We start from the raw sequence: 106,547 nt of genomic DNA on the forward strand, positions 1-106,547 counted from the left end.
GGAATTTGACCCTGAGCCAACAGCAGGGGGAAGTCCTTGTCTTGCTCAGACTTCCCTCTTAGAAAGAGCTGCCCCAGTCTGTTTTCAGGGCCTAGACTGAAGGGGCTGAGACCTCCAGGAAATGGGGCCCCAGGCCCCTGCGGCACCCCTCACGAGAGTCTTCAGCAGACAGTCGGAGTGAGCACAGCTCTTTTGTGTGCTGACACTTGCACGCACAATCCCCTAACCCTCATCACCGCCGTGTGCGGATAAACCTGTCACTGCCCTGGTTACTGTCACTGCCCTGGTTACGTCCAAGGACACGACCTTGAAGAGCCATAAGTGGCAGGACTAGGATCTGAACTCAGCTCTGGGGTTTAAACCATCCCTGGGGTAGATGAAATTATTTGGGACAAGGGTAGAGGAAGAGGACGTGGAGGGGGGAGACCTGGGGACACTGAGGTTTAAGGCCGAGGAAGCAAAGGACACTGCAGAAGACAGGGGTGTCCTGGAGGCTTGGGGAGAGGAGGGTGTGACCACAGAGGCCAGTGCCTTAGCCAGTCAGACCAGGCTTGGCCAGTTAGGGGCTGGTCCCAGACTATCTGGTTCAGTGAGAGCCCAGGGGCTAAAGAGTCAATGGGATGGGGGAAGGGAGACAGTAACTGCCTGGAGGGAAAGGGTGAGAGGGGAGGAAAAGTGGGTGGCTTGACTTGGGGCTGGGCTGGTACCTGTTTGAGCCTGAGGAGGGGAGGGGAGGAGCCACTGGAGGCCCAGGAGTGGAAACAAAATTGTCAGAGAGAGTGAACCCTCACTGGAGCGAAGTCACAGATGCTGCTCACCCAGGGGAGCGGGGGAGGGAAGGGGGGGCCATGCAGGACAGCCCCGGGCTTCCCTACAGAAGGCAGAGAGGGTGAGTCCCCACGGCCAACTGGGGTCTTCCCCATCCTGTGCCCTTTACTCTGCCCAGCAGGATCCCCTATAAAATTGAGACCCTGGGGCAGCCTGGGTGGCTCAGCGGTTTAGCGCAGCCTTCAGCCCAGCGCGGGATCCTGGAGACCTGGGATCAAGTCCCATGTCGAGCTCCTTGCATGGAGCCTGCTTCTCCCTCTGCCTGTGTCTCTGCCTCTCTCTCTCTCTGTGTTTCATGAATAAATAAATAAAATCTTTAAAAAAATAAATAAAATTGAGATACTTTTACCTGGGCTGATGGAGTCATGGAGGCGTCGTAACCCAATCAGCCGGCGAAGCCCCGGGGGTGTGGGCTGGCCAGGGACCTGGAAATGACCCTCAGAGAGAGCTGTGCCCCTCCTAATGGAGCTGGCTGTCATCAGATGTCATCGATCCTGTATCCAGCAGACTAAAACCTGATATCTCTGCACAGGAGCGAGGTTCCCCCATTAGCCTGTGAACTCTTTGCTGCCCATGTGGTGCCACGTGGTGCTGTAAGTAAGGGGCACAGGGGACGTAAGCTCATTCAGCGAAAATCCTCCCTGGAACAGGCCACAGGAGCAGCGGGAGGGGGGTGTCTGGCAGGTGTGCCAGCCTAGAGCCCAGACCCTAGCTTCTCTTCTCCCACGTGAGCCACCTCTGTGAGTTCCAGAACATAGAAGAAGGGTGGCGAGGCTGAGGACAGTGCCCAGCCCAGAGCAGTCACTCGGTTGACTGGTGAATGCCAGTCAATGTCCCTTTACATCCTTTATTTATTCCCGCTGATCCCGACTACAGTCCTGTGCGGCCTCCACCTCCTCCAGGGGCAAACTGGAGCCCTGCGTGCTGGACGGGACCAAGAATGGTTCTCCTCACTCCACAAAGAGCTTTGTAAGACCCAAAAACCAACAAAGACGGCTTTCCGGGTTGGCTCAAATGCCAGATGATCTGGGGGCACTGGGTTCCCCACGGGTGCTAGGGAGCAGCCCCCACCTTAGGACAGAGTTCGAGCTCCCCAGTTCACCCCAGTCCCCACCACCCCCTATTGTCTCATCCACAGGTGCCCCCTCGTTTGTTACATTACCCATTGGGCTCCTGTGGTCTGCTGAGTCTGACCAGACCTGAGGCCTCGTGAGGGTCGCAGATGTTAGTCACCTGAGAGCTTATCCAATTCAGCCCCTCCCTGCTGGCCCCAGCATGTGCACATGCATGGCAGGCATGGGTGTGCACATGCACACACACACACACACACACACACACTCCTGTACAGACAGAGAAGAGACTGGCCAAATCTACTTTGAAAAGATTTATATCTTTGGTGTATTCATCTGGAATTCACTGGGGTATAAGGAGTGAGGTAGGGATTGTAATCTTTCTTCTAAATGGCTGGCAGATATTTCTGAAATAATATTTCTTTCCCCCAGTGTCATCTTTTTTTTTTTTTAAGATTTTATTTATTTATGAGAGACATATGAGAGACACATGCAGAGGCAGAGAAGTAGAGGGAGAAGTAGGCTTCCTGTGGGGACTCGATCCCAGGTCTCTGGGATCACAACCTGGGCCAAAGGCAGATGCTCAACCACTAAGCTACCCAAATGCCTCTCCCTCAGTGTCATCTTTATCATATAAAGAGGACCCCATGTTCAGGCTATCAGAACATTATGACTACTTCAAATTTGCTGGCCCCTGGGTCAATGTGACCTCCTCTGAGGCATAGCCCTGACAGGGCGTCTTTGAGTTCATGGGTCAGAGCTCCACTGAGACCCGCTCAGGTTGAGTTTGTCGTATGGATGACCAGAGCCAGTTACTGGAGGCTGGTCTCATGGCTGCATCTTCCTGTACCTGTGCCATTTGACCCCTTCCCAAACTGCTTCATCTGATTGGCCCGACTCACCTTTCCAAATGAAGCCATGCCATGTCGTGAATAGTGCTGCTGAGTGTGCAGGTGGTTTGGGCTAGGCCTTTGAGTAAGGTTTCTGGCCCAGTCCAAGGAGGCCAGATAAGCATAAGTCCAAGGAGGCCAAGGAAGCATGATAAGACAGCAAGACTCCCTGGGACCACATCAAGAACTTTGACCCGGTACTGTAGGTGATGGGGAGCCATAGACTATTTTAAAGTTGGGAGCAGGTGGTGCTGGTGTATAAGATCGGATCTATAAGGTAGAGGCAGGGGTGCTGCTGGGTGTGGTTGTTCATGTTACACACTGCACAAGGGCACCACATACAAGGGACACCTTTTACATCATAGACCTTGTGGAGTTGTATGTTTCCTATGACATTTCTTTGGCAGAAGGCAGTGAATTGTCTTGTTCTAATGAAATCAATATCTTATGGCAATTTTCCAATAGGTGGAAATAAGATGTCTTGAGGAAGGGATGCCTTTCCCAATTTGCACAAAAGTCTTTATGGGCAGGCAGTGGCCATGCGTGGAGGATCCATTGGTCAGGGGAGACTGGGAAAGGGTGAAGGAAGAGCAAGGCATGATTTCTGCATTTCCAGGTCAGAGCCTGGGGCATATGGCAGCACAGTAATTAAAATATATTCCAGAGGATGCACAGAGCTTAGGATGACCCCGAGTGCGGTTTAGAGGATGCATTGTAATGTTCGTACATGCTCCTGGTTCTTTGAATCTTCGAACTTGACTCCCCAAAGTCCTTGAGTGTTCTGCTGATGGGCAGCAGCGCCTTTCCTCCCGCAGGCATCTCTGCCATCCCACAGCCCAGCACAGGCTGGACAATGGGAGGAACCCTCTCTAAAACGGGCTCCCTAATTGGAAAGCCTTCTCACAACCTTCTTACATCAGATGGGCAGAGGAAGAAATGTTTCCCTCGCCGGAAGAGCCAGCAGCAACAAGAGGCCTGAAGCCAAACCTGGAACCATCCTGGTCTGTGCTCAGTAACTTCTAAGGGTGTTGGTGACACCAGCTGGCAAAGCCTCCCGTTGATGCAGAGCGGTGGGCCTCCGTGCCCGGTGACTCAGAGGGGAACAGATGAACCCTGACTAAGGAAGGTGGTGGCCCTGGGTCTGCCAGAGAGCAGGGGTCCTTGGGCCCCGGCTAGGGACGTGCCGGGGAGCCGATCTCAACATCTACTACTAACACAAGCGGGGCCTGGGAGACAGCTGCCCAAGGAAGGGTGAGTTGTTACACACACACCGTGTCAGGACAATTCAGCAGCACTTGGTGAGCGCTGCCGGGCCTGGGCAAGAGTGCTGGGGACACAGAGGTGAGGAGGACACGCCCAGCCCCGCTGTGTAGGCAGCAGATGCTCCAGGGTGTTCGTCCTCCAAGCTCCACCACCCCTGTGCAAGCTCTGGAACCTTCATCTCCTCGGCTGCACAGGGGGAGAAGAACATGTACCCCTTTGCTCTGCACACCTTCAACTTGCTCATTCCTCTAGCATTGCCTTCATCATTGTGTGTTACCTAGTCTTGGTTTTCTTCTTCTTTTTAAAACTTTCTGTGATTCCAATTAGATCTATGCATCCTTCTGTTTTGTGACATGTATATACACTGCCTCAAATCCCACCTGGTGTCCAGTTGGAAGAAAGAAAGGAGAGAAGGCAGGCGGGTGGTGCTGGTTGTGGATGTTCCCGGCTCTCCCACTAGGAGGCAGCACAGCACCGTGAGAAGGGTGGCAGATGACCTGGTCCTAATTCCCCCTGGGAGCTGTATGCCTTTGAGAAATTTATTTATATCCTTAATCTCCCCAAATCCTAGCCTCCCCACCCCCACAGTCTTGCAGGCTGGTAAGGGGAAAGAAATACTCCCACAAAATACCATTTAGAATACATGAAGTGATGTATGCAAAGTGCCTGGAGTGTACACAGTAGACGCTCCATGGTTGTATACTCCTACTGTAGCGGACCTTAACCACAAGAATGACTTTCGACCCCAGTGGACATTTAACAGTGTCTGGGGACATGTTTGGTTGTCACACTTGGGCGAGTGGGGTCATCTAGTGAGTAGGGGTCAGGAATGCTACTAGCACCCTGCAATGCACAGGACAGCACCCCTACACAGAATTATCTGGCCATATGGTCACTAGTGCCGAGGTCGAGAAACCTTGGCTTACTTGCAATCGATTCTGACCTCCTAGAGGGCAGAAAATGTGTCTTGTCCATTTCTGTATCTCCCTGGGGCCTGTCACACGGTGCCCAGTGAGTGAGTGCAGGGTTGAGGTGAAAGGTAAGATGCAGAGCGGTAGGCCTCCGTACCCGGTGGCAACAGAGTGGCACAGATATGGTGGTTGGGACTGGGGGTGTCAGACCCAAAAAGCTAATTGTCATGGAGTGGGGTCATGCGCCTAACTGCATTAGTGTGGGGGCTTCCTGAGAGATGAGTTTAATTTGCAAAAAAAATTGATTCTAAGAATCTTAGCCAGATTGCTTTAAATGCTTGTGATCAAAGGGACCCTTCAAGAGTTTTATAGAATTGAGTGTCCCCCTTTGGGACCTCTGCCCCAGGACCTTGTCACAATGGGCTAGAACGACTGAGTCAGGAAGTTCTCTGCCTCCTAAAAATCTCAAAACTGTTATGTGTCCTTCCCACCTCCAATCTGCACCCCAGACCCTGGCCAATATTTGTAGAACCAAATGATGAAGAGTCTAGAAGTCCTATTACTGGACAGCAGTGCACTGATTGGCAGAGCAGATCAGGGAAAGGAGACAGTTGTTTTTGACTATATGGTGGATAGTCAAGTGGACCAGGGCCTAGCCTTGGCCCATGTGAACCTCTAGAAGGCAGAGCATCCAGACTGGGGCCTGGTGTGAGGCATGCTGGGCCTTTAGAAAGGCTGCCTGGCAGGACATGCCAAAGGCTCTCATTATGCCATGGACACTGATCCAGTGTGATACTCAACAGAAGTGACAAGTCTTGAGGGCACCTGGGTGGCCCAGTCGGTTGAGGATCTGTCTTCTGCTCAGGTCAGGATCCCGGGGTCCTGGGATAGAGCCCTGCCTCAGGCTCTCTTCTCAGTAGGGGTCTGCTACTCCCTCTCCTTCTGTGCTCTCTCTCTCTCTCAAGTAAACAAATAAAATCTTTTTTTTTTAATTAAAAAAAAAAAAAAAGGTGGCAAGTCTTGGCCAGGCTGGGCCAGTAACTGAGGTGGGGCCGGCAGCAAATCCTGTGGGCAGGGATCTACAGAGGAGGATGCTTGGGTCATAGAATACCCTATGGGCAGGTAAGGTGTATGAGACAGAAGCCCAGCACTTGGCCAGGCAGAGCAGGGCATTCAGGGAGCAGGGTATTAGAACAACCTGCGAAGTGGCGGGTATTAGACAGCACAGGAGATAGTCCTGGGTTCAAATCCCAGTGCCTTCCCTTATTAGCAGCATTCACTTGTTAGTCATTCATTTCATAAAAAGCTGTTGAGTTGTGCCAGGAACTGTTTGCTCCCAAGTGTGGGAAACAAACACAAAAGCAGATAATCCTAAAACCATGTGGAAAGAACAGTGCTGGAGACGTTCAAGGCATAACAGGAGCCCAGAGGATCAGCACCTAACCTGGGTGTGGGGAGGCAGAAATGGGGGCCTTCCCAGCACAACCTCCCGGAAAACCTGACATGTCAATGGAACCTGAAGAGTGAGCAGGAGTTAGGTACAAAATGGCGGCAGAAGGTTCTGGACCAAGAGAATAGTGTGCATGAGCTCAGAGAGGAAGGCTTTCTTTAGAGGAGTTAGAAGGCTTTTGGTTGTAAGTAGCAGAAAAGCCAGCTCATAGTGTCTTTCACAAAGGGAATTTATGAGCTCACATAACTGAGAAATCCTAACCGTGGGTTTTGTGCAGCTCCACACAGCAGCCAATGCTACAGGCTATACGCTCCTCCTTCTCATTTCTAGTGGTGGGGGCTCTTTTCCCATCATTCTTTTTTTTTTTTAAAGATTTTATTTATTTATTCATGAGATACACACACACACACAGAGAAACAGAGACACAGGCAGAGGGAGAAGCAGGCTCCATGCAGGCAGTCCAACGTAGGACTCAAACCCTGGTCTCCAGGATCGTGCCCTGGGCCAAAGGCAGGTGCTAAACCACTGAGCCACCCAGGGATCCCCTTTTCCCATCATTCTTGAAGAAAACAACTTTTCCAGGAGCTTTCAACAATTTTTCTTCTGTATCACTAGCCCATATTGGACCTCTTACCCATCCCTAAAGTAATCGTCCTCACCCGGCAGTGGGCATGTCAACTAGCAAAGCCATGCAGGGCCACCTCAGGAGCTGGGTGTGTATGTGTGAGAGTCACATTTGTGCGTGTGTGTCCATCCCACCAAAATGAACCATTAAGAAATTCTGGTAGAGGGGGTCCCTGGGTGGCTCAGTGGTTTGGCGCTTGCCTTTGGCCCAAGGCGCAATCCTGGAGTCCCGGGATCGAGTCCCGCATCGGGCTCCCTGCATGGAACCTGCTTCTCCCTCTGCCTGTGTCTCTGCCTCTCTCTCTCTCTCTCTCTCTCTATCATAAATAAATAAATAAATCTTAAAAAAAAAGAAAGAAATTCTGGTAGAAAGAGATCCTGAGAAGAGGAACTGCTAGTGTCCACTACAGCCAGCATTTACTGAGTGCCTGCTGTGTGCCTTGCTCTGTTCATGCACCATTTGGGCCCCATGGCAACCAATGCTTTGAGATAGGAGTCATCATCCTCACTTTACAAATGCTGAAATGAGGGCTTAAGTCTAAGGAACACATCCAGGGTCAGGTGATTAGCAAGTGGGAGTCTGGGATTTGGACCCTGGGTGGTCATATAACAGTCTCCAGCACACAGTAGGCATTAAATAAATGGTTGCTCATATTAGGGAGAATTCAAGAATGACTCCCAGGTTTCCAGCTATTGCATAGGTAGATGAGGTGTCAGCAATGGGATGGAGAATATAGAACAGGGAGGAGGGCAGGGCTGAATTCATTTGGTCACACAGTGTTTGAGATAACTGACACCTTGAGGACTAATCAACAAGCTGTTGGATCCACAGGCTGGATCCCCAGGAGGGAGGACTCTCTGGAGAGACTGAGCCAATGGCACTTCGGTGAGAGTCAAGTAGGCAGAGCAGTGGGCCCAGGAGTAAGCCCCGGGGAGCCCCTTTATTGAAGGGGTTCATGGGGTAAAAAGGATCCTAGGAAGGCACATCAGGAAGGAGAAAGAGGAAGTCACAGAGGCTGAGGGACGGAGTGTGGGGAAGGGATGCATGACCCCTCCATCAGACGTACGTGAGGGAAGGGAGGGTGAGGCCGTAGTCATGATGATGATGGCTCACACTTTCAAGGCTCTCCCGACACTCCGGGCTCTGGTCCAAGCTCTGGGCGCACTCACAGCCACTTGGGAGGCCTGTCCCATGAAGATCTTCATTTCATAGGTGAGCATGCAGAAGATGGACTTGGCCAACGGCTGGTGAAAGACCTGATGGAGGTGGCTGAGGTTGTGCTGGTGCTGACCACTGCATCCCACTCTCTTTGGGGGCACCCTCCTTCCTCTGGAAGATCTAAGCCAATCAGCATATTCCATCCATCCCCCCTCTGGTCTCACCAGTTGGCCCAGGGATGATCATGTAATTTTATCTAAGTCACTGAGATGCAGGCCCAGGACTTTTAGGGAGAGGAGCTCTGTTGCTTCTGTGCTGAGTACACAAAACGAGATGTGAGGCCTGGAGCTGCTGCAGCCATCTTGCAGGCATGAGGGTGAAGGCCGTCTGGGAACAGGGACAACATGAGATAGGAAGTGGAGTTGAGTGGAGCCAGAGAGAGAGAGCATGATGACAATGTGACAGTGAGCTCTCCCTCAAGCTGTACCTGTGGCCTTTACTGTTACTAAATTAATCTCTTAGCAAGCCGATAAATTTCTTCTCTGCTTTACTCCTTTGGGGTGGCTTTTCTGTCACTAACCGAAAACAAACTGTGTCCGTTGTCTTACAGCCACAATTAGGTTGTGTAACAAACCACCCCAGTGGCCAAAGCAGTTGAGCTCACGAAACTGGATTAGTGTTGAGGCTGAACCTCTTCCGGTCTTGGCTGGGCTCACACCACATGGTGGTTGGCTGGGAGGATGGGAACAGTCAGGCCACACGGACTCGTGCCACTGCTGATGGTTTGTCCCTAGAAACTCTCTGCAGTCTAGGAGGAGGTGTTTGGAAGGTGGTCTGTGGTATTGATGTGGGGTTGGGCTTTTTTCTGCAGAAGGACAAGGTCACAGGAAATCAGGAGCACGGAAGAGGTCAGGGGCAGACAGTCCTTCAGTTTGTGTGATGCTCCCTTGAGATGAGATTCAAGCAATGGTTTTGTGTGTGTGTTTAAGATGTTATTTATTTGAGAGAGACAGAGATAGTGAGAGAGAGCACAGCGGGGAGGAGAGGGAGAAGCAGGCTCCCCGCTGAGCAGGGAGCCTGATGTGGGGCTTGATCCCAGGGACCCGGGATCATGACCTGAGCCAAAGGCAGATGCCTCACTGACTGAGCCACCCAGGTGCCCAGGCACTTTTTTTTTTGGCAGGAGACCTCAGAGGTGACGTGAGATCCTTCTCAGCATCTCCCCTCAGTAGGTCTGTAAGGTCAGGGGCCTGTTTGTGTTAACGTCCCTCTCGTCTGATGCGCTGCCACTGACTGGCTGACAGGCTCACTCTTTCGTGCCTTATCCCTTCCTTTGTCACCAGCAACCCAGGTGAGGCCTGAGCAAGTGGACACACTCTTCAGTGGCTGCCCACGTGCTGCTGGCAGAACCACCGTTCAGTTGATCCCAGATCAGATTGTGGAACTGCTGACAAATGGTGGTTGTTTTATCTATTAAATTTCAGGGTGGTTTGTGTTGAAGCAATACATAGTTGATAGAGGAAACTATAACATAAAACTTAAAAATTATTTTAATTGAAAGCTTAGTGTCCTGGGACGCCTGGGTGGCTCAGGGGTTGAGCATCTGCCTTCGGCTCAGGACATGATCCCGGAGTTCCTGGATCGAGTCCCCCACCAGGGTCCCTGCAGGGAGCCTTCTTCTCCTTCTGCCTGTGTCTCTGATTCTCTCTGTGTCTCCCACGAATAAATAAATAAAATCTTAAAAAAAAAAAAAAGTTAGCGTCCTGCTGTGAGTGTCTGGGAATTCACATGAGGGGTCAAGGATGTGCCCAGAGGCCTGGCCCAGGACAAGGCTTTTTACTGCTTTGAACTATAATCAGAGATTTGTGGATGTTCCATGATTTGGGGTGCCTGGATGGGGACTTCCGGTGGGCTCTGGGACGACGGGCCTTCAGGAGTTGGGGGTTTTAACTGCCCACAGTTCAAGCCTCAACCTGGAAAGCATCCACGGGAGTGCTTCAGTGTTGCTCTTGATCACGGCCCCCACTACTGCTCTCGTCTCCCCCATCCTGATGGAGCTTTACAGGCTGCAAAGCATTTCCCTGTATTTTATGTTATCCTCCGGATGCACTAAAGGTTTCTATGGACCAATTTTATGGACAGGAGATTGAATCTGGGGAAAATATGCCTCACCTCCGAGGCCACGGGGCCTGTGAGTACTCCCCGCCTTTCTGGATAGCGAGGTGAGGAAGTTGGTTGTGCCCGACGCTCCCAGACAGCACAAGGCCAACTTTCTAAGCTCTGATGACTTCACACGTCAGCCCTCACCTGACCCTGCTGAGGTGGTGCTGACTGCAGCTGCTCCCCACTGCGATCCTCCTGAGAGCAGGGACTGTCCTCCCTCCGTGTCCCCCAGGCTGGCACCATGCCTGCCTTGGTTAGGAGCTTGGCTGGTGTTAGAACATTAGCACAGGCATCCTCTCCGCCTTCCCCACGTCCACACCTCTTCCCCCCTCCCCTTCTCCCTCCCCTGTGGATGCTGAGGCTGGGAGGGCAGCTTAGCACTTTGTGTCCCAGCCTCCCTCCCCACAGCTATAAAACGGGAATGACAGGGAGGGAAATCTTTCAGCCCAGAGTCTGGCACGGAATAGGCACTTAATAAATACTGTCCATGTCTATGATGATGATTCACTCTGGGACATGATCTAAGGCTTGTAAACTTGATCTTAAATGGCGAGGGGTCACCATCACCCTGTTTTGGCTCAGTGGGATGTCTGCATCTCCTCCACTGTCCCACAATCCTGTGGAATTCCACTCCCCACCCCATCTACTCCAAGCACCTGCAGCAGGTGCCTTCCTGAGCTTTGGGCATGTGGCTGGAGTCTAGGTGTCTGAGTTACGCATGTGGGTGCTCAGGGGGACATTAGCCCCTACTCCGGCCACCAATACTTCTATCTCTCCTGTCTCCAGCCCGGATCTCCCCACCTAACACAGTGGCTGCCCAGCCACCCCACAGGGGACTGAGGCAGAGTTCAAAGTGCGCCTGCTTCCACCAGCCCTGAGACCTGCCTTAGAAAATCCCCAGGGGGTTCCTTCCCCAGGACAATACCATTATCCTTGGGCCTAGAGGGAGCCTCGAGAAAGCCCCTCACCTTCCACAGCCCCAGGCACCATCAGAGCACAAGTCCACAGGAGAGACACTGCCATCCTCACCTGCCCCAAAGGGCTGGTGACAGAACCAGTGCTAGAGTTCCAGGTGTGGTCCCTCTTCTGCCAGCAAGTGGCTGTGTGACCTTAGGACCTGAATTGGGGGAACCTGGCTGGCTCAGGAGCGAGAGTGTGTGACTCCTGATCTTGGAGTTGTGTAAGTTCAAGCCCTGTGTTGGGTGTAGGGATTAATTAAAAAAATAAAATCTTAAAAAAAAAAAAAAAAAGGAACCTGTGACAGGCATAGAGGGGAAGAGCACTGGGGCAGGAATGTTTGTCTGCTTGCCCCAAGAGCAGGACAGGGAGTACAGGGTGTCCCTGCTCTGGGCAGACACCAGGGCCTTCACCTGCGGCTCCAAAGGGACACCAGCTGCCTGGGAGGGTGGGTGTCGCCAGTCCCAGGCCACTTCTTCTTTCTGCAGCCCTCCTTCCAGCACTTTCCGTTGTCTGGCATTTCTAGGTGTGGGTGGCGTGAGGGAGGATGCTCCCCTGGCCGTGTGTGTGAGAGACTGCACCCCTCAGTGAAGGGGCTCCGCATGTGTCCCCCCTTCCCCCAAGCAGCCATCCTGTCCAGGGGGAGGAGGTCTTTAGGAAGACCAGAGCCACCCCCTGGCACCCCACCCCGACCCAGAGCAACCCCAAACTGGCCCCACACATGCACCTTTCAGACTTTGTAGCTGTTTTTATTATTAATATTATCTTTTCCTTTAAGCATCCCTTTAAGGGTGAAATGAAATCCAACCATTTACAGAGAAAATGATTTCAGAATGTACATATTGATTTTCCCTTACAAAAAAAATAATACTATTATCATTGGCGTCCTTAAATTATACATTTCCCGGGGCCCTGCCTTCTGCTTGGGGAAGTCCCGTCTCCCCTCCCCGACTGTCACCTATGCCCTCAAAGCTCCCCCATGCCTGCTCCTGCGAACCAACACGACCCGTGGGTGGGCTGAGCCTCCTGAGTCTAGAGGTCATAGGGCCAGTGGTTCCCAGGGAAAGACACCTGGTGATGGTGACAGGGCCGGCAGTGTGCCGACACTCCCATTCACAGTTTGATTTCTTTTCATACTGGGGGAGTGGCTCCGGGCTCCCCTGCCCCCCCAAATTCCCAGTGTATGATGTAAGTATAAGTGAAACTCATCAACCCCACGCCGTGGCCCGCCACCCCTCTGATGACCGCCCTCTGCACCCAATGGCGCGGTCTCCCCTTGGCAGTGACCGTGAACAGTGTTCTGAGTCTGAGAGGGAAGGTGGGGCCTGGCAGGTCTGAGCTCCCCGCTTTTCCTTCCCCTGCCCTGGAGCTGGTAAACTGGAGGCCAGCCTGGGGAGGGGGCATCCCCACAGCAGCTGAGGGTGCCAGGGGCATGGGATGAGGAAGCCTGCCAGGAGGGAGGCCCTGGGCTGGGGCTCAGGTATGATTCAGGAGCCCCCAGAGATTGCCTGTCCAGGAGATGAGTGGAGATGGCTGGGAAGGCAGGCCCTGGCCTGGGTTGGGCTAGAGCCCCAGGGACATTCTGACCTCTTTTGCCAATTCTCAGCTTCAAGGCGGACTAGGAAGGGGGGTTGCTATAACTCCAAGGGAGGGGTTCCCTGGGGGCACGTCACAGACTCCCTTGGGGAGGGCGAGTGGAGGCCAGAGAGCCTCCTCCGCCTGCTTCATGCCTGCCCATGAGAGGCTGCTCTGCGGCCAGCTCCCCAGACCACGCCCACACCAGACATCTCCCTGGACAGAGGTGTGGCAAAGGAGATGCCCTTCTCTCCCCGCTCATCAGAAACCCCAATAAGACACCCAGAGAAAGTCCTGGCTGGAGGCTGGGTGGGACGGGGTGGAAGGATATGGTTGGGACCAAGACGGGCTGGGGAGGTAGTGAGCTCTCAGCTGTTCAGCCCTCAGGTCAGGAGGATTCTCATTCCTTGGACTGAAAGACAGACAGACAGACAGACCCCGCACTCCCTTTAGCCTTGCTTCCTAGGCTCCCCAAGGGCTTTCTGCCTCAGTCACGTTAGGGGAGCCGCAAGGAGGTGTGGCCACAGGCTCCAGGTCCTGGGGAAGGGGAGGCCTGGGCCCTGCCCCCGCATCCATACAGAAGCATATATTTACAGGGACACCCCAATACAGACACGTACAAGTACACACCAAGCATGCACACATGCCCATAAATACACACACACACGCACAAACATGTACCGTTCCACAGGCAGGCTCTGCATCCTGGCATCACTGGGTGAACATCTACGGGGGCCTCGGTTGGGGTGTCTCACCCCTCCTACAACTACAGGCTCTCACTGCCCCCCAGCCCTGGGCTGGCGGTGAGTGGGGGCAGGAGCAGGTGCTTCTAGGAACTCTGAACGGAAGAGCAGGATCCTAGGACTGCCTTAGCCACTCCTATGCCCTCTCCCCATCCCCCTCCCTCTGTGCCAAAGACGTTCCTTGTCTCCTGTCTCCCCTCTCTCCTCCTTCCTTTACTAACAGGACTCTCGGGCTGAGGCTGGGCATGTGGCCGAAGACTACCTGTCTCAGCTTCCCTTGCAGCTACCTGTGGCCATATGACTAAGGCTCGGCCAGTAAGATGGAATCAGAAGTGACCATGCCATTTCCAGCTCATGCCCTTGACAGGAAAGGGCATGTGCTTCTCCTGCCATTCTCTGCTCTTCCCGGGCTGGGATGCACATGTGATGGTGGGAGCTAAAGCAACCACTCTATCCAGAATTGGAAGGTGCACATGAAGGAGAGCACAGCTGCCTGACTGTATCTGGACCATCTCCCTCTAGACGGTTAAGCTAGAAACAAGCTTGTCTTGCTTAAAACCACTATATTTCAGGGTGTCTTAATTAGAGCAGCTGAGAATCTAACCAATACATCCCCTGCCCTCATGAGGCGAATAGGAATGAGATGACACACGGCTGGCCTTAAAGTCCCTCCTGGGCCCAGGGCAGCCCCATGGGCCGTTCCTGGTTCTAGCCAGACCCAAGGAGGGGTGCAAGGGTGACTCTAGCAGAGACGGTGCGGAGCTGGGGCTGTGGGTTCCAGTAGGAAGGGGTGATGGGGAACCTCCTCCCCCCCACGCCCCCTCCCAGGCCCCACCTACTAGGCTGCCTGATGGTCCGGTCTCTGGCTCCCATCCCACCCTGAGAACTAGACTCTTGGCCTTGCAGGGACTGACTGGGTAGCCCGTAAGACAGAAATATAAAAAGAAAGAAGGAATGTCGAGGCCAGGTTTGGAACCAAAAGGAAGACTCCGCAGGCTTCCGCAGACCCCCTGCCTACCCCCCAGGTGCTATCCGGCGGCGCAGGGGTGGCCCATGGGGCAGAGTTCTCAGCTCCCTGCAGGCTCAGCTCTTGAGGACATTGGGCGTCCTCCCAGCCTGCCGCTGTTTCTCATCCCCTCCCACCTCGGTGTCCCCTCTCCCTCCTGGACCCAAATGTGTCTATTTACAGAGCCTCAGGACCTCCTGGCACGCCCACTTTTCCGCTGCAGGTCCAAAGCCCCAGGAGGTCACATGGTAGGTTTCTCCCTGGCAGGGGCTGCAGCTCGGGCTTGGCTGCCCTGGGGAGTTCCTGCAGGTTCCCTTCCCCACCCTGCCCGCCCTCCCTTGCCACCGGGTAGGTAACCATCATGCACTCTCCGCTGGCGCCTCCCAGCCACAGCACTCCTGGTGGACGGAGGGGCCCGACTCCCCTCTCCCGATGAGGAAGGAAGGATGTTTTGTGAGCTCACAGGCCTGACCCTTGCTTGATTCCCAAGGGCCTGAGCAGGGAAGACTCCTCCGCCCATCCACTCCCGGTCCTCTGAAGAACCAGCCAGACAGCAGAGGGAGGCAGGGAAGCATCAGGGGGGGCCGCCGCCACTCCCCCCACCTGCCACCGGCCCTCTAAGATCATGCAGCCTTAGCCTTCGACCACATCCAATTTGCCCCTGGCGGGTGGCCTTCCCTCGGGACCCCTGTTCCGCCGCCCACCTTCCGCGGTGCTCTTGGGCTCCTGGTAGGGGTTGTCCAGCAGGTAGCGGAACTGGGCGTAGTTGTTGAGCAGGTACTTCGGGGCGTACATGTGTTCGCTGGGGTCGGCCGGCGGGTACTCCTGCTGCGTGCCGTCGAACCAGCCCCCGGTGCGGATCAGGCTGCGGATGTAGTTGAGGTCCCGCTTGTCCTCGTAGTCGCCCCAGCGGGGGAAGTCGCCGTTCTGGGCGGACACGAGCTTGAAGTAGATGCCCTCGGGCGTGAAGCACCAGGAGCAGTGCCAGCCGGCGAAGTGCAGGGGGCTGCCGAGCGACCACTGCACCAGGATGTGGCCCGTGCGGTTCTCGTACTGCCGGAAGTTGGGCATGGTGTAGTACTGGCGGCGGCGCAGGCGGATGCCGTCCAGCCCGTACACCGTCTGCAGCATGTCCACCGTGCAGCCCGACACCACCTCCAGGGTGCCCGGCTGCTTCCAGAAGAAGCCGTACAGCGACTTGCGCATGTGGAAGGCGAAGGGCTCGGTCCAGCCGTCGTACAGCTTGAGGAAGAGCACGCCGTCGCGGGCCGGGATCTCGTCGGCGTCGTCGATGATGAAGACGTCGTCGGGCCGCAGGTTGCGCAGCCGCGACACGCCGTCCTGGGTCAGGAAGGTGCGCAGGTAGTCGTCGGCGATCCAGCCGTCCTGCCGCCCGCCCAGCGGGAAGTGGTCCAGGAAGACGTAGAGCACCTTGTGCCGGATGTACTCGAAGGTGCCGTTGGTCAGCATCTCGCGGAACTTGAGCGGCCGCGGCTCCCCGTAGGCCGTGAAGTTGGACTCGCACACCACGAAGGCGTCCACCACGTCGCCCAGCTCGTGGAAGCGCACGTCCAGCAGGTCGAACTCGTGGTTGATGTTGATGGCGTTGATGACGCGCCGCGGCACCTCGCGGGGCACCAGGCGCTCCTTGGTGGGCAGGTTGGAGTACTGCACCACGGTGGGCACGCCGCAGCTCGGCCCGTGCCAGCCCGGCAGGCACACGCACTCCACCCACTTGCGCCGCGCGCCTCGGGCCCCCGGGCGCTCGCGGGTGCTCAGCAGGTGCCGGGCCGGGCCGCGGGCCGGGGAGCCGTCGGCGCCCTCGGCCTTCTCCTCGGGCCGCCCCGAGAGGGGCCTCTCCAGCATCTTGGTGCCCGGTTTGAAGCAGACGCCCCCCGCCTTGGTGCGCACGAAGTACTCGGTGGTGTCCTCGGGCAGCACGAAGTCCACCCGGTGGAGCTCCTCGGTGGCCTTGCTCGGAGACAGCGGCTGCAGCAGGGGCGAGTGCGAATAGAGCGGCGTTCGCAGCAGGTCAGGGCTGCCCGGCTCCGGGCTGGCCTGGGGCGTGACGGGGGCATTGTTCCAGAAGAAGCTGGACACGAGGTTCGGGCTCAGGGAGGCCAGTTCCCGGGGGAAAGTGACATAGGACAGGGTCTTAAAGAAGTGCAGGAAGGAGATGAGGCACAGGCCGGCCATACAGAACATGAGAAAGAGCTTGTAGCGTCTCATCTTCATCCTGCAGTAAGGGGGGAGAGAGCAGACGGGTCAGGGGGCTGCAGACCTGGGTGAGGAGAGCCTGAGGCCTCTCTCCTAAGGAAGGGAACCCGAGGAGGCCTTTGCTGCCACCCAGTCTGTGCACCTCCCGGCCGGTGCCTGGCGCCCCTGCAGGAGGTCACCTCCTGTCTCCACCCCGTCCCCCCAGAGTTCAGCCTGAGAGTCCAACTCACTGTACCAAGTACCCCGGGAAGGCAAGGCATCGACAAAATTGCCTTCCTGGTCAGGACCTCCTCCCCGTTGCCACAGCCCTCCTTCCCCAGAGACTACCAGGTCATCACACTCACCCCCTCTGCAGCCTGATCCTCCACCTGGCCTGCCCACTCTGACCAGACCAGCTGCATCGCTAGACTTTGCTCCAGGAACAGTGCAGCCTGGGAAAAGCTCAGCTCTGCAGTGCAGAACCTGCCCCAAGGGAGGGGGAGAGTGGGCTGCAGGCTGCCAACATGGGTCCCCTCCCTGACCTGCCCACGGAGCTTTTCTTTTTTTTCTTCTTCTTCTTTTTTTTTTTTTTTTTTTTGTGTGTGTGTGTGTGTCAGTATGTTGACAAATCTTTCTAATTCCTTTTCACTGAAAGAATTCACAGGTTTCAAGGAAACACATCTAATTCTAACACTTAAAAGAATAAGTAAAAGTTCCCCTCCGTTACCGATCTCCAGGCACAAGGTGTGTTGCTGGTTTGATATGCGAGATTTCTGTCCTCGATTTCCTATTTTTCATAAATATTACCTAATGGACACAAACTACAATCAAGTTGTTTTCCACAATCAATGATGAGAGATTTTCGTATCAGTAGTAATAGATCTACCATTTCGTTTTAAATCCCACACAATATTCCATGGTTGTTTTGAATGAATCACTCTCTATTCATGAGTGACTCATGAGTATAACCATTCTCTCTATTCACTTAAGCAGTTCGATTTATCAATTAGTTTGTGGCTGTGGAATGGAGAGCCTTGTATATTGCTTTTTACAATTGAAGTGAACTTTCTATTATAGAATATTCGTAGCATATCAGAAAAGTTGCAAAGAGAGTACAGAGGGTTCCTTACACTCCTCGCTCGGTCTCCCCCCAGAGCTAGTGTCTTACATCACCATGGTACGCTTGTCATACCTTGAAAATTGAAATGGCCACATTATGATTAACTAAAGTCTATACTTTATTCAGGTGTGCTACTTATTTCACAAATGAACCTGTGGAGCAAGAGAGAACTTCTGACTATAATCCTCCAGCTTGTTTTGTCTTAGAGCCCAGTGAGGTGGGCATGCAGGCTGGGAGGCTACCCCCATTGGGCCAAGTAGGACCTGGATGACCTACTGAGTTTCGGGAAGGGCTAGGATAGAAACTGGCCTTTGGCCGCTGGTGTATAATCATTTCCCCTTCCGTGGATCCCCCATGAGTAAGCACTGTCCTTCCATGTAGAACATTCTTTCCTTTCAGATGTTCCTTTCTTTGGCTTCTCCTTACTTCTCTGGGTCATTTGGGCGCCTTGCTGCCATACCCTCCCCTCCACTTCCTAACTCTGCATACAGCAGGGGAGAGTGGAAGGATGCACACCTGGCCTCAAACTTCTGTGACCTTAAAGAACAAAACAAAACAAAACAAAAAACTTCTGTGACCTTAAGCAAGGCTCCTTGCCATTCTAGACCTCAGTTTCTACACCTGTGAAATGGGTACAGCATTCCTGATGGGCAGCAGGTGCTTAATAAACTTCGGTCATTTCAAGGCTGGAAGATTCCAATGTAATTTTCTCTAAGCTATGTGGTTACAAGGCACAGATTCATGAAATGTTTGATCGAGAACAAATTTTAAGAGCCACCTCCTCTAATCTTTTAATTTTATAGAGGAGGAAACCAGGACCTAGAGGACTTCAGGGACCTGCTTGATGTTACAAAGCTGGGGCAGGAACCTGGGTGGCTTGACTCCTGGGCTACACCCTGTTCCCAGCCTCACCTTGGTGGGGAGTCCTGAGCCATGGAGTCGCCACCAATGGCGACTGGCCAGGGTACTTGGTGCTGTCATGTCCATCCAGTTTGAATACCTGGCTCTCCTGGAGTCTGCCCCAGGGCTGGCACAGCTGACTGGAGGCAGTCTGGCAGGACAATCGGGGGTGGGGACCTCTGCTAAATGTCAGCTGTCCCAGGGCAGGGGGTGGGGGACTGGTCTCCACTGGCTTTTGAGAAGGCGGGAGGGAGGGGCTACTCCTTGGCAACATTTTAAAGTAGGTCTTCTGGGCTCCTCTCTCTGTAATGGATTCCAGCCCTACCCTGGCCAAGTGAGACCAGGTAGAGGCCAGCAGGGTGAGTGGAGGGGCCAAGGGGTGAGGCCCGATAAAGGAGGGTCGAGGCATTCTTGCTGTGGCCGAGACCAGGCATAAGGCAAACCTGCAGACTGAGCTGGGCACAGCAGAAGCGTCCAGCATGACCCACCAGGGGCTCTGAGGACCCGGTAAGGCAGTCCTGATCCTTCTGGTTATTTTTTCCCACTTGGAACCTACCTCTGTGGAACACACACCGACCCTGGCCCTTGTCAGACTGGCCCATGAGCTGTGGAGGGCAGGGCCAGGCTGCCACTCAGATGAACTCCCCTGGCAGCAGTGGCCCTGCAGAGTGCCAAGGGCCGCCATGGCCCCACCTAGGTCACACTGACCCAGCTGCTCCTTGGCTCCCTGGGCAGGCTGGCTTTCAGGATCTGGTTACACCTGGCCAGATGTGCCCTTCGGAGGACAGACCCACCGGTACCTGGGATCTCCCTTTCACTGGAGCTTTCGGACTGAGGCCATGTAATAAGGCCCCAGCCTGGCCTGCTGCTGAGAATCAAGGAACTGTGTGTGGCTCCCTCATTGCTCGGGCTGCTTAGGAGACAGAAGCACCTGGTAGTCGGCCTGGAGCAAGCTAGGGCCTCACAGACCATATTTTCTGGGACACTTTCACTTTCAGCTTCACTCTTACTTTTCTGGGCCTGACCCTTTTTTAATCTTATCTTCATGTATTTTGATAAGTACTTGAAATACTCTTTTTTTTTTTTTTTTTTTACACTGTGTGGCATATAAATAGGAAACGGAATAAATAAAGCATTGACTCCTGAGGTCTCATGCAAGTCTCATCCACTTTGGAAGATTACTGTAACCACCCATTTTACAGATAGGGAAACTTTTCCCAAAGGCCATTAGGAAGGTGGCTGAGTCAGGACCTGGCACCCCTCCCTCCCTCCCTTCCTCCTTACAGCTGAGATGGATCCCTCCAGGCAGCCCAGCTGTGGGCTAAATCCACAGAACCTAATTAGGCCCCAGCTGGCAGCCTTTCTCCCTCCACTATAAAGCTTTGTTGAGGGCAGCCCGGGTGGCTCAGCGGTTTAGCACTGCCTTCAGCTTAGGGTGCAATCCTGGAGACTGGGGATCAAGTCCCATGTCAGGCTCCCTGCATGGAGCTTGCTTCTCCCTCTGCCCCTCTCTGTCTCTCATGAATAAATAAGTTAAATCTTAAAAAAAAAAAAAGCTTTGTTGAGAATCCATCAGGTGCAACAACAAAGCTGATGGTCACTGATGCTTATAAGCCAGTGAATGGCCCGAGCACATTCTACGCTAGACATCATTGGATCCTCTCAGTGTGAAGCAGGTACCTTTATCATTCCCATTTTACAGGTGAGAACACTGGGGCCAGAAAGATGATATAACTTGCCCAGTGTCATACAATTAGTAAGGGGTAGACAGTGGGCTTTCACCCACTGGTAAACCTGTCCTGAGCCCCTTCCATCTGCCATGTGCAACCCAAGTAGAGTGACACCAAGAATCTACTGGTGACCAGTGAAAACAACCCAGTAGATGGAACAGCCACTACTACCTTTGACCCACACAACACCCCCACAGGGTGCTCACCTGATCCATATCATCCACTCACACACTAACTACTTATCAAGAGCCCACTGTGTGCCAGGCACTGTACTAAGCCCTGGGAGCCTGGGAGACGAGGCAGACGAGGACCCCCACCTCCGTGCAGTGTACACAGGGGTAAGCAGGGCAAGGAAATGCAATAAACTAGAAATAAATGAGTCAGGTAATACTGCACATTAGAAAGAGTTGTGCTGGGCAGCCCAGGTGGCTCAGTGGTTTAGCGCCTGGCTTTGGCCCAGGGGTGATCCTAGAGACCCAGGATTGAGTCCCACATCAGGCTCCCTGCATGGAGCCTGCTTCTCCCTCTGCCTGTGTCTCTGCCTTGCTCTCTCTCTGTCTCTCAGGAATAAATAAAATCTAAAAAAAAAAAAAAAAAAAAGAATTGTGCTCCAGAGAAAAATCTGGGTAAAGGATAGGAGGTGGAGTGGGTTCAGTGACAAGCAGGTGCTCAGTGCAAACCTCTCTGAGAAGAGGGAGACTTGAAGACGACAAGGGGGCAGGAGAAGAAGATTCTGGACAGAAGGAACAGCCAGTGCTCAGAAGGGAGATGCATGGGATGGGTCCAGATCACGCAGAGCCTGAAGCCTCAGCAGGAAATGTGGCTTTCACGGGAGGATTCTAGGCAGAGGAGGAACATGACCCGACCCTGGTCTGAACAGACTCACTCGAGCTGCTCTGTTGAGAGTACACTGTTGCTGCAGCGAGCGCGGCAAGGACACCCCGGCATAGTCCAGGTGTGACAGGGGGCGGCTTGAACCACAGTTGGGGGTGGGGTGCAGAAAGCGCTCAGATTCCGCTGGATTTGCTGAAGACTTGGATGTGAACTGTGAGCAAGGAGTCAGGACCTAGAAGGATGGAGTCTTTGACTGGGGTGGGGGATGCCCCTCAGCTGCAGAGCTGGCTTTGAGTCAGGCTGTCTCTGCAGGTCCTCACCCTCACCTGGCCTCCCCCCTAGCAGATGCCAACACAGAAGCTGATAAGGGGCGGGGCCAGCCACCTTGAGGGCTAATGGCAGAGCCTAGCTGTTGACCTTGGTCTCTGGATCCAAATCTCACATCCTTCCAGAAGTATGCTTGGTCTAGAAACCTCACAGGATGGAGGGGTGTGGTGAACAATGCTTTGGATCTGAGGACCCCTTGTGGGCTCTGGGAGGAGGAATTGGTTTGGGGGACATTGTTCAGTTCACCATTCTCCACCCCCTCCTCCTGCTTCCTGACATGCATTAGCTTGAGCCCCTCCAGGAACTCAGGACCCCAGGAGGGGTGAGGTGGTCAGGACCTGCCTGGAGAAGCAATTTTAGCTGAGGGGGGACTTGGGTCTCTAATGGGCTGGCCCATTGCCCTCCAAGGCCGACACAGGCAGCTTCCTGAGGGCAAAATCCCTGTCCAGTCATTCCTATTGCTGAGGATGATCTTAGGCTGCTCAGAGGCCATACCTATGCCCTTACTCATTTCAGTAAAATTCACCAAATATTTCTTCGGTGTTTGCTTTGTGTCAGGGCCAGCATCTCCTGAAACCAAGTGTCTTCTGCCCAGGTTAGAACTTGGAAGAACCATACTGAGCTCTCCCAACCCTCTTCCTGACAACCTGCATCAGTCTCTGGATTTATGTAGCCACTGTGAATCTGAGTCTCAAGATTGCTTGGCCTCTCTGAGCTTCAACTCCCCCATCTATAAAACGGATATAATCATTCCTGTCCTGCCCACTTCAAATGAGACACCAAATCAGGGAGATCAATCCACAGTCCTCTCCTGTTCCCAACACTCACCATGCTGAGCTCACCTTCCCTGACATCTGTCTCCTCAGCTGGACTACCAGCTCCCTGGGGCAGGGAGCTGTACACAGCAGGTGCTCAACAAAAGCACCCTGCATTGTCCTGGGCCTCCTCAATGTGCTCACCATCACTTCCATGCACACAGACTCTGGAACAAGACTCCAAATTCTGGCTCTGCCATCTTCTATCTGTGTAGGCTTGGGCAACTTCACAACTTTCATTTTTTTTCCATCTATGAAATGAGAGTTCAATAATCCATGCAAAGTGCCTGGCGCATAATGAGTATGAAATAAACCTTAAGTCTTCTTACTCCTATTGCTATATCCCAGCCTGGCAGAGAGAACTTTTGGGTGGGGATGTGGCACGAGCTCAAAGGCTTGGAGGTGAGCCCCTGGCAAAGCCTGGGCCCTGGTGGGCACTGTCCTATCTCAGAGGAGCAAGAGGCAGGGCAGGGGCTCAGCAACTGAAGCCTAGGAAGAACCTGGGCCTGATGGTGGAGGGGCTGAGAAACAGCACCCTGCTTCCTGGGGCACCGGGGAAATGAGGGAAGAAATTTCAGGCCCTCTAGGAGCCTCCCCGAGTTCCCCCCAACCCTCAACACACATATCACTCTGTGAGTGGTACCCAGCCCCAGGGGCCTATGTTTCCTGCATGAAAGTGGTGGGGTGGGCTGGGTGCTTCCTGGTAGCCAGATAATCAGGGACGGGGGAGACTAAGGCTGATCCTGACCCAGGATAGTGGCAGGATCAGCCCACTCCGGGCCTCCTCTTCTTGTGCTGACTTAGGTCTGTGGCCATGCCCCAGAAGGTGCCCCTGGGCAAGTTTTCTTCCTTCTCTCCCTGCTCCTACCTCTTCCTTCTCCTCCTTGTGCCTTTTCTTTGGGCTCTGCTTGGAAGGTTGATTGGGTAAGGCAGGGAAGCAGATGAGCCCAAACCCCACAATCCAGTCATGATCTCGGGGTCAGGGCTCAGGCTCAGTCCAGGGGGGCTCCTGGTCAGAGAGGACAGGTGTTCCCTGGAGACCACAGGCTAGGAGTGTGGGCCTGGCTGGGCTGGCAGTAGATGCAGACACACCCTGACAGCTGTCATCAGAGTGACGGGAAGCTCCCGTGGCGCTCTCCATGGTCCTGAGCTCGCCTGCGCTGACCAGGGTCCTAGCTCAGCCCTGGGAATGCCCTCCACCAGCCTCTCACCGGCCCCTGCCAACCTCCTCTGTGGTTCAGTGGCTCATGTCCTAATGGCCACTCCCCCTGCCCACCATCCTCTGGCCCCCTTCCCTGCCTGCCTCATGACACCTGATCCCTGGTGTCCTCAGTTCTGGAACAGCCACAGGGCCCTCAACTCCTACAACTGGGAAAAGGGACCAGTTGTGGTCTGCATCCAGCAGCAAAAGGGTCCGACACCTACTAGGTGCTCAGGACGCCCTGGAAATGTCTATGGGGGAATTCCTGGAGGTCGCACAGTCCACCTCGTCTCCACTCTTGGGCAGGAAATGGCCCCTCTACAACCCCAGCCTGGGAGCACCTTTGAATGCACCCTCACTTCTCCATCAATTAGTTCATCTGCTTGAAAGGACATCTTGATTTTGAGCTGAAGTGCCTGCCTCCATCCCATATGACCCCAAGGCTCTGCCCATCTCCATGAGGAAGCAGGAGATGTATCTTTGCAGCAAACTCTGCCTAAGACACAAGGTGGGCACAGTGGTTGCAATGTCAGATCTGAACATTGCCTCTGACCTACCTCTCATTATCCTACCTCTGCTGGCCTCAGTTTCCCTTCTCTATAAAATAGACATATAACAAATGAGTCAATCCATGCAAAAGAAGAGCAACTGTGCCTAAGCATACGGTGGGTGCTCAGTGAGCATCGGCTTTCATTGTTACTGGAAATCAGGAAGATCTGGTTTAAGCCCCCAGCGCTGTAATTTTACTGTGTGCCCTCGGGCAAGTTACTTAGCTTCTCTGGACCTCAGTCTCAGATAGAGAAGGAAGATATCCCCTCCCTTGCAGTCCTGTGGGAGATCTGGATGAGCCGTGGTGTCAAAACATCCTGCATGGAGCCCAGCACTTAGCAGATGCTCTAAAAATACCTGCTTCTTTCCTTCCATTTGGCTTTCCTGCCAGACAACCAAATGCAGATGACATGACTGAACATGCCAGGCCTTGCTCCTAGCCAACTTTGTTAAAGGACTGAGCCAATTGGAAGGCTGCTTACTACTGACTGGCACCCATCATCCTCCTGGGCATTCTCAGTGACTCATCTGGCTTTCAGAGCCCAGGGAATCTGGAGCCCCACAGAGGGTCCAGACTCCTCTCCCAGGGTCTCAAGGGCCCTGGAGTAAGAATATTGTCCAAACTCTCACCCCAGGCCAGCGCCCCCGCCAAGTAACCATCTGGTCTCTGCTGGTCCAATTCTTAGCACCACCCATTCCAAGCACGTCAGACTGGTAGAAATGCTTTCTGTTGACCTAAATCAGCCTCCTTGGAGCTTCCGCTACTGCTTCCGGGTCCTCCCTTGGGGGTTAAGCAGAGCAAGTCAGCACCTCAGGAATCAGAAGACTCTGTGGCCAAATAAAGGTCCTTCCAATGTGAGGTTCCACGATCCCCCATGGAGAGACAGGCAGAGGAGGTAGCTACAGAGTCTGACAAATTCCAGAGCTCTGGCAAGATGCAAGAAACAACTGACGCTGTGTTTATTTCTTCATCTCTCATCATTTTATTCATCCCTTTAGCTCCTGTCTATCAGACAGCGCTCCATGAGGGTCAAGCCTATACACAGGGATGTCACCCCACAGCCGACGCATCATCCAGGCTACTGGTGGACATTTACCAAGAACCTGCAGTGTGCCAGGTACTGCCCCTGCAACGGCTGGAGAAATTAGGGGCTCATTCCTGGGCCCCCCCTGGAGGAAGGTATGTTGAGTCTCCATTTTGTAAATGAGGAGATAGATTCCTCATAGCTTTGAGGTTAAGCTACTCGCTCAGCCACACAGTGCTTGTGGGAATGAAACAGATGAGATTCCCCAAGCATCCTGCACCTGCCAACAGGTGGGCCTGGGACCCAGTGGGGCTGCAGATTTGGGGGTTCTACCCCAGGCGAAGCATGAGTGGCCTGGGTGAGGGAGGGTCTGGTGTACCCTAACCCCCCAGTCCCCAGGACTTCTACTCCCCAGCACTCCTCAGAGAGAAGTCGGCTTAAAGGGCCAGCCCTGGTCAAGGGCCCCAGCGGCCCAGTCACTGAAAAGTCCTGGCGGACTCTGTTCACCATGGTGCAGGTGGGGGAGCTGCTGCTGCTCCCATCCACAGATCAGGAAACCAAGGCACAAAGTGAGGCACAGCTACACTGGGAGCCAGTTCTTGGACCAGCCAGATGGGGCACCCCAGCCACCCCCTGGGCACAGGGATCTGGGGCCTCTACTCTTTCTGCTGGCTTAGCTCCGAAGCAGGAGCCTGGCTGAAGCCTCAGCCCAATGCCCATGCCTGGGAGCCCTTTCTGTGGTGAACCCTACCACTACCCCTGCTCCACAATCAGCCTATGTGCCCTGGCCCTCTCGCCTTCCTCCAAAGCCCTCCCCACTCAGCCTGCTCCCAGTCCCCTGCCAGCTGCCTAAGAACTTTCCCACAGAGTGGTAGCAGGTGCCTGAGAAAGTTGGTTCCCAAGGCTAGGACCTGCCCTCATCTCCTTGGAGCCTCCTTCTCTTTCCCCACTGGTCACTGGGCCACCGAGGACATCAGCGTTTGGTCCCCAGAGGCCCATGGGTAGTGAAGATATAGAGCACTTCCACCTGCCCAGAATGTTCTACTGGACAGCGCTGGAGGCTAAAGAGATTAGTCATCCTTAGACATCAGCCAATGGGGTGGCTGTGCTCAGAAGCCTGCTGTGGCTCCCACTGTCCAGCACTGAGGCTCATGGCTGCTGTGACTCCTGACCTTTTTTTTTTTTTTAAGATTTTATTTATTTATTCATGAGAGACACAGGGAGAGAGAGAGACAGAGACACAGGCAGAGGGAGAAGCAGGCTCCCAGCAGGGAGCCCAATGTGGGACTCTATCCCAGGTCTCCAGGATCACACCCTGGGCTGCAGGCGGCGCTAAACTGCTGAGCCACCCCCACCCGGGCTGCCCTGACTCCTGCCTCTTAAGATCCGCCCCTACCTTGCCTTATTCACGTTAACATGATGGTCACCACTTATCACACGCTGAGGTATCACCAGCTGTCGGCATAGGTTTTACATACACTGGCCCCTCCCGGCCGTCCTTAGAGGTAGGACTTATCATCCCCACTTTACAGGAGGAAATTGAGGAAATTGAAGCTCAGAGGGCAAAGCAACTTGCAGAGCATTCCTCTGCTCACCTGTGCACACCCACTGCTCTGCAGGGCCTGAGACCCACACGGCTGGCGGGGAGGGGAACGTGCCATTGGCCTGAGCCCCAGACACTGAAGGCTCTGAGTGATGGCCAGTATCAGCTTCCAGAGCTATCCAACAGCACGCTCTGTGATGGTGCAAACAGCTAGGCTGCGCTATCCTACACACCAGCCGCTAGCCCCGCATGGCTACTGAGCACTTGAAATTGACTGGGAGACTGAGGAACTAATTTATAATTTCACTTAATTTGAATTTTAGTTTAATAGCCACATGTGCTAGCAGCTACTGAATTGGAGCAGGCAGGTTCAGACAGGACTGGGGAGAATGGGGCAGGGGAAGGGGCAGGGGCAGGGAGCAGGGCTGATTGCACCAGCTCTGCAGGGATGGTGGGGCTGGAGGGGAGGATGCACATGGGAAGATGCTGTGTGGAGGTGAGGTGAGGCAGCCTGAGGTATCCAGCCTGGGACCCAGGGTAAGGGCGGGGAGTGGTGGTGAGCTGCTGTGGGGACACTCCTTAAACACTGGGTGACAGAGGGAGGGAGTGGGTCACAGCGTCAGGGGCAAGAGGTGGGCTGGGGGTGGGACCTGGGGAAAGTCTGTGGAGGACGGAGGAGGACGAAGGCAAGGAGCTGAGCCCAAGCCCTGGGGAGGGCACCTCTGGGTGGAGGATTGGGCCTCATTGTGCAGAGGCAGCTGGAGGCAGTAAGGTGGAGCTATGGTGTACAAGTCACAGGGCTGCCCTGAGGATTTCGTGTATGTAAAGTGTCTGGAACACTGCCTGGCTGAGCGACCACCAGGTGGGTAAGAAACAGCATCTGGTGAGGGGCAGGTGATGAGTGTTTGTCACAGGAGAGACTGAGGCATCTGAGGATGAAGCAAGGACTCCTGGTGGGTGGCTTTGGGGAGGGGAAGAGGGGGCTAGATGCAGACACAGACATCCCACGGAAAGGGTTCTGTGGGCACTGAGAACATGTGTCCCCAAACCAGGTTCTATGGAACCCCCAGGGCACTCCCGGGACCAGATGACAGAGAGAGATGGGGAGAGACAACAAAGCCTGGGACAACCCCTCCGCCCCCCTAAACACACACACATAATCAAAAAGATGCTCACTCAGCTTTTCAATTTCATACATTGTAGTTTCTCCTAGGATTTTGTTTGCAGAAAGTCTTCTACACTAAAAAGAGGTCTAAAAACCCCAGTGGGGCAGAGGCAGATGCGCATTTCAGAAGGGCCCCAGGAGCTCTGCTGGTCTCACACACACAGCTTGGAAAGCAGAGGCATAGACTGGGCCTGGGGGGCGGGGGGGTAACAGCCCTGCAGGGGGGCAGGGGGGCTCTTGCCTGAGTCCCCTTAGTGAGCAGGGAGGGAGTGTGGATGCATCCCAGCAGGGGTGCAGGGGCTGCTGGGGCAGAGGTGGGAGGAGCAGGGTGATGGCGTGACCGGCACAGCCACAGAGCTGGAGATCATGTCTCCTCCGGCCCGTTTCTGCCCGGTCACAGTAAACTCAGCAGTGATTGGCCTTGTCCCCTGCCCTGTTCATTCCATTCCCACACTGTGACTTCTCCAAGTCAGGCTGACCCTGTGTTCCCGGCGCCCAGCATGGGGCCCCGCCCAGACATTCAGCGAGTGTCTGGGGCAAGCCAAAGGGATGAGCACAAAGGTGGAACTGCAGGCACAGGGATCTGGCTGTGTCCCTGTCAACAGGGCCACATAGTCATGGACTTGCTGGGATGAAGAATCAAGAGGCTCAGCTGCCCCGCTGGGGGCTGGGGCCGGGCCCGGGTGGAGGGACGGCGCCCAGGGGTGGGGGTGGGATGTGAGGATGGCAGGTCTCTGGTGCTTCTGCCCTGCCTGAGGTGGGTCGAGAGAGCAGAGCAGTCCTGGTTTGGAGCTGGGGGTGCAGCCAGGAACAAGATGCACAGATGAGGTTCTCCCGGGTGGAGGGAAAGAGGACAGATGAGAAAACCAACAGAGGATGCCAGGTGTCAGCACAGGCCTCCCGGAGAGAGGACGTTTCAGCTGCGACCCGAGAAGGAGTCACCCCACAGAGTAGGAAACCCCCAGTGCGGTGACAGCAAAGTGGGAGGGTGTCAGGGGGGTGTCTGAGTCTGTGGTGGGCACATGGGGCCTAGTGGGGCTGGCGAGGACACCCCACACTCTGGGGGCTGTGTGGACAGAAGCCTAGGCAGCCCGTCTCAGTTGCTGCCTCTTGAGTCAATAATCCAGATGCAGCTAAACCCTCTACCTGGGCAGGGCTGGGCCAGTCTGCAGAGCAGCGGATCTGGAATATTCCTCCCAGAAGATGCCTCCTCCATCGTCGCCACCTTTGTGGTGGCTGGCACTTACTGAACGGCCCAGCTGCCAGACGCCGTGTGCTTTACTCCATTTATCCTCACAGCCACTGCATGGGGAGGACATGGGGGCCGGGGACTGAGGGACCTGCCTGAGACTCAGCAGGCGGTGGCAGGACACACCCACGCTCACCACCTCTAGGGGCCCTCATTCAGGCGGCAGGGCCTAGGCTGCCGCCTTCAGCCTCGTCCAGGGCAAGGGCCCTCCCACCTCCACCCTGGCCCCCAGCAGGAGCCCAAGGGCTTGCCACTTGTGGGTCACATGCACCTGCCTTGTTCCAGCAGGTGACTGGACCAGTCACGATAGCCCTGTGTCCACCTGCACAGCCCAAACCCCCTCTCGGAGGCTCCCTTCCACCTGTGATGGGGTGAGCCCCCTAGGGCAGCGCTCTGTGAGGCCAGCCTACAGCGAGGTAATACCACGTTTCACAAAGCCCAGAGTTTCCGGACAGGCCGCAGGAGCCCCAGAGTCCCTTCCCACCTGATGCCAGCAGGGACAGATCGCCCTGGACGGGGTCTGGTGTTGGGATCTCTGGTCCCCCGAAGAGGGCCTGGGGCTCTAAGAAGTCAGGGAACCTCCCTGGTGAGGCCCAGACTTCAGGAGGCTCCAGAGGGCCTGTAGTCTGTGGGGGGGCCTGGCTCAAGCCTGTACTGCACACCCCCGCCCTCCGCCGGCCCGATCTCTTCCCCAGCCCCGCGGGCCCAGAACTCCGAGATGGGCAAGGCAGGGTCCCACACCAACCGCGCTCACCGCCCTGAGGGGTTCTGTTTACTTGCTGTTACCCTGACCTGGCCTCCGGCCAGGGCCAGTCGGGCCCAGCTGTGTGGCCTGGGGACGCCCAATGCCCCCGCCTACTGCTGCCCTTCCTTGGCTTGTCACCAAATGGGGGAAAGAGGAGGGCGTGCCTGAGGCCTATCCCCCAGCTGCCCTCTGGCAGGGTGTGAACTGCCTCAGGTTCCTTCTACCTCCATCCCTTACAGATAAGGGAAGAGGTTCAAGGGGTCCAAGGGACCAGCCTGGCTCACCCTGAAAGTGACCCAGCCCTAGGGCCTCCTGCTCCCTACCAGTCCACTCTGCCTCAGTCTCCCCTTGACTCTCCATGCCTGGATCCCCGCAGGCCCACCTTCCCCTCACCTGACACAGTACCTGCCTCGGGTCCCTACGGTGGCACACCACAGGTGATGCAATATCCCGTCCCAGGTGCTGCAACCCTGTGTCCGGCCTTTATGGCTTGATGGCAATGGCTTCCTCCCCAGAGGCGGTCTCCTACCCCCCACTCCTGGGGCCAAGCACAGGTGGCAGTTAGGTGGCTACATGGACAGCCACCCTCAGCCTGGCGCCATCTCTGGCCTTTACCTTGGCACGTTTCCTGGCCCCACCTCTTCCTAGCCGGGTCACCTCACTTCCTGGGACTGCAACCTCCTCGTCTGCCCCAGGTAGAGACAGGTAGCCTAGTGGCAGTGAGGGCAGGTGCTGGGGACGCGGGCACAAGCGCACTTTCCAGGTGAGGGGCCTGTCAGTGCCTGGCACTTTGTAAACCACGTGCCCATCTCCTCTTGGAACCTCGCCTCCCCCCACCTCACTGGGTGGAAGGTCACCCTGAGCTGCTCCCAGACTCCCAAGGGACCGTGGGGCATTGTCAGAGGGTCACAGACGAGAAATGGAGAAGCGTGGTACGGGGGGGAAAAGCTCGGAAGTAGTCTCTCCTGGTGGGACCCTGGGTCTCCAAGAAAGCGGGGTGTTGGGGGGCTCCGCAAGAACAGCCTGAATCCTGACGGTCCCTCAGAGACCCCGCACTGTTCACCTGCAAGTGGGCTCAGTACTCAACAGCCCTGGTCCGCGGTGGGGACAGCTGGGGGCGCAGGGTTCTCTGGGAGTGGGAGCAGAGGCTGGACTCTGTGTGGCTGGCCACGGATGAGAAACTGGGGGCCCAGAGGAGACCCCCCAAACAGCTATTGTACTGCCTGGCTGCATGCCCAAGTCCACCATGAGCAAGCCATTCATCCCTTGTGGTGGGAATGACCCTCTCGGGCTCCTTCCTAAGAGGGTGAAGACATAAATCAGCCCCGGGCAGAGAAGAGCCGAGGGCAGACGGCAGAGCTTCCAGTGGGGGGGGTGCGTGTGGGGTCTCTGGGAGGCTCCTCCTCCCTCACACCCAGCTTAGCCCGTGCCTCCCCTGGGGCACTGCCCTCGACCCCTATCAGCCTGCAGAGAAAGCCCGTGGGCTGTGAGCGCCGAAGCCCTGCTCCTGGGGCTGCACAGGGACCATCAGTGCGGTGGCGGGGCAAACGGGGTGTCCTCTGTGCCCCCGTGCTGCACCTGTTGTCGGGGACACCCCACCCAGGAGGGTCGCTGAGGGCCTGGGTGAGCAGAGCTGAGGGGACTTCCCCGGGACACGGGGGCCCTGCCATTTCCGCAGAAGGAAGGAGGAGGAGGAGGGCAGGGTGCAGCCGGGGTGGCCCAAGGAAGCAGGCGGAGAGCGAGACGTGGGTGCCCACGAGCCGGGGCAGGATGCGGCTCTGCCTCAGGGGTCACATCCGTGGACTGGAGATCACCTTGAGACAAGAGAGGCCGGTGAGGCTGGGCTGAGCGCTCTCTGCCTGCTCTGGAGTTGGAGAAAGCCAACTCCCTTGTGAGCCAGGGAGGAGGGTGCTGTGCAATCAGCCCCCCCGGCCCCCCGCATGGGACACGGCGAGACGGCCAGGGGGCCGTGACAGGGGCAACTCCCTGGAATCTGGACTCAAAGAAAGCCAGATTCGAAGCCTGCCCCTGCCCTCTCCGCCCCCCGTGTGACCCTGGGCAGGCCTCTGAATACCCCTGGGCTGCAGAGTCATCGCACTGTGGGATCACTCCAGCCCTCAGCCCATGACGACTGAACACGGTCACATCCAAAAAGTCCCAACATAGACCAGTCCCTCTGAGCTCCTGACCAAGTCCAGCCCCTGGTGCTCCCCCAGGGCCTCACGGGTGTGCCCGGCGGCGGCACTGCAGGACCTGTGGGCACCTCCTTCCGAGATGCTCCCAGGCCCCAGCCCCACTCCTCCTCCTCCTCCACCTTCTCCTCACTGGCCTCTCTCCTTTTTTTTTTCTCCTTCCTGTCTTGAAACTCTTAATTTTTTGAACAAGAGGCGCTACATTCTCATCTGGCACCAGGCCCCGCAAATTCCGTCACTGCAAAGTCCCCATCAGGCCATGTGCGCCCCCCCCCAGCTCAACCCCCTCCCAAGACCCCACGCCACCCAGTTGCCCCCCACAGTCTGGCTCAGAATGAAACCCAAACTCCTCTGGGCCCACAGGCCCTGCCAGTCTGGTCCCTGATACTCTGCTGTCCCCGCCTCCACGGGGCTCCTCTGGGCTGCAGTCCCCACCTTTCATCCTCAGGGTCCTCCCCCCGCTGTTCCTCCGTCTGGAATGTGGCTGCTGCTCAGAGGGGCCCTCCTACCCGGCCAGCTCCAGTCTGTCCGCTCCCCAGGTCATCGGCTCCCCCACAACCGCTGCGGAAGCTAGCTGTCTCCTTGTTTACGAGTTAGTGGTCTGTCTCCCCCACCCACACCCTGGGGCTCAGAATGTCAACAGCAGGAGAGCAGGGTCATCCTGAGTCTCGGTCACTGGTCACCGCTGCTCCCCACCCCCAGGACAAAGCCTGGCCCAGAGCAGGCACTCCAGAAACAGCTGTTGCGTGACCACCCAACTCTCAAGAGAAGTGATAGCAGAGTCTGAGTGACAAGTATCAGCTAGTTTGGTGGGCCTGGGGCGGCAGGCCTGGCCCGTGCAATCCATGCCTATCCGTGCCCTGCTCCCAGACCCAGAGAAAACACACCGCCCCCCGGCCCCACCTCGCTCCTCAGCCCTGCTGACATCAGCCCAGGGTGTCCAGCGGTGCCAGCCCCTCCCACCAGGCTCCCCCATCCTCCAGGGGGACAATGTACAAAGGGCCACTTCAGTGCAGAGCTTCAGCTCCATCTCCAGCCCGGAGGCCTGAGGGTGGGGGAAGGGAAGGGAGGAGACGGCCTACCTCTCATCCATCTTCATGGGGCATTCATGAACCTTCCCTAGCACAGGGCCAGGAGGACCATAGATTCAAGCCATGGCCTGGGGAGGCTTTGAGCTGCACTCTGGGAGGTGGGGGGGCAGGGGAATGCCCTTGCTGGGGAGGGGGGATATCTGTGCAGAGGTCAGTCCTGTGTACCTAGGCAGGAGGGCAGGAGTGGGGGGGGTGCTCCCATGGGCACCTCCCCGAGTGTACAGGGCCCAGGTGCGGGGTGCAACTAACCACTCAAGAGTGCTCCCTTATAAGGGAGAGAGAAGAGCACACAAGGGGCAGGGGATATGGATTTGGGCCCAGCAGAGGGGTTAGAGTCAGCTCCCATCCTGCCTGAGACTCCGCTGCAAAACCAGGCACAAAGAGCTCACACAGCTGTCCCAACAACCTGATAACCTGTGACCTGAGCCTGGCACCCAGGGATGCTCTGATGTCGGGCTTTCCCCATGTTCCTCCTCCTGGGCCTTGATGTCATGTGACCATCCCCCCCCCAGCTGCCCAGGCCAGGAGCCCAGGAGGCATCCTAAATCCTCCCTCCTGCTGACCTCACATGTCTATCACCAACCGCGTCCATTCCATACCCCGGTACTTATCCCGCTGGTACCTCTGCGCCACTGTCCCATGCCAGCTGCACCACCAACGCTCACCTGGACAAGAGCAGCGGCCTTGCCAGGGGGCTCCCACCCTGGTCACGATGAGCCAAGCCAAAGCCAGCCACATCCACAGCCTCCCAGCTTGGAACTCCTGTCCTCAGGATAAAGTCCAGATCCTGTAGAAGGCCCCAAGTTCCTGTATAATCTTTCACTCGGTGTCCCCAGGTAGGCTCAGCTGAACTGTCCTTCCCCCAGGGCTCCTCACTCCACACTGGGCTGGTGCTGCCCGACTGCCCTGGGACCCCAGCACCCCATCTGATACAAAGGAGGGGTTGACCTTGGCTTGTTTAATGAATAAATGACCCTCCCCCCCCCCCAAATCCATACCACCTGCACCTGCAATCAGTGCTGCTGGGCTCTGAGGCCTGAGCTGGAGCTTGGAAAAGTCTAGATCTGCCTGGGCAGAGCATACTTCAATGAAGTGGCTTATCTACACGAACTCTATCATAATGGGAGGGCAGTGGGGGTGAGGGGAGACAGGGGAAGGACTCTGGGCTTTAGAGCACCCTGAGCAACATAATGGCTGATGGTAGGGAGGAAGTGTAGAAAGGAAGGTAAAGAACCCCGGGGTGCTCGGTGCCCGGCCCCATGCCCGGCATGCAGGAGGTGCTCGGCGAGCTGCTGCTGAGTCAAAGAATGGGCTGGAACCCTGGCTGTGCCACCCACAGCTCTAGGCCCCTACTTTCTCAGAGGCATAAAAAAAGGGGAGGCTGGTAACACCCACCTGAAGGGGCCTCACAGGGATCTGGGGAGCTGCTGAGGCTGCTCCTGGCCCAGCGCCTGCAGCTCCAGAGCTCTGGGAACCTGAGCCAGCACAAGGTACCTCCTGCAGGAGTGGTCGGGAGTGGTGGTGCCCCAGCAGGTGCACAGCTGGTTGGCCCTGCCGCTCTGGGCACCTGGTGAGCCTCTGTGAAGCTGGAACAATGAGCCTTTTCTCTTTTTCCTCCCCAATTAATCTTGGCCCACCCCTGCCTGCGAGCAGCGACAGCCCCCGTGGGTCAGGCCCTGACCATCTCCACTGGGGACACTCAAGAAGCCCCCGTCAAATGGCAGGGGACACCACACAGGACTGCAGGCACTGGGCCCCTGCTCCTTAATACAGAGCCACCCATCTGTTCTTGCTCCTTTAATTACTCAGTCCTTCCCACTCGCTAGATCCAGAGAGCGTTCCAGAAAAGGCCCGCAAGTGCCCAGACGTCCCACTGAGTGTGGGGAAGAAGAGACAGCAGTGAGCAGACCGCCACCATAGGGTGACAGGGTCATTCCAGGAGTCAGGTAGCCGGGGTCCAGGCCTCAGCAATGCCACGAACCGCCCACCAAGGGCAGCGCCCCTTCCCGAGTGAAGCGCTGCATCTCATCTCACCACCACACAGCCATCTCACGAAACTGAGCTTTGGGGGGCCAGTCCTGTCTGAGGTCAGGCAGCAGCAAGCTGTGGGGAGGGCCCGGCTCAGCACAGACCACAAGCACGCCTACCAAGGCTCACCAATGCTCAAGACCTCCCCCACCCCGAAGCACCTCAGTTTCCCCACTGACCACGGGAGACCTGATTCTCCTGCTTCCTGCTCCATCTTCCTCCCATAAGTCCCGTGACTCGGCTTCTCTGGTCTGAATCGATGCTGTGTTCTGGTGTCTGGGTCCCCAGGTTCCCTTTCAGAAAGTTCTGCGGCCCAGGTCCTCCTGCCTGCCAGGGGGCTTCATATTGTGAGCTCCAGCCAACCCGCTTCCTTTTCAGCACCCTGTATTCCCTTCCAGCCCCCTAGCAGTAGGGCCCACAGCCCAAGAGCCCGTTCCAGCTCCATCGGCATCTGCTTGAGAGCCGCAGAACCAGCAAGGAGGGCCAGCACGAGGTTCCCAGGGCCGCAGGGGATGGGCGAGCACACCCACAGCTGGGCAGGAACGCCCTGGCCCAGGGCCCCCCCGACTCTCCAGGGCGATGCTTCTGACCGCCGTGGCCCTGCTGGCCTCTGCCCTCACCAGTCTGCACTGCGACAGCCCCCAGGACGGCACTTCCCGCGGTCAGAGACCTTGTATCATGTCTCTTTGGGGTCAGGGCCTGGTACCTCCTCGGTGGGTGTTTGCTGAATGAATTAGCCGGTGTGCTGGAGGTATGGGCAAGATTACATGCTGGCGCAGCGTGAAGGAAGGACAAGAGTCCACTTACGATGGAGCTGCTCATGCTGTGTGCAGGGGGAGGGGATGTGCACAACGACGCAGACATGAGCACACCCTGGAGTCGGCAGATCTGTGGCCCTGGCACCTGAGCTAGGATCAGGGCTCAGCTGGATTACAAATACCGTTTCCCTGACCGCATGGCAGGAGGACGCAGGAAAGGCGCTCCGGGCAGGAGTCAGTAAGGCAAGGAGCCAACAGTGATGCGTACCCACCGGGCACGGGGATGGAGGTGAAGCCCGCAGCTAACGGGGGTGGGAGGGGGCTTTCCAGGCGGAGGTGGAATGGCAAGGGTCCTGAGGCCTAACGGTGCCACAGGAAGGCGGGCAGAGGTTCGAATGGAATTCTCGGGGTGCCACATCCCCCAGCAGCCGCATGCTGGGACGCTCACTGACCCACTTTGCCAGGATGAGAGAAACACAAGCTGTCTGCCACCGGCGCACCTGTCCTGGCAGATGTGCCTGGGGCCAGGCAGCTCCCCTGGTCCCTCTGGAAGCCACCCGCAAGTGGTGACCCCAGAACCAAGCAAATGGGGGCGCCGCCTGTTCCCAGTGCGCCTTTTCTTAGACCTCTCTCCTTCCGATTACGAACTGCATTTTTCTGATCACAAAGGTTTCACATACATCCCAGAAAACTGGAAAATCACAGCAAAAGAAACAGGACAGCATCACCCACCATCCCCTGAGCTAACCTTTTAGTCAAAGTTCTTAGACTTCTTCCCCCCCGTGTACCTTTTTGCTGGAATAAACTCTCCACATGGATTTCCTGCCAGCTTTTGGACAGCAAGCGTTTTCTCTAAGGAGCTTGGTCTTCCACGCGCATGAGGACAAAGTGCTGACCTGAGCCCTGGGGACTTTGCTCCTGGGCTTCTTCCCATCCCCCACCCCTGGATCCTATGGAGACGCTCCAGCTTGGGGGACGGGTCAGCCCCAGAGGGCCTATCAGCCGCTCTCTGTCTAGGTCAACCCCAAGCACCTGGGGCCTCCAGCGTTCCCTCTGTGAAATGGGTGTGTGTGGCCGGCTACAAGGTCCCCTGTGTGAGCTGAGGTGACAGTCACCTGCCCCTTACAGTTGCTTCCCCTGTCCCCTCCACTGGCATCTCGAGGCCCCTCGGCAGACCTGCCCTGCCCTCAAGGTTCTCAGCATCCTGTAGAGCAGACAAATGGAAATTCTGGCAGAGAGGATCAGCCCAGCCGTTGGGGTGGGGATCAGGGCTTCCCGGGACAGGGAGGGGGTCTTAAAGGATGAGCAAGCACCTGCCAGGAGACAAGGGGAAGGCCATTCCAGACAGGGGGACAGCATCTGCAAAGGCCAGGAAAGCTGGCACCTGGGCTTCCAGTCTAGGTGGGGGTACCGGGCCTGGAGGCAGGGACCACGGAGCCCGTTACATCCCCCCACTGCCTGTACCCAGATGAGGCCTCAAACATCTCTGACAGCAGTGACATGCCAAGCCCCAGTGGCAGCCCTGGACACCCGAGAGGGGGTCTGCCTGGGGGCCCCACTCCCCAGACCTCCTCCCAGCCATGGTGGAACCTCAACATCCTTTGCTCTTTACCTTGGGGATGGCAGGGGTGACCTGGAACCAGTCACTCATCCTCTGTGGGCCTCGACCCAGAGCCTGTCCCAGAAGCCTGTCCTGGGTTGTTCCAAGGACCAGATGGGACCAAAGGCCTGGCTCTGCCTCCACTGACCAAAGGGGCTCCCAAACACCTACTGTGTGCCGGAGCCCCCAACACACGCCTCTTTGTTTCTCTCTCCCGCCAGCCTGGAGAGAGGCCTCTCTCCCCACCACTACCCTGGACAGATGCAGAAGACCCCTTGGGGGCAGGCTTTCTGACTCCAGGATATGGGCATCGCTGCAAACGTAGAGTCAATCCTCCCAGCCACTGCTAGAACCAAGTGAGATGATGAGATAATCAGTGCTTTGCACACTATGCAGGGCTGCACAGAATCCTTGGTTCTCTGGCCCAACGGGCAGGACTCTGGCCCGGAAATTGCACTCCTGGCTGTGGGCCTAGCAAGTCGTCTGCCGTCTAGGACTCAGTTTCCATAGATTGCATGAGGATTACTTAAGCACACTGCTCAGGGCTCCCGTGATACTGAAATGAAGTCATGCAAGAAAGCACCAGCATCTCAGGACACCTGCGTGGCTCAGCGGTTGAGCATCTGCCTTTGGCTCAGATCGTGATCCCGGGATCCTGGGATCGAGTCCCACGTCAGGCTCCCAGCACGGAGCCAGCTTCTCCCTCTGCCTGTGTCTCTGCCTTTCTCTGTGTCTCTCATGAATGAATAAAATCTTTAAAAAAGAAAGAACCAGCATCTCGCTCTCATTCGAGCCATCAACGAGTTCCAAGCATTAATCATCACAGTCCTAGGAGATGGTGAAGAAGGCGCCCCTTCAATCCTTCTCCTAAACCCGCCACTCTGCTCAGCTTCCAGAAGCGGCCTGCCACGCTCACGACCATTCAACAAATATTTAAGAAATATTTACCAAATGCCTTTTCCATGTCAGGCAAGGTGCCAGCCCCCAGAGAGTGCCTGTGTGCCCAGCCTGGAAGGCCAGCTCCTCCCCTGCCGTCACCAGGCCTCCCTGCTCCCCCTTCCTGGCCACCATCACTCATATGGGGTCCATGGCCAACTGGGACCTGTTTCCAGAAGGAAAGGGCAGAGCAGGTGTCTGGATAAAAGGGTGTGGGTGTCACTATGGTGTGTGCAGAGCTAGGTTAGGGTAGTAGGGAGCAGAGGCTGGGAACACAGGTGGGGATCTGGGTTGAGGGCAGGGCGTCTCTCATGGCAGCTTGGACTCCACGGGGCTGGGCAGTGCTTCTCGGAGTCCAAAGGCCTCTGTAGCTCCAGGTCAGCATTTTAAAAACTGGGTTTCCAACCCTCAGAATCCCATGGTGGGATTCTGACTCAGCAGGGTGGGGTGGGGCCTGGGAAATATGTATTTTTCCCAAGTGGCCCAGGTGAGGCTGATCAGGGCTTCCAGATAAAGAGCCCCGGGTCTCTGGGAAAGAAGGGAGTGGCTCCAGGGCTACAAGGAGGGTTTGGAGGCCAGGACACCAGTGAAGTGGCCATCTTGGGTGTCCAAGCTTCAGGGACCATTGTCCTCTGAGTGACAGAGGGGCCCAGACTAGGAGCTTCATCAGACTCTGGGGTCTCCAGGCTGGATGCCATCCCTGCCCCTTTCTGGCCCTGAGCCCCGGGCCCCAGGCACCCTCAAACTGCCAAATAGGAATAATAATAGCACCTACTTCGAGGGAAGTTAGGAGGCATCGCTGGGATAATGCAGACAAAGTGCTTGGCCCAGCGCCCAGCACATAGTAAGTGCTCGATAAATAGCAGCAAATGATTATGACTCAGAGGTCAAGGTGGGGTAGAAGAGTCTGGGAAGTCATCCATCACGGGCCTCTGTCAACCAGAATCCCGGAGACTGCCTCTGGCCGCCCTCCCCTGCTCAGACCCCCATGTGGGCTGCTCCTTCTGGGAAGTTCCCAGCCTGCCTGGAGAGGGCAGCTGGAGGCCAGAGCCGGGAGGAGGCCCCAGTGTGTCAGCAGGGCTCCGGCCTCCTATTCTGGCTCTCACCCTGCCCCTCCCAGGGGATTCCTACTTCAGTGGGAACCAAAGTCTTGAGCCAAATAGGCTCTAAATTCAGAAAACAACGGAGTAATTAGGTATGTGAATGTTTCCTATTGTTCCAATTTTATTCACATAGAAAAGATGAAACTAAGTGAACCCACAGGGGACTTTCTACTTGAGGCTGGTGCAAGAAAAAGTATTCTGGGACCCTCTTCACTTCCTGGATTCCCCACAGGAGCCTGGGCCCATGTGGCCTCATATTAGACCACAGGAGGGTGGTCCATCCCTTCCACTGTGCCTGGTTCCGCCTCACCCGAAGCCTCACTTCCCCTTCCAGGGGGTGAGGAGAAGCAGGGTCTCAGTGACCATCCCTCTGTGGTCCAGGGCCACCCTCCCGAGGGTTAGCCTCCGCCCATAGGGATAAAGAAGGGAGAAGAATGGGGAGAAGGACAGGGCCACTCCCTGGGGCTGATAATCACTCATTTATTCTTCCATTCATTCATTTGAGCTCCTATGGGACGGGGAACTCGCAGCCAAGCAGAACACGCGACAGCAAACATGTTCCAGAAACCCGTGTGGTCCTCCGCCGGCCCACAGCAAGGAGCTTCCCTGCACAACTGCTGCTCAGCCCAGATGGAAAGGATGGGTCACCAGTAACAAGACACTGTGCCTCAATTTCCCCATCTGCAAAGGGGATATCATGGTACCTCCGTTGTGGGTAGCTGTAGGGATACAATAAATGTTGGCTATTCATATTCTAATGGGCGGGCAGTGTGCAAGGGGGGTGGGGGGGCTGAAAGGCTAGGGGTGACAGAAGGGGAGATTTGGGGTGGAGGGCTGGCACCATGGAGGAGGCTTTGGGAAGGTGACAGGGTTTTAGGGACACAGGAAGAGGTGGGTGGAACATTTGGGGAGGGAACAGCATAAGCAAGGGAACAGAATTTGATGTCTGAGGCTGATCAGGACCCGATCTCAGAGCTCTGTGAGCCAGAAGCTTGGGCTCCAGCTGGGTCATTCTGTGTAGGCAGCCCAAACCAGGCCAAGGTCAAGGGGAGCTAGAGCAGGAGTGAGGCAGGGTCAGGGGTGTGGAGGTTCCCAGGAAGGCAGGACACCGCCCTCCTTCCCCCCTGCCCTGCATCTCACTGTGTGTACGTATTTGGAGTGATCGCTGGCCCTGCCCTCAACCTGTCCAACGCCCCCCCCCCCGCCCCCCGCCACTCGGCTACAGTATGGCCCCACAGCTCCCCAGGTCTACCCAACCAACAGTCTCTGGAGCCTTCTCTCCTTTTTCAACTGCCATTTATGATGCACCTACTGAATGCCTGGGGGCTGAAGTTGGCATGCGCCAGCTCCCGCTGTGAGATGGATAAGCTGTTGGTAGCGTGAAAGGGGCCTTGCTGGGAGGTTTACACCATAGAAGCCTTCTGACTGTTCATCAGGGACCTTTTTGCTCCCAGAGAGCCTACTGCCAGCATGCCCTTGCCCCATGCCCAAGCAATGGACACAGAAGTCAGGCCCCTGCCTACAGAGGCTCACAGAGAAGATGACGGCAGCAATGTAGACACCTCATGTGCTGGAGCAGGCTGTCTTCAGGGAGGCAGGGGTGAACCGGGAGACTCATCTGAAATGCCCACCAGAAACCACACCAAGCTGCCCCAATAGCCATAGTGCGCATCATTCCCACTTCAGAGGCAAGAAAACTGAGGCAGAGAGAGGAGAGTCAGTTGTCCACAGTCGCACAGCAAAAATGGACAGTCAAGATTCAAACCCGGGCCACTGGATCCGGAATCCTTGCTTTTAACTTCTGCACGTGACTGCCCCAATGTGCAATTATTGTCACTCCCCCCCTGCCCCTAAGCAGCCAGCACAGGGCTAGGCCAGACCATGGATGCCCAGTGGTATTTGCTGCCCAACTAGATTCTAGATTCCGTTCTCCTGGGGGTAAGGTCTGTGTCCTCTCCACCTGGCTGCTCACGACAGTGCCCCTCACAGGAGGATGTTGTGTTTGTTGGTCTCAATGTCTGAAGAACCTTCTGGAAGGGAGCCCTGGTCCCCATGATCAGGGCTAGAGCTAGCTAGCAGGAGGGGGTGCAGCGTGGAGAATAAAGGGGCTTCAGGGAACACAGCAGGGTCACTGATTGGTGTAGCTAAGGTGCCCGTGGGGGCAAGAATGCGCTGTGTGCAGACCACCCCCACCTCAGCCACTGGCCACTGCTTCTCTCTTCTCCCAGAATAACGTGAGGATGTGCACGCGCAATTCCCCCAACCCTTGGCTTCCCCCAGTTGGGTCCAGCCCTCACGTGATCCTCATCACCCCCCGGAGGGTGAGCCTGGCCCACCAGCTGAAATCAATGTCCTCATTTTCCAGGTCATCATACTGACGCAGCAGACAGGGATTTCCCGAGTCCTTCTCAGGTGCTGGGTGGGTACCCTAAACTCATCATCTCCCTCAGACCTCTCTACAACCCTGTGGGGGAGTCTCCCCATTAGACAGGCGTGGAAACTGAGCCTTCAGGAAGCTGACTTGCCTGCGGCGGTCCAGCCACCACAGGAAGAGGGATCCCAGATGTGGGTCAAGCAGCCCTGACCACAACAGGGGCACTGGGCAGACAAGGAGGGGGTGCCGAGCCAGATGGCAGCACTCCCAGCCCCATCAGCACCTCACTGTCCTCAGGAGCTGCTAGTGCCAGCTCCCTGGTAGGGCCTGTCACCTCACCTCCACCTGCCCGTCCTTCCTCAGCTCTGGCACTCGTGTCTTCCCCTCACTGTGCTTGACCAGCACCCCCTCCAGCTCTCCGCACACACCAGGCACCCCACACCCCCTGGGCCGGGAGCCTCTGGGCGTGCCATTCCCTCCACCTAGAGTGCCCTTCCTTCCTCTCCCCAGCGAGCCAACTCTTCCAGCAAGTTCTCTCTCCTCCTTGGGCTAGCAGCACCTCTTTCAAACTTTCAGAGGACCCTGGGCCCATCTCCTCAGCCCTTGGAGGCCCCCTGCCTGGATCTTTAGTAACTGCCCCAGGAGGTGACGCCCCAGTGCCCACAACTCCCCGTCGGCCAGATCTGGACTGCTGTCCCAGGAGCGGAAAGGGGAAAGGAGCGCCGTCGGGATGGGGGCAGTGCCGGTTCCGGGGGGCCACGGAGGGGTGTCTCTGGGGTAGGATTCCTGCGCGCAGCCCTTCTAGGGGGTCTTCCAGAGCTGGGAGAGTCACCTGACCTCAGGCCGCCAGGGCTGGCTGAGACCCCTCCTGCTGCTCGCGGCACCCCAGCTCAGGCACCACCGTTCCCACTTACACCCCAGCGCGCTCCCCTCCCCACCCCCGGTTCCAGAACTCACTATTTGCGGATATTTATAGCGCCCTCCCCCAGCCAGGTTCCCTCCCCCGCCCTGGGCAGTGCAGTGAAAAGAGCGGGAGCCCCCCCCCCAAGAACTGGGGGTGCTCTCCCCACTTCCCTCTGCCTGGTCGCCGCGAGCAGCCACGGTCCCAGCCCCCGCACCCGCCCTGCTCCGGGACCGCGCCTGGGCCTCCGCCGCCGCAGCCCGGGGTCGGGGGGTGGGGAAGGCGGGCGCCGAGGCCTCCCGCCCCCAGCCCCGCGCCGCGCCGGAGGTTGGGGGGGTGGGGGGGGGGCGGCCCAGCGCACAAAGCGCCGCTCGAGCCCCGCGCTTCGGGGACGCCCCCCGCCCAGGCCGGGGGAGGGGAGCGGAGGGATGAGGCTTTGCCCTCCGGGGCCGGGAAAGCTCCGCGGAGCAGCCGGGTTGGGGGAGGGGGCGCCGGAGCCGAGGAGCCTCCCCGGCATCCCGCCCCCCCGCCGCGGCCCCGGCCCTCGGCCCTCGGCCCCGCGCGGCCGCCCCCGCCCCCGCCCCCGCCCCAGGGTCACGTTCGGGAGGGGGCCGTGGGAGCCGTGACGGGGGCGCCGCGAGCGCGGAGGCGGCGGCGCGGAGATGGAGGCGGCGGGCCGGGGTGCGGGGACGGCGGGGCTGCGGCGCGGGCCCCCGGGACGCCGGGGTCAACTCACCCATCGCCCGCTGGGTCTCAGCGGCGGCGGCAGCAGCGGCGGCGGCGGCTCCGCGGCCCCCGGGGCCCCCGGCGGGGAGATGCTGGCGTCCGCCGCAGCCTCTCGCCCCATCCCGGGCTCCGGCGGCGGCTGCGGCGGGCGCCCGGCATCGCGGGCGGCGCGGCCCCGGCCCGGCCCCGCTCCCCGCCCCCCGCCCCCACCTCCACCCCGTCCCGCGGGCCCGGCGCGGCCGCCTGGCTGCACCCCGGGGCCGCGGCTGGGGGCCGGCGAGCGGACGGGCGCGGGGGAGGGCCCCCTGGAGGCGCGCGGCGGCGGGGGGTGCGGAGGCGAGGCCCGGGCGCGGCGCGCAGAGGTGCCGGCTCCCGCCCGACTCGCCGCTCCGGCCCCCGCCCCGCCCCCACCCCCGCCCCCGCCCCCACCGGAGCCCCCTCCCCTCCGCCGCCCGCCGCCCGCCGCCCGCCGCGCTCCGCTCGCCGCGCGGGGCCGGGGGCGCCTCGGGCCGCAGTCTCGGGCCGCCGCCGCTCCGCGCCTCCCGCGTGTGCGATCAAATGTGTGTGTGTGCGCGCCCCTGCCTGTGACCGTGCGTGCGCCGGCCCACGGCCCGGTGCGTCCTGGGCGGTTGTGTGTGCGAGGGGAGGCGGGGCGGGTCAGAGAGTGTGTGTCTGTCTGGCGTGTGCACGGTCTGCGCGTCCGCTTCTGTACGTGCGTGGATGTGTGCGTCTGGGTTGTGCAGTGTGCACGGGACTGTGTGACCTCCAGTCCCGGGGAGTGCATGGGCGTGCACAGCTGCGCTATGGTGTGTGCGTGGAGCCGGCGGCTGTGCCTGCGTGTGCCTGGACCGTGCCAGTGTGCACAAATCTGTGACCGTGTGGAGGGACCTCTAGGGCTCGTGTGCGTGCGTGGCTCGCGCGGCTGTGCTTCTGTGTACACCCATCCAGGAGCGCGTGCAGAGGCCTGGTCTTCTATTGTGGCGCGTGCGGAGCGCTAGGCCTGGACGGAGTCTACGCAGCTGTGCGCGTGTGTGTGGGTGGCCAGTGTAGCCAGTGTATACCGGCCGGGGTCCACGGGCCTCCGCCTGCCTGCACCCTCCGGCGCCCTCCTGCCTGCGTCCGCATAGGCACGTGCCCGAGCCGCTGCGCCCCTCTTCCCAGCCGGGCCCAGTGACTCCTGGCTCCGCGTACACCTCCCCTCCTCGCGCCCGCAGCGGGCACCCAAGGCCCCGGGTCCGCGCCCCGCCTACCTCTTGAGCCTCCTCTCCTGCCATCCGGCCACGGGTGGTTCTCCAGGCACCCACCACTTCAGACCACGGCTCTTCATGACGTCGCTCGGGGCTTCGAGGCGGCCTCCGCGCTTCTGGCACCTTCTTCCGCTCAGGGATTCCCTGGAGAAGCGGCCACTTCTGCCCCGTGTGCCGGGCACCCTGGGTGTACAGGGAGCACGTCTCTGAGCGGAGGCCGGGGTGTGTGCGGGGGCAGGGAGACGCCCCCGGGCGCGCGAGGTGCCCCTGCCCTTGCTAGGCCCTTGCAGCAGCCTCTGCCTGGGCTTCCCGGTCCACGTGCCCCTGCCCACCCTCATCTACTTTTGCCAAGCAGTCGTGACCCTTCAACGTTCGTCTGAGCCGGTCGCTCTCCCCTGTGACTCCTCAGTGGCTCCCACTTGCCCTCAGCTTGAGCTGAGCGCCTGGGCAGGGCAGGAGGCCCTGATGACCTGGCTCCATCTCTTCTCTGGCCACACCCCCACCCCTCCTCTCCCTGGAGACTCCCTCTAAGCCAAGAGTAGGCAAACTATTTTGCGTAAGGGCCAGCTAGGCGATATTTTAGGCTTTGCTGCCCGTAGAGTTTCTGTCTCAACTACTCAGCTCCGCCACCGTAGTATAAAATCAACCTTAGACAATATGGGAAGGAATGAGCATGGCTGTGTTCCAATAAAACTTTATTTATGGACACTAAAGTGTGAATTTCATGTAATTTTCCTGTGTGTGAAACCTTATTCTTCTTTCTTTTTTTTTTTCCCTAATCATTTGAAAATGTAAAAGTCATTCCCAGTTCACACCACTCTGAGCACATCCCTGCACCTTCGTGTCATCCTTATGACTCACTTGCTTCAGGTATTCTGTTCCGTCACTCCCTGCAAATCCCATCTATTCTAACCCCAACATCCTCTTGCCCCCCCTGCTCCTCCAGCCGACTGTCTGCCCTTCTCTTTCCATCCCCAATGGAAGCCTCACTGCTGCTCACTCAGGCGTGCCTCTCCCTGTGCCTCTGCCTGGGGACTCTCAGAAACAGAGACTCTTTGCTTGCCCCTGACTTCCCCAGGAGAATCTGCTCTTCCTCCCCTGGTCTCCCACAGCCACTTGGGAGACCCATGAGAGAAGTACGGTTTCAGGTCTGGCTTGCTCTGGGCATCCAGGAAAGCTCACAGCTGGCCCATTAGCACCAGGCTGGGAACAAAATAGCGTATCCTTCACTTTTCACAGCTCCCATCGAGGGGTGCCTAAGGTAACAAGACCGGGAGGCCCTGGAGCCTGGACTCAAAACCAGATTTGTGGGACTCTCATTCATTCTCCCTGCCGTGGGCGGAGTGCTCGTAGTGAGCAACCAGTAGCATTCATCTCTCCTCTAGTGTGTACTCTTTCTCCCTGGGACAAGCTCTGGCTCCCAAGGCTATGAGCCAAGAAGGTCCGGATCAAGGCCTGAGCCACAAATATGTCTTCTTGTCCCTTGAAATTTTTTAATTGATTTGGGTGAGCAGATAATAGCTACACACAGCACAAATTTGAAAATTATTGAAAGATGTCCAGTGGAAAGTAAGCTTCCAGCCCCAGCCCCGGCCACCCGTTTTCCCTCATGATTTTTTTTTTTTTTTTTTTTGGATGTGGTTCATTTGATGTGAAGCCATTTTGTTGTGACCTAAAAACCAATCCATTACATTTATAGCTTGTCTCCCTTTTGGTTTTTTAATATGAGGTGTGAAACAGATGTTTTCTCCTGTTCCTTGAGCCTCCAGGCTGAGCGGTAAGGATCTGCGGGGAGGGTCCCACTGTTCGGGGGTAACTGGATTCAGAAACCAGAGAGATCTGGCTTGGGTCTAGGTACTTGGGTCTTCATGTACGTGGCTTACCTCTGTTTCCTCATCTGTGAAATGGGGATAAGGAAGCCTCCCTCCTCAAGCTCCTCAGAGAGGGAAATGGGGCCCTGTGCATTAGGTAACCCCCTTAGGGCCTGCCAGCCAGGCTGTCTTAGCTGGTGCGGTGACTGCAGGGCCACTGTTTCCACAGCACCCTTAGCTGGGTCCATGGGAGACACTCAACAAATATTTGCCAGGAAAAGAAAATGATTAATACCACTGTGTACATACTACCCGTCATTTAAAAAAAACAAAAAACAAAAAAAAGTGGTTGCTCATTTTGACCTGTCTGAAAATGGCCACTTGAGGAAAGCCGTGCTCCCAAGGCCCTGCTTCAGTGGGCTATACCCTGAACCCCTCATGAGAGCACCCCCACCCCCACATGGGTGCTCTTAAGTCCGTGCAGGGGTAAGGCACCCCGCCAGGGCAGCTGTGTAGAGGAACAAGTGTGGGATTGCCCTGCCCGGAGCCGGCTTGGGTCAGGCTATGGGGTCTGCTCGCTGTGCTCCATCCTCCCCCCAACACTCGGGTCTTCGTTCTCCTGACCTTTCTAGATTCCAAGCTTCTCGTGAGGCCACAGGGAGTCAGCCTTGGTGGGGCCAGACTGAAGCCAGCCTCCGTCTGCCCGGTGCGCTCTGGCAGTCTCGGCGAGCGTTGGGGGCTGTGCATGGCCAACCTGCCCTCCCAGCCCGACAGACATGACTAGTGACCTGCTTGGTCACATACCACTGGCCGCAGGCAGAGCCAGCACCCCAGGCCCCACCTCCCTACCCTCCGAACACTGGGAGCCCACTTCTGAGACAGCTGGCCGGGAGGGGAGACAACCCTGTTTCTTTTCCAGCATTGAGAGAGGTCTGGCACACAGCAGGTGCTCAGCAGGCGGAGGGGCTGAGCACTGGCGGGATTAATCCAGCCCCGCTTTGTGTCCCAGTCATTTCAAGGTCCAAAGCCTCAGTTTCCTCTTCTGTAAAATGGGACTAATCACAGCCCAACATCACACTGATGTCACTGGAACCTGGATCTCTCCAACCTCTCCATCCTCACTCACTTCTTGTCCTATCTCTAAGCCACTATAGGGGATGTGCGGGAGGCGGGAGGGGCTGGGGAGGCTTGGTAGGTGGCCCTGCTTCACCACCCCCTCCTCCAGGGCCTGACAAGGAAGCTGTGGGAGCCTGGAGCTGAAAGAAGCCCAGATACAAGATTAGCCAGCCCAGGGGGTGTCACCTTACAGCTCTGCAGCCCTCTTTCACCTGGGGCTGATTTGGCTCTGTGAACAATCGCAGGGTCTGTTAGCCCTTCCTGCAGCTGCTGCCTGGCCCATGGGAGCCACATTCCTCCCTCCCCGGGGTCATCTCACTCTTGGCCCCGGTCCCCGAGGTGAGGAGTCCCTGACCCCTGCTGAGGGCCAAGCACCGGCCTTGCCAAGGCTCCTGGCACGCAGGGAGCGTGAGCTGGCTCCAAGCCTTTGGCGTCTTCATCTGCAGAATGGGCTCGAGCAGGGCTGCTTGACCCCTCACAGGCGCCAGCAGGGCTGTTCAATAATCGCTCGGTTCCCCTCCTTCTCTGTCACCTGCCGGCTGAAGTCGCTGGACCCCGCAGCCTGTCCTGCCCTCCCTCTGCTCATTGATAAATGAGCCCTTCCCAGAAGCACACCGCAGGCAGCCCTCTGAAATGCTTGCCGCTTCTCCAAACTTTCTCAGCCCTGCATTCGGCCCATCTCAGTCTTTCTGCCCAGAAAGCCTTTCTGGCAAATCTTCTACTCACCCTTCAAGACCCAACCCAGGTGTGCTCTCCCCCCAGAGCCGCACACCCTGTTTGGAGAGTTCTCACATCACCTCTGCTGCTCCTGGACTCTGCCTGCAGTGCCCTCCCCAGCCCATCAGCCCATCTCTAAGTACTCATTGCACCCATCCCAGCCTCTATGGCAAACCTCATCTCATCCGGTGCCAAAATGTTTCCAGAAAGGCCCTGCAGGGAGGCCAGGATACCAGACAGGAAGCGCTCGGGATCCCAGCCTCCAGCCCGGCCTCTCTGGCACAAGGATGAGATGGGGTTTGCCCTGGCGCCTGGCTCAGTGTGGAAGACGGAGGGCTTGGAGACTGGGGTCCCTGATGCTCCCGGTCCATGTGGGCCAGGTCCTGCAGGTCATCCTGCCTGGGTGACCTTGGACAAGGCTTCTCTTGTTCAAGCCTCAGTTTCCACACGTGTTAAGCAGAGGGGATGGACTCAATGGGAGGCCAGGACTCTCCTAAAATTCTCTGCAGCGTGGCATGTATGTGTGTGTGTGTGTGTGTGTGTGTGAGCATGTGGAATGTGCATGCGCATGCATAAACATGGGTGTTCATGTATGTTTGCGAGGATGCAATCATGTACTTGCTTGTGTGAACCTGTGTGTGCACATCACGCACATGCATGTTTTTCTGGGAGAAGGTCTATGGTTGTTACTGGATTCCCAAAGGGTTCAGGACCCAGGTGAGGAACTGCCGGGCTCTCCCCCACCATTCCTTGGGGTCCCTCCCACTGTGGGGACTCCTGTCACTCTTCCAAGGCTCCCACCTGTGTCCTTGCTGTACCTTCCCCACGCCTGTTCCTGCTTCTGCTCCCTTCCCACGGAGCAGTCAGTGTGGCTCTGGATGGCACAGGTCAGATCACCTCCCTCCTCTGCTCAAATCGTGCTGTGGCTCCCATCTCACCCAAAGTGAAGTCAGAGTGTGGGTGGGGGGGTTCACAAGTCCCTGCCTGGTCAAGACTGGTGCCTCCCTGGCCCCTCCCTCCAGTCTGTCCCCGTGCCCATCAACCTACTGTGTGCTGGCTGTTTCCTCCATCCAGACCTCTCTTCCCCCTCCAACCCAGGTACCCATGGGGTGCCCTCTTTTCTCCGGTCTCAGTGCAATGTGGGGCTACCTCAAATGGCCCTTAGGGTGCAGCTCCCTGACCCCTTTGTCTGCTCTCCTTTCTCCACAGCACTTTTGGCCATCTAACATACAAGGCAACTTCCTACGCCTCTTGTTCTTTTGCTTGTCTCACCTCCCAGAACATAATCCCTACTAGGGCTGCTGTCACCCCAGCACCGGGCACAGCCCAGCACATAGTAGGTGCTCAACAAATCCTGTCACATAAGCCTCAGACCACCTCCTTCCCTGGCCCTCATATGTAGTGTCCATTGTTGGGGGGGGGTGCGTGAGGGATGGTGGGAACCCAGACAGAGAAGCATCCACCTTCCAGGGGCTTCCAGTCCCCCTGTTAGGGCCAGGGCTGCTGCGTGATTGCACATGGACATAACCGAGGATTCCAGTGGCCGCTGGTACGAGGAGCTGCACACTTAGCTGAGTCCTGGCGACCACTCCTAGAAACGCCAAGCCCTCCTCCCTCCCCGGGAAGCCCCCTTAAGCCTCATGCTGCTGGATCTGCACGTGAGGAAACGGACAGAGCCTATTCGATGGCTGAGAGGCAGAGCCAGGACCTGGACCCCAGAGCCAGTGCTCCGGCCATCAGGCGCCAGATCCCCTCCTGGGCTTCTCCCTCGTGACAGCCAACCCCACAGAGAGAGAGGAAGATGAGCACATGGTGGGGCGGGGTTCTAGCCACTCATTGATTGAGAGCCTACGGTGTGCTAGGCTCTGGGTGCCAGGCTCTAGGCTCCAGGCTGCAGTGGAGGCAGAGAGAAACCAGACTCTCCTCTGTCCCAGGAGAACCCAGGCCAGCAGATGAGACAGAAAGACAGCAGGGAGGTGGCCAGACGGTCCACCTGGGTTGGGAGGGTGGAGGCGATGTCGGCTGGGCCTCAAAGGTTGGGGCAGATTTAGAAACACAGCAAAAAAGGGGAAAGGGTGTCCAGGCTGAGGATGGATGGGGAAGGGCCTAGTCATAGCTAAGAAGTGAGGGTGTGTGTGTGTGTGTGTGTGTGTGTGTAGGGAGCCTAACGACCCCCCACAAGCTCCAAGGACAGTGCAGGTGCTGAGGGAGGGATGGGGTCAGCAGGTGTCCCCCACTGCAGCCCCTGGCCAGCGCAGGAGGGTGGCCTGCTGGAGTGAGGCCTGGGGGCTGGATCTCCAAGGTGAACGGGCTGAGTCGCACCAGTGGTCACACCAGGGCAGAGATGCAGACACACCCACACCCAAATGTGTGTGCGCACACCCAGCACATGCACAGAGCAGGCCCCCATCTGCTGGCGGGAGCACTCCCTGGGAGACTCCCTGCCCTAGTGTCACACTCATACACATGCACACGGAGCCTTGTGTGCACAGACCCACAGACACACTCCAGGTGCATACACACAGAGAACACCCCCCTACGCCCACAAGCCCTGTCGGGCATTCCCCACAAACCCACAGGAAAGTCCCACAGGGCCACCGCGGGAGGGCAGGGCAGCGCACAGCCCACCCAGAGCCACCCTCCCGCCTCCCGGGCCCCCGCTTCACACAATCAGCACCTGCTTTGGCAAAGGGGCCTTGAAACGCCATAAGCAGACGTGAGACACGAGCGTGGCAGTGCTGAGTCACGGCCTGTCCGTCGCACGGCTCCTGGGCTCTGGGGCCCTCCAGTGAGGTGCCCTCCACACAGATGCCGAGCCAGCCCTTGGCCGCACCCGGGGTCTTGGAGGCGCCTTGGGTCGGCAGGTTCTCTTGTCCTTCTGGCCGCCAGAAATCTGAAGAACAGGGTGCTGCTGGAGTCCTGGCGGGGTCCGGGCTGCGCAGCTGGAGCCGAGGGGACCCGTGGAGCTGGAAGGACAGTGAAGCTCCCCGCCGGGGACACGGAGGTACTGTCGAGCCCGAGGCCGTCGCAACTGCCCAGATGTGGCCACTGAGCCTCACGCCCGACACCTGGCCAGGGTCTCCTCCGGCGCCCTCACGCCTCCTGCTGAGCGGGACTCACTCGACTCTGGCCCCAGGGCAGCTTTGGCTGGGGGAGATCCGGGGTCCCACCGCCCGGAACTGCTCAGCACCCGCCAGGTTCTTCATGGGCGTCGTGGGCCTTCAGAAATTTGGCAAGAGTTGCTCCACCACTTCTCCTCTCAGGTTCTTTAGAGACTCCTCCTGTGACAGATTCCAGATCCTTCTATGCCAGCTGCGCTCCCTTTGCCCCCACCGTCTGCCTCCAGACATGGCCTGAGTAGCACCGACACACAGAGGGCCTCTTGCGTCCCCTAACAGCCCGTCCCCCAGTTTACCCAACCGGCTCTTGTGGCGGGGTTTCTGGTCACTGTTGCATGCTTCCTGCGAGCTGCTACACTTGGTGCTTGGAAAGGCTCCAGCGCTCAAAAAACTCTGGTTTAAAGAAAGCTCAGCCACATTATGGTATAAGACTGTGGATTAGAACATGGGTGGAGAAGGCAGGGCTTGAGTTCCACTATCGTTGCAGCCATTTCAATCTCTCCATGCCTCAGTTTCTCCTTTTGTACCCTGGCAATGAGAACTGTATCTACTGCTTAGGATCATTGTCAGGAATGAGTAAGTTTAGACTGTTCAGCGCTTAGGACATAGTGAGTGCCATGACGACTCATGTGTGGTCAGTGCTCAGGAAATGACTGCTCAGAGTCCCCCCTCAGTGACTTCCTTCTGGAATCTTCCAGTTGGAAGGGGTCTTTGAAGGCCATGTAGTTCCAGTCCTAGGCCAAATGCACCAGTGAGAAAACAGGGATTAGAAAGAGGCTGGATCCTGCCCAGGGCCATAAGAATCTAGCTGCTAGCACCGCATCCCATGACCATGGCCTTCAACCCATGGCAGTGCACATGGCCCAAGACCCTGGGCCCAGACCATGTGCCTAGGCTCACACTGCCACTCTTCAGGATGTTTGATCCCTGCCTCCAGCCAGGACCAGGGCTGCAGAGGTTGGGGCCCTATGACCTGAAGAGGCCCTGCCTGGGCCAGGGCTTATGCAGAAGAGATACCCTGCTTCTGGTACCTTCTTGGGAGGCCAGAGCACCCACCCTCAGCTTAGGACCAGGATCTTCAACAAGTCCAGACCTTCTGAGGGGATGTCAGTGGCATGGGCAGGCTGTAGAGAAAGCTGGGGTGGGAGTCAGCAGCCAGGGTTCTAGAACAGTCCACACCCCTTGACTCACTAAGAGTCACTTGTACAATGAGGGGCTTGGCCTTGGGAATTCCTCAAAGGAGATTAGTACCTCTCCCAGGTCACAAAGCCAATTCTCAGGACTTGTCCCCACAAGGCATGCCACTCCTGGCAGGGGAGGAGGTAACCCAGGCCAGGGAAGAGGGATACTCAGGTGGAAGATGGATGTCAGGGTGGGGCCCAGCTGAGCAGGGAGCCTCCAGCCCAAGGGTCTGACTGTCCTGTGGCCTTAAGCCTGCTAGTGTAGACATGTGCCCCACACTGGCCCCTTTCAACCCTCCTGCCCCAGGATGGCCTGTCCCGGCAGAGTGGGGGTGGGGAAGGCCAGAGCCCGGGGCTCAGTGTCCATGGGAGGGGATGCCTTGGACCAGGCTGCCTCCCTCGGTGCCCACCAGGATTCCCAGCACCCCTGTCCCGCCTGCACGCCCCTAGGGAGCTGCTGGACCACCTCCACCAGCTCTTTACTGGGCCCTGCCTGGCACCCACCAGGGCTGCCAGCGTTTCCTGGGGCTTGGAGTTACACTGCAGTACAAGACGGAATCAGGATCCCCGTGCAGCAGAGGACGGTGAGACGGGACAGCTGCTGTGCAAAACAGCGTGGCAGGTCCTCAAACAATAAGATACAGAGTTATCGTGTGACTCAGCAATTCCACTTCTGGGTACATACACCCCAAAATTGAAAGCAGCGTCTTGAACAAATATCTATGCGCCCCTGTTCATAGCATCTTTATTCACAACAGCCAGATGGTGGAAGCGACCCAGGGTCCGCGGATGGACGAGTGGTCTGTACGTGCATCGGGATATTATTCAGCCTTCACGAGAAAGGAAATGCTGACGCGTGCTCTACCATTCGGGCAAACGTCGAAGACATCATACAAAGTGAAATAAGCCCGTCACAGAAGAACACAGGGGACAAGTTCTGACTCCACTCACACGAGGCACCTGGAGAAGTCAAGTTCATAGAGACGGGAAGAGCGGTGATCGCTGGGAAATGAGGAATTATTGTTTAAAGGGTATGGTTTCAGGGGCACCTGGGTGGCTCAGTCAGTTGAGTGTCTGACTCTTGATCTTGGCTCAGGCCAAGATCTTGGGGTCATGGGATGGAGCCCTTCGGGGAGTCGGCTTGTCTCTCCTTCTCCCTCTGCCCTCCCCCCTCGTGCTCCTCTCTCTTCTTTTCTCTCTCTCTAAAATGCATAAATAAAATCTTAAATAAAATAAAGGGTATAATTGCAGTTGGGGAAGAATTGCTTTGGAGAGGGGTGGTGGCAAAGGCCCAGAATGCCACAGCCCTGCACACGGTCAAGTTTATGTGATGTGGATTTTGCCATAGTGATTGACAAAAGGAATTAGGAGGTGGGGAGCCCACTGGGGATGGGTAGAGCATGGGCTCCGGACTGGTGACTAACTCTGCGACCCCAGGCAAGTCCCTGGGCCTCTCTATGTGCATTCATCTCCTTTGCTATAAAATGAAATAGGAGAAGCGTGCTCACCCTGGCCCCCGGGGTTGTCAGGAGGGTCGTAGGAGCTGCTGGACTTCAAGTGTGCAGAGCAGGGCCCAAGCAGAGTGGTCAGGCCTGCCTTTCTCTTTTCCCATTTCTTCTTTTTTTCTTTTTTTAAAGATTTTATTTTATTTATTCATGAGAGACACAGAGTGAAAGAGAGGCAGAGACACAGGCAGAGGGAGAATCAGGCTCCATGCAGGGAGCCCGACGTGGGACTCGATTCCGGGTCTCCAGGATCACACCCTGGGCTGAAGGCGGCACCAAACCAGTGGGCCACCCGGGCTGCCCTCTTTTCCCATTTCTCAGATGAGCAAACCGAGGTCCAGAGAGGTAAGAAGCTTTCCCAAGATCACACAGCCAATGACTGGCCAGGCAAGACTGGACCCCAGAGCCTGGGGCGGCCACTCTGCCGTTCCTGAGGACTTTAGGGGGTGGAGGTGTCAGGAGGATTTGCATGGCCTCCTCCCCACCAACCGATGAACATCTCTATCTGGAGCCAACATATTTTCAGAATGTGGGACATGGGGGGTGGGGCTAGGGTGGAGCTGCTGGGAGGAAGTTTCTTGCCATCAGGGAGGTCCCGGGGCAGGGCAGGGCAGGTGGAGGGCCCGGGCATCGCTCCCTGCCAGCGCGGCTCCTCAGCAAAGCCCAGGCAGGGCCTGTAGAGTGTTGTCACCAACAGGATGAGCAGGCCCGGCCTCATTCCCCGCTGGAGCTCAGCCATCTTACCCTCGGGGCTGGGGAGCAGGGCAGCTGGGGCCAGGGAGGGAAAGACCCAGAGGCCTGAAGAGAGAGGGCTCTGAGGCCTGTGGACCCCTGGGCCTGGCCAGGGCCAGCCTAGTCTTCTCGTCCCCCTGCAGCCAGGCCCTGGAGCTCCCTGGGCCCTCCCTCCCCTGCCCCGCCATGGGTCATCATCAGCTCTCCCACGCCTGCCGCACAGGAGTCTGACAGGAGGCAAGAACCCACTAAGGGCAGGATCCTTGCTGGAAGAACAGCTGCCAAAGTGGTTGCCGACAGTCGCTCCCGTCCCTGTAACTCTGCCACGCGGTCACGGTCTGCCTCCCCTGGGGTCTGGGCAGCCTGGGTGTGTGATGTGCTTTGACCAAAAGGATGACTTGGAAGCAACTGAGAGATTTCAGGCCTAGGCCTTAAAAGACTTTACAGCATCTGTTTCTTCCAGCTTCGAAGCCAGAGCCACATAAGGAAATAGGATGACCCCACTAGAGAGACGCCACATGGAAGGGCCCCTAGAAAGCAGGAAGACAGGAGAAAGGCCCAGCCTGCCCCTGGCTGCTGGGCCACTCCTGCTGCAGCCCCAGGCATGTGAGGGAGGCTGGTCAGGTGCCCCATAAGACAATGCACGCAGCAGAGAAGAGGGGGCCCTGCCCAGCTCTGCCCAAACTGCAGAATCGGGAGCAAATCCAGGCTGGTGGTTGCTGTGAGGCACTATGGTTGGGGGTTGTTTGTTACCCAGCAATAGTTAACTGATACACTTCACGTCAGGAGACCTTGCTTCCGAAATCTTTGAATCACGCAACATGAGCGTCATCATCTCATGGCAGACCAGGGTCAAGTCTGGCTTCCACTGGTGGTCTGGGCAAGTAACATCACCTCTCTGGGACTTGGTCTACCCCCACAGACAGGATACCGTTGTGCATGGAATGGGGTGAGGATGCAGAGGGCGTGAGTATGGCAAGCGGATCCTGGGCTGGTCCAGAGGTCATGCCTGAGGAACGTGAGCAAGGAATGGAGGCCAGGCCTCTCCGGCTCCTCGGAGGGCCCCTGGGCCAGCAGCCCTGTCCCGCAGAATGATGGCCTCTTCCTGACTGTACTATGGCCGGTCCTACTGCTTTCCAACCCCCTGCGGAGGTGGAGGGAGTGCAGCAGGCAAAGAGAGTCATTCTTCTCCCTCAGCTCAGGAAAGTCATCAGGCTCCTGGAGTTTGAGTCCGTTGAGTTGAAGAGTGCGGCTCCAGGGCTGAGTCAAGCTGACCCCTCCCCAGCTGGCCCAAAGTCTCCAGGGACTTGGAGACACCAGCGCGCTATCGGGGGCTATTGCTGCACCACGTCTACACATGACCGATATCATTTCTGAACCTCCAGCCATCCAGTGAGGCAGATGATGTAGCCACAAGTGACAGAAGAAAAGGTCAGGGCCAAGGGACAAAGCGACTTACCCCACAATCAGAGTTTGTGACTCATCTTGGACCTGGTGGCTTCATACCTGTCCTCCTTCCACCCCACTTTGGTCCCTTCCTGCTCTGGGACAGATGCAGACGAGTTGGTGGTGGCCACCAGCCAAGGCTAAGAGGCTCATTGGAGGGTAGCAGAAGCTCACCGGCTACCATACCTCTGCCAGTGCCACCAGACCCCTGCTGCCACCTGTCCCCCACTGGGGTCACCTTTGTGGGGCAAGGTGTGGACGGGCTCAGCAAGTCTGCAGAACCGAGGGTAGTGGGAGCCTACCAGCCCAGAGCAGAGTGCCACCCAACCCACAGCTCTCCGCCTCTCACTGGGATCCTCCTCCTCCTCCTCCCACCTTCTCCCACCAGCCTATTTCTAGATCTCCTGTTGGAGAAATTGCCAGAAAGTGGGGAATGCAGTCCACACCCAAGGGACTATGGGACTTACACAGGAATGGCTTGTGCAGGGTGGGGTATCTTAAGGATGGGATATGCACATATCGTTTAGTAAGATCTGTGCGCAACTCAGGACCCTGAGATCAAGAGTCCCATGCTCTACTGACCAAGCCGGCCAGGCGCCGCCAGGAAGGGATGTATCTTAAACGGCCCTCGATAGTGAGCAGGCCCACTTGGGGCTGAGGAGCCGGGGGGGTTGCCAAGTCTCCCCGAAGGCCACCCTGGAGCCGCCATGACCTGCCGTCACAGATGGTCTGTCCCCAGGGGGGGATCCTTATCAACATGCGTGCCCAGCTTTGCCCTCCCCTCCTCCCCCTCCTTCCTGTTGGCCTGGACACATGCACTGCTCGCTGCCTGCCTCTCCTGGGAGCCTCCTCCCTGCATAATGGCCCCAGTTTATCTCGTTGGTCATCTCTGCACAGGAAGGAGCCTGGACGGGTGCCAGGGCTGCCTGAGCAGATTATATCATTCACCCCAGGGTGGGTGGGTGGTTCAAAGCAACTGGGTCCTGGGGCTAGCCCCTAGAGGGCCCAGTTCCTGAGCTATCTTCGCAGCCAGACCCCAAAGAGGAAGCAGAGGCCCAGAGATGGGGAGTGACCTGCCCACGCCACACAGCAGGGAAGACATGGAGCGGAGCCTAGAATCCCATCCAGCTACTCCCCGCCCCAGAGCTGCTTCCTGATTGCATCTCAGCAGCTCACAGGAAACGGCTTCTCTGGAGCTTGAGGAGGACGTGACACGGCCCTGACTACCCACACCCATCCCCGGTGGCCCCTGCTCCTCTGCCACCAACATTATCACCAACTTAAAGAACACTCACGCCCAGTAGAGGACAGATTCCCCGCCACGATCTGCTCCTCCTGCCACCTTGGGAGGGACCATCTCTCCTCTTCCAGGGGTGTGGAAACTGAGGCATGGAGAGGTTTGGAAGACCTGGCACGTGGAGCCAGCCCTGACCTTCAGATCTCCTGCTTCCCTGCCCCATTTCCTGCAGCGTCCAGCTCTGAGCAGGGAGTTTCTGGGAGCCATGAAGCCAGGTTTGTCTGTCCCCTCCATCCCCTGTCCTACAGGCTCTCAGCCTCCAGGGCAGGAGGAGGCACAGATGGGCTCGTGGCAGATGCTGAGGCCGCGCAGGGGCACATGTTACCTGGACTCCTGGCCCACAGTGGGGTGCTCTGGGAGGTGCTCTGGGAGGCGGGCGCAGGCCAGGCCTCCTACCTTTTGTTTGCCAGCACCTGTGAGGTTTGGGTCTCCAGCCCTGGAGCTGGGATAAGAGCTGTTTCTTTCTTTCTTTTTTTTTTTTTTTTTAAAGATTTTATTTATTTATTCATGAGAGACAGAGAGAGAAGAGAGAGAGAGAGAGAGAGGCAGAGACACAGGCAGAGGGAGAAGCAGGCTCCATGCAGGGAGCCCGACGGGAGACTCAATCCCGTGTCTCCAGGATCACACCCTGGGCCGACGGCAGACGCTGAACCGCTGAGCCACCCAGGGATCCCCATAAGAGCTGCTTCTATACTGGGCCAGGGCACCTGGGTGGCTCCGCGGTTGAATGTCTGCCTTTGGTTCAGGTTGTGATCCCAGGGTCCTGGGATCAAGTTCCACATTGGGCTCCCCGAAGGGAGCCTGCTTCTCACCCGGCTTGTGTCTCTGCCTCTCTCTGTGTCTCTCCTGAATAAATAAATAAAATCTTTTTTTAAAATTAAAAAAAAATAATAAACTGGGCTAGGGTGACAGTCACTCCTTCCTCCCCCCGTGGCCTGTTCCAGCCTCCCCAGGGGTGAATCTGGCCCCCCCGCTGATCCTTGCAGCATTCTCACCCACAACTTTGAGCCCATCCTGCAGGGGGAGAAGCCAAGGCTCAGAAGCCAGGCCACATGGGGACAGGGACCTGGAGCGCACCTCCAAGCCCGCAGCCTTGGGCCTGTTGCCTTCTCCGAGGCTCCTTCTCCCTCTGGTCTCTCGGAGCACAGCTTTCTTCTCACTGGAGCCTCCAGGTTGGGGGGCGAGGTGCGCAGCTCACAGCAGGCCTGACCAGGTCCCATGAAGCCGGGCCCCCAGGCCGCCAGCCCAGGGGTGGGGGGGCCTGGATCGTGGATTTATCCCAGAGAAGGTCGCATGAGGACCCTAGGTTTCTTTTTCATTCCTCCCTGCACTTGCTGCTGCTTGCTGTCATCCGATACCCTCACTATTTCCTTGTTGGCGCTCTGTCTCCCTGGGCAGGGCCATAGCTGTCCCTCACCTGTGCAGTCCTAATCAGGCCCCTGGTGCCTATTTTCTGAGTGAATGAGCAGTCGTGGCCCTGGGCCGCCGGAGGCCAGTCAGAGAGGTGCTGGTGGTAGCTGGGTCAGGTGTGGTGGGGCTGAAGGAGGAAGGGATCCCGTCCAGGTGGGGTGTTGGATGGGGAAGACAGGCCCCAGGCCCACCGCCCCTGACTGTTGGGCTCCGGCTGGGTCCTTGGTGGACACTGCTGCTGGGCGGGGCCGGGACCATGTCTCATCGCCCTCCACATCCGCTGGGCGAGGGCTGGAGCTTAGCCCTAGGGTCCGCTGCCCACCGCATCTTCCACTCCTCAAACTCTACCCCCCCGGCCAAGCCTCCCTTCATCATCCTGCTCCCCGCATCCTCCCTGCCCGCAGGTTCCTCCTTCCCCTATGCTTGCACACACTCATGGCTCCCTCACTCAGGAAACCCTTCTGAGACTGGCCCTGGTGCTGGCCCCATGGGGATGCAGAGATGACTGTGCCTCAGGGGACACAGAAGCCAGATCACAGCATTGCGTAAGACAGGGCAACGCATGACTGCTCTTTTAAAGAAAGTATTTCTCGTGGATCCTGGGGTTGTCTTCAATCACTTTTATTATAGTGTTTCTTCATTATGCACAGACACAGAGCCAGGTGTAAACCTCTCATGCTCATGTTTGCCTCCGACAATAAAACCAAAGGGAAGTTACAGAAACAAATATAAAGAACACAGTGGCAGAGGCAATACAAATTCAAATTGACAACAGGAAAGGGCCCTGCTGGCTCTGAGCACCAGTGGGGCTGGTTCCCAAGGCGGTGGGGGCCCTCACTCCTCCCCCAGCCTCCTGTGGTCACCTCCTGTCCACAACCCTACAGGGCCCTGGCTGGGGGCTGGGTCAGTGCCTGCGCAGCTCCTGCCCTGTCCCCTCCGTCCCCTCCGTCCCCTCCGCCGGGCATCGTCTCCCCCCTGCTCTCCCCCAGTGACTATAGTCTCAACCACCCTGGTCAACATGAACCCAAATACATCGGGCGCGTGGCAGGATGTATTTGTCTTGATTGTGGTAAAGTGGGCCTCCTGGGTGGCTCAATCGGTTAAGGATTTGCCTCTGACTCAGGTCATGACCCCGGGATCCTGGGTTCAAGGCCCACGTTGGCCTCCCTGCTCAACGGGGAGCCTGCTTCTCCCTCTCCCTCTACCTCCCTCTGGCTCGTGCCTTATCTCTCTTTCCTTCAATAGATAAATAAGATCTTTAAAAAAAAATAATTGTGGTGAAGTATACACAAGATAAAATTTGCCATTTAAAAAAAATTTTTACCATTTTAACCATTTCTGGAGCTAAATGTATACAGTCCAGTGGCATCAAGTACATTCACGTTGCTGTGCGCCCGGCACCACCACCACCGTCCCCAGGGGCCACTCCCACGCTCCTCCCCCATCCCGGGCAACCACCCTTCTACTTTCTGACTCTGTGAACTTGCCTCCTCCGGGTTCTACATATGAGTCAACCAGACAGCATTTATCCTTCCGTGGCAGGCTTATTTCGCTTACTGTAATATTCTCAAGCTTCACATGTTGTAGCAAGTGTCAGAGTTTCCTGGGTTTTGTTTTGTTTTGTTCTTAAGTAAACTCTACCCCTAATGTGGGGTTCCAATCCACACCTCCGAGAGCAAGACTTGCACGCTCCACCAACTGAACCAGCCAGGTGCCCCTGAATTTCCTTCTTTTTTAATGCTGAATAATATCTTAGGGGAGGAATACGCCACACTCTGCTTTTCCATTCATTCATTCCTCCATGGGCGTCAGCGAGTGGTTGCTTCCACTTTTTCTCAATTGTGAATACGGCTGCTGTGAACTTCAGCGTATGATTATCTGTTTCACTTCCTGTTCCCATTTCTTTTGGGTGGACACCCAGATAGGCAATCGCTGGGTCACACTATAATTGCATGTTTGATTTAGAGCTTCTTTCTTTTATTTTTTTAAAGACTTTATTTATGTATTTGACAGAAAGGGAGAGCGAGTGCAAGCAGGGGGAACAGTAGAAAGAGAGGGAGAAGTAGGCTAGCGGCTGAGCAGGGAGCCCAGGACCCCGGGATCATGACCTGAGCCAAAGGCCACCCAGGTGCCCCAATTTAGGACTAATTTCTAATGTGATGTTCAGATGACCCTATAGAAGATTGTAGCCAATTTATTTTTAATTCACAGTTCAACACCCACGAAATCTTAAACCCTCAACTCTGCAGCTTCTGTCCCAAGACTCCAGTGTGAGCCACCAGAACGGCACCAGGCAGTGGGTGCCTTGAACCTTGAGCGGCTATGGGGCTCCGGCCCCGGGCTGTCTGCATTCCCACGTCCTGGGGTGGGAATACACCTGTATTCTGAAGACCTAATACAAAAGAAACATCTAGTTAGCAGTATTTATGATGATTACATGTTGAAAGGATAACGTTTGGGCTACACCAGGCTCAAGACGCTATAGCATTAACATTAATTTCACCTGTTCCTTTTTCCTTTTTAAAATGTGACTGCAGGAGCATCTAACCTGGCATTCCTCGCTCCATCGTCCTTGCGCTGGATGCTTGACCCAGCATGTTAGTCCAGGTGCTTTCCAGCCTCAGGGAGCTGCCTAGAGCTCAGAAGACGGTTCTGGTTCTCTTATTTATTTATTTATTTATTTATTTATTTATTTATTTATTTATTTATCTATCTATCTATTTATTTATTTATTTAAAAGATTTTACTTATTTATTCATAAGAGATACAGAGAGAGAGAGAAAAGCACAGACACAGGCAGAGGGAGAAGCAGGCTCCATGCAGGGAGCCCCACCTGGGAGTCCATCCCGGGTCTCCAGGATCATGGCCTGGGCTGCAGGCAGCCCTAAACCGCTGAGCCACCCAGGCTGCCCATCTTATTTATTTATTTATTTATTTTAATTTTTATTTTATTTTATTTTTTTCATCTTATTTATTTTTAATTCAGGTGAAGTTCACATAACATACAATCAACCATTTCCAAGGGTGCAGGCCCACCGTGAGCGCCCTCACGGGGCTGTGCGACCACCACCTCCGTCTAGATTCAGAGCCTCTCATCCCAGAGAAAATGCACCCATTAAGGAATCACTCCTCACCCCCGTCCCCGCCCCTGGCAACCACTAATCTGCTTCCCGTCTCTATGGATTTGCCTATTCCAGACGTTTCATTTAAAAGGAATAATACAATATGTGACTGTGACCTTTATGCCTGCCTTCTCTCACTGAGCACAACGTCCTCGAGGCTCATAGTGTAGCAGGTGCCAGCGCCTCCTCCTCTGTATGGCTGGAGACACCCGCCCTGGCTGACCCCCTCACCCACTGGTGGACGGCTGGGCTGTCCCCACCTTGGCTACCTGAGTGAGGTCACCACCATTTGTGTGTACTTTCTGTGTGGTTGCGTGTTTTCATTGAAATTGCTGAGTCACATGGCAATGGCTGGGTCTTTTTGTCTTTTTGATACTCTCCTTACTTATGTCTCTGAGTTCTGGACGCACCTTGTTAACTGAGTCACCTGCTTCCTCAGGGTGTGTTAGGGTAGACACCTGAGGGCCACTGAAGGTTGCTCGGGGGTGGGGGGCACTGTTGGGGAACTCTCCCGTGCCAGTACTTTTTAAAAGATGTTATTCATTTATTTATTTGGGGGGGACCAGGAGGAGCAGAGGGAGAGGCACAAGCAGGCTCCCCGCTGAGCGCAGAACCTGACGTGGGGCTTGATCCCAGGACTCTGAGCCGAAATCAAGAGCCTGATGCTCAATCCACTGAGCCACCTAGGTGCCCCAGCGCATGAGTATTTTTAGGACTTGATTCTGTTTTCTTTTTTAAAAAAGATTTTATTTATTAGAGAGAGAGAGATGGTGAACGAGTGAGAGAGAGAGAGAACACAAGCAGTGGGGAGGAGCAAAGGGAGAGGGGCAGGAAGCCAGATGCGGGGCTTGATCCCAGGACCCTGGGATCAGGACCTGAGCCGAAGGCAGCCTCTTAACCGAGTGAGCCCCCCAGGTGCCCCTTAGGATTTCATTCTCAAGAGGATCTAACTTTCCAGGGAGCATTCTCAGTTTCTGCCTGGATGGTCAAGGCTTGGCTGCTGCTGGGTGTAGGGCAGGGGACGAGGGACAGGGACCTCAGCACCCAGAAGTCCCTGGCATTTGGCTCCCTGTTTCCAGAACGATGCCCCATCCCCAGGCCAGGGACACCTGGTTTCCCATCGCCAGACATAAGTCCAGTTTTCTGCTGGGGTTGGGGGTAGGTGACCACCTGGCTGTCACCTTCTGGCAGGGGACCTGGGAGTCTAACTGCTCCTTATTTTGCCCCCACCCAGTATCCCCACCAGGGGCTGCCAGCTGGGGCTGAGCCCTTACTGACTGTGTGGGGTTCCTGGCGCTGTAGAGCTCCTGCCCCAGCTCTCTTGGGACATGACTCCTCTGGGCCCTAACTTGGCCACCTCTTCCCTAGATTTCCCAGCCTTAGCGCTGCATGGATGTGATCTCTGTCCTGCTTAGAACAGGAGAAGAACTCCTTAGAACAGGAGAAGAATACCCTCTCTGTAGTCTTCCCCGGGGTTTTAGGAAGGGGAGTATTTGGTGCATGTATGTAATTTGTCATATGAGCCAAGCTGTCAGGACAAGACTAGCCTGGCGTCCCCTGAAGCCTGTGTCCTTTAGAAATATGCCAGCACCCCACATCGGGGAAATTCCCTGGAACCCAGCTGCCAGGAGGGTGCCCCCTGCAGCCCGGGTCACAGGATTCCCTCTGGCCGAAGCTCAGGCCTGGTGGGTCTTCCCGGGAGCCTGGGAGCCCCTCCAGGGCAGGAGTGTCGCTGTGTCACCTCTGATGGCCTTCTCTCTCTCCCGCCTCCCCGCACCCAGCCGCTGCCCAGCACACCTCGGTGCCCTTCCTTCTCCGACCTCCTCCCGGGCCTGAGCCCTCGGGGTGCTCGAAAGCCCAGCAAGCCAGGAACTGGGACTCGGTGGCAGGCCACCCTTGCCACTGGGGGCACGTGGCTGAGCCCTGCCGGCCCCACGCGGCTGTACCGATTTCATCTCACGACACACAGCGCCCCGGGCCTATCACACTTTTAGGAGTTCGCGGAAATAGTTTGTGTCATTTCCAATCGGCAGAGAAAGATGAACTTTTGGTTCAAAGAAAATGTTTTACTTGATAATAATCCATGTGTCTGTATACCGATGCAGTCGTTGAGGTGCAACTTCTAGTACTTTTTTTTGTAGGAGAAGAGACTTCCACAAGTCGCAGCGCGTCTCTGCCGCTGCCCGGGGTCGCCCGCCGCCTGAGCTCGGGGCCCTCTCAGGGGGGTGCTGCTCCCTCCCGCAGGACAGCGGGGGCCCAGCTCCTTCGGCGCCACGTCAGCCCTGCGCAGGGCACTGGGGCCCCGAGACCAGGGCCCGCGGTCCCTCGGGACGGTGGCCGCAGGGCAGGGATGCCCGGGGAGGGTGGGCAGGACAGGCGGGTCTGGAGAGAGAGCTGGAGCCGGCCAGGTCCTGAAGAATGAACCGTCCTGGTCCTGTGAGAAGGAGACGCACGACGGGGCCTGGCCTGCTCGCGAGGGTGCGGAGGCCTGACCCGGCTCCAGGAGGGGGCAGGTCGGGGGCAGACGGGCCAGAGGGACCTGGTGGTGGGACCTGGTGGGGACCGCCGCACAGTCTGCAAACGCTTCTTTCTGACCCTGGAAATCCTGTCATCTTCATACACCTTCCCCAAAGTCATAGAAGCTTCTGGCATGCGCATCACTTCCCAGGTCCTGCTAGGGCTCAGCCCCAAGGGTAGGTCCTCTTGGGAATGACAGGCCACCAGCCTCCACCATCTCCCCTCCTCAGTCCCCTCCCCGGCCCCTCCCACCTGCCCCTGCAGCCCAGGCCGACACTCCCCGCTGAAGTCTGCACCCTCTCCACCCCCCACCCCCACCCTGGCTGCCTCTGCAGAAAGCACGCCTGAACCCCACGCCTGCCGGCCACCCACAGGCGCTCCGTACCAGCAGGCTGCGCTCCGCCTCTGGTGGTCGCGGGCTGCTTCTCCTCCGTCCTCACCCAGCCTGCTCCCCCAGGGTGCAGCCCACTTCCTCCAGGCAACCTTGCAGGAGCTCCGGTGGTCAGGGGTACCCCCAGGCTGCGAGCTCCTCAGGACCGGCCTGCGGAGGATTCTGTTCGGGTCTACAGTTCTTGGGACAGGCTTGGTACCTCCCCCGTCCCCAGTCCCAAGGGACGAGCCAGGCCAAGAACACTCCAGCACGATCTCAGCTCTCAGAGGGCCCGTGGTGTGAAAGCTTCCCTCCCACACTGGGAAGCATCGGGATGTTTCATCAGGTTAAAATGTCACGGAGACACCCCCGTCAAGTCCCTGGAAGGGCCTCTGAAAATCACGAGGAAGCATCGTGGTGCATAGAGAAGAGTCCTGAGTTCAAATCCCTGCTCCTGTGTGATCTCGGGCAGCCTGCTTGTCCCAAGACGGGGTTTCCTTCTTTTCCTGATGGGGCCTCTGGGGTCTACTCTTTGCTGAGTCCTTCCTTTTTTTTTTTTTTTTTTTAAGATTTTATTTATTTATCCATGAGAGACACAGAGAGAAAGAGGCAGGGACACAGGCAGAGGGAGAAGCAGGCTCCCTGCAGGGACCCTGATGTGAGACTCGATCCCAGGACCCCGGGATCACGCCCTGAGCCAAAGGCAGCCGCTTAACTGCCAAGCCACCCAGATGTCCCATCCTTGCTGAGTCCTTAACGTGACACGAGACACGGCACGTCAGGCGCATGCCTGGCACGTAGTGAGAGCTCATTAAATGGTAGTTGTCGTGTTTTTGTTTTTACAAAAAGCTGAGCTGTAAGCCTCCGTTTGGAGAAGAGACGGGGATCAGGGAATTTATGGTCCTTAACCAAGGTCACCCAGGGGCACACAGAAGCACCAAATCATGGAGGGCCACATGGAGGAGGCAGGAAGGCAGAAGCCGCCCAGCCCGGCCTCCGGTCAGGAACCTCCTGTCTTGTCAGATCCCCAGCTCTCGGGCCTCCCTCGGAGGCTCTGATTCGGGAGGCGAGGGGGGCCAGGGAATCTGCTTGTAATTAGCTCAAGTACTTCGTTGCCCCGCAGCGCTGACCTGCAGCCAGGCTGGGGCCTGCGGCTCAATCCTCCCAGCCCCTCGGGCGCCCTTGGGGGCAGCCTCTGTCGCACACCTGTGATGACGGAGGCGCCTCACCTCCCACAGCGACCAATGACACAACCTCCAACTCAGTCGCTGTTGGGAAGTTTTGGATTTTTTTTTTTTAAGATTTTATTTATTTATTAGAGAGAGAGAGAGAGAGAGAGAACAGCAGGAGGAGGGGCAGAAAGAGAAGCAGATTCCTGATAGAGCAGGGAGCCTGACTGATGGGGGCTCGATCCCAGGACCCAGGGATCAAGAGCTGAGCCGAAGGCAGATGCTTCACCCACTGAGCCACGCAGGCGCCCGGAAAGTTCTTTCTGAGCCTGAGGAGACATCCATCTCCCGAAGATGGGATGCCCCTGGGGCGCCCGGGTGGCTCAGTGGCTGAGCATCTGCCTTTGGCTCAGCCCATGATCCTAGGGTCTGAGATCGAGTCCCACATCGGGGTCCCCGCAGGGAGCCTGCTTCTCCTTCTGCATGTGTCTCTGCCTCTCTGTGTGTGTCTCTCATGAATAAATAAATAAATAAATAAAATCTTTTTAAAAAAATTAAAAATCAAAGATTTTTCCCAAACCCCCTAACCTGCCTGCATTTTATCTCCACATCTGTACAGTGGGGGCTAATGACAGGACCCAGGAAGCCTTCGGACACAAATCCTGCCTGGTGGCTCTGGGTGTGGGGGTGACAGCCCACGAGGGCCCCCTGGGGAATGAAGGCCTTGCAAGTTCCCACCTGGCACCTGGCAATCGGTGAGTCTTGGGGGGCCATGTGAGCCCCTCAGCCGGGCTGCCGATGGGTTCCCTGGGGTGTGCCAAGCTCAACAAATCCGTCCGACTGACGACGTGGTGCACTTCCTAAAGCATCAATTGACTTGATAAGTAACTTTAAGTGCTATATCTTGGGGGTAAAAACGTTGCTTTTGTACTAAAAAAACCCCATTTGATATTATGAACTTGACTGCAGAATTTGCCTTGATATTCAAAATGCATTGAGACATCTAATTTCTTAGAAACCCCAGAACTCTAGGAGTGCCTAGGTAGGAGTAGTTTTCGAGAAGGTAAGATTTCCGGTTTCATCTATCCATCCTGTTCACCAGACACTTCTTAGACACAGCCCAGGGGCTAGCCAGGGGGCTACTGAGATGCCTGGAGCAGTCTAAGGTGGAGGAAGTTTGGGGGGCATATCTCGGGGCTGAGGGAGAGGAAGGAGCAAGCACACGAGTGACTCCAACATAGCAGGTGCTGGGAAGCAGGACTGGAGCTGTGGAAGGTTCTTGAGCTCAGCCGTCTGGACCACAGGATGGCTTTGCTGAGGTAACAACCATAGGAGCTTGATCATGGAAGGTGTGGAGACAGTCTGGGGCTCTGAGGCCCACCCTGTCTCTGCCCTGGCCCATTGGGTGACCTGAGAGGACAAAGGCAAGAAGTCACTGGACTAGACAATGACCCACGTAGCCTGGGGTCCTCTGACCTCTCTGGGGGTCTCGAAGGCAGGAGCGGAGCCTGTGAACTGGTGTCCAGATTCCTCAACACCGGCTGCCAGACGCTGCGTCTGTCCTGGAGGAGGCCGCCCAGGCTCATGGAAATGTCAAGTGGCCGTCTTTGCTCTGGGCTGACATCACCTCTGCGTGGGAACAAAGCGTGTGCTCATGCCGAGCCTGTCTGGATTGGCAGCGATCTGTGTCCTTGTTTGGTTTCAAAATAGGGGGCCCAGAAGGAAAAATCATGAAAGATGCCCTTGTTGGAGGAAATGGTTAGGAGCCCAGCAGATAGCCTCCCTCTGGGCTTTGGGTGGGAGGAGGCGAGAGGCACACACCCACTCCCCTGGGTTCCTAGGGGACGCTGCCAGTACACCTGCTCCACGGGGGGCCCCGGGTGGAGCCTTCACTATACAGGACTTTATAGTGTGTGGGGGGTGGGGACCACAGAAGGAGGAGGAAAATCTGAGCTCATGCTCTTGTTCCTTTCCACGTCTGCAGGGCAGCCGGGTCTTACTCTGATAGCCATGGCGACTGTTGGGCAATCTTACTGAGAAGTTGGTTGTTTCCTCGTTTTATAGATGAAGAAATAAAGGCTCAGTGTGGTCAAGTAACTTGACCAAGGTCACGCAGCTCATCACTCATTCATTTTACCTGTACTGACCTTGGGGCCAGTACCCAGTGGAATAAGCAAAGTCCCCCTTCTTACCGAGGGGACATCTTAGCAGGTGAGAGGGACAACACAGATAGTTTTTGTGAAGCAGATTCAACAGGCAGATGCGGTGGATGTGGCTGGGACGGACCAGGGCAGGCCTTGCTCAGGAGCCAGCCGTGGAAAGAGCCCAATCAGGTGCCTTTCCCTGGGACGTTCTGGTGGCCTAAGTGGCCCCTGACAGGTCTCACTGTCAATGCCACCAGTGGTGGGGAGTGGGGACACCTCGCCAACAGGCGCATCATGCAGCTCAGCTGCAGAGCCAGTGTGTGAGAACTGGAGGACCCGACGAGCGCTGGGGACACAAGAGAACAAATCCTCGCGAAGGCGGCCCAAGAGCGTCCCTGGAGCTCCCCGCGTGGCCCGCCCCGCTGCCTTGGGCCCGGGGCTACCAGCAGCTCACGAAGGCCTGCCTATCCAGTTTGATCCAGGCCAGGTCCTCAATCGCGCATGTGACTGAATCCCATCCTGTGAGGGGACAGGAGATCTTCAAGGGACAAGAGATCCCAGGTGGCGGGGGGTGGGGGGACCTTCTCTGGTTCCACCGAATCCAGCCCCAGGGAAGCTGAGCACTCTCCCCAGTGAGGCGGTGGGGAGGTGGTCAAGGCCAGGGGGGCTCCTGCTGGCCTGGCCCAGTCCGTGCGGAAGGGCGGGCTTGCGGCTCCGCAGTCTTGCCCGGCCACCCGCTCTCCTCTTGTCCTGACTCTTGCCATTTCTGAGATCCTAAGACAGACTTGTCACCTAGTCCACCTGCTTCATAGCTGAATCCAGCAAAGGGAACCAGGAAGCTAACCCGGTGACCCTCTCAGCCCCAGGAGGCAGGCCCCCAAGCGGATTGAGAGACACTGAGGACAGAACGCAGGGAACACACAGCCCGCTGGCCAAGGCCCTGCGCACCCCCGAACCTGGGGCAGAGCAGGTGCTGGGGGAGGCCTGGAGGAGCTAGGGGTTGGCCGGGGCTGTCTGTGACGGGGAGCATGCCCACTTGTCTGCGCCTGTCACCCACCTGACAAACGGCGCTCCCACCACCTCCCTCTCTGTGTACTGGGCTGACACTGGGACTCCAGAAGCTCTAGAGCCAACAGTGCTCCTCAGGGCTCCCGGGGGACAGTGGGGAAGTCGAGGAGGGGGGATGGATCCTGAAAGGCCGCTCTGCAGGCAGAGCCCTCGGCCTAGAGCCTCCTCCCAGCAGAGGGGCAGGGGTATCTGGGAGCCCCAGACGCCATCACCCAAACATCGAGCTTTGCTTTTGCTCCTAAGCCCATGCCCTTGTTAGAGGGGTTGTTAAGTTCTATGAGGCAGGAAGAGGCTAGTATTTGTGGACTGGTATTTATAGAAAGTCCTCCACCCAAACAAAACCAAAATAAAGCAAAGGAAGTTCCTGAACATCCACTAACTGGTGACAGGGGGAGGGCGCCGTCCTGGGGACCTGAAGCTCTGTCGGCCACACCACTCCTCACACACCAAGAACCGGGCTCCTTCCCTGTCAGGGAAACGGAGTGCTACACACAGCCCGCCACTGCCCTCAGGGCCTGGAGGGCCCGCCCTGCGGCAGGAGGGGACGGTCACCCCCTCTAGACGTGCAGGGACGGGGAGGGACGCCGGACGACCCAGCATCTTGGGGCTGGGGCCGCCCGCTGCTGAGAAGGAGGACAGGAGGAGGCAGCCGCCGCCCAGGCCGCTGCGAGGGACACGAGACCGGAGTAACAGCACCCTTAACACACGATGTGTAAGACCACCTATTATGCTTTCTTTATTGTGGTAGAAAAGTGATTCTATTTCTAGAGACCAAACAGCATCACAGAGACATTCTTGGAAGAGAATTCTCTTTGTTCGCAAGTCCTTGTGACGGACTTGAAATCTGCTCACCTGCGGAACAGAGACGGCTTCGAGGTGGAGGGAGTCAGAGCCTCCCGCCCCCAAATGCACCACAGGGGCCCTGCTGGGCCGCGGTACTGGCTTCTCACCGTCCAGAGTTCAGGCTCCCTGGGGGCCGCATGTGCCTCCTGCTTGGCAGCTGTGTCTGGGGTGTCACCAGGCAGGAGCCTGCAGCTGGGGAGGGCAGGGAGCTCCAGGGCGGCCTCAGAGACTGACAGCAAGGCCTGACTTCTGCTCCCCCACACCCTGGGAGCCCCGCGAGCTGGGAGTCTCCTGGGCCTGCCTGCCTCCTGCCAGCAGGACCGGCACTCCCTGCCAGCAGCCCTGGTCACAGCCTCTGCTCACCAAAGGCAGAGAACGTGTGAAGTGGTCGCACAGCCTGGGCTGGTCTGATCCCGTCCCTAAGTGTCTGTGGAAGTGGGGTGGGTCTCTGAAGTCCTCGGTCGCCACCCAGTATCCAAGAACCTCTTTCCCACCGTTCTTTCAAATGAGCCCCCAGGCCCGACTATGACCGGTTTGTTCCTTAAAGCCGGTGGACTCCTTGGCGGTGGGTAAGGCGGCTCCCCAGCCTGTGGCCTTCCTCAGTGGCGGTTAAGGGAAAAGCAAAGCAGGACTGGCTCACCCTGACTCAGGGCCTCCTTGTTCCTGGAGGGGCCTGACAACAGCGGCCACTATCCCTGCTCTGTCTGGGCACATCCTCGCCTCTCCTGCACCCCCGTGTCTGGGGGAAGCTCAGCCACGCCCAGCCTATCCCCACCGCCACTCTGGTGGACTCCAAGATCAGTGCTCCTCTTGGACCAATCTCCTTTCGTTCCTTTTCACTTGACCTGTCCCTGTGTAGCCATCCCAGGCTCCCGACGCTTCTCTTGGTCTTCCTGAGCATTTAACACTGGAAATGAGCTGGGCAGGCCCAGGGATGGGATGCAGGCTGCAAACGTGCAAATGCCAAGCGGGGCTGCTAAAAAAAGAAGGGGGGACCCACTGCTCACGGGTGCAGGGGTATAAGCAGTGGCCACAGACTGTTCCGGGGGAGGTGGTGGCCTTGAGGAAGCAGCAGCCCCTGGACCCCTGGCATGCAGAGCACGTAACTCCTGACACTCCGCCCCACTCGGCAGGCTTGCAGGCCAGCACAGCTTCTGCCCTATGCTGTTTGTTGAGAAACACCAACGATCCTGGCGGAGTCTGCCTGAGGGAGTGGCCTCTAGCTCCTGGGCAGGGACAAGGTCCAGTCTGCACTGGTGCTCTCTGACAGAATGTTCTCTGCAGCACTGAGTCTGGTGGGGCGAGTGTGTGGTGCAGGCTGAGGGCTGGGCCTCCCTGGTCCCTGCGGCACAGGCAAATGGCAGGAAAGGCCCACCGGGCCCCAGAGCCAGGCCCCCTTGTCCTCGGGCCACATCCCCCAGCCGGGGCTACGGGGCTGTCATCACACTCTGCTCGCCATGGTCCACACTCCAGAGGCGGTAAAATTCAGCAAAGTCCACGTAAGGCTCGACACGGCCATCCTCACCAGGCGGGAGCGAGTGCACAGGCCGGGAACGGAAGAGGCCCCCGTCCGAGCTGGAGCTGCTGCTCTGGGTGTGCGTGTTGGTGGACTGCAGGGTCAGGGTCGGGCTCTGGCTGTGGGGATGACAGAGGAGTCAGTCAGGCACCATGGCTTCTACCCTTGGGATAGAGAGCTTACCCCCTGCCTCAGCTGGCCCCTCAGGCCACGAGAGCCAGGTCAGATGTTCTTTTTTAATTTTAGGATTTTGTATATATATATTTGAGAGAGAGAAAAAAAGCACAAGCAGGGGGAGGGGCAGGGAGAGAAGCAGACTCCCTGCTGAGCAGGGAGACCGGCTCAATCCCAGGACCCAGGACCCAGGACCCGGGGTCATGAGCTGAAGGCAGACGCTTAACCAACTGAGCCCCCCAGGCGCCCCTGGGTCAGATGGTCTTAAGGGCAGATGAAAAATCAAATGTATTTTCCAACTCTAGCTGTATGTGGCTCTTTAAGTTAACTAGAATTTAATGAAATGGATCACTCGGTTCAAGCGCTGGATAAGCACGCGTCCTAGTGGCCACTGTATCGGACACAGAACGTCTCCCTCAGAGCAGTGCTGAGGTAGAGGCAGTCCACGCCAGCTTCGCCAAATCCCACTGATCACTCGTAGGCAAGGGCTCTTCTCCCAAAAAACCTTCCTCACTCCTCGTTCCCCTCTCACTGCCTGGGTGGGGACGGGCCCCGTTGTCAGAGCTCCCTGGGCCCTGGCTCCGTCACCAAGCACAGAACAGCTGGGTGTGACCAGCAGGCTCCTAGCGCTGCCGGGCACCCAGCACCAGCCCGCCCACCGTGGGGCCCAGCTAACACTCAGATGCAGGCCGAAGGGAAGGGACGGTTTAGGGGCCCAAGGAGCAGAGGTGAGGAAGGACGGCCGGTTCTCCTGCCCGGTCTGGGACCACAGCTATCACACTGTGCCTCCGTGGACACTGCTTGGTGGCTTCCTCTGGGCGACCCTGCAGGGAGGCCACCCCTGTGCAAATGGGGCACCCCAGCTGCCGGGCAGGCCCTTCTGCCCCATAGCAGTGGTGGCAGCAGCAGCCACAGCTATGATGGCTGTGATGGGACATGAGGGCAGGGAGAAGGGAAGGCCCCCGGGAGACAGAAGCTGCTGGCACCACTCCCTCCTGGATGGCCCTTCCGATTGGCTACATCCTCTGAGTGGGCCGGGTGTGGCATCCCTATTATTCTGTGCAGGGCTGGAATGTGGAAACCAGATCCCGTCCCCTGGGGTGGTGAGGGCGGGGACTGGGTGGACATTCCACAGAAGGGAAGAGGAGGAGGGACACGGGACCTGCAGGTCTGTGGTGAGGAAGGGGCCCCCCTGGGCTCCAGGCCTCCCGCTGCCTCCACCCCTCCCCCACCTTAAACCTGACGACTCACTTTAAAGCTAAAATGGGACATTTCAGTCAGAGCACTGGCTCTGACAAGCCAGCACAGGCCAAACAATGTCCCCCCAGCACAGCTGCCACCGGGGAGGCAAACCTGCATCACACGCTCTGAGATGGGGAGGAGGTGGGAAGAGAGAAAAGAACAGGAGAACCTTCCCACGAAATGAAAACTAGTATGTGGGACCCGCAGGAAAATACCCGCAGCAGGCTGTCCGCAACGGCCGCCTCGCCCACTCTGCCCTGAACCTCCATCCCTCCCAGCTCCAGGTTCTGTGAGCTGCTGGAAACTGCGGGGCGGCCTCCTCCTGCTTCCGTGTCTGGGGAGGACCCGCAGGGGATGGAGGTGGGGGTCTGGAGAGGTCCAAGACCCCAGGGCACTTCACCCAACGCCACTCGACCCCGGGACATGGCCTGTCCTGTCCAGGTACCGAGGGCTGTCCTGGGGGCAGGCCTGAGGGTGGCTGGGGCTGGGATGAGGGCTTACTTGGTGAGGGTGGGAGTGGCTTCGTCCAGGGTGGAAGCGCTGTGGGCCCCATTGACCAGCTGGCCCTGGGAGGGCATGACGAGGGAGAGGGTCACGCTGGTCTTGCTGGTGCTCTGGGCGCTGGAGTACGGCACGGATACGGGGTACACACGTCCTCCTGCAGTGTGGGGAGGAAGAGAGTATGGGCTGCAGGGAGTGGCTGAGGGGGGATCCCTGTGGTGCTGGGAACAGGGCTGCCACAGGGCCCGATGGGGACAGTGTCTGAGGGGCCGAGAAGGTAAGCGGCCAGGCCTGGCTCCCAGAGCTGCAGCTTGGCCCTCTGTCCCTTGGGACAGTGAAGGGGCATCGGTCTCACGGCAAACTCTTCCAGGCAGGCAGGGGGTTCCTCTTGGCAACAAAGCACTACTGGTGCTCAAAGCAGGAGAGGACGCGCTGAGCTGCCTCGAGGAAGGGGTTACTGCCTGGCTTCCCATGGCGCTTTCAGCCCAGGGGTAAGTTGAGGTTGGCCCAACAAAAATATGGTTGCAATAACAACAAGTTAGAGAAACTGCAGTAACCCTGGTGTCTGTGGGAGAACAAATCCTTCTGCGCTGCTTGAGCGCTGAGCCTTGCTTGGTTGAGAAAAGAAAAAGAAACGCAGCCCCTAGGAATTGATGGGCTTGACACTGAGCAGCCCAGGGAGAGAAACAGAAAAAGAACCAGCACCTCTCTTCCCAAGCAACCTGATTACAGAATTACAAAAGCAGAAAATATAGCGTCTCAGCCTCCCCCCGACACAGTCCGGGGACAGAGCCAGGCTTCGGGGGACCCTCTGTCCACATGCCTAACCTTGCCTCCCTCTCTTCCTTCTAAAGCGTCAGTTCCTCAGTAAAAGGGGGTGCCACCTGCCTCTAGGGTGTTAAGGCAGCCTGAAGGAACTCTTGGGTAAAGTACCAGGCGCACAGTAGGCACCCCGGCAGCGGCCGCCTTCATCCCTCTTATGTGGCCTTGTGGCTTGGCAAAGCGTTTGTTCATGCACTCAGGTTTTGTTTTTGTTTTTTTTTTAAGATTTTACTTATTCATGAGAGACACAGAGAAAGAGGCAAAGACGCAGGCAGAGGGAGTAACTCAGGTCTTTAGGAGGTAGGCCGGGAAGGTGTGATAATCCTCATCCCACAGGCAAAAGGAAAAAACAAAAAACAAAACAAAAAAACAAACTCAGCTCAGAGAACTTTAAAGTCAGAGAGACCAGATTAGAACGGTTGCAAGCCAGACCTCTGGCTCCAGCTCTGCTCCAGGCAGCAGGCCCCCCAAGCCCAGCCCTGGCCAGCTGCCTTAGGTGGCCTCCCGTCCACATCACACACATACCTGGTGCTGGGGATGGTGTGGGCTGACTCATCTCTCCCAGAGGGTAGCCAAAGTTCCTCACCAGCAGGGTCATGTCCTCATGCCTCGGGCAGAACTTGGCACGTTCGCCGCCACTGGCAAAGGTGTCACTGTGGATACGCTTTACCCGGTCCACCACGGCCTGGGCCACCGCATCCAGGGAAGTCTGCTTGGCGAACTCAGTGTCGATCATGGCAGCAATCTCCTGCAGGGATGGGGAGCAAAACCCGATGAAGGCCAGGGAGGAGGCACCCGGGGCTGCGGCCCATGACTCCAGAGCCTAAGTGGGATGTTCAAGGGGCACCTGCCAAGCAGGTGAAGGAAGTCTGCATCAGCCAAGCCTGAAATCCGAGCTTTTCAAGGTATTCAGGATAATTCTTCTGGAACTTTCTCAGTAGAAAAGGTGTGACCTTGTGATCTCTCCAATTGTTGGCTTGCATACCAGTAAAATGGAGGATAATACCCACCTCACTGGGTTATTAGGATTAAATTGCACAATGGATGGGGAGGGCACTCTAGAGACCATAAAAACACCCAGTATGAATTGTTTCCTGGAGCAAACTTTTTGTTAGAAATTGGGAAAACAGAATGAAGACAGGCCCTCAGAGAAGTCCACTATCTAGTTCATTCTAGGACCAAGGAAAAGCCACTGGATAATTCTATGGCAAAGAGAAAGAAAAGAAAGAAAAGACAAAAGAAAAGACAAAAAAAGAAAAGAAAAGAAAGAAAAGAAAAAAGAAAAAAGAAAAGAAAAGAAAGAAAAGAAAGAAAAGAAAAGAAAAGAAAAGAAAAGAAAGAAAAGAAAAGAAAAGAAAAAAGAAAAAAGAAAAGAAAAGAAAAGAAATCACACCAAGAATAAGTTCACAAACAAACACAAACGTGATGGCTGGCCAGAGTCTCTTGGAGGTAGGAGGGCCGGGGCAGGTCACAGGAAATGACCCAAGCCCCACCTGGGGTGGGCTCAGCTCTGTTACTGACCAGATGTCACCTCAGGCGAGACCTCTCAACTCTGAGAGTGCCAAGTTCCCTCACTCATAGTGACAGTGAGCCCCCGCCACCTGTGTCACAAGGCTACTGACAGGAACGATAAGATAAAATATGTGAAAAATGCTGAGACACGGGTTATCAGGAGACAGGCACATGAGACACTTTCCTCATCATTTTTAATTAAAAAGAAGAAAGCAGAAAAGGTTGCTGTCCTATAGGAAGCATAAATGGAAGGAGAAACACAATGTGAATTTTTGGCACCTCCTTCTGCCCAGGGCGTGATCCTGGAGTCCCGGAATCAAGTCCCACATCGGGCTCCCTGCATGGAGCCTGCTTCTCCCTCTGCCTGTGTCTCTGCCTCTCTCTCTGTGTCTCTCATGAATAAATAAATGAAATCTTAAAAAAAAAATTCATCCTGGAGGTGACTGTCTCGAAGCCACACGTTAGTGACAATTAGTCTGACATGTGTGCTCCAAGAATAGGAAAAATAAGCGGCTCCCACTGGCTGGGGACCTAAGCTTATCACACCTAGCCCTCACCACAATCCCAAAAAGGTAGACGTTATCACCTGGCATCAGAGACAAGGAGCAAGCTGTTTAAGTGAGGGCAGCTAGGAGGGAAGGGGAGGGAGGGGAAGGTGGCGGAGGGAGCCTGAGGCTCAGGCTATAGGCTCTGGGTGTTCTTTCTCAGCCCAGGGCCCTTCTCGGATATTCCAGAACCATGTGCCCATGCAAATTCACTTCCTTCTCCCCCTCTTCCCCTCAGGCTTTGCTCAGGCCCCCAAGACTGACCCTGCTTCAAGCCCCGAACAAGCACAGCTTTGGGGGGGGATGGGTGTTCTTAGAGCACTGGGTTTTTTCTTCTCCCAGCTTTGAAGACTGAGAAGTTGTCTGGAGATGGCCTTTGAGAACCAGGGCTCTGGGTCCCTGAGGACCGTGGAGCCGAGGAGGGCTGGCTGGCTGTGCTGTGCCAGGGCCCAGCTCACCTGGTTGGCCTGGCCAGGCCCGTGGGCTGCCTCCAGAGCCTTGTAGAGCCCCTCCGACATCAGCACCAGGAAGCCAGTCACCCCGTCCAGGGGCTGTGCACCATGGATTTCGGGCTCTGCGATAATCGGCTTCGACTTGGCGGCGCTATAGGCAGAAAGTGAGGGAGAGCCATGGTTGGGAGGGCGCCAGGGGACATTTCTTCTGCTAAGGGCAAGAATCTGCCCAGGATGTAAAGTTAAATGCACATCTAATAAGAGGAAAAGAAATAGAGGAAAGAGAAAACAAGAAAAACAGAACTGTCTTCTGAGGGTGGGCCTAACGTAAAGCTGAGGCCCAGGAGAGCCAGGGGGCAGCTGGGGTCAGGGCAGTGGACATCGGGTGCCCCATCCTGGCCCCAGTCCTCAGCTCCTGTCCACAGAGCCTATGCGGTGACAGTCGGGACAGCAAGAGGGTGAGTAGGGATCACTTTTAAAAGCCCACTTCTCCCGCGCTCCTCCAAAACAAGTATCCACGCCAACTCAGACTCCACGCGCACCCCGGGTGCACAGGGACCCTTTACTGAGGCGCCAGCAGAGCGAGAAGATGTCACAGAGCTCCAGTACGTGTGCACACACACGGAGGCGAGTCTAAGATGTTCCTGGCAATGGCACATGGCAGAGCAAAGCTTGGAACATCCGGGCAGCCCATGAGTAGGGGGCTGGGGAGCGTGGCCACAGCCCAGCTCTGGGACCTGGGCAGCTGTTATGGAGAGTGCCGCTGCCAACCCACCCAGTGTTGCACAGCAGGGGAGGGCAGCACCCATCAGGAAACAAGGGAGGTGCTGGGAGACAGTACGCCAGCGCCTGCGGGTGTCTTAGAAACACACCCCCACATCCACGTGCACAGGGGCTCTGGGGCAGGACACAAGCGAGCAGGACCAGCAGCGTCTGGGAGGGAGTCCGGGCTCAGGTGGGAGGGAAACTTACTTTTCACCGTACATCCTTGGTGCTACTTGAATTGTTTTAAGCCACAAACGTACTTTCCAATTAAGCAAACAGAACCCCACAAATTAGAGACGAAAATTTCCAAACTCAATTGTTTAAATCTCGGGAGAACAAGTTGTAACTCATGCTTTCTAGGCTATGACGAGTCTGGCTCTGACGCTGGCGTCTTTGGTATGAGTCCCTCACGGCTCTGGTTGTGACATTAAATGCTGTGACAGGCCACACACACCTCCCCCAACACACACACACCCCAGAGACCCAAACCACAACCCCACACACCCTCCCTTCCTTCCCACGCCACAGCCCCTCAACCACACACCCTGACACCATACCCTCCCCCCCCACACCCCAGAAACCAAACCACAACCCCCAACTACACCCCCCACACACAACCCCACACATACCATACTCCCACACACATACCACACACACACACATATACACACCACCTATACCCCCAAACCACACCCCTGCATACCACACACATACCACACACAAACACACCACACTCCCACACATACCACACTCCTACACACATACCCCCCGACACACATCTACACACTGCATACACCCCCAAACCACACCCCTGCATACCACACACAAACACACACCAACCCACACACATACATACACACACCACAGACACATGTCTATCTTCCCAGTCAATGTTGGGATGTTGCTCTGGATTCAGGATGAACCTGCATCCAGGTTCAAGTCCTGCCTCAGCCCCCGCTAGCCCTGTGACCAGGCAGGCTCCCTGATGTCGCCACATCTGTTTCTTCATGTGAACATACCTTCCGGGCAACAACAGGACCTCCCTCACGGGGTCTGAGTGAGGGTTGAGTAAGATGGTGTGTAAAGAGCTGGGCACTGGCTCGTTACAATGACGGCCCACGATCACCACCACTGCCCATCTGCTGCTGCCAGCGCTGGGTGGCAGCCAAAAGGGAAGGGTCCACGGAGGGCAGCATCTACTTCATCTTGGACCTCTGCCCTGAGCCGGGCATGCACAGCACTGACCAGGAGGCCTGTCGTCCGTCCCCATTCATACCAGGTGGCTCATGCCAACCCTGGACACTCCCATTGGGCCCCAGGCACTGGTTGCTGTCCCTGGCTCTGACTCAGATCCCCAACCTGACCCCTTGCCAGCCCAGCTCTATGGAACCCCACTTCCTGGCCTGTTGGATCTAGGACCACACACCAACCTCTCTAGGAGGAAGAAAAGTCTTCTTGGGCTCTCAACTACCTCAATTGCACCTTTTGTCCCGAGAGCCCCAAATCTGCTTCTGTCCAGGCCCTCTGGCCTTACGCACGCGGCAGCTGGGCTGGCCACCTACCTCAGTAGGTCGATGTCTGTGTAGCCATACTTGACCTTGTAATCCCCTATGCGCCTGGTGCTCTCCTGCCCACAGATGATTCCCACCTGCTTGATCTTTCCTGCATCCAAACCTGCCAGAGGGAGAACAACAGGACAATCCCAGGTCCTTTTCATCATGAAGAACAAAAGGAAGGGCATACAGACACAGTCCCCAAAGTAAGGCAATGAGGACCCAGGGAACAGAGGATGAAGTCACAGCAGGGTGCCCTCTGGAGTGGCTCACCCAAAGCTCCCCGGTGCCCTGTGGCCAGCCCCATCAGAACGCCCACCACACCCAGAGGCCCTGGGCAGGGAGGCTAGGCCGTGGTGGCTGCAACCGGGATCTTGCTGGCCTCCTAGTCTCCACCAATCACGGGACCTAGTGCATACTCGGTACTCTTGGAAACACTTTAGACACATGGACTCTTAATCCTCACAAGGTAAGCGCTGCTACAATCCTTGTTACACAGATGGGGAAACTGAGGCACAAAAACCTTCTGAAATTCTGAACATCACCTGCTAGTAAGGGGCAGAGCTGGGATCCAACCCCAGGAAGGCTGGTCCCAAGCCCAAGGTCACAGCCCGAGCACTTCATGCCTCTCCCTTCACGGCTACCAGAAGAGAACAGAGTGAGCTGTGGGGGTCGGCCCCACTCAGACGTACCCAGCTGAGAGAGGCGGAAGAGCTCGTCCTCATTCTCCGTGGTGTGGTCCACGTTCAGCTGTGTCACCTGCAGGCCGTCCACCGTGGATTTGCATAACAGGGCACGATTTGTACCTGCAGGAGAATTTGAGCAGCTGAGCAAGCTCTGGGTACAAGGAGGAACAGGGCATGTTGAGCAGAGAGAGAGAGAGAAGAGGCAGGCATCTCACGCGTGGAAATCCTTGAAAACGAGCAAAGATAATAGGCTTAGACCACTGGGGTGAGTCACCAGTCAGGGCGTGCTAATGATACTAAGGAATTAGGTTAAACTTTTCCAGTGTCATCCTAGGATAATTATGATTTTAGCAAGAGACCTCTTCTCCAGGGAGACATACTGAAATATTTACAAAATGATAAAAGGACATGATGTCTGGGGTTTGTGGGGACAGAGGGCCACAGAGGAAATGAGACTGGTCTCAAGGAGGTGATTGTTGGGGCTGGGGGCTGGGCACACAGGCAGTCACTCCCTGCTGTTCCCCTTATCTTTTTACATTTCTGAATTCTGTCCATAATGAAATCTTAAGGAGGACATTATCAGTGGGGTCTCTACACCACTCCTGCAGTAATCTGTACCCAGTGGGTACAGCCTTCTTGGGTTCCCAGACGGCCTCTTCTCTGCCCACAAATCCAAAGATCCCTATGGTCCCTCAGCCAGCCCATCTTGCCGCCCTTCGTGGGATGCTGAGTGGGTCTTCCACAGTTCAGAAACTTCTTCCAGAAGAGGAAGCCATGGAGGTGACCTAGAGAGGGGATGCAAGTTGCTCATAGCCAGATGGGGCAGAGAGTGGGAAGTAAAGCCTGCCTCCTAGCTGGTACCTCCCAATTCCCCATGCCAGGAGCAGAGCATTCCTGTGCAGAAACAGGGAAACGTACCCTATGGCCTCAGAAGACAGGGGCTAGAGGGCTAACGCATTTGAGAAGCAGAATGCCCAAAGAACGCACAGACCTTCTCTCGCCCAGCACTCCCCGCACGGGGACAGGTAGCTGGCTCACCGACATTGGCGACGTAGAGCTTGTTGCTGAGAAGGACCGCCACGACAGCCATGGCTCCTCCCGAAATCTCCCTCTCCAGAGCCTTGAGTCTTTCGAGGATCTTCTGATACTGAGGAGGCAGCTGGTGCTGAGGGACACCCTACAGGCCATCATCAGGGGGTCAGAGTGGGCTGAGTCCTCGGAGACCATCTCCCGCTAGCTGTCCCCTCCCTTAAAGGGCAAGGATCCGAGGGCCTGGCCAGGATGGAGCCGCACTGCAGCTCCAGGGCAGGCCTCTTGCAGGAGAGACAGACATGACCTTACTTGTCCTGTCGGTTCTGGAATTGCTGGTGGCTGATGTGGGCGGGTGGGTGATGAGGCTATGGACAGGTCCAGGTGGAGGACTGATCTGCCCACCCAACACTGAGCCTGAGTGGAGCTGCCCACAGTGGGCAGGGAAGGTCCCCAGGAGAGGCCCCTGCAAACACACTGTCCCCCTAACTCCTGCTGCTCTGGCCCAGTCATGTCAATGGCTAGGGAGATTACCTCTGGCAGCTGAGACTGGAGGCTTGCCTTCTCGGCCAATGCGTCATCAATGGACTCCAGGAAGCTCCTCTCCACCACATCGAAGGCCTGGAGGCATACAGGACAGGGAAGGGTGTGTGTCAGGGGAAAGGCTGGTTCAAAATACCACTGTCACCGGATACTGAAATGTCTATTAATAGTGACAAATTCTGTAGGAATTGCAGGTCATCACATGACAGGCACTGCAAGGACTGTGGCTCCTATAGAGCAATGCTGGACTGAGACATCTGCCCCATGGGGCTGGAGCCTTCCAGGAAACACTGCAGACACCAGTGGGGCAGGAGCCCACAGAGAGGTTCCGAGCAAGGCTTGGAATCAGGCTGCCTGCGGTGAATCCCAGCTCCGCCACTTGCCTGCCCGGCAGTCTCCAACTTATCCATGAAGGAGATAAGCAATGCTCTGGGCGGAGGGCACTGAGATAATCTACCCTGCGTACCCAGCACCCAGCTCAGCATGAGCCTAGGGCAGTGACACCTTGTATTGTCACTACATCCTGCCAGTCCCCTGATGCCAGTCACCCTGCTGCCTTTTAGGGGCTGTGGGAGGGAGGGGGACCAGCCGAGCATCAATGGCGCAGGGCTCTGAGGCCACGGAGGCCTTCTGGCCCAGGTGCTGAGGCTGGAAAACAGCCAGGAACACTGTTTTTGAGGATTAGGACTCCATCCTTCTCATCTAAAACTAAGTGCCTCTGGACGTGCTTCCAAAAAGAGATGCCAGGAAAACCTCCAGGACAACAGCAAGCAGAAAGCAGAACTGGCCAGCGAGTACCAGCAAACCCTAAGTGAGGAGACAAGGGATCATCCGAAATTACCCTGCTTCTACCAGAGGTTGGCCCCCTCCCACCACACCCCTGTTGCCCTCTCCCCAGGAGGATCTCCTCCAGAGCCCACCATGCCAGTTGTGGGGAAGGACTGCAAGCCGGATGCCTGGGCCTGGAGTCTGGGGACGTGGGGAGTCCCTGTGTGATGAGAAAAACAACTTTGTCTTTGAGCTGCTGCCAAGATGACCGACAGTGGGACTACCCTGCTCATAACCAGAGTCTGGACACAGGTAAGGGCCTGAGCTCAGCAGACCCACTGCAAATTCTGGCTTCGCAGTTTGTGGGGCACCTTCTAAGATAACCACTTGGAGTTAAGGCTATGAAAAGTAGCGACCTCCACCCCAACCACCTTGTAAGTAATAGGTGCTTGCTACCCTGCTCTTTATCTCCTCCAATTGGCTCTTGACTTGGGGTGGAGATGTGTCCTTCCCCACCCCCCAGCTCCATGGCGTCCTCTTGCTTCTGGGATCTGGGAATAAAAAATCCGTGACACTGCTTCCTGTGGGGGTGTCCTGAGACTGTACCTTCAATCAGAACAGTCCTGTGGGTCTCACATCCCCGGGGCGGGGGGCGGGGGGTGAGGGGTGGGTGGAGGCTGGATGCTGAGGGAGCTTCCTGCCAACCCCATAATATCAGGTCGGCATATATGTAATCCTAATTCAATATACCTATATCAGCATAACTGGTGACAAGGATGGGATTGTGGGAGCAGTTTGTCCTCCTATATGGTGCCTTGTTGCTGTGAAGAGCTTGCTACCTTCCTCTCCCAGACTGATCAGGTTCTCCGGGAAGGAACGGCTGCTTGCTGCCAGTCTGTGGTGTTGCCTGGCACTGCTGCTGGGTGTTGCCACAAGTGCCCACCCTAAATTGTTAGTGCTGTAAAAGGTCACACTCCCCAGCAGAGACCAACCAGCAGGCCCCATTCTGAGGTGGATGTGTTTCCCATCAGTCTCCAAATGAGACCCCACTGGGTGTCCTGTCTAGAAGTGACTGGTTATCATCGTACGTGAAGGTTGAACCACAGGGCGCTAACAAGAACATAGGGCTCTACCTCTTTCCCACCAGGGGCACAGGCTGTAAGGCCCTGGGAGCCAAGGAGAGCTCCCCTAGTTTGGTGCCGGGAAGGGAAGCTGGCTGCTGGGGCTACTGTGCTGGTGGTCGGGGTGGGTGCTGAGCTCGGACAGAGGCAATGCCACCAGAGGTGTCAACGCAGCCTGGGCCGGCACCTCCTTTGCTGCTGCGCTCCCTACTCTTGCAAATTGTCTCCAACCCCATGGGATCCTGGGAGTCCCAGCCCTGGTGTGGTACAGCACTATGAATCCTCACTAAAAGCAGAGTCCTTGAGCACATGGTACCAGCTCCTCCTGGGTGCCCAGAGGAGGGGACTCTTGTAAGAGCCCTACTGAAATGGCTCAGGCCTTAGGAGTGCAGTGGTGTAACATGCCAACCTGCTGCTGCCACCTTGTCAGGACTGGGGAGCTTTCCCAAATACACTGGTCAACGCTGCGCTGGTGGAGGTGGATCCGATTCCTCGGACATCCTAGGGCAGGAGGCAGCGGCATGAGTCAGGAAAGAGAAAACCTCCACTCCCTACTATCCATCGTACCAAAATGCCCGACGATGACCAGCGTGAACCAGAAATGGAAACAAGTGACTATACCATGCTGGCAATGCAAGGTTTTCTAGAAAAATTTGTCCAAAGTGGGGAGAAGGGTGCTGACTCTTACGGGACTTTGAACTGGTTCTGAACTGTTGTTCGCAGCGGCTGAGATGTGTTAGTTGGCTGGCCTGGCCAAAGACTCTAAAGTTAATTAATTTGTTAAAAAACAAAATGAAACATCCAAGGTGCTGAGGACCCATTTTATTAGAGACACCCTAGCGGATCCCCGGACTTGTCACCACAGCAAGGGGGCTCCCAAATGTGTCAAGCCATAAAGGCAGGAGTCAGACAAAATAAAAAAGGCGGTGGGTTCTGAAGAAGAGCTCCCCAAAAGCCTCCAGAGCCGGAGCTAAGGAGGAAGATGCTCTGCCTCGCCTGACTCAGATTTTTACGGCTAGGCGCTAGGCCCATCGCTTCATCAAAATTACAGTGCAGGCCCACTGAATAGGTGGATGACCCTAGATGAAGCACATCTTGTCTTAGGTAGAAACTGAGATGGTTCAGTGGGTAGGTCATTTTGCTCAGTGTTATTACACTTCTGCACTCCCTGACCACGTCCAAACCAGAGGAAGCTCCCTTGGGGCCAGAATCTTAGGAGTCCTTAGAGGCTGTGCCCCGCCACAATATAATGCCATGTCATTACAATTTACAGGTAAGTCGGATACAGTAAAACGGGCATTAGATGGTATCAATGCTGCAGCTAGACATGAAAAAGAGAATTCTTTTTTTTCCTAAAGTCCAAATCTCGCTTGCCACTAAAGGGGGCCTCACCACCCCCAACAGCCAGGAACCCAACTGAGGGGTGGCCTGCAACCTCCCTCCCTCTCTCTCTCTCTCTCTCGAGGTAACCCACAGGCCTTCTGTATGGGCAGCTCCAGAGATCAGGGACCCCTAATGACAGCCAGGACACAAGTTAGAGGCCTCTGCTCAGGTGCTGTGGATGTCATCACCTCCTGGCATGCCCCAGCCCTGGCAGCAGAATCTGGTTCCTGTACTCTGACCTCTGAGAGGAGCAGCTGCCCAGGCCCCTGCCCCGGCAGTCCCCTGGAGCCTGTTCCTCCTCCAAGGGACAATCACCCAAATACTCCTCTAATTACCCATTGGGACGCATAAAAGAGACATTTTATGGCTCTTGTTAACGCCTCCTGGGAACCCCTCCAAACATCAGCAAGCGGCACCTTTAAATTACAGGGTGTAACAGGCAGGATATAGAAGGCGCTCAACTTCCATTGGATGTGATCCACCTGCAACACAGAGGTTGGGCTATTGCCCTACATAAAATTCTAGGGCCTGCCACAAGTGTTTAATTTCTGAGCCTTAATTGATCCTCTAAAGGCCGGGAAATTCCGGTTGAGGTTAAACACCAACTGTGAACTACTGGGCCTCCCACCATGCTACAGCAATCCTGCCACTCCTTAGGTCCCTTCACACTTTTGAGGTAACACGTACCACACTTATCTACCATTCTCTGCAGTCACACGCAACGCCTCCACATTTTGTTGGGGAGAAGCTCAACAGTGAGCTTTACAGCTAGCTGGCACAAAAGTCAACTCATCAAGCCCTCTCCTTTGTTCCCCTTGGCTCCTTCTCCCAGGTAGAGGCACCAGCCACTGAGGGTCCTGGAGATCCTCCTGGCTGCCTGAGGGCTTTCAGGCCAGAGGGCTGCACTCCCCAGCCACCCACTTCAAAGCCCCTTAGAACATCATATTCTGGCTCCTTAATGGGCTCTGTGAGAAACAAAGGCCCTCACATAGTGGAGCTGCCATACTCACATTCCTAATCATATCATAGATAAGGGATGGCTCCCAATGGTGGCTCAACACAGCCACGAAGCCCAATTTGCTCTAGTGGACAGGGTACCTTCAAGAACAGCCAAGTCCACCAGAGCAGGTCTTTCTAAACTGCAGCAGGATATAGCTTTCCAAGCTCCTCAGCCCCCTGCGCACGAGCCCCAGAGATCTGGTGACAAAGCCCCACTGCCCGAGCCTCCAGCAAGCTGGGACAGCCGCTGATAGGAGCTGACAAGGAAAAGGGAGTCTGTACCCTTCATGGATGGCAGTGCCCCCACCAAACGTGGCAAGGTGGGGTCAGCTCAGCTTGTGAGCTTGCAGCAATACCAACGGCTGGGCAGTGCACTGCTGCCCAAGACAAGGCTCTTGTCCATATTTTTACTGACTCATGGGCAGTTGCTCACAGGCTAGCGGTGAGGTCAGGCCAATGGCAGTGGGAGGATTTTCACATTCAAGGCTGATCCATCTGGGGTGTTCCAATTTGATGGGCACCAAGGAGATGAGGGTTACCCGCATTTGAGCACATAGGAGCAGCAGTACCGCACCAGAGGCGGCTTTAACCTCAGGGTGGATTTCCTGGCCTGAATCCCAGTCACCACCCACTTGGGGCTCTCAACCACAGCCCTCTATTCCACCAGCTCCAACCAGCGCTGGCAATCAATCCTCAGCTCCACAGTTCCAGCCTTTCTTGGTCACCACTTCCATACTCCTTACTCCCTGGCCTAATGGTTCCCTAGAGTCCCCTATCCCTTCCAGTCTTGGGGGAGGTCTTGGGGAAGTTAGGGCCACAAGGGCCTGGGCATCCTGCGGGGGCATTCAGCTCCAGCAGCCCTTACAAAAGGCATTGTTTTGAATTGCAAATTATGCTCCCAAACCAAGGGCCATTCTTTGGTTCTGTGAGGGGACAAACCTCTTAGCTGCTGGCAGGCTGAACTCATAGGGCTGCTTCCTCCATCAATGGGCACCACCCACTTCACTATTACAAGTGTGGTACTTTTACTGGCTTACTGTCTGCTACACCCGCCTAGAACACCTCTGTGGGGGTGGCAGTCTTTCTAAGTACAATCCACCCCCAACAATGCCTCCTGACACCAATGACTCAGATCCTCAGATCCACAATCTCATTTCACTGCCCATATCACACAGCACTGGGCTCTCCAACACAGCATCAACAGAACTTTCACTTTGACCACAAGCCTCTAGCACTGTCGAATGCCACAACGGACTTTTAAAATCCTTGCTCCAAAAAAAAAAAAAAATAAAAATAAAAATAAAATAAAATAAAATCCTTGCTCCAAGGGCACTTGGCTGGCTCAGTGGTTGAGTGCCTGCCTTTGGCTCAGGTTGTGATCCTGGGGTCCTGGGATTGAGTCCCCCATTGGGCTCCCCATAGGGAGCCTGCTTCTCCCGCTGCCTGTGTCTCTGCCTCTCTCTCTGTGACTCCCATGAATAAATAAATAAAATCTTAAAAAAAAAAACAACCCTTGTGCCTTGGAGCGGCTGACTGGTTCAGTCAGAAGGGCATGTGGCTCCTGATCTAGGGGTTCTAAGTTTGAGCCCCATGCCCCATACTGGATTTGGAGATTACTTTAAGAAAATAAAATAAAATCTTTACATTAAAATAAAATAAAATAAAATAAAATAAAATAAAATAAAATAAAATAAAATAAAATAAAATAAATAATAAATTAAAAAAATAAATTAAAAAAATAAATAAAATAAAATAAAATAAAATAAAATAAAATAAAATAAAATAAAATAAAAATCCTTGCTCCTTAAGTTACAGGGCAGCAAATGGCTCCTAACCTGCCTCACAGGCAGGGGCACTTGCCCCTTTAAACTCCAGGCCCCATGGCCAAGACTGTCTTTACACCCTGCCACTGGGAGAGGCTCCCAGGGCGGGTTCCTCTGCAGAAGAAGGAGCCCGCAGCATTTTCAAACCAACCCTGGCTAACCGTGCACTTTACAGTCATAGGGCTGAGCTCCTGGGGCACCCGACTCACGGGGGTCCCGGTCAACCAGCCCGAGCCCTGCTACCTGCAGCAGCACACGCCGCACATCTGCCTCAGCATGCTCGGCACTGAGCTGGCCCAGCAGGAGCTCCGCAGACAGCCGCTGGGCCACGAAGCTGGTCACTCGGTTGCCATCATAGCCATTAAAGACTCCATACAGGAAGCAGTTGTTCTCACTCCTGACAGAGAGAGACGGAGGGGGAGAAGGAGGGTGGCTTGAGACCAGGGGCTCACAGAAGAGTGACACCAATTGGGGGAGACCAGATACAGCAGCGGTGGCTTCAGGTGTCCACCTGGATCCTCCCACTTTGACCATCATTCCACTTGGATGTGGCCTTCTGGGACATTCCCCGCCCCCACTGTAGCAGGCCCTCAGTTAGACTGAGGTCCAGGTATGCAAAGGACAGCAGGGGATGCCACCTCCCTCGGACGAGCCCCATTAGAGACAAGTGCAAAACCATTACTTGGTCTTGCCCACAAACTGCGCCAGCATGCTCACCTGAACTTGAGCCAGCTGTCCTCTGGGGGGTGGCTCTCAGTGCCCTTGCCGTCAGCAGAGTAGCAGCGGTTGGAAGCTGACCCAACCCCAGAGAGGTGGCAGAGAGGGAGGTCATCTGTCCAGCTCGGCTGCTGCTCCTGAGGAGGACACCAGGAAACCAAGAAGTTCACCATCTTCCCCAGGACAGACCCCACCTCAACTCCTCCTTCCCCAACAAAATGTAGCAGCCCCAGAGCCCGTGCAGCGGGTTCCACCTCCTTCTGGAAAACTATGCTTGTATGAATGAGCACCTACAGAAGGGTCTGCGTATTTTTTATGGGTAGTTCACAATGTTTTCCTCCAGGAAATCTAGAGAAGCGCAGAGCTCCCAAATTCAAGGCTCAGCAGTGGTTTCCAAGCGTGAGCTATGTTACAAAACAGGAGTGAGACACACAGATGAGGCAAACTCTTGGTAGAAAGCTCTTTGGGGGCTCCCCACCTCTTCCTGCTGTGGCTCTGACTCCAATCCCTCAGGTACTAGTTATAACTGGCGATCTCCAGGCCCAGGCCCCAGAACCACTGATCCTGGTGGGGCCCAGGTTAGCAGCAATGCAGGCAGCTCCTCCCAGGTGACTGATCCAATGGCCCAATGGCACCTGGAGAAACTGCCTTTGCAAGCTAGCCTCATTCATGCTCCATGCCTCTGGGGCCTCTGCTCTGCTCTGGTGTCCTCTCCTACCTGCTTCTCCACCAAGACCACAGCACCCCACTCTCTCCCTCCGCATAAAAAAAAACTCCTTATCCTGTCTGGCAATTCTCCATGCCCTTTGGGACTCTGGCTCACAGTCACCACCTCCAGGAAGTCTTTCTTTAGGAAGACCATGCCACCCCAACCGGGGCTTGGCTGACAGCCTTCTCATGCACTCCCACTATAGCTGGCTCCCTCATTCCTGCCTGCCTGATTCTGACTGCCATTCTACCTCATGGATCTCAAACCAGACTGTTCAGTATCATCACCATGGAGCTTAGAACCTTACACATGCGCACACACGGCTGTCCAGGCCCAGCCCAAACACAGATTCAGAACTGCCTATATCTCCTTGGAGTACACTCTGAGCATGTGCATTTTTTGAGGCCCAGACACAAGGCCCAGGTACAATCTATAGCTTCTCACTGAAAGCCTCCCCACACCCAGCCCCTACCTGAGCACCATGCCCAGTTCACAGGAGCATTTCCAGGATCACCAGATTGAACTACAGCAAACCGAAACAACTGGGAGACTCAAAGGTCAACTGCAAGAAGGCTAGTTTGGATGGGACGCTGTACTGACATATTAACAGGCATGGATACTGTGTGCCATTGCTTGCAAGGTAGCAGTAACCGTCTTCAAAAAAGCCTGTGAAAACCACGTTAGCAGGCTTTTGCAATCAGATAGCTTTTGTGGCAAAGCTTCTTTCATGTTCTGTTTATTTACATACTGACAGTGACTGACTTTATGACTTTTTTTTTAATTGCTTTCATGCTGCATTTATTCTAGCACGTTAGTTCTGTGCTTTGCACCCTGCAGCAACTTCTGCAGGGTGTGGGAGTTTATTTTTATTTTTAAATTAACATATAGTAAAATGGACTTTTTTTGGCATGCCAGTCTATGAATTTTAAGAGGCATTTTGTGTGATTGCCGCCCCAAAATCTGGAACAGCCCCATCATCTCAAAACAGACCCTTGTGTCACCCTTTTGTAGCCACACCCTCCCCTAATCTCTGGCAAGCCAACTTGTACTCAAATCATCATGTTGTCTTTTCAAGAATGTCTTAAATAGGGGCATCTGGGTGGCTCAGTTGGTTAAGTGTCTGCCTTCGGCTCAGGTCATGATCCCAAACTCCTGGGATTGAGCCCCAAGTCTGGCTTCCTACTCAATGGGGAGTCTGCTTCTCCCTCTCCCACTCCACTTGCTCATGTTCTCTCTCTCTCAAATAAATAATTAAATTTATTTTTAAAAAACAATATCTTAAGTGAAATTAGGCAGTACACCACTTTTTTCTTTTTATTGTGATGAAACACACATAACACAATTCACCATCTTAACTGTTTTAAGCATACAGTTCAGTGGTATTAAATATTCAGTGTTGTGTAGCCAGCACCACTATCCTCCCCATAGCTCTTTCCCCATCTTGTAAAACAGAAACTCTGTCCCATTGAGCATTGACCCCCGTTCCCTTCCCCAGCCCTTGGCACCCATCACTACGTATGCTCCAGGTCTTCAAGGGCACAACCTTTTGGGAAGGGCTCCTCTCACTCAGCACCATGCCTCAGAGATAATACCACCCCCCTGCCAAGGTGCCATGGGCAGCAAATCTGTCCCTTCACGCAGAGTTTTCCATGGGATGGATGCAGAGGCCCATCCTCTCATCCACTGAAGGGCATCTGGGCTGTTTCCAGTTTCTGGAAATAAAAGAGAGCCAGTATAAAGTCATGGGCAGGTTTTTGTGTGAACATAACTTTTCACATCTCTAGAGTAGGGATGAGATTGTTATTTAGTTTTCTAAGACACTGCCAAACTTTCCCAAAGTGCTGTACTATTTCCATTCCCAACAATAATGCACAAGAGTTCCAGAGGCTCTACATCCTCACCACCTCATGGTCTTCTTTTTTAAATGGAGACACTTCAAGAAGTGTGTAGAGCTGTCTTGTTGTGGCTTTGATCAGCATTTCTCTCATGGCTAATAACGGTGTCAAGCATCTTTTCTTGTGCCTATTTGCTATCCCCACATCTTTGGTTAAGTGTGTTTTAAGTCTTATACCTACTTTTTTTTTTTCCTATGTCCATTTCTCAGTTGGGTTGTTTGTTTTCTCACTTGTTGAGTTCTGAGAGTTCTTTATGTTTTTTGGATAAAGTCCTTTGTTGGACATGTGATTTGCAAATATTTTGCCCAGTCTGTACCTTGTAATTTCTTTTTTTTTTTTTAAGATTTATTTATTTACTTAGAGAGAACGAGTGACGGGAGGTGCAGAGGGAGAGAATCTTTCAAGCAGACTCCCTATTGAGTGGGGAGCCCAATGTGGCTGGATCCCACAACCCATGAGATCGTGACCTAAGCTGAAACCAAGAGTCAGACGCTTAACTGACTAAGCCACTCAGGTGTCCTTGTAGCTTGTCATTTCGTTTGCTTATTAGTATCTTTTGCAGGGCAAGAGTTTCTAATCTTGCTGAAATCCATTTTATCAGCTTTTTCTCTCACGGTATATGCTTTCAGTGTTCTGTCTATTAATTGTCTGCCTGGCACCAGCCACAGAGACCTTCTAGGTTTTTCTTCTCAGAGTTTCACAGTTTTACATTTAGACCTGTGATCCATTTGGGGTTAATCTCTGTTATAAGGCAGAAGTTTAGGTCTAACTTTTTGAGTTTTGTTTCACAAAGGGATATCAAATTGTTCCAACACCATTTGTTGAAAAGACTGTCTTTTCTCCATTAAATTATCTCTTCACCTCTTTAAAAAAATTAAGTAGCTGGATTTATGTGAGTCTATCTCTGGACTCTACTCTGTTCCATAGATCCATGTGTCTATCTTTCTGCCAAGTCCATGCTCTTGATTACCACAGCTTTATAAATCTGTTTTTAAACTCTATTATCAAATCTATATTTTACTTATAATCTATATTTTACAATCGTGTAGTGGGTTGCCTCTAGCTGCATTCTTTCTGAAAATTATTTCAGCGATCCTAGATCCTTTGCCTTCTATATAAATTTCAAAATCAGCTTGTCTATATCTACAAGAAAATCTTGCAAAAAAAAAAAAATCTTGCTGGGATTTTGACTGGAATTGTTTACAGATCAATGAGATGTGACATCTTCACCATTCCAAAACTTGCAATCCATCAACATGGCATATCTTTAAATTTACTTATGTCTTTAAAGGATTTATTCACATTATGTCACCACAATCGCTGAAAAACCACTCATGTCTGGGGATCCCTGGGTGGCTTAGCGGTTTAGCACCTGCCTTTGGCCCAGGGCATGATCCTGGAGACCCGGGATCAAGTTCCACATCAGGCTCCCATGATCGAGTACCACATCATGCCTGCTTCTCCCTATGCCTGTATCTCCGCCTCTCTTTCTCCTGTCTCTCATGAATAAATAACTAAAATCTTAAAAAACAACAACAAAAAAACACTCATGTCTACTAGTAGCCTTTGAAGAAGATGTCACCGAAATCTAGCCGTAGAAAAGAAACAGCAACAAGAGCTGAAATTCTGCTCAGCTTCTGAGGACACCAGGCATTTAGGTCAAGCTACATACAACAAAAGAAACACTGCTCCACAGTGACACAAATTGTTTCTAGCTGTAATCTTGACCTGTCTCATTTGAAAGCAATATAAATATCTCTCTTAATATAAATGTGAATATAATTAAGTCTTTTGAACCCACATGACATTATGCAATTACAGTATGTTCAATTAATACAAACATGTATTCAATAAGAATTACTGGGCATTTACAAAAGGCTGGCATTATTCTAGGTGCTGGAGCCACCGTGCAGAAAAGAACTGAGGATCCTTGTTTGAAGTCTCCTTTCTAGTGAAAAAGAAACTTCAAACATGCAATACAATAAATAAAGCTATTTGAGACATGGAGAAAATAATTAGAGTAAGGAGACAGCCAGGGATGGTGGGGTGTCTTTCAGATGAAATGATCAGAAGAGGCGACCCCTAAGCCATACATACCTAAATGATTACAGAGCAGTGGCCATTACAGAAAATGGCAAAGGAACCTTCTAGGCAGAGGAAACAGCATGTGGAAAGACCCTGAGATAGAATAGTAAGTGTGTGAGGTTTAAGGAAGTTCAAAAAGGCCAGTGTGGCCTCTGCAGTGGACCAGAGGGGTCCATGTACTCTGTTCATGTATATACATGCACATGTGTGCCTGGGTGGGAACAAGGTTAAGCCCTTCCACACCACTGGAAAGAGTCCACTGTCAAAGAAATAATTATTTTTTCAATGAACTGCTTTGTTGCCAATCATCCCTTAGATCTTAGATCTGATTACTATACCACCATTGTCAGGGACCTCACAAAGGTCTCAGGCAACCTAGTAAATCAATCTCCAAAAGCAGCTAAGGTCTATCCCTTGCCTCCAATCCAAATGGAATTAAGCATGAGATTAAGCAAAAAAGCATCTCCCCAATTAGGCATGTCCCATGTCCTCCTCCTGAAAAGATGGGTCAAGAGACCAATATTCAGCACTCCGAAGCGCCACAGCTATTTTAAAGCACCGTAGAAGATATTTATACTTTCTAGAATCCTGTCTGTGATTAAAGATGAAATTAAGATGCACTGAGGGCACCTGGGTGGCTCAGCTGGCTGAGTATCTGCCTTCAGCTCAGGTTATGATCCCAGGGTCCTGGGATCCAGTCCCACTTTGGGCTCCCTGCTCAGTGGGGAGTCTGCTTCTCCTTCTCCCTCTACCCCTCTCCCTCTGCTTGGTGCTGTCACTCACACTTTCAAATAAATAAGATTAAGATGCACTGAATGTGTCCTTGAATAGGAGATGGACAATACAAATTATCTCCCACGATGTAAACCTGTCACTGGTACTGCAACTGTGGTGCTTCCTCTGCTATTCCCTACCTCCCACAAGGGACCAAGACAGGCTTCCATGGGCTTGAATCTTTCCAACAAACTAATACTTTCCAGCAAAAAATAAATATTACCCAAGCAACTTATAGGCTCACTTTACATTGTGAGATATGCTATGAAAAACACTAATGAAAGAGTCTTTTACAAGGAAGGTAGGAAACAAACTGGAATAGATGAGCAAGCAACTGCCCACGCCAGTGTTTCAGGGCACAGGGATCACTCTTCTGAAGCACTTCCCGATGGACACTCATGACACTGCTATGGGGAGCAGGCTGATGCTGCCCCAGACTGCTGAGGCCACACCTGCTTCTGGGGGAAAAACAAGCTCTCCCAAACCTAAAAAACTGTATGATGGTGGTCAATCTACTTACAAGCACTTTCTTCTTCAGACAGTATTTATGACTAGTACCTGGACACCTCTATGATGTTATGTGCTCTTTTGGAAATCTGATTTTCATAAGGTTGAGCTGGCAATATTTTGGAAATATAGTTGACTATTGAACAATGCAGGTGTTAAGGACACCAACCTCCTGCACAGTCGGAAGTCCACGTGTGACTTCTGACTCCCCAAAACCTTAACTACTAACATAGGCTACAGGGGACTGGAAGCCTTACCAATAACATAAACAATTAACATGTTTTGTAGGTCATATGTTTTATATAAAGTAAGCTAGAGGGATCCCTGGGTGGCGCAGCAGTTTGGCGCCTGCCTTTGGCCCGGGGCGCGATCCTGGAGACCCGGGATCGAATCCCACGTCGGGCTCCCAGTGCATGGAGCCTGCTTCTCTCTCTGCTGTGTCTCTGCCTCTCTGTCTCTCTCTGTGTGACTATCATGAATAAATAAATAAAATCTTAAAAAAAAAAAAAAGAAATGAAATCTTTAAAAAAAAAATAAAGTAAGCTAGAAAAAAGAAACTATTAAGAAAATCAGGAGTGCCTAGGTGGCTCAGTCAGTTAAGGGTCTGCCTTCGGCACTGGTCATGATTCCAGGGTCCCGGGTTCAAGCCCCGCGTCGGGCTTCCTGCTCAGCAGGGAGTTGGCTTCTCCCTCTCCTGCTCCCCTCCACCTCATTCTCTCTCATACTCTGTCTCAAATAATAAAATCTTTCCCCAAAAAAAATTCTTATAAAAAGAAAATCTAAGGAATGGGACCCCTGGGTGATGCAGTTGGTTAAGCATACAACTCTTGGTTTCAGCTCAGGTCTGATCTCAAGGTCCTGGGATCAAGCTCTGTATTAGGCTCCAAGCTCAGTGTGAAGTCTGCTTAAAATTCTCTCTTCCCGGGATCCCTGGGTGGCGCAGCGGTTTGGCGCCTGCCTTTGGCCCAGGGCGCGATCCTGGAGACCCGGGATCGAATCCCACATCAGGCTCCCGGTGCATGGAGCCTGCTTCTCCCTCTGCCTGTGTCTCTGCCTCTCTCTCTCTCTCTCTGTGACTATCATAAATAAATAAATAAATAAAAATTAAAAAAAAAAAATTCTCTCTTCCCTCTCCCTCTGCCCTCCCCCCATGCGTGTGCACATGCACACATTCTCTAATAATTTAAAAAAAAAAAAGAAAAAAAAAGAAAATCCTAAGGAAAAGAACATACACTTATACTTACTGTATTTATGGAATAAATCTGCACAGTTCAAACCCATGTTAAGGGTCAACTATATATTATTTCATTAACTAGCAATTGGTTTTCAGGTGAATGGGTATGGACTCCAGTGCTATTATTTATTTTAGGACTGTCTGTGCATTCCCAATAATAACACTCAAGAAAACAGTAATCAACAGATTCTTTCTTTCTTTCTTTTTAAGATTTTATTTATTTATTTGACAGAGAGAGAGCACATGCACAAGCAGGGGGAATGGCAGGGAGAGGGAGAGGGAGAAGCAGTGTGGGGCTTGATCTCAGGACTCTGGGATCATAACCTGAGCCAAAGACAGACGCTTAACCTACTAAGCCACCTAGACGCCCCAATGGATACTTCCGTTATTAACATGTCATTACGTGTATACTTCAGTCGGTAACAATGCCAGAATTCTACTTTATGGGGAAACACAAGAGGTATTCTTATTAAGATCAGAAACAGGGGATCCCTGGGTGGCGCAGCGGTTTAGCGCCTGCCTTTGGCTCAGGGCGCGATCCTGGAGACCCGGGATCGAATCCCACGTCGGGCTCCTGGTGCATGGAGCCTGCTTCTCCCTCTGCCTATGTCTCTGCCTCTCTCTCTCTCTCTCTCTCTCTCTCTGTGTGTGACTATCATAAATAAATAAAAATAAAAAAATAAAAAAATAAAAAAAAAGATCAGAAACACAGCAAAGATGCCCACCTTCTCCATACCTAACATTGAACTAGAGGTGTCAGCCCATACAATTAGATAAGAGAAAAAAAGCAGAGCTTCAGAACTGGAGAGGTACAATTATCTCCATCTGCAGTTGATAGGATAGTACTTGGAAAATCTAAAGAATTAATATTAAAATTAACTCAAATAAAAGAAATCAATAGAGTGGTAGGATAGAAAAATCAAGACACAAAAACCAAAAGCCTATATACACTTAAAGAAAAGATGGACATCTAGCCTCCATGTGAAAATGCCTACTTGCTGTCAACTAAAACAACAAAGTCTTTTTCCTCTGAGGTCCTCTCCAGTCGGTCTCCCCCAACCACACTCCTATAGAGGATTTTTTAAACCTAAATTTACATTAGTTGGATTCTATCTTAATGCTTTCATCTCAGCTTTCCAGTCTGTTGACATAATTTTGAATCTTACCTTTGAAGATTAACAATCTCACCCAGCTGTCTATCTTGTACAGATAAGGCCTACGCAGGGTTCCAAAAGATTTCTGAAAAGCTGTGAGCAGAACAAAAAACATGCGAAGCTAACCTACTTCTAGCAGGAGGTGTCGGCACCAACTCAGGAGGGAAGTAACACCGTCACCAAAGGTTTGCTCTACTTGAAAGGACGAATGTATTTTGGGGATCTCAAACCAAGAGGCCACTGACCCTACAGGTACAGTCACAGAAGCAGGCATACACTTAAAATCAAATCAACTGTTTATACATATGAAAGTGACTGAGCACAGTCCTAGTTATTTCACACTGACAGTCTTTAAACATAAAGTTCCTAGCCAATTGGGACTTGGGTTGCTACTAAAATAAAGGAGAAGTAAGAAAAAAATTACCCAAAAGAATATTAAAAAGTATCCATGGTGTGAGGCAAGACCTCCCCTTTTCTTTTCTTTTTTTTTAAAGATTTTATATATTTATTCATGAGAGACAGAGAGAGAGAGAGGCAGAGACAGAGGTAGAGGGAAAAGCAGGCTCCCCACAGGAAGCCTGATGAGAGACTCGATCCCAGGACCCCAGGATCAAGACCTGAGCAAAAGGCAGATGCTCAACCACTGAACCACCCAGGCATTCCAAGGCCTCCCCTTTTCTCTTTCTGAGCCCCATCCACCTCCAAAGGCCCTGCTCAAATCTAACCAGCACCAGAGGCCCATGTTTCCCACACCTCAACCATCCATTTACTATCTTCAAGAAATTAACCCACCTATTTTTTCTTTATGCTGCCACATTTTCTTTTACTCAAATGATTTCATTTTGAACATAAACCTTTTCAGTATGATAAAGAGAAAACCTGTAATACTATATCTTGAAGATAATAAAAAAATGAAAACAAAACAAGATTATTAAATTCTAGCTGAGCCTGCTGCCTGCTATAGATTTTGAGCTAGAGCCCTGTTCCGTTAAAATTTTTTAAAAATGGGTGGAGTTAGCTCATGGGCCTGGGAGACCTGAAGGTTGAGAGAAGGTTGAGAGCCTCTTTGAGTCCAGCAGCTGCCTCTGGCAGCTCATCACAATGCTACAAAATATATATTGAGTTACACGGGAAGCGCTATGGCTATCATTTGGATTACCAGGAGAAAAAGAGAAAGAAAGAAGGTTGAGATGCTCATGAACGTTCAAAGAAAGTGAAAAAGATGACTGGTATGAAAGCTAAGCTCTATTATAAACAGCACCATGCTGAAAAAATACAAATGAAAAAGACTATCAAGATGCATGAAAAGAGAAACACCAAACAAAAGAATGATGAAAAGATTCCACAAGGAGCAGTACCTGTATATCTACTGGACAGGGAGGGGCAGTCCCAAGCTAAAGTACTTTCCAATATGATTAAACAAAAATGAAAAGAGAAAGCAGGAAAGTGGGAAGTTCCTTTACCCAAAGTTCGTGCTCAGGGAGAAACAGAAGTACTAAAAGTAATTCAAACAGGAAAGAGAAAAAAGAAAGCGTGGAAGAGGATGGTCACTAAAGTCTGCTTTGCTGGAGACGGGTTTACTAGAAAACCACCTAAATATGAAAGATTCATTAGGCCAATGGGCTTACGTTTCAAAAAGGCCCATGTAACACATCCTGAATTGAAAGCCACCTTTTGCCTGCCAATATTCGGTGTAAAAAAGAATCCCTCATCCCCACTATATACAACTTTGGGTGTTATTACCACAAAGGTACTGTCACTGATCACCTCACATGAGTGAGCTGGGCCTTGTGACACAAAGAGGCAAAGTTATTTGGGGAAAATATGCCCAGGTTACCAACAATCCTGAAGATGATGGATGCATAAATGCAGTCCTGCTGGTTTAACAGCAGTTTCAGACAAGTAATCCCTTATAATTACCGTAGACCACACACCAGTCAGGAAGACCACCATTGTTGTGGTGGTTCTGAATGCTACCAAACAGCCTTACGTATCTACAATCATCAAGACAAGTATTTATTCTACTGTAAAAAAGAATTTGAAATAGACATTGATTAAAATAAGTGGTCTTTAAAAATATATATTTTTTTTAAATGTGGGAGTAGGACACCTAGCCGGCTCAGTCAGTGGAGCATGTGACTCATCTCCAGGCTGTGAGTTCAAGCCCCATCCTGGGTGTACATATTACTTAAAAATAAAATTTGGGGACACCTAGGTGTCTCAGTGGTTGAGCATCTGCCTTCGGCTCAGGTTGTGATCCTGGTGTCCTGCGATTGAGTCCCACATCCAGCTCACTGCAGGGAGCCTGCTTCTCCTATGTCTCTGCCTCTCTGTGTCTCTTATGAATAAATAAATCTTTTTAGGAGATCCCTGGGTGGCTCAGTGGTTTAGTGCCTACCTTCAGCCCAGGGCGTGATCCTGGAGTCCCAGGATCGAGTCCTGCGTCGGGCTCCCGGCCATGGAGCCTGCTTCTCCCTCTGCCTGTGTCTCTGCCTCTCTCTGTGTGTGTGTGTGTGTGTCTATCATAAATAATTTTTTTTTAAATCTTAAAAATAAATAAATAAATAAATCTTTAAAAAAAAAAAAAGCGTGGGCGAGGACTAGCAAGAATCAGAAAGGTGTTAAGGACACACTAGGACCAAATCAAGTCTTTACCTCTTGATCTCATCAGTCTGAAAGAGAACTGAAAAACAAATAACCTGTGCAATATGTAACAATAAGTTTTATGTCAGCACACACCAAACCCCCCTCACTGTACCTGTCCCACACTCCAGGAAAATAACTGCCCAAGGCTACAGGACCTCTTCCCTGAGAAATCCATCCTAGTGGCTTACTAGGCATACTGGTCACTCACTGTCTAGTGTTTTGGCAACTCATGCTACAGCGTGGTACTGTTTATTTATTTATTTATTTATTTATTTTTTATTTAAATAATCTCTACACCCAAAGTGGGGCTTGAACTCGACCCTGAGATCAAGAATCACATATGCTCTTCTGAGGAGCCAGCCAGATGCCTCTGTTTTGTTGTTGTTTTATAGCCTAGTATCTTTTTTTTTTAAGATTTTATTTATTTATTCATGATAGACATAGAGAGAGAGGCAGAGACATAGGCAGAGGGAGAAGCAGGCTCCATGCAGGGAGCCCGACATGGGACTTGATCCTAGGTCTCTAGGATCGGGCCCTGGGCCAAAGGCAAGCGCTAAACCACTGAGCCACCCAGGGATCCCTAGCCTAGTAACTTTAATCAGCTACTTATTTCACTGATTCCAAGACATATATTTTCAATCTTTTAATACCTGAAATTGGTGTGTTACAAGTTAATTAGCAGTGTGTTTTCTTTCTTAGTAGTATATAAAATAATGACAGGTCCTTATAATTAAAGGTGTCTTGGATCCAATGATATATGGACAGTTTCTCATCTACTTATGAGAGCTCCTTCCGTGGAAGGCCCCACAGTACCTCAGACGTTCAATGACAAGTGGCCAGAGAATTCCAGGAGGTTCTGCCCATGCGGGAGTGGGAGAGTACTCGGTCCTCCCTGATTTGAGCAGTGGCCCAGAAGGGGCTCTGATGCTGCTGTAGCCGGGCGAGTTGCCACCTTGCTGTCCTGGCTCTCTCCCCTCCATCGGGGATTAGCCAGTCCCACCTTCCGCTGCCGATCGCACCCCACTGCCAAGTCTCTTGCTTCCTTCCTCCACAGTTCTGAACAATTTTCAGAAAGGTCGTGTATTTCCTAGTCACAAAACCACCCCCTACCCCACCCCGGCACACTCTGACGCATACTTTCTCCCACGCCCACAAATGCCAGGCCTGCCAGCACCAGCGGGCGAGGAACCGAGCTGAGAAGGGGGCGCCTGGCGCTCACATAGCCTTGTCACTGAGCTGCGTAAATACAGACCACCATGAGCTTGCGACACTTTAACTCTTTGATGGGTTGCAAATTGGTGTCTCCCGAAGAAGCTGAACACAAAATATGGTGAGGAAGGAGGCTGCTTCCAAAAGCCTGATTTTGACCTGTGTGAGGGAGTTCCCAAAATTCCTATTTTGGTATGAGAAGTATCTCTGGTGATCCAACTGCCCATAACTGGTTAAAAGGGTTACAAACTCCATGTGCACATTCACTTCAAGCAACCTCACACACCTACGCAACCGTGTCACAGAATAATAGTCCATGAAAGCCCCCGCAGAGACTCATCTCAAACTCCTGGGCAGCAGAAGCGGACAAAGACTGGTTCCAAGTCTAGGCTACAGCTTGAATATCAAATTATAGTATGAAAAGGCCGAGTGTTTTTGTGCTGAAAGCACCCGAATTCCTCGGAGGCAAAAAGGAAGCTCAGAATGAGAGAATAATGCCCCCAGGAAGATGGCTCAGGGGAGGGGAGGGAGGCAGCTGTTCTTTCTCTCCAAATAGCTTAAAATGCCCTGTGCCTCCTGCCATCTCTGTCTTTCTGAATGACGCCCTTTGCCTTCCACTCCTCCGGGACCAGCTCAGCTCCTGGCCCCCACCTCTCCCAGTAGGGTTTGCATCAAAGGCTCTCTATGTTTTCATCACAAATATAGTCCTAGCACATTCTTAAAGGGACTCCTAAATAGTTGTGGAGCACTCACTGTGTGCTGGAGCAGCTGGGCCACGTTCTGACCACGGATGTGATGGCTGTAGGTGATGACCTAATGGACATTTAAAATGGGGGCATATTTCTTATGTGTATTAGAAAAAATAGAGAGCTAGCGCCTGTGGTCTTGTAGATGTAGCTGCTCAAACTAAGATTTCTAAGGTAAAAACATTAAATTCAAGTTGATTTTTCTTTTTATAATTAAGTACAGAGTAGCACAGGCAAAACCAAACTCTTGATTCTCCCAGCCTCAAATGTGCTCCTCTTCCAGGGTTCCCTATCCCAGTAAAGAGCACTGAAGCCCTGCAGTGCTTCTAGAATCTTCTTCCCCTGTCAGGCCCCCCCACATCTGATCCACCAGCAAATCCTAACAGCTCTTCCTCCAAAATACAGCCCTCCTAAAAAGCACCCAGTTTCACAACACACTTAGAATAGAATCCAAAGTCCACAGTGTCTGTAAGGTCCCTGGGACCTTGGCTACCACCGCACCCCACCACGTACTCCAGCCACGCTGGCCTCCTTGGCACTCCCCAAACACATACGCCTTTGCAGCCCTATTCCTTCAAGCAGGAATACCCCCTCCCAAATCCCCTACTTCATCCCATCAAATGTTGAAGGGTCTTCCCCTATCACTCTAAAAGGCTCCCCCCACCATTCTCTGAATCCAGACTATTCTCACAACACCTGATGCTACAGATATTGTGTTGTTTAGAATCTGTATTTACTCATCGTTACTGTCTCCCTCATTAGAACAGAGGCTTCATGAGGAAAAGTGTCCCCTGTACCTACACTGTGCCTGCCACATGGTAAGTGCTCAGAACCAAAGGTGAAACTTCATGCTGGTCTGTGACCATGTGAGGCCAGGACTGTAATGTGTTAGTTCAGTGAATCCTAATAATGCTCCTGGGAGTCCTTTCTCTTGGGAACCAAAGTTCAGGGATGTTAAGTGGCTTGCCCCAGTCCATATGAGACTTGTACTTTTGTTAGGTTGTGAAGGGCCCAAGTTCCTTTGGACACATCAAGCTATCTTCAAAAGCTCTTCTTTTCTTCAAGACTTTTAAGGTACCAAAAAAAAAAAAAAAAAGACTTTTAAGGTACCATGCTGGCTGGGGACCAAAGGTGAAACTCCTCAATGCTCTGCCATCTGGCCCCAGCACACCCTCCCAGCACCATGTTGGCAGCAAATCCCCAGGCCTCCCTGCAAGCCTCCACTGACCCAGTCAAATCAGGCCACCCACAGCCCCTCAACACTGACAACCCAGTGCCTTCCTCCTTATGTTAGTGGTAGGTGGCTCCTCCTCCTATGCTGCAAACGCACTGAGGGTGCGCACACACTTTACCTATCTTTGTGTCCCCAGGCCCTGCAACCACAGCCTAGTAGCCCTTACAGCCCTCTGTTCAATGATGTTATCTGAGCTGCCCTTACCAGACTCAGGCCAGTGGAGAGGTCAGCGAGCCTGGACAATCACACACTGCTGGACACTCAGACACCCTGTGAGCAGAGATAGCTTGATCATCATTAGGGTGAGAGGGGCCTCATGTGGACACTGCTACCATCCTCTTACCCTTCAGCACGATACTATGCGCTTAAAGCTAATTATCCTGTCTTTAAAAGTTTCCACTTCTACCCAGGAACACGAGCTGGCACTAGCAAAGCTTCTGTCTAACCTGAGTCTTCTGGGCCCCATCACACCCAGAAGAGAAGGAGCTGGAAGTCACTCTCCTCACCAAGCCAAGCCGCCCCACAGTAGTTCCCACTTCCAGCATTCACTACAGTCCTGCTTGTATTCCTGGGATTTTCACAATGGGAAATTGGCAGAGGCTCTGCCCTCTGGAAGCTTACAAAGCAGAGGACCAGGACTATCTAACTCCATGACGAGGTGACAGGCAGAGCACCAGCCCAATAAAGGGGCGGCTAACAGAGGAGGGGAGCAATCCTCACCGGGAGACCAATTTCAAAGACAGCCTACACGAAGCCTGTCACTAGTGTGCAGAACTGCAGGTCACCCCTCCCTCCGACTCTGATGCCTTAATTAAGACCCTCAAGGGCAGGAGGGCCAATGTCTGCTGCACCTCTGTGAGGCCACGGCCAGGCACTGGACATGGCTGCGAAGGCTTTTCTACAATTATTTACTGAGTGCCTGGCACCCTGTGATAAGTGCTGCTGGAACTCCTCGTAGGCACCGGTCCACAGGCAGGCGCAACAGCCGGCCCCCACCTGGGGAGGGTCCAGGGAAGCTGCACCCCCGCGCGCAGGGCAGTGCAGGCGCCGGGCGCCCAGGTGTGTGTGCATCCCTGGGCACCTGAGGAGGACGCAGCGGCTGCAGACCCGCGAGGGTCCGGACGGGGCGGGGGGAGGAGTCTCAGTGACAGGGAAGGAAACTGAGGCATAGTGCGTCCAAGCCGGGACCAGAACCCGCTGCCACTCGGGTCACTGCCACTTACTGGCTGCGCGGCCTTGGGCAAGGGACTGCGCCTCTGTGCCTCAGTTTCCTCACCCGTCAAACGGGAACCTCCCGGGGCTGTTACATAAATTAAGCTTACAACGTAAAGCAACTGGCAGGAAACCCGGGAGGTTAGCCTCCCCGCCCGGCACCCCGCCGCCGCGCGCACGGCGCTCCCCGCCCTCCACGCGCCCTCGACGCTCGGGGTCGCAGCACCGCGAGTCCCAGCCCCCGACGGCCGGCGGCAGCGCGCACGCGCGGGCCTCGCGCGGCTGCACGCGCTCCCCGGCCTCGGAGGTGAGGGGGGGCCGGCCCGGGAGAGGGGAGGGCGGCGGCCACCCCTCGCCAGGCCGAAGGGAGCGGCGCCTGCACCCGACAGGGCCCCCTCGGGCTCCCAACCCCCAGCCCGGGGAGCCGCTCGGTTCCTCACACTCTGCAGCAGGCTCCTCCTCTGCGCCGCCATCTTGGAGGGACCCCCCGCGGCTGCGCCCGCCTCCCAGCAGAGCAGGCGAGAAGGGCGGCTAGAGCGGCCTGAAGCCGGCCGGGAGGATCGCGCCGCCGGGAGCGCGCGCGCAGCGCCACCGCGCGGCCGAAGGGGGATGGGGCGGTCGGGGAGTGTGCGCAGGCGCCGTCTTCTGCCCTTTCTCTCCCGGAGGAAGAGGGAAGAGGGAGGGCTTGCCTAAGTGGTTGCCTCTCGCCCATTTTATTTGCGCATTTTCTCCAGGATGCTTTTCAGACACCGGATTTGTTTTTTGTTTTTTTTTTTTAAGATTTTATTTATTTATTCATGAGAGACACAGAGAGAAAGAGAGGCAGAGACTGTGTGTGGCAGAGGGAGAAGCAGGCTCCATGCAGGGAACCCGGTGTGGGACTCGATCCCGGGTCTCCAGGATCACGCCTGGCCTGAAGGCAGGCATTAAACCTCTGATCCACCCGGGATTCCTAGGATTTGGGTTCTTTATGGACACTTAGGGTTTGGGGCCCGGTGAATTATTCATTTACTCCATCAATATTCATTAGGTGGCCATGCCTGGCCCTATAGGGATGAAGCTGCAGGAAAGACACTCTCCGAAAGCTACTGTTTTCATTGGGGAGGACACCGTTTACGTACATAAATCATTTTCGAGGTGGGCTAAATGCTAGGAAGAAAAGTTTATGGATGTGGCATGGGATGGAGGGCAGACAGCTAGTGCACGAGGCACGAGAAAAGGGAGCGTGTGAGTGTGCGTTCAAGACGCATGCATGTCACAGAAGGTCTCTGTGGCTGGAACACAGATGAAAGGTTGAATGAGACGAAGGCTGACCTTGCCTGCCCAAGACTGGGAGTTGAGCTATTCATGCGGAGGACAAAGGAAACTTGTTGACTTCTGAGCAAGCCAGGGACATGATCCCATTGGTAGAAAGATCCCTTTGACTACTTTGGACAAAACAGATGTTTAGGAGTATTGAAGTGAAGACCAATTAAGGGACCGTTGTGTCTGCTCAAGGCAAGAGATAAGAGATGATAGTGGTTTGAGTCAGCTGCCACTGCCAAGTGGATGGATTTTATGTAGAAGATGAAATTGTTAGGGCTTGATTCATGGATTGGTTGGGGTTGATGATGGGAAGAGGTTTGTCAGAGATTCCCCCCAGATTTCTGGAAAGAACAGCTAGAAAATCCTGGGGAGTGGGAGAAGGGAATGAATGGCCTTGAGTTCGGTTTGGACGTGTTGAGTTTAGGTGCTTTTAAGACATGTAGGAAAAGAAGTCAATCCTGAAATGGAGAGGACTAGAGAAGACAACAGTGAAGGAGCAGGAGCAAGGCCTGGAGAGGCAGGGGAAGCAGAGGCTACATAGAACCCAGGGGGAGGAGGGCGTGGGCAAAATGTAACATACTTTTGAGAGCTCTAGTTAGATTACTGAAGAAACTCCATTAGGTTTAGCCATCCAGAGGCCCTTGGCCCAGGCATTCAGGTAGGAAGGTAGCCCAGAAAACCAGATGCAGGGGTGCCTGGGTGGCTCAGTGGCCTAAACGTGTCTATAGCTCAGGTCATGATATCAGGGTCTTAGGATCCACATCAGGCTTCCTGCTCAGCGGGGAGTCAGCTTCTCCCTCTCTCTCTGCCTCTCCCCCTGCCTGTGCTCTCTCATGCTCTCCTTGTCAAATAAAATCTAAAAAAAGAAAAGAAAGAAAAGAAAAGAAAAGAAAAGAAAAAAGAAAGAAAAGAAAAGAAAAGAAAAGAAAAAAAGAAAAGAAACCCAGATGCAATGAATTGAGGAATGGTTAGGATATGGGGGACGTGGAGACCTTGAGAGTCGGCTGTTATTCCCAGCTGGTAGGCTGTGAAGAGGAAGAGAGAGAAGGCAACATGAGATTGGGTATGTTTTCTCTTAGGAGAAACTTGAGCCTGTTTAAATGCTGAATAAAAGGCTTGCCAGAG

At 54.9% G+C, this 106,547-nt stretch overlaps 2 protein-coding genes, 2 long non-coding RNA genes and 1 pseudogene across 19 annotated transcripts; 3 read left to right on the plus strand and 2 right to left on the minus strand.

Annotated features, from left to right (window-relative positions):
* Positions 1-12,043: 12,043 nt before the first annotated feature.
* Positions 12,044-52,914, minus strand: MGAT3 (beta-1,4-mannosyl-glycoprotein 4-beta-N-acetylglucosaminyltransferase). Of its 10 annotated transcripts, none has more exons than XM_025459403.3 (4): positions 52,789-52,914; positions 51,316-52,491; positions 44,998-45,177; positions 12,044-16,875 (listed from the first exon to the last, which is right to left on the minus strand). In XM_025459403.3, exons 3-4 carry the CDS (start codon positions 45,072-45,074, stop codon positions 15,273-15,275), a joined length of 1,680 nt encoding a protein of 559 aa, XP_025315188.1. In that variant the 5' UTR covers positions 45,075-45,177; positions 51,316-52,491; positions 52,789-52,914; the 3' UTR covers positions 12,044-15,272. The 10 variants fall into 10 exon arrangements, with proteins under 10 accessions (XP_025315188.1, XP_025315199.1, XP_048971229.1 ...); XM_025459414.3 differs by having other exon boundaries at positions 52,814-52,835; XM_049115272.1 differs by lacking the exons at positions 44,998-45,177; positions 51,316-52,491; positions 52,789-52,914 and adding exons at positions 17,563-17,642; positions 43,758-43,940.
* Positions 25,085-38,659, plus strand: LOC118350014 (uncharacterized). Its single transcript, XR_004803031.2, has 3 exons — positions 25,085-25,207; positions 25,311-25,491; positions 37,929-38,659. It is a non-coding gene; the product is annotated as an uncharacterized LOC118350014 (long non-coding RNA).
* On the plus strand, positions 52,432-59,001 carry LOC112667622 (uncharacterized). Of its 5 annotated transcripts, XR_007413439.1 has the most exons (5): positions 52,432-53,079; positions 53,446-53,615; positions 53,697-53,969; positions 54,576-54,788; positions 55,319-59,001. It is a non-coding gene; the product is annotated as an uncharacterized LOC112667622 (long non-coding RNA). The 5 variants fall into 5 exon arrangements; XR_003141199.3 differs by having other exon boundaries at positions 54,576-59,001; XR_003141198.3 differs by having other exon boundaries at positions 53,446-53,522; positions 54,576-59,001.
* An 11,428-nt stretch (positions 59,002-70,429) lies between these two features.
* On the minus strand, positions 70,430-104,681 carry TAB1 (TGF-beta activated kinase 1 (MAP3K7) binding protein 1). 3 transcript variants are annotated; one of them, XM_025459480.3, is made up of 13 exons: positions 104,558-104,640; positions 103,110-103,175; positions 90,965-91,133; positions 88,713-88,849; positions 88,239-88,392; positions 81,893-81,979; positions 81,368-81,506; positions 80,336-80,449; positions 79,653-79,764; positions 77,332-77,476; positions 75,342-75,564; positions 73,995-74,151; positions 70,430-72,196 (listed from the first exon to the last, which is right to left on the minus strand). In XM_025459480.3, the coding sequence occupies exons 3-13, from the start codon at positions 90,995-90,997 to the stop codon at positions 71,989-71,991; spliced, it is 1,509 nt and encodes a 502-aa protein (XP_025315265.1). In that variant the 5' UTR covers positions 90,998-91,133; positions 103,110-103,175; positions 104,558-104,640; the 3' UTR covers positions 70,430-71,988. The 3 variants fall into 3 exon arrangements, with proteins under 3 accessions (XP_025315265.1, XP_025315266.1, XP_025315261.1); XM_025459481.2 differs by lacking the exon at positions 103,110-103,175 and having other exon boundaries at positions 104,558-104,639; XM_025459476.3 differs by lacking the exons at positions 90,965-91,133; positions 103,110-103,175 and having other exon boundaries at positions 104,558-104,681.
* Positions 98,092-99,063, plus strand: LOC112667649 (ribosome biogenesis protein NSA2 homolog; annotated as a pseudogene).
* Positions 104,682-106,547: the final 1,866 nt, after the last annotated feature.

Source organism: Canis lupus, chromosome 10, assembly GCF_003254725.2.
Source record: "Canis lupus dingo isolate Sandy chromosome 10, ASM325472v2, whole genome shotgun sequence".
Lineage (NCBI taxonomy): Eukaryota > Metazoa > Chordata > Mammalia > Carnivora > Canidae > Canis > Canis lupus.

Bases quoted from the DNA above. Each gene is read 5' to 3' on its own strand.
- MGAT3 (XM_049115272.1), bottom strand. From the start codon at position 43,868: ATGGGGCGAGAGGCTGCGGCGGACGCCAGCATCTCCCCGCCGGGGGCC. The intron at 17,643-43,757 runs GTGAGTTGACCC...TGTGTCCATTAG, and splicing joins TGAGACCCAGCGGGCGATGG to GTAATATTTATGAAAAATAG. The intron at 16,876-17,562 runs GTAACGGAGGGG...CCCTTACTGCAG, and splicing joins CACCTTGTGCCTGGAGATCG to GATGAAGATGAGACGCTACA.
- TAB1 (XM_025459476.3), bottom strand. From the start codon at position 104,590: ATGGCGGCGCAGAGGAGGAGCCTGCTGCAGAGT. The intron at 81,507-81,892 runs GTAATCTCCCTA...GATGGCCTGTAG, and splicing joins TCCAGTCTCAGCTGCCAGAG to GGTGTCCCTCAGCACCAGCT. The intron at 75,565-77,331 runs GTGAGCTGGGCC...CCATCCCTGCAG, and splicing joins GGCCTGGCCAGGCCAACCAG to GAGATTGCTGCCATGATCGA.